Source organism: Neopsephotus bourkii, unplaced genomic scaffold (assembly GCF_033783945.1).
Source record: "Neopsephotus bourkii isolate Nb327-2 ecotype Australia unplaced genomic scaffold, CSIRO-AGI_Nbou_v1 NB_1858, whole genome shotgun sequence".
NCBI classification, from domain to species: domain Eukaryota; kingdom Metazoa; phylum Chordata; class Aves; order Psittaciformes; family Psittacidae; genus Neopsephotus; species Neopsephotus bourkii.
The window spans coordinates 1-144,179 of NW_026902331.1; the positions used below are offsets into that span (position 1 = coordinate 1).

At 39.5% G+C, this 144,179-nt stretch overlaps 3 protein-coding genes across 4 annotated transcripts; 1 reads left to right on the forward strand and 2 right to left on the reverse strand.

The window, feature by feature from the left end:
* Positions 1-1,857: 1,857 nt before the first annotated feature.
* Positions 1,858-29,828, forward strand: LOC133207286 (lon protease homolog 2, peroxisomal). Its single transcript, XM_061344052.1, has 8 exons — positions 1,858-2,029; positions 9,523-9,673; positions 10,174-10,300; positions 11,644-11,774; positions 21,326-21,468; positions 26,902-27,109; positions 27,961-28,151; positions 29,463-29,828. Exons 1-8 carry the CDS (start codon positions 1,907-1,909, stop codon positions 29,682-29,684), a joined length of 1,296 nt encoding a protein of 431 aa, XP_061200036.1. The 5' UTR covers positions 1,858-1,906; the 3' UTR covers positions 29,685-29,828.
* Positions 29,829-32,545: 2,717 nt separating this feature from the next.
* Positions 32,546-53,782, reverse strand: LOC133207288 (E3 ubiquitin-protein ligase SIAH1). 2 transcript variants are annotated; one of them, XM_061344055.1, is made up of 2 exons: positions 53,618-53,782; positions 32,546-34,890 (listed from the first exon to the last, which is right to left on the reverse strand). In XM_061344055.1, exon 2 carries the CDS (start codon positions 34,886-34,888, stop codon positions 34,040-34,042), a length of 849 nt encoding a protein of 282 aa, XP_061200039.1. In that variant the 5' UTR covers positions 34,889-34,890; positions 53,618-53,782; the 3' UTR covers positions 32,546-34,039. The 2 variants fall into 2 exon arrangements, with proteins under 2 accessions (XP_061200039.1, XP_061200038.1); XM_061344054.1 differs by lacking the exon at positions 53,618-53,782 and adding an exon at positions 38,142-38,405.
* A 65,961-nt stretch (positions 53,783-119,743) lies between these two features.
* On the reverse strand, positions 119,744-137,964 carry N4BP1 (NEDD4 binding protein 1). Its single transcript, XM_061344053.1, has 7 exons — positions 137,698-137,964; positions 133,010-134,751; positions 127,603-127,733; positions 126,335-126,431; positions 124,553-124,660; positions 122,895-123,002; positions 119,744-120,626 (listed from the first exon to the last, which is right to left on the reverse strand). The coding sequence occupies exons 1-7, from the start codon at positions 137,899-137,901 to the stop codon at positions 120,296-120,298; spliced, it is 2,721 nt and encodes a 906-aa protein (XP_061200037.1). The 5' UTR covers positions 137,902-137,964; the 3' UTR covers positions 119,744-120,295.
* Between the last annotated feature and the right edge of the window lie 6,215 nt (positions 137,965-144,179).

Genomic DNA, 144,179 nt, shown 5'->3' on the forward strand with positions numbered 1-144,179 from the left:
CTAACGCTTTCATTCTTTGACTTGTGTTGCAATTGGATGGTGTAGGGAGAGAAAGAGTGGTTATTCACAGTGCTTTCCCATGACTAGAGAAACCCAGTTTACCCTCATTTACTTTATAAACCAAAGCTGTTTCTTAAAACTAGATGCAACATGGGTATCACAGGACTTTATATAATTTAAAAGGATCAGATAAAACTTGTATATAGAAAACCAGAAACACACATTAGAAAAGTATAATGTCGTTAAACATGCACTTGAGAATAATGTGCTAAGCAAGAAACAACATTTAAAGTTTACCTAATTATGTTATTCTGTTCAGTATTAGAAACAGGCTGCATTGTCTCTGAAGCATATAAAACTATTTACTAGTGCAGTAAGAACCTTTTGTTTAAAAAAACCTTCAAAATAACAACAAAATCCCCCACCACCAAACAAACAAAATCTAAAACTACAAATAAAATAAAAAACCCGAAGAAAAATGAAAAAGAAATCCCCAGATTGCTACAATGATTAATTTGGTTGCACTGGTAAATGATTCACTTCTGTGGACTTCAATTCTCCTTCAGTCTTGTAATTTTCTGATTGGATTTTATAGAATCCTTTCATTCTTTTGGCAAGGTTGCCTGTGTGCAGATGGAGAATGAAGTGGTGTGCTCATGTAATAGTTCCCCCATGCAGATTCTTAATCTGTAATGAATGTTACACAGTGCAGCCCTCAGTGGAGATGAATCCACTCACTTGCTGAGGAGTAAGACTGCACACAAAAGCAGAGAGATGATGAACTATTGCATGCTGGCTGCTCCAGTCTTCAGCAGCTGTCTCATGAAAGTGGTAATAGGCAAACTAAAATTCTGCTGCATTTCTGTTTAGAGAAACACTTATTTTTTGCTCAGATGTAGAATTGAAGACAGTAACTGCAGTTTATTTTCTCAATGATTGAATATGACATGGAACTAACACTATTGCTGTGTGGTTTAAGTTAGGGGTTTTTTAATACTTAAAGTTTTCTCTAGTATCTTTTGAAATTACTCCCATGGTATTTTTGGTTTTATCTTTCTAAATGTCATCTGTGTATTTTGGACTGTACTCACCACATCATATGGGAAAGCAGGCCTGTTCTGTATATCTGCTTTATAAGGGTCATGAGATAGGTACTGTAATTCAGTCCTTCATGTATCTCTTTCTTCTTCAGTGACCAGCGTTTCATACTTCTGAAAAACTGTGATAAATGCAGCAAACAATTTATATGTATACATGTACAATGTATGCTCTGTGCATTGTGAAAAATAGGTTTTACCACTATTACTGAATTTTAACTCATTTTTGTTCTGTTGCATTGTTCTAGTTTTTCATTTCATGTTGAAATGACATAGTAAATCCAGTTATTTTGTGTGAGTAGTAACTAAAGCATGCGGTTTATACAGGGGACATTGACAGTTCAGCATACTTGGAATTTTGAAGTAAATTGTAATGTGCTGTGTGAACTTGATTCTTGTAACAAAAACTCGCTTGCATCATTAGTAGAATGTTACTGACGTTCCCAAATCTGCTTCTCCATGTTTATACAGTAAAAAGGTGCTTATACTGAATCATGTTAAATGCCTACAAGCCATAAAGTTTGGATATTCTTTAATGCGTATGTTTATCATTCCGGATTGGCTAGTGCACCATGGCACTGGAATTTTCATCTACTGATGTAGTTGCTTATATTATTTCAGATGCATATTCTGTGTTTTTATCAACTAGTTCCAAAAAGTTTTGCAAAACAGCAAGAATTGTTACAGTGCTGGTTATTCTTATATTTTTGTTTGAGTTTTATTTCGGATGTTTCTATCCCAATTGCACATGGATGCTCCCTCTTTCTCTATATACATTTATTTCTTTCAGGCGCACCTATGTTGGAAGTATGCCTGGCAGAATAATCAATGGACTGAAGACTGTTGGGGTTAACAATCCAGTATTCCTATTAGATGAGGTTGATAAACTGGCAAAGAGCTTGCAGGGGGATCCTGCAGCAGCCTTGCTTGAGGTAAGAGATGTTAAATCACAAGCACTGTTTCATTTGTAATTAAAAAGAACTGAAATACTGGGCTCAGAAAGGAGGATTCACTGGACAAAAGATAGGATGAGAATGTCAGCTTCTTCAATCAAATACCTCCTACTATATTTTGACTTTGGATTTCTGTCAATTGCTTGCGCACAATGCAAATTTTGTTAGATAGTATGCTGAATATCTTTAGTCTCAGGGATCTATGCTTAAACACAAATAAGTGTTTTATGCTAAGTGTTTTGTATATTTAAAGACTCTTCAGATTAAACATTACTTATTTGTGGGACTTCAGGACATTGATTTTTAATGACCAGATGCTGTTAGCCATAGGAAAGAGCTGGAGAGCAGCCAGATGGTAGCTGGAATTTTTCAAGCTTTCCGTCTATTGCTTGAAAAAATTTAAATGTATTTCTGAAGCTTTTGATGGTACAAACTTATATTGGACGTAAGCATTTTATCTAGCATGTAGTCTAGACTACTTGTGTGGTTTTTTAGCAGCAGTTTTTAAATTAGTGTTGTAATTAACTTTCTGAAGTTTTCCATTTAAGTCATGGATCCCCATCCTTGACTGATTATGATGTGGTGTTTGCTTTCCATGAGATTCAGCTATGAAGTATGTTTTTTTCTGAAATTCTGAGACTTTGACAAAGAATGTGGATGAATCTAGTTTTGAAGTATGGGGTGGTGTTATCACAAAGAGTTTAGAGGTGTTAAAGCTGACTTGCTTAAAGTCAAGTGAAATCTATGAGATACAAATAAAGACTTTGGTGAATGAGGTACTGTTGCTATATTTTGTAAGTCCCTCAACTGTTGTGAGGTTAAGTAGGTTACTTCTTGGAATTTCAGGAGGCTAAACTTAAGTGATTACAAAGAAGATGAATCGAGATCTATGCCTTGCAGACTTCATGTGTCCGAGGAGTCTGTAGCAGAGCCGTAATGAGTTGCCAGAACCTTCTTTCTGCCTTTTTTTTTTTCCCTGGAGTAAGATCATAGAATCGTAGAACAGTTAGGGTTGGAAAGGACCTTAAGATCATCAAGTACCAACTCCCCTGCCATGGGCAGGGACACCTTGCTCTAAACCATATCACCCAAGGCCTCGTCCAACCTGGCCTTGAACATTGCCAGGGATAGAGCATTTACAACCTCCCTGGGCAATGTATTCCAGTGCCTCACCACCCTAACAGGAAAGAATTTCCTCCTTATATCCAATCTAAACTTCCCCTGTTTAAATTTTAACCCATAACCCCTTGTCCTGTCACTACAGTCCCTAATGAAGAGTCCCTCCCCAGCATCCCTATAGGCCCCCTTCAGATACTGGAAGGCTGCTATGAGGTCTCCACGCAGCCGTCTCTTCTCCAGGCTGAACAGCCCCAACTTTCTCAGCCTGTCTTCATATGGGAGGTGCTCCAGTCCCCTGATCAACCTTGTGGCCCTCCTCTGGACTTGTTCCAACAGTTCCATGTCCTTTTTATGTTGAGGACACCAGAACTGCACACAGCACTCCAAGTGAGGTCTCATGAGAGCAGAGTAATGGGGCAGGATCACCTCCTTTGACCTGCAGGTCACACTCCTTTAGATGCAGCCAGGATACAGTTGGCTTTCTAGGCTGCAAGTGCACACTGAAGCTGGATCATGTTCATTTTCTCATCGACCAGCACCCCCAAGTCCTTCTCCACAGGGCTGCTCTGAATCTCTTCTCTGCCCAGCCTGTAGCTGTGCCTGGGATTGCTCTGACCCAGGTGTAGGACCTTGCATGTGGCATGATTAAACTTTATGAGGTTGGCATCAGCCCACCTCACAAGTGTGTTGGGGTCCCTCTGGATGGCATTCCTTCCCTCCAGCATATCAGCTGAACCTCACAGGTTGGTGTCATCGGCAAACTTGCTGAGGGCGCACTCAATCCCATTGTCCATGTCAGTGACGAAGATGTTAAACAAGACTGGTCCCAGCACAATCCCTGAGGGACACCACTCATTACTGGTCTCCAGCTGGATATTGAGCTGTTGACCAAAACTCTTTGTGTGCAGTCATCCAGCCAGTTCTTTATCCACCGATCCACCATCAAAGTGATATCTTTCCAATTTAGAGACAATGATGTCGTGTGGCACAGTGTCAAACGCTTTACACAGGTCCAGGTAGATGACATCAACTGCTCTCTCGCTGTCCATCAGTTCCATAGCCCCATCATAGAAGGCCACCAAATTGGTCAGGCAGGATTTCCCCTTAGTGAAGCCATGCTGGCTGTCATCAAGCACCTTGCTGTTTTTCATGTGCCTTAGCTTGCCTTCCAGGAGAATCTGCTCCAAGCTTTTGTCAGGCACAGAGGTGAGACTGACTGCTCTGTAATTCCCCGTGTCATCCATTTTTCCCTTCTTGAAAATGGGGTTATATTTCCCTTTTTCCAGTCATCAGGAACTTCACCTGACTGCCATGATTTTTCAGATACGATGGTCAGTGGCTTAGCAACTTCATTCGCCAGCTCCTTCAGGACCCGCGCGTGGATTTCATCAGGTCCCATGGACCTGTGCATGTTCAGGTTATCAGGAAGATAAATGAAGATATCCCAGCACAGTTTCTTCTTCTACTGACTCGCATGTTCAGTGGTTTTATTCTAACAGTTTGCTAGAAGGAGGAAAGAGCATCTTCTCAGGTATGGGGAAAAGAAAACGTTACCCTTCTCCAGCATCTTAGTGCAGAAGGCTGTGTACATCCTCATGTGCTAGCACTGATGATGAGGAAAGGAAGGAATGAGGAAGGTCATGACATAGCAAGGCTGGCTTAGCCTGAAACGCATGAGGTTGTCTAGAGCAGGTGTAGCACAAGTGCACTTACTGGTTTTGGTATTGTGCACATTTAGATTTCCTTATATTGCTGCATTTTTACACAGATTATCTCTCTTTTATGTCTTCTCTGACTATAGGGGCTACTTTCCTATCAGTGTTCCAGTTCAACTGCTTATGCAATTGTTCTTTACCTGTTTCAGTCAAAAGGAGTTGGTTTAGTGAACGATATTTATCCAGTTGTTTTGAGTGAGTCTGGTTCACTTTCACTGAAATAATTTAGGGCTTAATCCTTGAAGCATCTCAATTGTTAGACTTAAATTGTGATAACTTCTATAGCTGGGTGATTGTAGGTGGGGATAAAAGTGGTTCTGGTAATATTTGCCTACAGAGTCATCCTAATGACTCTTTTTGACTGACAGTACTTAATATAGTGATTGGAATATGAAAAATGCTACTTACATTAAGGTGTCATGAGCTCATCTGTGTGACTTTCTGCAAATGAAATGACAATTCACATTCTACAAATGTCATTATTTTCTTCCTACTTGATAGTGTAAAATTACTGTTTTGACAAGGCCAACTAGGTCTTTGAAAGTCAGTTTATGAACAGGGTATGGTTTGAGAGCTCTGTTTTGATCTTTGCATGTTAACATGAGCTAGTAATAATTTAAATGTGCAAGAAAATAGCATGGCTTTATTTTTCTAGCTTTTAAAATATGACAGTTACGGTTTTTTACTTGGATATTTGTAAGTATGTAGAACACATTTCGAGGGTAGATGAACAGTTTCTAAGTACAAGGAAAACAAACAGGTCAGTGTAACAAATACTCAAACACATTTTCTTTGTACTTTTCACTTGTGAGATATTATTTACTCTTCGCTGTCAATGGTAATGAGCTCTGTTTCTCAGTTTGCTGATATTTCTTGTAATTTCCCTTTAGATACTGAACTAAGCTGGCCTAAATTTAGTCAATGCATGGATAAAAAATAGCTGAAAATTGAATTTTATTGGCTGCCTGTTGTTTGTAGGCAATCAAAATCCATAATGAAGCAGTGATTTGTCTTTTCTTGGAAGAGAATAATTTTTTAAAAAATGTTCCAATCGTGAATCCAGATTGGTACACTGATGTTGCTGGTTTTATTCAACCTTTGCTGTTTCTTTTAATGAATTTTTAATTCCCTGTTTTGCAGCAGAGAATTGGTATTTCTGTTCTTCCATCATGTCAAGTGTATAAGGACAAATGAAATTAATTTTTTTCTAAATTATCTGTGTTTGAATTTTTGATACTTTGTTGCTGCTTTGGGATGTTTCCATTTCCCATATTCTAAAACCACACTTTCAGTGATTATTCAGCTCAGCTCTTGCCATGAATTTTTCCAGCTGACATTTGTAAGGTTAGCTTCCAGCTGTCTGCTTGGGCTGCAGTGTGTATGTGAGTCATTGCTAATCGACCATTAGATTAATCTGGAGAAGTAATTGCTCTATTAACCATGTCTGGGCTGCTCCCATGTGAGATCTGTATATTCGTACTGCTGCCGAGACATCCTGAAGCAGGTGCTTTACCTCCTCTAATGGAGAACTCATGCCTGGACATAACAGCTTAATTTTCATCTGCTTTTTGTAGTTTACATTGTGGTTGGAAAGTCCATCTGGAGCGAGCAAAGGTGGGGAACAAACAATAGTAAGCGGTCACCTAACTGACATGTTTGTTTTTCAGAAGGCAGCTTCTTGTTTGGTGAGTGCCATCATTATGCAAAAAAGGAACATCCTTTTTTTTGCATAATGTTTGGTGTGTTAAATTCTCACTGACTGTCTACAGTGGGATATATTCAAGAAGAATATTGCTATATCCTGTAAGATTGGATGCAAAACTTGATGTTTTATAATTTGGATATGTGTTTAGTTCTAGTGCTTCTGCAGAGTTGTTGCTTAAGCAAAGCAGAATATCTTCCTATTTCCAGTTACTGTTCATCAACAAGGGAATATTTTAGACTAAATTTAGATGACCTCTGTTTAAAACAGAAGAAGCCAGAAATGGATCCAAGTGCTTGATAGTGAGTGTTTGTATGCAGGGAAATTAGACCAGGAGCATAGCCAGGCAATTAAATGTTCATGGAACTTGTTTTGGATTTCATGGTAATAAAAAGCTGGTACAGAGAAGCCTTTGTATGCATGTGAGCTGTTGGCCATAAATTAGCCAAGATATTTCATTTGTTCAATGTTCTTTTTCTAATATTTTTGTATTACTTTAATTTCTTTGAAAACTTTTGATCTTGAACTTTAGCACAGATACCGAACTCAAGAGCAGTTCTATTCGCTTTGGAAAATCTCTTAAATGCTTAGGCATGATACTGGTTTATGTCTTATTCTAAGAAATGGTTGCCATGACAAAGAATTATTAGTCCAGACAGACTCTCACCCTTGTAGAAAATCTCAGATAATTCACATTTTTAGGTATAATATGTGTTGGTTTTGATTACTGTTTCCCTTTATTTGATAGTATTGTTTTCACATGATTAAAGCATCAGTATTTTGTATACCTTTGTAAATGCTGTTATAATCACCAGCTCAGCACTTAATAGAATCCATAAGGATTTCTGATTGCAGACAGAAAGAGAAAGAGATAAATGTGTGTAGATAAATGTGATAAAACCCCCCAACTTGGTCTGCCAGAATACATTGTTTTTTTTCAGGATCTTTGGAAGTAGTTGCAAATGCTTCAGCTAATAGACTTGAATTTTGTGGAAATACTGTATTATCAGTGTAAAATAAAAGAAGGGGAGGGTAAGTTTCATGAGGATTTGCTGTTTAAATCAATTTTGAAGAAATTATGAGAGTAGCCTTTGGGTGAGGGACTAACACTTAGTATATATCTACTTTCTTTGAGGACGGTTTGTAGATGCTGTGATTAGATACACTGCCTGTTGTGTCCTTCTGCATTTTAGGGCTAGACTGTGGGACTAGTTGAGGTAAGAGACATCTGTAACTCTGAATTATGCATCAGTGTACTTGGCTAGTCAGAATACTTCAAGGCCTTTGCCTTCATCAGTAAAGAAGGGAGTAAATGATACCATCTGCTTGCTGAAGAGCATAAGAAGCTTTTGAATAGCTTATAGCTAATGAACAATAGCATTCACTGAGTTCCAACTTTAGTTTTAGAATTTAGGCATATGCTTCAATTTGTTTTTAAGATTTTGCTATGAAGGAGAACATATAACTTGTATTTTATTACAGTTGAAATACACTTTCAAGTATTAGTCTTAAATCTATGCAGTACTTTCAGATAAAATCAGAAATTGTTCCGTTTTAAAAGAAGTTCTACTATGTTTCTGGCATTCTATTAAAAAAACACCTTTTACTAGTTTTTTGTGAGTAGAAAATATTTCTGTTCTAAAGATTTTTAACTTTTCAAAGACTGAGCAGATTTTGAGAGTAATGAAAATTCAGGGTAGTTTCTCTCATAACCAGCTAAGAAGTGCTCAGATTCCAGTTTTTAGAATTATCAGCACTGTTGTTGGCTGTAATTCAAGTTGCTTAAGACAAGGGGTGCATTCATTTGGGTATAGGCAGATAAATTATTTTGACAGCACTGTGTTATTTCTCAGGAGATGCATAGGTCCCATTATTTGTAACATGAGAGCTATTCATGTCAGTGTAGCTTTGATAATTCATCATTTGGGAAGGAAAAGTGTGACAGTACTTTAAGGGGGGTGGCATAAAGGTGGGTCATAGGTGGTAATATAGAAACCAAATGTAGATTGCTGTATCAACTTCCAATTTTCAGCACTGTTAAAGAACTTACAAGAGAGCTCCTGTGATTGATGTATATAGTTTATCACCTAATGCAGAAAATCAGCTTATTCAGTGAAGAGCTTAAATACATGCCAGTGTTGCCTTAGCGTACAAAAGTAGTACTAAAACCAAGAGGAAGACTATACTATTATTTAAGCTATAGTTCTACTTGTGGAGTAAATTTTTGACGTTGGTCAGACTGATTGGTATATTTTGTTATTCTCTGTTATGCTCCAGTGCTTGTTTAGTATTGTCTCCATTTTCTAATATTGTCTCCATTTTCATCTGGGGAGAAAACAAAAATGCAGGCTTTCATGCAGTGTCATGGGCAATAAGAAAAGCTCCTAGTACTGCATTACCAGTAAAAGGCTGGACAAAGCTGAAGGAGTGATTTAGTGGCAGCTGATAAGGATATTCTTCGCCTTGGTTTTCACAGATTTCAAGCTGGTGTGCTTAGAGTAAGAAGAGTTACAGCAGCAGATGAGGATTGGAGTCAGAGGGTTCTTGAGAGAGTTCTACTGATACAAGTCCATGGGACTACATGGACTGCTTTTCCAAGGGTGCTGAGTGTCCTTGAAAGGCCACTCTCTACCAGCTGTGAAAGGCCATGGAGTTGGCCATAGGCGGTGACTGGAGATACGCTGCAGCCATCTTTAGAAAAGGGTAAAAAGAATGAATGGGAAAATGACAGGGTTTTTTTGCATATGGTGTGGAATATTGTTACAGAGTAATCAGAGTGAGGCAGGATTTTGGGGGTCAGGTTTTAGTAATACTCGTAACATATTTATGAATGTGAAGTCAGATTTGACATATCTGAAAGAAATATAATAAAATGTGCATATTTTATTTACTTCTAATTCAGCAACTAAGTCAGTTTTGTGTTCACTCTTGTTAAGGTCTTGGATCCAGAACAAAATCACAGTTTCACCGATCACTACTTAAATGTAGCTTTTGATCTGTCTCAAGTCCTTTTTATAGCTACAGCCAACACCACAGCTACTATACCGCCTGCTCTGCTGGACAGAATGGAAGTTATTCAAGTTCCAGGTACCAATACAGTGTTTTCATTAGAGTGGCTGTTGCAAGTCCTTAAATAATATTGGGATGTTTTTTTCTGAAATGAAAGCAGTTCCTTAAAGTAAGTCTGCCAGGAATCTAGGCTGGCCAGAATCATTAGAAGAGACTAGTCAGGATGCCTCTGTTAGGCCTCTGCCACCAGAAGGAAGTTCAGTTGTAGGTGTATGGAGATAGATACATTCTATAACAATATTTTTACTAGTTAATGTGTTAGTACTCTAACTGGCTATTGCCTAATGCATCTTTTCAAGATTCCTGTGAAGAAAAGGATTATTGTAACACTAAAATTCTGTTCTTCATGTTCACATGAAGTTATGAATAACCATGAAATATCATACCAACAAGCCTTTTAAACTATAGCTGAGGTCTTTTTGTTAAATTGAAACAGGTACAATTGTAAATGGTAAGAAATTTGATTATAGTAGTGTATAAGCAAAAAACATTAGAAACATATGTTTTTTCTTTTGAAGGATACACACAAGAAGAAAAAGTTGAAATTGCACATAGACACTTGATTCCTAAACAGCTTGAACAACATGGCCTGACTCCACAGCAAATACAGATTCCACAAGTAACCACTTTGGACATAATTACCAGGTAAATCTATTATTCATTGCTTTAAGTATCTTCTTTTTTTCTAGTAACTAGTAAATCATTGTTCTGCTGACAGAGAGGGTACGCCACAAAGCGACCGCACACTAGCTGTGTAATATGTGGAGTCTATTAAACAATCATCCTAAAGCCAATAAGCACACTAAAAGCAAGCACACTAATGTGAATTAGGTAAATATGTCTCTTTATATATAGTGAATATGTACAGTAAGACAAATCAGAGATACAGGCATATAAGTAAAGTACCAAAGAAAGTTAGCAATGCATTAGATCATTACTGTATAGAGAGAATAGAGATTAAGAAGGAATACATCAGCAATTACCACTGAATCATAATCCAGGCCTACACTTCCAGCTGGGAAGCCTCATTGCAGCCAATGCCAGGAGTCTCAGGTAATTGGGAAAATTCCAGTGCGATGCATCCACCCATAGGTGAGGCTTCTTCTGTGGTGACAGGAGGGTCCTGCTTTTATACCCTGATCAAAACAACCAGCTTTATGCCAGATTCTAATCGTTTACTTGTGGGACCGTGCAGTTTCTTATGATCTCACCTTTGTCCACTCTGAGAGCGCTGGCCAGGCGCCCCTTTGCGGCCAAGTATGAAGGTCATAGAACAGCTGCGCACCTATGTTTTTCTGCCTCTTTGTGACAAACAGTCACAATGAACGCAAACATATGAATTTTGATCTATGTCATTTTCATAGAAAGTATTGAAGTTACTGTTTTGTTTCTTGTGACCTGATGGGCCACAGTTGTCTAAAAGTTGGAATTATGTAGAAGCTATTCATACAGACTATTCATACAAACTATTTAGTTTGTATGAATTAGAGCTACTTTTTTGTTGGACATGAGAGCAAAGACTGACCAGAACATCCTTTGACTTTAAACTACCTTATTTCCAATTAATTAAGCATTTTATGACCAGGAACAGCATTTTGGCAGTTAGTGAGTGTTATTGTCTGGGGTTTCTTTCTAATTCATAGACTAAAAGAATTGAAAAAGATCTGAGAAGGACTCAGTGCTATTGGAGCATTGTTTAGCATTTCACTTGGCACGAGCCGTTGGACGTGTCTTCTTCCTATTCTTTGTCTTTCTTTAAATTTTTTTAACAATTTTACCAGCAAATCACAATTATTTTGATAAAAGCACATGATATTTTTTTCCTGTTTATCCTGAGTATCCTGGTTTTCCTGAGTATCCCAAGGTCTCACTGCCTTTCACATCTCATTTTATTTGAATATATTTTTTAAAAAGAAATCATGTTTATATTTAAAAGATTTCTCTCTTACAAAGCACATCCACCAGTAAAACATTTGCCTCTATGCTAGATACACTAGAGAGGCAGGAGTCCGCTCTCTGGATCGGAAGCTGGGAGCTATTTGCAGAGCAGTGGCAGTGAAAGTGGCAGAAGGACAGCACAAAGAAACAAAGCCAGATCGTGCTGAAGTGGGTGAAGAAGGTAGGTATCTTTTGAATGTTTCATTAGAAAGGAAGCTGCTAACATAGTCACTAAGATGCTGATTTATCAACCTTTTCTGCTTTTTTATGGTTCTTTAAGGGCTCTGTTTTCAAAATGTTTGCAACTAGAGGGACATTCTTACTAAACATGGTTCAGGTAGTCCTAAATTAAGGCTTGGGATATAAGTAGAGTAATTTCAGCCTGCCAGGTTGGTAATTGGGAAGTACAATGGATCTGTTTCATATCTTAGGTATGCAGTCATGATTTGTGTATGGTTTTGTCTTCCTAGGCTTTTTTTCACAAATATTTCAATATCTTTTTTTTCTTTAATAGAAGACTAAGCATGGCTTTAGTTACTGTATTCAAAGCAGTTCCTTACCTGTGGTATGCATGGTCTACCAGCTCAGAAATCAGAGTGTTTTGTTGTACTCTAAATGTCTGCTTGAAGAGCTGTGGAATTAGAAAGGTGTAGGTTACTTCAGTGTGTGTGTTCCGGTTTCTTACGTATACAGACAGTAGTGATTTATCATTCCCAGTCACCCAACAGACTGAGTGAAAACTAAACATAGAATAAAGATACTCAGGTCATTTCTTTGTCAATAAAGGTAGACCTCTTTCTATTCTTGCAATAGAAGGGGTGAAGGAAGAAATCAGGCCCATAATCCAGTTCATGTGCAACATTCAGCTGGTGACTGCTCTCTTTTCATCCCCAAATTAGTGTTCTCTTTTATAAAAACCGACATCTCTACTGTGTTTCTTGAAACATAACATACAGAGCAGAGACTGTTGTGCTTTTATTCCAGCCAGTTGCTGATGGAGGATCTTGCTGTGTACAGCAGTTTTATGTTGAAGGCTTCAGGGTGCTCACTGCAGCAACAGGTGTTGTCAGGAGCCCTCAGTTCAAGGTGATGATAAATGTGAAAGGACAGAATCCAAACCTGAAATTGAACTTTTAAAATGTGGCTAGTCCTTAGTCTCAATAAAATCTAGCGAGCAGGGTGTCAGAGATTTGGTTGGTTTGTTTTTCAAAGACTGCAGTGACTCCAGCTGTTACTTCCTAACAAGAAATACTGCCAGCCCGTCAGAGAATAAGTGTCCCAGAGGACACCGGAAAGCAGAAACTGCAGAATGGCTGCTTACTTTAGCTCCAGAATACTCACAAACAAAATACTGAACACCCCTGTTGGTTTGATGTTGTGAAAGATTCTGCAACATAACCGGTGTGGAAAAAACCTTTAACATCTTGTTGTGGTTTAAGCCCAGCCGGTAACTCAGAGCCATGCAGCTGCTCGCTCACTCCTCACTTCTTCCTCCGCCTACTCCCAGAAGGATGAGAAGGAGAATCCCACAGGTTGAGAAAAGAGCAGTCCAGTAACTAAGGTATAACACAAACCACTGCTGCTACCACCAGTCGTAATAATGATAAGGGAAATAACCAGGGAAGGGAATACAACTGCTCACCACCCACTGACCGATACCCAGCCCGACCGTAGCAGCGACCTAGCCCGTCCAGGTAACTGCCCCCGGTTTATATACTGGGCATCACTGCTGTGGTATGGAATACCCCTTTGGTTAGTTTGGGTCAGGTGTCCTGTCTCTGCTTCCTCCCAGCTTTCCCTCCTCCGTGGCAGAGCATGGGACTCAAAAAGTCCTTGGACAGACTAAATATTACTGAGCAACAACTAAAAACATCAATGTTATCAGCGCTGTTCTCAGGCTGTCAAAAACACAGCACTGCACCAGCTATTAAGAAGGAGAAAAATGACTGCTACTGCTGAACCCAGGACACACCTGTATGGCTAGAGTAGTTCTGGACTGATACAAAAGACAAAAATAAGGAGACTAATCTGTTCCTTTGAAATAAGGCAGCACATAGGTCTGAATGGCGCCCCCCCTTTCTGAGAGTAAATCCTGAGGGAGAAAGTATTACTGATGCTTGTACAAACAGGGGTATTAATTAGTATAGTATAGGAAGAGTTTTACCCATAGTAAAACGTTTTGTAATTTGTTTCTGGAAATCTGTTTATTGACAGATTCAGCTTTACCATGCCTTTTTTCTCCTCAGTCGGTATTTCCCTTCTGAAAATTAAATCTTGTTTTACCTTGTTGAGTTTTCTAAGATCATGATAACACCTGTGGAAAGTGTAACATTGGAAGATGGAATTTGGTCTCCAAAACAGTTTCTGCTTAAGTGGATTGATCTCAGCTTTCTCTAAATGTTTGGCTGAAGGGAAGTCTATTCCTACTATGGCTGTGCATGTGTGAATGACTGCAGTTTAAAAAGTCCCATTGACATTAAAAGGAAGAGCTTTTAAGACATCTTTATTAATGCTTTCTACATATATTATGTAAATCTTGTCAACCTTCTCTCCTCTGTGCTGGGGAAGTCGAACACAGTTTGTCGGTTCTTCTGTGATACCTGAAGTCGCTTTTGAAGCAGAATGCTGAGCTGAGCCTTTGGGCTGTGGTGGCCAGGGTTGCTAGCATCGAGCAATATCAGGTGTCTTTGCTACTGTCACTTTTTTGATAGTAATTTCGGCAAGTCATGTTTTTAAAGTATTTCTTTGCAGTGAAGGGTATCTATGTCTAAAGTGGGCTTAAAAGGTCTAACATGGTTGCTGAATTTATAAAAAATAAGTGTCATTCTGCTGTTCAGCCCTTCTGGTAAAATAAAGGAAGAGTTTCAGAGCACAGATCCTGGTACTATAAGAAGAAACATTTTATTATTAAAGCAAAGAACAAAAAAGAACTGTATTAGACATCTCAATCCAGTGAGGGAGGTATTTACAATGTTAAAATTAGCACTGTACTTGCAACTTAGGTATTTACACTGTTAAAATTATACTCTGTTAAAATTAGTACTGGACTTGGAACTTACCAAAGCAAAGTGAAAACAGAAAGCTAAATGCTTCAAAAGAGGGCACATGCTAGCTAATTTGGGTGACACACAATCTGGAGTAAACCCAGAAGAAATGAACTGTGAAGAGTTGCCTTTGTATTTCTGGAATTGAAACTTTCCATTAGAAAAAGCTGCATTAATAAAAAGGAGTCCAAGGGACAGGTGGCTCTATAGTTAAAGGTTGGCATTAAGAAGACATGTATAGAATGGTACAGTCTGCAAAATGTGTTTTCTTTTGTACTAGTAATATGCTTTATACCCTGCTGTATTTTTAGCTGAATATGTCAGTTGTTGGGAGTGTATGAGAGTAGGACACTGTTAAAAATATTTTTGTTTAGTTTTCATTCAGTCTGTTGGAAACAACGAAGTATTTAAAACAAAGCTCAGAAATAGCCCCAAGTGGTTGTGAGCTGATACAAATAATGGGATTTGTAACCTAAATTTATTTCTTTGGGTTTCTATTTCCCTTGGATTAGTGGACATTTGTGCAGTTGTGCATAGTGATGATGAATTTTTATTTCATATAATGAATGACTTTGGAAGAATTGGTAATCAAGTTGTTGTCTCTTAGTAGTTTCATTTAGAATGTTTTCTTGATTTTTTTTTCTATATAAAAAGACCTATAAGCCTTTTTTTGCTTTACACATTTGTCAGTTACTGATGTGGGATCAATACTCTACATTCAGTGCATTCATATATCATGAGTGGTGAATATGTGAGAGCAAACTACAGTCTTGCCTTGTAGATTCCTACTTGCTAAAGCATAATGTATGTATGATTCGTAGCATATCAGGTTAGTAACATGGTGCCTATTTTGTTTGTTCAGCTGAGTGCCTTCTGTCTTGTCGGTTTGTAATAGAAGTTGAAAGACATTAGGTGGTAGAACTACAACATTTCCATCATTACATTGTTTAGATCAGGTTATGAACTCAAAGTGGAGCATGTGTTTTTGAGGTTTAATAAATATTGGGCTTTTGACATTGTTTGATTTATAGGCTCTAAAAATGGAGGATACCTGCCACAGCAGAACTGATGTTAGGAGATATGCTGTCAAAACATGTTTAGCACCTTCCAGAACTGCGTGACTGAAATACACTGGCAGCTTTATATTGCCTTTCTGGCTCCTTTGACTCCTGAGCTGTACAATGAAGTTGGCAAGTGGAGGAGTGTTAGTTTGCATCGGTCGTTGAATTTGTACAGTGAACTTCAGCAGAAGCAAATGGAGTCATTTTTCAGACTTCTCCAGGGAGTCATCCTTGTGTACAGTAACACTATCTGATATTTTACTGAAACACTGAGATTTATTAGACGCTCATCCTGGTTTTGACACTATAAGAAATTCTAGGCGTCACAGAGAGATGTGAAACTCTGCTTCCTATTTTAGTTCAACTGCCTTGAGAATACAGTTCAGCAGCTGTGAATTAGGACACCATGTCATGATGCAACAGTTGAAACTCAGAGTGAAAAATGATTTGCCTAATTCAGACTTGAAAGGAGGTTTAGGATGGGTAATATTTAATAACTACAAGTGATTAAATGAAGATTCAATCTATGTTGAAACCAAGGCTTTAAAAATACTTCAATAACCTGTTAATACAATACAGTTTGTTCTGCTCTTTGTGAATGAAACACTTGGTTGTGAGTTTAAATGTAAGTTTGACTGAAGTGGTCAGTGTGGTCAATGTGAAGTGAAACATGAAGTCTTTATGTTCCCTTACTCAACTTGAGCATGATGCATTTTATTTGCAAAACGTTATGCATGACTTGGGGAGGTGGGGGTGATGTTTACTTGGTTTTAGTAGTTTCAGAAACTTAACAGAGCTGGGCTATCATCACTGCTCCTGCAAAAAGTGACCAGCCAGTTCAGTATTCTAGCCGAAACAGCACTTCCAGCAGCACAGGATCTCCCACAGCACTGGGAAATGAGTGTATGAAACCTGAGCAGCATAAATCCCACAGTGGTATGACGGAAGACATTCAAGTTTGAGCTCAGCTGTGCTGGCATTAGTGTGCTTACCCGCTCTTCAGACTCTAATATGTGCCTCTTTCTAAAAATTACTTGGAATGATGTTGCTGGGTTTGGCCAAAGAGACATAAATGTTATGTAAAATTGGAGTTATACACAAACTATTTTTTTTACCATGTTATCTAAAAAACCCCAAAATCCCCAAATCAAGTGCTTCAAGTACATGTTGTACTAGATAAGATACTAGATAAGAATTGATGGAGTATAATTATTTTGTGAAAACAGAAATTTTCTGATCCTGTGGGGAAAAATGCACGTAGCATTAAATTGAAGTATACAAGTAAGTGTTATTAGGATTAGGGTCCCAGGAAGGTGTTTCTTTCCACAAGAAAGTCTTTTGGAAGTACACTTCCCAAGTATGTAGTGCGTGAGATTTAGTTCAGGCAAGGGAAAGTTGCTTTTAAGATGCAGTTTTGTGTTAGCCCTGGCTTTGAATGTGGACTGTTGTCAGTAAGGACAGTCCCATCCTGTCTTATCTAAATGTAGTTTTTGTGGAGTTTGTTTGGAGGGGGTAAAACAATTCTGGATCTGTCTGTTGTGTGCTGGAGCATCTGCTGCTGTATCAGCTAAGAAAAAAACATGCTATTTTCCCTCTGATTGGCCATAAACTTGAAACTTCTTTCATGCTTATGTTCTTACACCTCATAGCAATTTAGCAAAAAAAATTTAGGTTTCTATTATATTCTGCTATCTTGGCCAGCAAATATGGCTAGAAATCTTTGGCTTTAAGACTTATATATTGCTAGTGATTAATTTAAGTATGATTTATGAGGAGCTGAGAAATTGCTACATGTTGAGGAAGTTTTAGGCTCTCCCCTTCACTCATTTCCATTATATCTCTAGAAGAAAGTAGCAGTCTTAAATTCTTAAATATTTGTGCCATGGAATTCCTTTTTAGATTAAATCTTGAATTATATATAGTAGCTCAAAGCCAGCATGTTTTCTTAGCAGTCCATTTTCCAACAAATGCAGTATTTACATTTAAGACTTAAGTGTTTTCGGAACTTGCAAAGGCAGATTCCTGAGGAACATTGCTGTGACCTTTGCTAAGCAGCTGCAGATTCTGCTTTAAAAATTTTACAAACATTGCCTTTTTTTGTTGTTGTTGTTGTTTCTGGTTTTTTGGGGGGGGGGGGATTTTTTTGTTTATTTTTGGCAGGAGGGGTGTTTGCTGATTTGTTGGTTGGGGGGTGATGGTGGTTTGGGAGATTTTGTTTATTCTGCTCCCTCTCAGTTTTTACATGTTTAAAAAACTCAGTACCATACAGCTTTTGTTGAAGCAGCAAAGCAATAGTCGATCAGCAGGTGGTTCCTCCAGTGCAGTGTAGAGCTCTGTTAAGGGCACTTCTTTGACTCTTCAGCTTATTTCTCTACCTTAACGCAAAATGTAAGATGATTGAGCTATGTTCTTAACCAAAAGTTCTGTTTCTGGAAACTTGAATTTAACTGTCTTATTTTAGATGAGTGTGTCGTATAACTTCTGCTGTGGATTACATCTGTTCATCTGGGATAGGTAGGGAACATATATTTGTCATCATTAATGGAAATCTTAATCACTTGCATCTTTTTAGACTCTTTGTAGGCAGCAATTCTATAAAGTTTGTGAATGAAAATTTTTTTCCTTCAAAAAGTTTGTGTCTGTAATGGTATTTTGGAACATCACTGTATGCTTTTATAGAAAATTAGATAATGTCAGAATTTACTTTCATATTTTTAGAAAAAGTCTGGAGTTTCCTATTGTTACAGATTATAAAATGGGGTGTATTAATTAGATTACATAAACTCAAAATGTTTCTGATTCTTAATAGGGCAGGCAGCCTCAAAATTACCTGCTGATGTGTTTATGAGAAGTCTGTCTCCTTCAGCTGTATATGTAGAATTAGGGAAATAAGAGCAAGCAGAAATGGAAAACAGTGTTTGTTAGATGGTGAAATCTTGGTATAGAACAAAAGCACTTGGTTTTAAATTCCATTTTGGTGTAAGATATGAATTGTACTGTCAGATTACTCTGGTTTTGAAGATCCAGAGTGTTGAAATTGCAATCTTGAATTGCAAGAATAGCGTGTGGGGTTATGTTTTCTAGTCTTGCTAGCATTTATGTATTTGAATTTATTATGTACAGAAATAGTAATTCAACAAAAAAAGAGACATGCTGGAACAACAGGAGGGCCATCTGACTAAAGTAGTGTTTACAGTAAAGGAATGGGATTTGTGCATGCAGCCATGAGCTGTACGACAGAAAGATTAGTGGCTGTTGGAGAATTACTGTTAGATTTGAGTCCTGAATAAAAGCTGAGTTGGCGTTATTTGGTAATAGTGATGTAGAATGTTTTCCTTGATAGTGTGTGAAGGCATTAGTGAGAATTGCACTGGAGCAAAATTAACTGTAAAAAGGCCTTTATATATCATGGTTAATAAAAGGATAGTTGTATCTTGTGAAGGAGATATTCATTCTTCATCTACTCTTAGAATCACTTTTGCAGCACAGTACACCTCTTAATGTTATATTAAACAGATTAAATTAACGATCTGTGTTTTTTCTCTAATTGTTTAAATTACTAGATTCAGTTATTGTGCATGCATCAATATGCAAAGGAAGAGAGTTTCTTAGTTTAAAGTAAAATGAATATGGCGCAGAAGTCTTGAAGCTCAGTATACATTCCTGCATAATGTAAACTATCTCTTTAAATGTATCTTAGGCCTGTTTTCTTGGGAGTGGGAAGAAGTATTTTCACTGTATGCTTGTGTACAATGCTTTTCTTAGTGGCAGCCTCAGGGCAAGGAGGCACTGCCATAAAACTGCCACAGAACCTCAGAAACATCTGGATTGTTCCAGTATTTTTCATTTCTCTGATAAATATTTCATGTAAATATTGCTTTGGGCTTTCGAAAATGGTAATGAGCCTTTTGCATCTGGATCAGATTCTGTGGGGAATTGACTCCCTGTTTACATTCTTCTTCTGTATACAGTCACTTAAGTAAATGTGCAGTGTAGGCCTGCTACAAATGATGTTTAAGTTCTTGAGCTTATTCATGCAAACAACCAGCTGTGTAGTCTGGTTTAAAACAGTCCTGAGGCTTTGATATTTATATGGTCCCTGTTATAGTTCACTTTTGTATAGAAAACACATTTGTGGAGAAAACAGAAATTTTAAGGAAATTCTGCAAGGAAACAGTTGTATAGGTAGGAGATACAATCACACTATAATGGAGGAATGAAGGAGCACACTTTTGAATCCGTAAATATTGCTTTAATTATATGGTCCCTTCTTGATGATGCTTGAGCATATTGATGCAAAATATACTTATATGTATATGTATATATATATACACACATATATATGTATCACTTCATGAAGTGTGATTCACACCTGTAGGGATTTCTGAAAATACCTAATAATTCGATCTTTGAGGTATTTTTTGCTGCAAGTGGTTATTGGTCTGGACACCTTACCAGTGTCTCATCCACCAAAGGAAAGAGCAGAGCCCTGTGTAAATATAATATTTTGAGACAAAAGCCATAGATGAAGTAGTTATATGAATATTATTTGAGGTTTTACCACTGAGCAAGGACTGTATATTCTGTGTTCTGAACTGGCTGCTGAGCAAAAAAGGAATGTTGATTTCGTGAATTAAGCAAAGGCCTGGTCTAGTGAAAAATGTCCCTTTGGCTGGACTAGGTGATTTTTAAAGGTCACTTCCAACCCGAACCATTCTATATTTCTATGATTGAGTAAAGCCATAACAGTCATAACAGACAAAAATCAAATTACAGAAGTGTGTCAGTATCTGCAGCACAGGCTGCCATAAAGGTGGGCTGTTCTCTGCTGGGGTAGTGGCTCGTGACAGCCCAAAAGGAGTCAGCACACTGGGGCCCGGTGAGTTAGGCTTCCAGTGGAGCTGATTTCTGGGTGATTTACAAGTAGCAGCTTCTCCTGCACCCTGTCAGCTGGTGTTGAGGGTATGTGTGCATACGGGGATGTGCAGCGGGGAGGTCAGAGCTGTAGTGTTTGCCACTGTGAAAGGAGATGTTACTGAGTGTAATTCAGGCTAGCTGTAAGCAATGCAGCCGTGTGGAAAAGCAGTGTAGGTAAATCTGACCAAAATGCGCCTGCTTAATTTGTCAGATCTTAATTACTAGTATCAGAAGTTAAGCACTGGAGCCCTTGCAGAAGGAGACCACAGACGCACTGTTGTAAACATGTAAAAATAATGGTAGTTACTGAACTATCAGCATTTCCACATTGAGGTCCATATTCTGTATTACACATTACATTAAACATGACCATCTCCTACACATACGGTTTTTGTGTACAAATCTGATGAAAAGTGCAAAGTCAAAAATGAACTAGTGCATTTTACTATTTGACCGTGTTTATAAGTGAGTCGCATCTGTCAGTGCTCTTGATTTAACATCTTTGCTGAACAGTTAAAACATGTTTAATAATTGAGTTTGATGCCATATTATCTTTAGTTTGACAAGATTTTTGTAAAGACGGTTTAAGCACACTTTCATGAATTTTGTGAGCATTTCTTTGAATATTTTATTTTTGTCTGTCACAATTTTTTAAATTCCTGCATCAAGAAATACTGCTACAAATCCTAAATCAGATTTTCTTCCCTTAGATTGCAAAGAGCATGTCACAGAAGATGCAAAATCAGAATCCATTAGTGACACGGCTGACCTGGCTCTGCCACCTGAAATGCCAATTTTAATTGATTTCCATGCTTTAAAAGACATCCTGGGGCCACCCATGTATGAAATGGAGGTAACATCCTCATTTGTTTCTGCTTGGCTGCTGTCTGGTTTGACTAGTTGTCTATTTTATTGCTATTGACTAAGTTTATGCAATACTAACTTTTTAAAATATGTATTAATAACAGCTCTGTATCTCTTTGTGTTCTAGCAAGTGTGTTTCTCACCTAAAGTAGCTTTCATTTTGGTTTAATTCCAGATATGTAAATAACACAATGGCATGACTTACTGTTAGCAAAGATGCCTGCCTGCAGCAGGGCTGAAGAAGGTGGTGGTGTTTTTTCAGTTTATAACAACTTTGCTTTTGTCTGGGTGGTGTTTGGTGGTCTTCTGAAAGGAATCAAAAGTAGAATCCAGGAATCCTGTCTCTGAAGCAGCTGTGTTAAGGACTGTCCCACATACCTCCTTAAAGCCAGTCAGCAATTTTGGGTATTAAAACCATGTCTGTTTTCACCAGAATTTCTCAGACATTCTTTAGATTAACGTGCTGCTTTGCTATTAAAAAAGTTTTATGATCAGCCAGGCACCTCCAGCTTCCTAGTACTAGCCTTGTTCCTCACTGGGCATATTCCAGAACTTTTTCTTTCCCCCATATGTATGTTGCCACAGTCTATGAAAATGCCACCAATAGTTTGTTGTCTTGGGATTCTCTTTTTCACCATTTACATTGCAGTTATTCCCTTCAGGTGCAGGTGAACTAATAAAGGGCAAGTAGTATATAGAACACTAGGACAGGAAACCAGTTGCCGATGGAAAGCTAAATTTTTCTGTCTTTATGCAAGAGAAAAGATCAGTAAACCAGTAAGTTATAGAGAAAATAGAAATGAAGGGAAAACTTCTGAAAGAGATAAAATTCAAACTTTTAGGAACTTTCCTGTGGTAATTTTCTCCTAGATGAGAAAAGCAGACTCCAGTGGGATTTGGAGGACAAAAAGGGAACAAGATACACAGGGAAAGCAGGAGAATATGAATGATTGTTATGGAATAAGTCAGTTTTTAGACCTGAACTGAGGTTTTCTGATGTGAAGATTTTATCACAGTAGAGCTTCTTAATGAAGAGACACAAATGAGGAGACACTTTGGAAGAAGACATTAGTAATATATATACCCAGTAATGACTATAACTGTAACTCTCTCTATACTTTATATATATATATATCCGGTTTATAGTTTTATATATATAAAACTATACCCAGTAATCACACAAGACATTTCAAGGCCATTTTAATTAAGAAGATAGTGTGGCTATATTTCAGCTTGATTTGGGATGACTGTGACCATCAGATCATTTGTGATAATCCTATGGTAATTTTTACTAGCCTATCCACTACCTGGCTTTTAGAAACAATTACTGAAAACCAGCATGTGAGTTTTTTTCAGAGATACAACATTCTATCTGAATTTTCATTTTGAAGTGTGTTACATACTTCAGACGTCTGGTCTTTGGAGCTAAAGCGCTGCAGGATCATTTGGCTTTTAGTGCTTGAATTGCAGGTGCACATAAAGCCATCGTAGTAGATTGAACTTAATATTCAAGGCAGTACTCTGATTTCTGCAAATGGTGTTTATTAGTTTCATGAAGGTGCTAAAAATAAATTGAATTTTGCAAATTTGAACAAAAATTCTGGTCAGTTGCAGTTTTACACCCAGTTCCCAGTCAAGAGTAGAATTAATTCAAATAAATATGAACTTATCACACTTATTAAAAATTAGATTGGAGGCCAAGAAATATGCTAATACATGACTTTCCCTAGAGGTTCTGCTTAGATTAGAACCTTTCTGGAGTTGATTATTCATTTAAATTTGGTAGCATGACTCTGTTGGCAAATAATTTCTGCTGGTTTGTCCTTTTCCTACAGGAGTAGGTAATGCAAATAAAGTTCTTATATTGTGATTCTTAATTCCAAGTATACAAATACAAGAATGCTATGTCTTGGGGTCTTTTGCATGCACAGTTGCCATGAATATGCATATGAGCATTCCATGGATCCGCTGGCCTGTATAAGCTGAAATAAGATTAACGCTATTGGCCTGTTTATCAAAGGTTTTTTAGATGTTTCTGTATTTAGCAGGCAAATTAAGTAGTGCAGAAATAGAACTAGAGATGAATCCACACAGCATCAATTCTCTGAGCAGCTCAGGGTTTATTTTCATGTGCTGTTTGTTGTATTTCTAATAAGCAAATATTTTTCCATACACTTTATGATTTTTCAATGTGAATTGCACAGCCAGCCACGTAATTCCTGCTTTAATGAATTTTCCCAGCTAACCTCTTACGCCTTTGAATTTTGTCAAGTGCCCCCAAGATTCTTTCAGGCTCCTGTGTCAATGACAGGCATTCCAGCCTGGCCAGAGGTGTTTTTTCTGGCTTGTAGTCTGTGGTGTGTCTCTCTCTAGCCTTTAAAGCTTCACCTTTGACCTGCATTTATAATTACTTGAAATAAAGATACAATGGAGGCAGCTGCATGTCAGTACTTGGATGAGAGTGAGCAAATAGAACTAAAAACATGACATGACTTAATTGATCTGTTGTCCTTCAGAGAGTACCTTAAAGTAAGTGATTAGTCTTTTCAGTGCACTGCTTGTCTGTCTATCTTCTTCAGAGGTCTCGCAGCAGAAAGGCAGGACAGAATACTCAGCTCATACTTGTAGGATTAATTAATTTATTACAAATAAATAGTCTTATGTGTCACTTTACAGAACAAATGTAGGAATAAATCACACGGAAGAAGAATCATGACAGTAGGTTACAAGTGTGGGGTTTCTAACATCTCTGGAGCCTGCCTTCCCTCCTTCCTCCCTCCCAGATTACAGCCAAACTGTAGGTCTCATCTACACAAAGTTTCAAGAGCAGACTGATATGTAGCTCTTTTTCCATCATCTAACAGACATGACAAGTCATTCTAATGGAATTTTTAACTGAAGCTCTTTAAAAAGTGTAAGTAAGGATTTTTTTCTAATTTAAATTCCTCTGACTTGTGGGAAGAAATTATTCATTCAGAGGTGCCAGGTTTGTGTGTGTGTGTGTGTGTGTGTGTGTGTGTCTGTGTGTGTGTTCAGGCATTTTCAAGGTTCTTTTCTGAGAACAGTTATCCAAACTGGCAGGGCATTTTCTAGACATATTCCTGTCAACACACATCAGTTACCATTGAGATGAAGAGGCTGCAGAACAGGCAATACAGTCTCTACCAGTGCAGCAAGAGAAGTTCCTGGCCTGCCACTTGGTGCCAAGAATTACGGTTGAAAGGAGATTAGCACTTACTACACACCTGGTTTCTCTTACCAGATCTCAAGTTACTTGTGAAAATAGGAGGAGGTGTCTACGTAGTCTGAGGATAGAGGAAGGAGTTTGTACTGAGGTGAGATAACTGAAGTCTTTAGGACCATTTGTTTTTTGATCTGCAGTCATGTTTGCTGTTTTCTTCCCCTGAGCTGTCAAACAGTGGAATTAGTCTGTAACTGTTTGGAATCGATACACAGTTAGAACCAGTGCTAAAACCCAAAAAACCTCAAAACTGACAAACCTCATTGATGGCTGCTTTGGGATGGGAGAGTGTACGGACAGTTGGTGTTATTCATTACACCTGAAATGTTTGAAACCATGACAGGCTGCCAAAATACATCATCTCAAGTATCTAGGAGAAAGAGTCACAGTTGTTGGACCTCAGTGTAACCAAGATGAATTTTGTTAACCTGAGTTACTAAGTGATTACTAAGGTAATTACGTCACGGTAACTGGTAGGAATGAATGCAGAAACTCATGTTAACAAAAATTAAGATTCTTGATGAGGTATTTTGATATCATAGAAGTTAAATACTCTATTATGTGCCATTTTCTTAAATGCTAGGAAAAGAAACTGTCATCTAAATTATGCTAGTAAGAGCAAATCCACACTGCTGTTTGATTTACAAAACTTCAGTCCCATGTACTACTTGGGGACTTGCAGCAGCATTTCTAGTGGGCTTCCAGAGAGCATTTTAGTAGGGAACTGAAATACTTAGTAACTTCTGTCTTTGGAGCTCACAGCTGGAGGTGTTTCTTACACAGCCAGCTCACAGCAGGGCCATGTGAGTCATTCTGCCTCTGAATCTAAGGTACAGGGGCTGTGCAGACCTCGATACAGATGTGTCTGCTCTTGCAGCTGGGATGACGGTTAAAAACTGACTTCTCTGCTAACTCGGGGCAGGAAACGAAATTAAAGCACTAAGATCACAGTGAGCTGCACAGTGCAGAATGAGTTGATGCTAGAGAGGAAAAAAGTCTATTGCTCTGGATTTGCAAGTAGTATAAAATGTGATGTTGTTAAATGTGCTTAGAAGGGACAAAAAAAAAATGCAGAGTTCAGAACTGGAATTCTTTTATTGTGGTTCTGTTGTGATGCTCCTTTGATTTGTTTTCTGCCCAAGAAATTAAACATGGAAATTCTCTAAACACTTTACTGAAGAATTCATCCCTTTTTCAGGAATGACTCAAATTAACTTTTAATTCTGCATTTCAGTAGGAGACCAAATTATTTTAAAATGGTCCTATACTTTTTATTTTACAAAGAAGTATTTGTCTTTTGCTACAGTCACTGCCACACACAGTAAAAATTCATCCAGTTTCTTTTTTGCCTTGTAATAAATATCTAACTTACTAGCTCAGAACATGCTGAATAGCTGTATGGTCTTTTCAGCAGGGCTTCTGCATCTTGAAGCTCAAGAAAGAAAAGGACTTTCTGTATATTCTTAAAGAATCTCGGACAGGAAAAAAAACCCCAAAACCTGGAACTTGTATGGAAGACATCTTGCCTGTCTTTCCTTCCCCTAACTCTTGTCAGTAACTGGGCACGGGCAGACTTATAGATGAGTAGATCAGTCTGGTGTGGGTAGAGTTTGCTCAACTACTTGTAATTACTGATGGGACTCTGTCAGGTTTCCCATCCTCTTTCATTTTTAGCACAGTCATGTTTGCATTTTTTGGAACTGTTTTTGCAGTGAGCAAAATCACTGTTGTCTGATGGTAGTTTTAGCAATGTATCCACCTTGAAAGAGGCTTATAGATAACGTTTGGGAGCAAAACTGTTTTTTTCATTAGGTAACAGAGTCAGAGCAAACAAACCTCTAGCAGATGGACTAGGTCGTATAAACATTGGCAGAATACTTGAAGTCATTTGAAAAGAGAGATTCTCATTGAACTTTTGGGGGTGGGGTAGGTTTAAAAAACTTGATATACCCAGATGTTTGCCATTGCCTTAAGCTAAGCAGCCATATACAGCTCTGATTCTGTAATGGATGTTTACACATTAGCAGAAACAATGCTACATTCGAAAAAAAAATCTGAAAATTTGGATTTACTTTTTGTGCTTTAGTGGGTACTGTTGTTTTGAAGGCAACTATGAAATTGTTTTTGTGATAGTTTTGTTACAACTGTTCCCTAAACTGTTTTGCTTCTTTTTCCCTTCAGGTGTCTGAACGCTTAAATCAGCCAGGAGTAGCCATAGGCTTGGCTTGGACTCCCTTAGGAGGAGAGATCATGTTCGTAGAAGCCAGTCGCATGGATGGAGAAGGTCAGCTCACTTTGACTGGTCAGCTCGGAGATGTGATGAAGGAGTCAGCACATCTTGCCATCAGCTGGCTGCGCAGCAATGCCAAGAGATACCAGCTAACCAATGGTAGGTTGGGAAGAAATGACAGTGCGTTATGGAGATGGTGTGCATCCGTTGGCTAGACAGACCAAGTCTGTAGTTTTTCTCTAAAATTTAAGATACAGTTTATGCTAAATATCAGTTTTCATAGTCTAAGCTTTCATACCTCGAGAATTAGTTGGGTTTGTGTGGCAGCTGTTGAGCTGCAGTGCAGTAGGACTTCAGCCAAGACACTTTTAACTCTTGAATCTCCCAAAAGTTCTGTAAATGGGCCTAGTTGGATCATCTGCTGACTCGTCAGTAATTGGCCAGTATCTGTCACTACTTACGGAAGTTTAGACAGGTTAAAAAACTAAATGGAATTGATGCATGAAATGCTGCTGGTATTAACTGCATATAGATTTACCTCTCTAGTTTACACTGTTATGTCCTACGGTTCAGCAAGGTAAAAAGTAAATAAGAGATTTGCTTTCTGATATTGGTTAATCCTGGGTTTCTGTGAAGTGCTGGTTCTTTGGGATAGTCTCTGAAAATTGACATTTAGAGGTGGGGACATAAAACTCCCTAAAAATTCTGTGTTGGAATTGCTTGGTTTCTACATTACTCCCTACTCAGAATTTCCCAATACATGCAAATACAAAGCATATTGGTTGACTTGTTACGGTTTTCTCTGGGAATCTGGATGCAGTACGCACATTAAGTTGTCTTTTTGTTTGTTTTTCTAGGGCCTCTGTGATACAGTGTTGTTTTTTCAGTCTACTGTTTGTTACAGAAATAGTGCTGAGACTTCTGATTCTCTAGTGGGCTTTTAGAATAAAGACCGGGAACAAAATGGTTTAAGATTTTTCACATTCAAACCATTCTTTTTTTTCCTTAAGCTTCTGGAAGTTTTGATCTCCTTGACAACACTGACATCCATCTGCACTTCCCAGCTGGAGCTGTCACAAAAGATGGACCATCTGCTGGCGTTACCATAGTAACCTGTCTTGCCTCACTCTTCAGCGGGCGGCTGGTGTGTTCAGATGTAGCCATGACAGGAGAAATTACACTAAGAGGCCTTGTTCTTCCTGTAAGCATCATTCCAGAAATGAGCCAAGTTGTATTAATTCTCCCTGTTCTGGGTATAAAATCTGGTTATAGCCATTTGCAGCAATCCAGTCTCTTTTGGTATGCTGTCAGGCTGAGGGGAAGCCAGCCTGCTGCAGTGCCACACCATTCCTTATGGCCTTACATTGAACGCTAAAGCTCCCCTTGATGCTGCTTTTGAGGAAAACACTGCAAAATGTTTAGCGAGAAAGTAAACCTGGACATCGTAAAATTCAAGATGGTCCCAGAATTGCAATTTCTAAACTGTTAATACAGAACTAAATCCACTTTAATCTGAAAAGTTGTTTCTTATAGCTCTTGCAGTTACTGTGTGTAGGTTACTCTTGATGCCATCTCCAAATGCATGTTTTTGAAGTGGTCTTAAATTTTGTTACTTGTACATAGTTCAGTTGAATGGTTCCTGTGAAGCTTTTTCAAAGCATGAGGTAAAGCAAGTTTTCAAACCAATAGTTTTAGTTTTCAGTATCAGATGGAGCCTACTGTAAGTGATTACACAGATACGGGATTGAGTTACCTCTCATACCAAATGATGGACAAAGGAAGTGTGAAATAGTATTTATTTTGTTTCCTGCAGTAAGCCAGAGTAACAGGGAAAGGTGTAAGACTAGAAGGATCTCTGAAATAGCAATCTGGTGGCAGTCAGACTGACACGATTGCTTGTTGGTCAAGGCTGTAGTGAAAAATAAGCATTGCATTGAGGCTGCCCTGGTGCAGTTTACTCAGTTTAGCAGATAAATCGCTTTTACTGTAGCAGTGACCAAATTTTGCCTACTCATTACAGTTGATGCAAAAATTGGTTATCTAAATACTAGACCAGACTTACCTTCCTTCTAAAGGTTGTCTAGAATCCTGTGGCATTGCATCCTTAAGGGTACTTTCCCCCTAAACCTGGTACTGCCCTTATCGTAAGAACAGTTTTAATGTAGGTACAGGGTTTCAGCATATCCTGTGAAAAAAAAAATGAGTCAGGGCCCTGTTTCTTAAGAAATCCTGAAAAGTGGTGACACTTCCACTATTGATGCTCTTGTACCTGCATTCCCGGATTTTTTTCTTTCAACTGTTATAGAAAGGGTACAGTAGCACATTAACATATTCCCCTCATTAAGCATATAATGAGCTAAAACTACAGCTGCATTATTCTTTTCTTTTTCCTAAATGACTGGGGGAGGGAGAACCTTTCATTAAAGTTTAACTCCTCATCTGATTTGTTACAGTGATTACCTCATTAGATCGGTGTCATGGATGTTTCCATATATGTATTTCTTCTCATTAGGTGGGGGGAATTAAAGACAAAGTCCTGGCAGCACACCGAGCTGGACTGAAGAGAATCATCATTCCCCAGAGAAATGAAAAGGATCTTGAAGAAATTGCAGTGAACATACGGCAAGATTTGACTTTTGTTATGGCAAGCTGCCTGGACGAAGTTCTTAACGCAGCTTTCGATGGAGGCTTTGCAGTTAAGCCCAGAGTTGAGCGTCTGAATAGTAAACTTTAAGCAGCCAGGCCAAGATTACAGCTGTACTGAGTTTCACAGAAATCAAGAGTTATCAATGTATCAAGTAGAACTATGAGCTAAATTTGATTGTTTAAATGTGGGTGTAAATGCAAATGCAAATAAAAATACTACTACAGCAGTTAATCCGAAACCACATTTTACAGGCATTTTACTAGCATCAACAAAGAATCATGAAAAAAATACTCCTTTACTGACAAGATTAAAGCATGAGAAAGCTGAAGCTGCCAAGAAGGAATCCTCAGCTCATCTGGCATAGCTGTATATAAACAGGGAATAGGCTGAGAAAGTTGGGGCTGTTCAGCCTGGAGAAGCTGCATGGAGGCCTCATAGCAGCCTTCCAGTATCTGAAGGGGGCTTGTAAGGATACTGGGGGTGGACTCTTCATTAGGGACTGTAGTGATAGAACAAGGGGTAACGGGTTAAAACCTAAACAGGGGAAGTTTAGATGGGATATAAGGAAGAAATTCTTTCCTGCTAGGGTGGTGAGGCACTGGAATACATTGTGCAGGGAGGTTGTGAATGCTCCATCCCTGGTGGTGTTCAAGGCCAGGTGGAACAGGACCTTGGGTGACATGGTTTAGTGTGAAGTGTCCCTGCCTATGGCAGGGGCGTTGGAACTCGATGATCTTAAGCTCCTTTCCAACCCTAACTATTCTATGATTCTGTGATTCTATAATACATAATTCTGTGAACTGTAGTTATGAGAACACAAATTGCAGCAAATTCTGCTCAGCAAGAGTCCAATATACCAAAAAGTAAACTGACGTAGCCCAACAGTTTACTTATTTAGGAAATACGATTCAATACACTAAGGAGCAGCAGCAGCAGGGGAAAAATAAGGGGTTTAAAATGCTTAAGGGATCTGAACAGAAGCAATACGGTCCAAGTTAAGTTCCTAAGTCCTTTCAACCCTCACCTCTGGTTTGTGCAAGGTCTATGCAGACATCATTTTTAAAACCTAAATGCAGGGACCTACTCCAAAGAACTGTTCTAATTCTCATGAGAGGAGGGAGAAGATGCACTCAGGTTCAGGTACATGCAGTTGTACTGTCAGCACCAGGAGGTGGAGCACACTTGAAGACTATGAAAAAAGCCTGGTCATGTTTTGGAGGGACAATGTGTTGTGTCTCTCTTAACTGACAGAAATCACTTTTGAGCCTGGGGTGCCTATGTTTGTAGTTAGCCTATAAAGAGTGAATCGTTTAAACAATGCCAAGAGAACACTGGATCATCACACTGAATTAGGTACTGCACACTGCGAGTGATGTAAGAAAAATCAAGCCTGTCAGTGTCCCATCTCAGCTGACGGCTTTGTCTTGGCTTCCCTTGAATGTGAGTGTGGATAGGGATTTAAACTTTTTAAATGTAACATCCTTGCGTATTTCATTGTTTCATGCTAGGGTCAACCACAAGGGAAGCCCCATATATTACAGTCTCATCCTGCTCATATATTCTGAAACAAACTGGACTGTGCTCATGAAATGCAAACTGTGTCACTGACAAAAGCTATTACAGGAGCAGCCTATAGATCAAAAGTCATGATTTGTTTTGCTTTCATTTACGCAGACAGCTGATTTACCTGGAACATAACAGCACCATAGCAACAGATTATGTATTTCTGTCCCTGATTACAAAAGATTTTACAAATGTCACTGAAGACGATCTAATAAAATCATAATGTTTCACTATTTTAAGAATTCTGTTTCAGTCATTCACTAGGCACCTTGCAAGGTAAGAGGCAACAACCGAGTCTCAGAACACCTTACAAGATACTTGAACACAGAATACATAAAGAAACTAGACAATTGGTGAAACACTACGAAGGTGCATCACCAATGCACTGCTTCAGCTGCTGCAATTTTAAAGCACTACTGCAACCAACCAGCAAAAAATGTCAAACAGAACCCAAACATTAACATCCATGTTTGACAATCATTTTCCTTTTAAGGCTTCCCCCCCCCCCGCCAAGGGGCAATGAAAAGCAATGGAAACAGGGCTAGCAGACACAAGATCTACTCCATTTCATCCCATCTACTACATGTGAATATTCACTCCCAATACAGCAAAGTAAAACAATGTTTTCTACAATAAACAGCTACTGTCACAACCATGTCAGACTTTAATACACCATTTATTTTAAATAAGGCAGTGAACTGTACAGACTTCTAGTATGTTTTCTGTTTCCATATCAGAGCGTAGGGGACTTGCCATATCCTCGAACTCTTCAAAGGAGAGCCACTGAACAGGCTTCTAACACTTCTGAGGATCTGGGCCTAAGGATAATAAACTCTAATCATTCCATCTGATGAGGGACACCCCACATTCCATACAGATTTCTTAACAAGACCAGAGAGCTGGAAACAAGCTGACCTAGCAAGCAAACACAAGTCCCAAGCAGCTGATCACACACAAGTCGGTGTATCCCTCAAAGTATCAGAAAATATTTAGCCAAGTTTCTGTCAAAGATCCGGGGACAAACCAGAGGTAAATGTAGACAGGCTTAAGTAGGTGAGAGTAATTACTGAATTTGGAAGACTGCGAAGAATTACTGTATATTCACACAGAAAAAGATGCCAGGCAGCTGGATTTCTGAAATGTTTTATCTACTGTCACAAGGCACCAGTACATCTTTTAAATTGAATCTGTGTGCCATTCCAACAGCCTAATGTCAGATTTTAAGTGAAACTTACTACACAAAGCCAGCTATTTCTGTAGTACTTTATTAATCCAACCTGATGGATTTTACGTTCCTTACCCATACTTACCTCATCATGCATCAAAATAGTAAGAGCAAGAGTTGCCTTAATAGATCAACCTCTGACAAGAAAGTTAAGACAGTGCACAGTAAATAAAACTGTATTTTAATGGGTTACAAAAATAGTTAATAGCCAGCCTACCTCCCCAACCACATGTCCACTACCACCAGGTTTGACAAAGATCTCTTTCAAACAGCTTTTCAGCTTAGTCTATTCTGTGTGTCTGTAACTTGCAACACAAATACCATACACATATATGGCTCAATCTTTCACATACAGATGGACTGTGGAAAGCCCAGTACCCTTCAAAAGGCTTTCTGTCTGGGGAGTCACACCTGTAGGAGACTGTTTGCATTGTAACGTTTGTCATGTCACTAATATACAGAAGTCAGCTCCAAGACAGTTCCTTTAGTAACAATCAAAAGCCGTGAAGACAAAAAAACTAAGCAAGAGTATCAATGTTTCAAACTTTGAGCTAATGCAAAAAGCAAAAGTTGGGTTGTTTTGTTTTTGAATTTGCCAGGTATTCTCTTAATGACAAACATAAAAAGACTGAAATCATCTCATTCTGCCTGCCTTTTTTTTAAGCAAGTGCTCTGGGTTTGTAATTGAAATACTGCTTAAGATAACAACTTCTTTGAACTGCAAACAACAAATACAAGGATGCAATCATGTTTCTAAACATCTCTAAATTTGAAGCCTGAATTTAAACAAAATAGTAATTCACAAAATTCTTAGTAATTGTTCCTTTTTGGTAGAAGATAACTCAAAGTACAACAACATCCTGACCTGTTTTTAGAGGAGATTCTTTACCGATATATCTTTCAACAGAATTACTTCTTTCGAGTTCCGTACATTCACAGAACAGCTCAGTTAAGAACAGCATCACCAAAGAATTGACTACTGGAAAGAGACAAAAGTTACCAAACATACAGAAACAGAAGTTTTACCATAGCAATTGTGCATATCAAAAGATGACACTGGTAATTATTTTTTAAAAAGATACAAAAAAGAGAAAAACCTGAATTACAGAAAAGAAAGTCATATTTATTTAATGAAAAACTAGAAGTTAATAAAAATTAGCAAATACACAAAAAATATACACAAACAGCAGCAATACTATGTAGTGACTTACAAAGGGGGACGGGGAGGCAGGGAAGCAGTGGCCAGAGACCAGACCACTCAACATGGCTTGTCAGTCAAAGGGGTGGAGGAAAAAAAAAAAACACAAACAAAACCACAAAACAGTATCCTTCTCAACAGTACAATCAATCTACAAACAAGATTTTAGAATTATTTTACACCATTTTCTGTAGAATCAATTCTTAATACAAAAGATGCCCGTTTTGGGTGTATATATTTTTTCAGTGGTTTACTGTTGACTTATTTTAAATATATTAGTGTTACTACATGCAACTGCTTCTTGTAATTTAACAGCCTTTCCTTTTGTTTACCTTCATGTATGTCTAGCCTCCATCTACCAAATAATTCATCCGACAGTCAAAGGTGGTTACCCTAGTTTCAGCTAAATTAAATGCAACGATTTAAACACTGGCCTCAAGAGGTTGGATTGCCATTTCAACACATGGATATAGTTACATTGATGCCTAAATTGCCGTTTTCTGCAAAGAGCTGTGCAATGCTGGTGTCAAAGACTAGACAGTCACTATTCATAATGGCTGTTGAAATTCCCTCATGGATAGATCGAGGAGTTGCTTCCCAAGTCAATCGCCGTCTATGACCATTTAACTCCAGCCGATAAGCAAAGTTTTCTGCTTGCTTGCGGGTTCCTATGAGCTGTACAATCGCAAAAAACTGCTGATGACCATCATACTTCTCCTGTTTCTCCAATACTAACATGAAATGAAAGCCAAAACAAGACTGCATCATAACCCAGTCAACAGCACCAGGAAGATTAATGTCTGTAGCAAGGAAGACTATATCTTCTCCCTGAAGTGTTGTAATAGACTTATGTTGATGCATCAGGTGTGGCATTACAGCATCCAGAGAACCTTGCCATTTACAGGAAGCACCGGGACATGGACAGGAATAAGGCCTAAACTCACACAGCTCCTCATGGTCTGCTTTTTCTGTGTGTGGCAAAGTTATCTCACATCCAGAAGAGGCATATTTACATGGGAATAGTACAGAATTGGCAACTTTCTCCATTGCCAGGTTACGAATGGAGCCCAGCGGGCCTCGGCAAGTTGGACAGCACGTAAGTTTGGGGCGACAGTTGCTGCAAACAAGATGGCCACTCTGACACTGAAGAATTGGTGGAAGCACATAGTCAAAACACACAGGACACTCAAAGAGACTAGCCAAGTCATTATTGGAAGCTGTAGTGCCTGTCAGCGCAGGCACCCTCTGTGATGGTGTACACTTTGAAGTACCCGTGGGTAGTGCTGTAGCAGTCTGACGGCTCATTTCTGCAACAGAACAGAGAAAAAAGAGTGAGCACCCAGACACATTTGATTTTCCTCTGCATAGATTTGCTTGATTTACAAATAAATCTCAAAAGAAACCAGATACAAATGACAGTGAAAAACCTCCATGTAACATAAACTGTGGGTATGTTACATGGAGAATATCAGTTGTGCTGCATACAACACAAACACTTGTATGAGATGCAGGTGTAACAAGTGAAGAAGTTCTCCTAATTACTCTGAAGTAGAATTTACTTATTGGAAACTCCAAGGGGGATGAGTAAAGACACACTGAAAATGAAACTGGAATCCTCAAAGTTTGTAGTTGGTGTTTTGTTTTTGAAGGGGGAGGGGGTGGTGTTAATACTGCATTTACAAAATACTCCACCCAGGCCACTGGGTGTAACAACTGGGAGCACTATGAAGCAATTCTAAGGCTGTATTTTAAGTTCCTGCGTATTTAGTGAGATGAGAAACCAGACATTATCTTCAAGATACGACCTTCTCAGTGACCATGTTTACTGTATTTTTTTTGTCTTAAATTGAAAACCAGTAGCAAGGAAACCCATAGCTCAGAGATCACTACACTGCTTTGCTCCCCAGGACAGGGCACTGACTCTTCATTTTCACTACTCTGTTACTCAGGCTTGTAAAGCACATCCACTGCTTCAGCTTCCTGAACTAAAACATTTGTTAAGATACAAGAAAAGAAAACCCAAGAATTTTATTAAATTTCCCAATTAAGAAATTAAAAAGAAATTTGAATTTGAGAATTAATTTTGACATCTTAAGAGCTCAAACATTCCCAGTATTTGAAGAGGCACTGATGTTGATTTAAGTTACACAGTCAGCGGAGTCCACACTAAAGTTCTGTCCTTTCAAACATCCCCATACAAAAGTTGAGCCCTGCCTGCCTAAGCACCTTGCTCAAGTGTTGAACAGGCCAGTTAAAGTACTGATAGATTCACCCCCCCAACTCTCCTCCTTCCCGTGCAGAAGAAATTACTAGTACTACCAGAAAAAAATAAACAGTCCAGTTTGAAAAGATAAACCTTGCCATCCTAAGTGAAGGAAGTTAAATGTTATCCAAAACTGGTTTCTATTACACACTAAAATTCTCAACCACCTTAAGTGCTTCCCTGCAAGTACACCAGCTCTGTATCTGTCACATACGTATAAAGGTTTCAAAATAAACCTCATCCTTAATCACCTTGCTATTTGACATGGGAATATTAGGCAACAGGCAAGCTTCCCATATTTAGCATCATTTCACCCACAAAGTTACTCATACTTGGACTAGGTACCTCAAAGCAGCATACTGTGCATGCTTTTGCAAGACATGCACAGTTCAGGGCATGCAGCAAAGGAACTAAGAGACTTGAATATAAAACAAACTTATCCCTTGACATTCAAAAAGTAAACAGACCAGCAGTTTCAAGTTCTTCTACAGAAGCACCTCTCTCCCAAGGCAAGAGCTAGAAAAACACTGTCTAAGATTCAGTATTTGGTCACATGCCCAATAACAGCATCATCTCACTCTTCAAAATCTCTTCCTTCATCTCAGGCTTCTTGGACTAGAGATACCCAGTTCCCATCTTTGGGGAAAAAAATTAACCAAACTCAAACAATGCTGGACCTTAACTGATACTGTAGAGATATGACAGGAATGTTTGTATCTTCTGGCTTCATTTCCCTACTGTAAGGCATTCCAGCTTAGATGAAAAGTTCAAAAGCTTATTTGATCTGTGACAAATCAAATAGATGTTCTGGGGAAGCAATGCCACCTGAGCTTGTTGCTAGGGGATTCAAATGGTAAATGCCTCTGTGAGAACTGAGCACTGCTGTTGTTTTTCCTCAGCACCTGTAGGTGGGAGATTCATTATGACATGCTGCAGTTCTACGATCTAAAACAAATTATACACAGAAAGGATCCGAACATGGGAGAACAAATTCTGATCACGGTATTCACTTGGAAAGAGCTTAGAACCACAGATTGATTTGGGTTGGAAGGGACCTTAAAACTCACGCAGCTCCACTAGTTCACTAGACCAGGCTGCTCAGTAACACATCACATGCATATTCATATGTCAGATTCTAAGCATGTTTCCCTTCCAATATTGTAAACACACACATTTCAGAAACATTTGTGTTTCATCTTCCCTGTACCTACAGGTCCTGATGCAGGGATCCCCACTAATCCACAGACTGGTGAATGAATCCACTGCGTTAGACCAGTTCCCTGGGCAGTCTGACGGGCTGGGTGAGCTCTGCTTTCTTTAATTACACCTCTCAGGGCCCATTCAACGTTAAATTAAGCAACCTTCAAACTTTGCAGGAGACCTTATGCACAGAGGTACTTCCCACTTAAACCTCCTAAGCCTCAAAATACTAGAGAAAAAAACCATGTACTACAGAGAACTGTACAGCCCTGTTCTATCACCATTTCTGTGTGACCAACCTTCACACACATCTTCTACAACTCAGGACTGTCCAAACAAGCAAGTAATTAAACTGAGCAGTAATCTGTGAACCAGGCCTTTGAGATTAGCACACAACGAATAAACTGGATAAAACTATAAACTGTAATTCACCAAGCCTCAACCTGCCCAAAGCCCACATTTTCATCACTCTTCTTAACGGAAAGATGAATAATACATCATGATGGAAAAGTGAGAAGTTAATTTCTTATAGCTCTCTTGAAAACTACAAGTTAATCACAAACACAAGCATTAACAGTACAATATATTTAACCTACTAAACTATCAAAAACATACAATTACAAACCACATAAAAATAATTACAGAACTGGAAATAAAATACATTTCAGTTACAAAAGCTTTACTACAGGTAAAACCCCCTAATACGTGATATGTGTTACTATCTCTTTTCATACACTGGGAATAAGTCTCTAAACAACAGTGACAACGTAAGGCTACGCATCATTGTCAAAATATTATTTCCTACAACACAAATTATTCAAGAGATTGTACAAATTAAAAAAACAAACAAAACCCTAACAACACAAAACCAAAACAAAATCAAGAGTGAAAAGTGCATTTTAAGATTTCCTAGTTCTAAAGCAAGAAAAACTCTGTCCTTGACACCAGAACGCACACAGCTGTTGAGGGAACTTCTCAGTACGGTTCTGGGGAGGGGTGAGCTGCACGCTCTCGAGGCCTCCCGAGGGACACGCTTTCAGAGCTCCTACACAACAGCTTACAGCCCTGCGCACGCTGCGAGTCACAAGTCGCTACCTTTCCCCTTGCTGGCGTTACTTCCCGACAAGCAGGCACACAGCACTTCCCTCCACGAATGCGGCGAGCTGGAGGCCGATCTCCTCGTCATGCGGAGCGGAGGAGCTCATCGCGTCTCCGCTGGGCTGTCCAGGATGCACAGATCCCCGGCGGCACCCCGCTCTGCTCCAAGCGCTGCTGTCACCCCCCCATTACGGCTGCACGCACGCTCCGGCCCAGTGCCCCAAAATGGTTTCCTCAACCTCCGTCCCGCCGCGGGCCGGTGGCTCCGCTCCGCTCCGCGCCGGGTCGGGCAGGGCCGGGCCGGGCAGGGCTGGGCTGGCTCCTCCTGCCGGCGCTACCCCGCGCTCGGCTGCGGGCCAGCTGCTGAGGCCGCGCGGCCCGGCCCGGCCATTGGCTGCCCCGGGCTGCCCCGCCCCGCCTCCGCACGGCCGCAGGGAGTAGAGCGCGGCGGCCCGGCTCGGGCGGCCCCCAGCGGCCGTTGGCACCCGTTGGACCGCGGGCAGCGCCTCTCCCCAGCACGGACACCCCGAAAGGCCCGAGTCGGCCCAGGCCCGCCGCACACACCGCCGCCTCCCCGCACCTGTACACAGAGCTCCGCTCAACACCGGTACGTGATTCTCACGTGCCACAACCACTTCTCTTCAGATACAGAGATGGATCTGATAATCTTCCCCAAATAACCGCTTCTAAAAAGCTACAGACTGCATTCAAAACATGGATTTCTCTTCCAGTTGCCGCTATTTCAATGCTCTGATTAGCATTTTCCACTGTAGCTGTTAACATGAATAAAGTAGCTGTTCAACACGAATTTTCACCATTTCTATGAAGCAGAAGCATACTAAGCCCTAGAAAAAGACCAACAGACTTGGAAAAATATGACACAGTTGAATATCCATGTGGACTGTTGACAAAATAGAACAGCTTAAGGATAAAGGAGTTGGAAACCAAGTCAACACGATGCATGATGCACACTCTGCGCTCATCAAACTTTCAGCATGACAGAATACAGATGTATGGATAGCAAGATCATGGAAGTACAAGTTCCAGTGGCGCCAACAGAAGAATATACTGCAATAAATTGTTCTGGTCACGTAAAAAGGCTACAGTATCAGAATAAAGAAAATTATCTTTGAAAATGCATCCCTACTACTCGAAATTTAAGTCCTGTTCAAGGAAGACCATGGAAGCTTGTACTGGCACTCCACTACATGCAAGTAACACCCCATCACTAGTAACAAAAACTATCAGGACAGTAACAAGACATACTTCAGCCTCCCCCCAAACATGCAATATACAACATCTCCACCTGCTAAGAGTCAAGAAAGTTTCCAAACAACACCGAAAAGCTGAAGAAAACCAGCACTAAAATGGCTTTTGAGAAATCAAGAGTGCCTTCTGAAGTGTGTGAAACGTGCCCTGGGCTCTCCCTTCTGCAGTAAAGCAGCTGTCCCCAAAACAAAAATCACTAGCCCCTCCATAGGTTAGTGAATGCTCTGCTAGACTGATGTAATAATGTACAATGCCTGAAGAGAGAAGGCCTTTGAAACTCCAAACAGATAAAAAAATTACAGTGAAAAGAGGAAGATGAAATCAATCCACTGCTTAAAAAGCTCAGCTGAGGTGCAGGCACAGGAAAGCAGTTTCAATAGAAGCTCAAAACAATGATATACCTCACATGCCACAGAATTAACAGTACACAGGAAAGGATCGATACCCTTTCAGCTGCTCACCTTTCAAAGGTGTTGGCTTCAGACACCACTCTAGAAATTACCTCTCTTGTCGTACATCAAAATGCAGGGTACCTTTGACAAATGCAAGTCAATACCACCCACTTACCCAAAATCTTCACCCTCAACAAACAGATTAAGACTTAGATTTAACATTTTAATTTGCTTTTGAGGGAGTATCTGAATATTGGTTTTGGGAAAAAAACCCATGAAACTCCTGTAGAGTCATTTAAACAGCTGGAAGAGAGAAAAACCCTCTGATTCTATAATGCTGAAGAGTGGTGTAAGGAAAGGATCTGCCTTTTCACAGATGGAATATCTTTTTTTTTTTCAGTCATATTTCAGAACTAATTGAATTCAGAGACTTCCACTCAAAATGCATTCTTAATGCATTACAGCCATCAACAAAGTTAGATAAAATCTGTCAACTTTTTCAACTCTACGTTCATATTTGAAAATAAGACTTCTTAAAAACCATCCCCCTGTTACTGAGCACTGCAAATGAGAACATTTCATGACAGTGTTTGAAGTTGTAAAAAAAAAAAAAAAAACACCAAAACAACGACAGGTTACTTCTTCTAAGGTGTGATGTAAGGCAAGGAGTGCCAAAACCTGAAAGTTAACCTGCTGAAAATACTCATTAAACAGGTGTAAATAAGATCTTAAAAGAAGATAGAGAAAGATCGGTAACGCCTGTAAAATGTTCTAAACAATAAATTGAAAATACTAAAGAGTGACCAATATTTCCTTGGCAGCAGCAGCAGGTTTTGTGAATGCAACAGAAAAAAAGAAGTGTGTGTATATTTAGAAGAAAGAATGTGTGCACATGTACAAGTATACTCTAAGTACGTACTATCACGCCCAAGAAGCTGCAAGTGTTAGCGATACAAAAGTCAGAAGTGAATATTATCTTGAGAATGAAGGTGATTATAAAGCACACTTGGTTCTGATCAGAAAGGGGCTCCAGTGTATTTTAAGTAGGGAGCTTTCTCACAAATTTTAAAGTAGCACTGGATTAATTTCATATAAAAAATTCTTAGGTTACCATAATTTTGTAGCATGGCTGCTCAGTTATGAGAAATCTTAAGTGGCTGAGGTAACACCTATGGGTCTACGGAAAAGCCAGCTTTTCAACTACATGTACTTACTATTTCTGAAAGTCATCCTCCAAGGAATCTACCTTTCCTTGTCTCCTCTTGCACTCATAATCATCAATGTACAGCAAAACAGAAGGGAAAAGGGTTTTAGCAGGCTCTAGTGAAAATACTACATATTAGCCTCACCGCAACCAAACCCACACCTCAGCAATCAAACACATGTAATATTAAGTGCATTATGCACAACTGTCCCAGTGAATAGCTTGTATTTTTTAATTAATATTTTTAATTTCTATTTAAATTTCAAGACACTTGAGGGCCCAAGGTTTTCCCTTTTGAAGTATATCTATTTATCTCCCACAGCTCTTGGATGATTTCAGAAAAGGCTTGGCATGCTTAATATCAAATGCATGCTTGCTCCTGCAAGTATGATAACACTGGGTACATAAAAGTACATCCCAGCTTATCCACTGCCTCTCTACCCACTGGCCTACTTCAAAACTTCCAGAAGACAGTTCCTGACATAAATTATTAATCAACTACAAAACACAATTTAGTCTCTATACACTCTGGTTTTGATTCAAGAATTATGAATTTTTTCAACTCTTCCAGACACTGTTTTCTTTAGTGCCCTTAACTATATGCTATTTATTACTTCAGGCACCTCAGGGCTTCTAATTTCCTGCATAGCAGCCAAAAGCCAGAGCAATCCAATGTTAACAGATAATAAAGCAGGCCCCTCAAAATACTACAAAATTGAGGCCAAGTCACAAGATGATTTCCTTTTCCGAAACATCACTGTCCAGTTCATCTCCTTTGTATACAAAATTGCAACAATTTCCACCACCTTGTAGTGACCTAGCCTGCCTGGAAGTGCACGTATTTTTTTTCTTGCACCTCAAGACACTCCCTACCAACCCCTCTTCCCAACAATCAGGAAAGGAAATCCCAATGGATTTATATAATCATGGAATCAGTCATCCTCTTCGTGGCTACCTCTGCAGTGAACCACCAGACCCTAAGGCTCAGTGTTCTGATGCTATCAAATATATTCTCATGTACATAATATGATAACCAATTGAGTCACTGCTAGTGGGCAATCCAGGTCTTTTCCAAATTCAACACATACTGCATGGCAGATGCAGATCCAGACAGCACTATGTAAACAAAAACAGTAATATTACGTCCATCAAATCATAGTGACCTGTTTCTAATTCAACAGAAAAGCTTGAGCCTTGGCTAGTGTGCTTTGACTTCTGCTTCACCACTATCATTAACTATTTATCCTGCCTATCAGTGCCAAAATATAAAATACCAACCCAAGAGGTGTTTTCCTAGCTACCAAAGTTTTTCTTTCCGACAACTTTAAAATGTAAAATTAAGAAGGAACAGTGCCTTATAGAAGACATACAACACCACATAAAATCCATATTGGCAAGCGACTACTAGCATGACTACAGCTTGATGTTGTCATCATGTAACTTTTGAATGCTGTAGTCATGCAAGTTTTAAATGCAACAAATAACTTCATCAATGCAAAAAAAGCGAGTAACCCATACTGTAGGCGACCAGAATTTTCCATACTCTAAAGAATCAAGATCCAATTCAGCATGGAATATTGGAGACTATACTGCTATGGTACTCCAGTCTGGTAGAGAAAGGCTAACTGAAGACCGAAGCCCAGAGAAAGAATAACTAACTGATAAACCCCCAAATTTCATTCTAGAATGAACACTAGAAATGTCTGATTAACAGAAAAAGCTGAGTTTGGACTGCTCACTCTGTACTGTACTACCAAAGAACATCCCAGCTTTCATATGTCTTACAATTATAAGAACACAGACCATAAATAATAAAGCAAAATAGGATGTGCATCTCCCCCATCTTCTCAGAGATGGGAGGAAGCTGGATAGAAAGCAAAAGGTAGGGGAACTATAAAGGAAATTCCTTAAAATTCCAGCTATATGAAAAACAATTTATCAAATACCACCACTATGAAAAGAAAATGCAACAATATATTAAATAAACTGGTATAAGCAATAATAGCAAAAATTACTGATATGTGGTAATTTATTAGGTATTTGAAAAAAAATTCTTCCCTGTGAGGGTGGTGAGACCCTGGCACAGGTTGCCCAGAGAAGCTGTGGCTGCCTCGCCCCTGGCAGTGTTCAAGGCCAGGGTGGATGGGGCTTGGAGAAAACTGGTCTTGTGGAAGGTGCCCCTGTCCATGGCAGGGGGTTGGAACTGGATGAGCTTTAAGGTCCCTTCCAACCCAAACCAGTCTGTGAAAGTTAAGCCAAAAACTAGCCAGTGAAACCACCTTCTTCATTATATAAACAAAACTATAGAGAAAAAGAATCATTATTTAAGCACAAATCAAAACCAAACACTTGCATTAGAAAGATCATGGACCACTTCCAAATTGGACTTCACCTTTTTTTTCCCTTTTAAAAACAAGCAAATAATTTATCTGACACTGCTGAATCCCATCTACTATAGAGGCATGACGATGGTACTACAGAAACACTGCTCAAAGCTGTTTAAGTGCACACTCCTGCAGTGTACTGAAGCTGGGCTCTGTGACAAAAGCCTTGTCTTCTTTCCATTCACTAGCTCTGTATCCTCAGTGCCAGGAGTTAGTCAATGGTCAGAGCCTTCTTTTGAGATAGGACACCTGAACCACCAGCATGCCTACAAACAGAACCTATACCATGAAAAACTACGGTATGAACTCAAACCAGCAGCTGTCCTGTACTAGCCTTCTCAGATACCAAACTGAACATGCCTTTTGGCAGCCTGCTGTAGTTCAGTCACAGAACTGAGATAAAGCAGAAGGTTTCAAAATATAGCACAAACCACCGAATCTAACATAGTAAGAAAAATTTCACATGAAAATGCAGACAACTCTATGCAAACAGTAAACACCAGAGAAAACGAGTTCTATTTTTTTAGTAATATCTGATTTCCTTTCACAGTGCACAGAACACACTGAACTAAGCTGCATCAAGATCATCTTCCAACAATAGTTCATCCCAGTAATGTCTATAAACACAGGTAGTCAGTTACCTCTTAAAAAGTTCCAGACATAGAATGTTGCAATAAGAAGGCAGGCAGGCATAGAGGAGGATCAGCTACAAAGTGAATTAGTAACAGCACAAAAAAAAACACCACCCAACAAGTTATTTTTCATGCTGTAACATATACCACCATCCAGAAGTATGTCAAGCAAGAAGCACGTGATTCTATTCTATATCACAAATGGGCTCTGTATACAGCTTCTATTAGCTCAAAAAAAAAACCACCCCAAAACAACAAAAAAACCTCAACCATAACTATGTAAATATTAACAGCAAATCCTACCAAGTGTGACAGTTTGGGGGCTGTGGTTCTTTCCTCAGTCTGATTTTGCAAAACCTATATTCTCCACTGCATACTGTAACTGCCATGCAATATTGCATCACCATTCCTGTGTCTGTGGCAGACAAGGGAGAAGGGTGTGGCATATGGCGTGGAAGTGCCTACCTTAATTCAGTAAGGCTGAACACTATAAAAAGAACCTGTACTTCGATGTGCCTACACATACAAAGTCTTTCTGTGACAACTACTCCCATTCAAATTCAAGACCTATTTTATGCTCAATATTCTTCCTGCATAACTAAACTATTTTTATTAAAATCTCCCCACAAGAGTGCATTGCTTAGGTCCATACATATTTCCATCTTATATAATAATTTATTCTTGCCATTCTTAATCTGTTCTGTATTCCTGTAAGCAGTTCTGTTGACAGTGGAACCCTGTGAAAAATGGTAATGTGACCTGTAGAGGGCAAACATGTAGGGGTGAGCATGAAGAACTGAGATAACTGATTCCAGAGTACAGATCTGGGTGCCCTAAGGAATGACAAACATGAAATCTGCACACACGTACCTCCAGGAGCACACAGAGTGACACTGAAAGCCTAACCCATCAGAAATTATTAAATTTTCAGACCTTCTTGTACTAACCTACACAGAACCTCTAGTCATTCTGAGGCACAACATAAAAATAAAACACACAACATTTTAAATGTAAAGAATCAAGTGCATATTTTTTAAATGGTAACTGCTATATTTTGGAAGAAAGATTTTCCTACTATGGATAACCAATTCAGGTAGAAAATAAAGAGCACTGATATTATTTACACTGTAACAAATGTAAGACCTTAGTAACATAAATGCAAAAGCAGAGTGGCGCTTTCACATTTCTGATGGTTCCAGACTTTTCAGTACTTCATTCCTTTGAACTCCCATTTGCTGCATGTCTTGTGTTTCTAACATCCATTCTTTGAATTACATATGCTTCTGTTAAACCAAATCCAATTTACTGAAACGACTGTTTTCCCCACTCCTCAGTCCTGAATCAACTGTTTCTGTACTACTGTTGCACAAGGATTCAACTGCCACCATTAAACATCTTTTTAAAAATCATTACTACAATGTTACTGATTCCTAAACTTGGCTACTGACAACTCTACCATGGTTGTACTCCTGCACAGAGCAACAGCTCTACCACTTTTCATGAAAAAGTTTTAGCAGGTTTTAGAATGTGGCTTTATCTCAGAAATAACAGCACTCTTCCACCAAGCATTACCAGCCTGAGACATAGCAAATAGAAAAGGGTTGAACTGATCATTCCACAGATGACCTTGTCACATGAAGAGACTGAGCACTCTCTGAAACCTAAAAACAATAATAAAATATATACATGAAAGCGTTAGTGGTAATAGAGAATTATTGTGTAGCATAGGCAACATGGGTTTAGCTCCTGCTGTCACAAGTTTCTGAGTCACCACAGGCAAATACTTCCTGCCTTTTACATGTTTTTCAAACATTTCTTACATGTTTTTCAGACATTAATGCGGAAGAGAACATATTAACTTGATAAGGATACTAAATTAACTCTGTAGACCCCATCTAAATCTACTCAAGGTGAGTAATAAATAAATATCATTATACACTAAAGGACACCATATTAAATTATTTAACATCTCAGTTTTTACAGTTAGCAATAGTCAAACTTCAATCACTGTTTACTTTCCAACTCCTCACATACAGGTAACTGCCCTCTATTCATTCTAGTATTTTGTACATCGAAGAGACAAATTAGGGAGACAAGGCAGCTCCCTTCTCACTAGTTCTACTGCATTAGGCCAATCTGAAGGCCTCCTTCTGTGACAATTGCACACTGATAGTTTACGGAAAGCAAATAAAGTAACCTTTCTTTAGAGGGATCCTTGTATCACCAAAAAAAAAAAAAAAAAAAAAAGGGTGCCTGAGCTTTCTTTGTGAAAATCCAACTACCCAACTCTTGAAGCAAGTGATTCAAATTCAGCAGAAGAGCAGCTCTCAGTGTTCTTATGTTCTTTAATGGCCGCTGAATTCTGACTAGGTATATCTCAAATGCTAAGTAGAATGCACTCACTATTTCACGTTATTTGTATTGCCTGGGAAATGGTTCATGGCATGCAAAATTAAAATTCAACCATAACTACTCTGAAGTCAGGCCTGAGTCTGCATCAGAAGACAAAACACAAGACATTATAAATGGTTTGGAAGTGACAGGAGTACATGTATCTTTCTGCTGCTTGATGCTCTTTTTATCAGCACTTTCTAAATTCAACACCCGTGACTATGTCCTTCTCTGCAAAATATTGTCCTCTCTTCAGTTATGCAGTTAAATCAAAACTTGAGCCTATGCTGCAGTGGTGAGTATCAAACATCAACTGTTAACAATGACTGACTATCCAGAGGACAACTGTAAATTTAAGTACTTTTGAGCTGCCTTCTGTTACAGGAGTTTTACAAAAATATATTGGGTTGGAAGATCAAGCCTTCAAAAATTAAGAAATAAAGTTTCACAAGCAACCCTAAGACTACTTCCCCTATGCTATTAAGGAACTCCCTTTATTAAATAATCTTTTTTTCCTAAAAACTAACTCCTCTAGTAGATGAGCACCTGTATATCTAAGGAAGAATTGTGATTGTACAAGGAACAACTTTTCCTTAAATGGAACACTAGATTTTACTATAAAGCTGTTCCTCAAAGCAGCTGGTTTTAATATGCATAAAAGTGCCTTAAAATTACTGCTTTACAGGTGCTCTTTTAAAAGAATGTCAATCTCAACTTCTGTTATGGAATGCGTACATTCTATTTGTAAAATTTCCTTTCTAACGATTATACTTGACTTAGCACAAAGCCAGACTAAAATTTTATAGTACACCACCAACATCTGCCAGCCAATTTATTCCCCAGTCACACCTGTGCAACCAGTCTTCAAATTACATCCCTAACGTACTTGCATAATCACACAGATTTGGGCCATGTAGTGATGAACCCTACACAAATTAATTCAACTTCATTGACACCTTCGTGCACAAAAGAAGGGGGGGGGGAGGGAAATTCCTGTGAACCAAAGTAATCTTGTGCCTCTAATGATTTTTTAATATATATTATACACATCTGCATATGTATTTCGAAATAAACAGAAATCAAGAGATAAGCAGAGCATTTTCATAGCTTTTGCAGGAAAGCAACTGCACACGCATATAACGAGAAGGAGCAGAACAAGACTTGAGGCTCCTATACAGGCAAAAGTGAACAACTTGACACATATTTTTAAAAAGTAACCAGTTAAAAATAAGAAGCTTATCTTGCACACCTTAAAGTGGGATTATGTATGTATTGACACATAAACACATATCAAAGCATGTTTCAAACATGATTTCCAAACCAATATGAGGTAATTTAAGAAGATTAAAATATCTGATCACAAGACTACCAAATTTTGAGTCCTACACGTGGTCAAAAAATGCCAGCAGGTTGTGAGGTTTCAAAACACAAAACCACAAAAAGTTAGAGCCCATTTTTACAGACTTGAGAACTGGATTAAGATCTTTGTTCTAAGGTGCTGCACGAAGTTGTGTTGGGTGGTGCAGTAATTAAGAACAGCCCTGTGGAAAAGGACTTCGGGGTGCTGGTTGATGAGAAACAACATGAGACAGCTTCAGTGTGCGCTCCTGCAGCCCAGAAACCAACCATATACTGGGCTGCATCAAAAGAAGCATGACCAGCAGGCTGAAGGAAATGATCCTACCCCTTTACTCTGCTCTTGTGAGAACTCACTTGGAGTACTCTGTGCAGTTTTGGTGTCCTCAACATAAGAAGAACATGGAGCTGTTGGAGCAAGTCCAAAGGAGGGCCACGAGGATGATCAAGGGGCTGGAGTACCGCCCGTATGAAGACAGGCTGAGAAAGTTGGGGCTGTTCAGCCTGGAGAGAAGCTGCATGAAGACCTCGGAGCAGCCTTCCAGTATCTGAAGGGGGTCTACAAGGATGCTGGAGAGGTACTCTTCATCAGGAACTGTAGCAATAGGACAAGCAGAAATGGGTTTAAACTTAAACAGGGGAAGTTCAGGCTAGATATAAGGAAGTTCTTTACTGTGAGGGTGGTGAGGCACTGGAATGGGTTGCCAAAAGAAGTGGTAAATGCTCCATCCCTGGAAGTGCTCAAGGCCAGCCTGGACAGAGTCTTGGGTGATGTGGTCTAGTGTGAGGTGGCCTTGCCCACAGAAGGGGGTTGGAACTAGATGATCTTAAGGTTCTTTCCAACCTAAGCCATTCTATGATTATCTTTCAAAGAGAAAGTAGCAACACTACATGTTTAATGGTTCTGGAACACCTTAACGGCACTTAAGAACAGCTCAGTTCTAGTATTTCTTCAGAGCTTTCAGATACCACTACAAACAACTAAAGAAAATATATACAGCGCAAAGAACAATCCACCAGATAGAGGCTCCATGACTCCCTCCAGGCACACAAACACAGTATGTCTGGGTGCAATTCTACCATTTCTACAACAAACAAAAGCAAACTGCTACCAAACTGAATGGTTGCACTGCCTTTTACCTATTAGTTTTCTTTCTCTTTAAGGTAACGTATTCAGCAAGATCAGTCTTTCACATCTGCATGAGTGCTTACATCGGACACCAGGATGACACAAAACAAGCTGGCAACAGAGAGTCAGACCAGTCTTTCTTAGCTGTAAGACTACACTTAAGACTAAATTCAAGCGCACCCACAATGACAGAGGATGACATCTCTTGCAGCAGCACTGGCTCACAGGTTAACACATGAGCCATGTTAAGCCATTCCCAGAGCAAGCTGCTCTGGGAAGTGAACCAGGTAGTAGTTACCCATTCCTCACAGGGCATCAGTTTTCAACTAAACTTGGAACTAAAACTGGCCCAGTTCACATTCACATTGGTGACAGCAACACGGCAAGTTACCACTAGCAGTCTGAACTGAAACTGTCTTTAGCTACTGCTGCACTATAGCTTGTGCAGTGCTACATCTTCTGTTATTTCTTCTTTCCTAATACTAGTGTGTTAACAGCAGCTAACCACTTCCTTTAGAAAAATCATACAATATAGGAAAAACTAACTTCTCAAACCCACTTTAAACTAACACCCGCATCATATTTCAGCATAAAGCAATGTGTACCAAGACTTACAAAACAGAACTTGGAAACCTTGTATTTCAGTTGTCATCCTCTTGCAAAATATAGAGGATATAGAATCTTCCCTCATGAAAGACCTGTAATACAGACTAAACAAAAACAACAAAAATAAGCCTCTTAACTATATTTCTAAGTTAAACACCAGCTCTAGCAATTTTTACCTAAAGGAAACAATTTTCAAGCTTTCTCTCCACCAACTTAATACCAAATTGTTTTAAAATACTCTTACTCCAGTTAAAACCTTTTCAACCTTTTGACAATCTGTATGTTAGCAAAATTTAACACACAATTTTACTTCATATGTGGTTTTCGTTTGACATATTTCATCTGAACACGTACTTGAAAATAACTCTTTAAAAAAGTGTGGCATTCTAAATGCACTCGATAGCATCCAAAAAACCCAAATACTGAAAAGTCACTGTGGTCTTTCATCAAGGACTAAATGAATTTTCACTCCATTTAGCACAATATGCAAGAACTTAAAAATATTAACTTAAAGACTTCATGCCATGCAAACTAATCTTCAAATAACTGCTGTTTCACTTTAAAGGACCTGATGACTAATTCCTTAAGCAGCAGAAGTTGTCTCTACAGTCTGCTTGCTTTTCTTCATGTCTCAAGCAAGGTCATCAATTGTTACAAGACACAAACCTGTTTCTAGGTAAGGCAAACAAAAAAGGAAATGGTCAACAACTGCCTGTAGGTAAATTTACCGCTCTTTTTACATCAATTTTCCTGTAGAAATATAGTGATTTTTAAAGAGGTATTTCCCAACGCAAAAGAATAAATACAGTCTTTACCACTGAAATAATATTTTAATTCCCCACTGAAAACAAAGCCAACCTCAGCTTCCCTATTCAGCTTCTAAAAAGAGAAACGAATCAAAATCAGAAGTGCACCATTTGGTTAACTGTAATTATCTAGCACTTTAGCTGATTAAAGTTCTGTGGAATTAGTAACCAAATCTCTCATTATTCCTATGATAACACAAAGAATCACCATTCTTGCTGTTCTGATCATTATATAGAAACACAGTATGTAGTCTGGATTAGAACTAGAAAGTATGTATGTGTATGAAGCATGGCATAAAATTTAGGAATATTAATGAGGCATTAATCTAGGGTTTGTTTTCTTTCTTTACCTAGTATAGTTAACAGCAAAACAGACTATAGCATAAGATTAAAACTACCTTACACTTTGAAAAAGAGTAAACTGCTTACACCAAATTCTCTTACTAATGAAACAAAGCATATATATTAAGATAACAGTATGTCTCTACCTATTATGTATTTTTGTTACAACCAAAAGGGGTACATCTTACCATTCTTTTTTAATCACAGACTGGTTTGGGTTGGAAGGTACTTAAAAGATCATCCAGTTCCAACCCCCTGCTACAGGCAGTGACACCTCCACTAGACCAGGTTGCTCCTAGCCCTGTCCAACCTAGCCTTGAATGCTGCCAGGGATGAGGCAGCCACAGCTTCTCTGGGCAACCTGTGCCAGGGCCTCACCACCCTCATAGTGAAGTAGTAACCACAACTAGTTGCCACTTTTCTTAACATTGATTTTCCTTCAAAAAACAAAGAAGAAAAAAAAAAAAAACAGTAAAATGATCTTCTGCATCTACAGTGATCACAACATGATGTCAGAGAAGAGACCCTAAGCTGTAGGTCCCAAGTGATGGCTGAGATGAACTAGAGCCTGCCAGCATTCTTACTCTTACTGCTGCTGCTGTTTGCAGCAGGTGGTATTAAACAGTACCAACCAGGACTTGGGTAACTAAAGTCAGCAGCTGGAAAGACAATTTTTACTTTGGCTTTCTGCAGACTGAGTATATGCATCACAGCTGCAGAACTGAGCTTCTCACATGTGTCCAAAATTTCAGATATCATTGATTTGCCTTAACTCACCTAGATCAGATTAGCTCCTGAAAATAAGACAACCATTTAAACAAAACACACACAAATAGTCTATTTGGCAAAACTCAGTCCAACTTTTAAAGCTGATGGTTACCAGACCACAAATGCTATTACAAGCAGGAAAAAAACAAGAAAAGCAAAGTGATTCTAACTTAACATCACTTTTCTCATAGGATTTGTATGTATAGTCTTCCAGAATGCTTCATGTAAGATCAGAGCTCATAAAACTGTCCTACTTGATTGAAGCTTTCAGACCAAAAAGAGTTGCTTCTTACGCAAACAGACTCATACTCCCACTCTTCAACATCAGAGGCAGGTATCTGACATCTAAGCAGTATCTCTTTCACAATTCACACTAAGCAGACAGCAGCAACTATGCTCAAACCTAAGTACGGAAATCACTTGTGCTATTTAAAATACTACTTTCCCTAGTTCACACCTACTTAGCTGTAGCCACTGAATTTCTGAGCTAACTCCTCTAGTACAGTCTAATTAAACTACAGCATTAAAACCATGCCAACAGAAACAACAGGTTAAAGGACAAGATACTTTGTCACAACATGCACTTTCAGGACTGCAGTGCTCATTATTCCATCGTTTTCAGAATTCTTGGGTCACACCAGATTTTCAAAACTAATGGATAATTTTTTTCCTTGTGCTTTCCTGTGTATTTTTTCAGTGCTGTGAAAAGTGCTAAAACTATAGTAGAACATTAGTTTCTATTTAAGCTCACAGTTATTTCTAACACTCATTTTTTACACCAGTGTTATGGTGTAGAATATATTATAAAAGCAGAACTAATCAATTTATTCTTCAGGTATGCCCCCCCAAGTTATTTTCTATAACAGAGTACTGGCCCAAAGATCCATGGTTTATCCTAAAAGCCTCTATTAGTCCACCTGTATTCCAATACTCCAAATCTTCCTGAAGATCAGCTTGAATATCTCAGGCTTGAGAAGAGTCCCTTCCAGTTTTCCTCCCCCTCTAGAATGCACTGTGCTAGCCTCAGAGTTAAACAGACAAGTGAAATTATGCCCCATGTGTGGAATATCCCATGTCCTTCATGACCTAGTCCAATTAGCTATGAGCTTCCTAACATCCACTCATCTGCCACACTAAACAAATTAAGCCACTTTATCTATTTATTTAGCATGTGAGTAAACCATTTATTATAGAGGCAAGGTAGTATTCACCCAGACTGGTTGAAATAGAAGCTGAAGAGATAATATTGGAGAAATATTGCATGTTTGCAGCTACAAACGAAACGTGAGCTTATAATAAAAGTGCCACCAGTTCACTACCGGGAAAGAAACTTAGTTTTTCTCCTGAAGAAATACTTAGGACGCTTTGCCTTTCACTACAAACACTATTGTATCCTGTCCTTTTAAATCCGTGGAGAAGGTAAGAGAATTCTAGCCTTTTAATTTTACAGGGGAAGCCGTGGGATAAGCAAGAATGCCCCCCCCCCCCCCCCCCCCTTTGCTCTCACCGGATTAGAGAGGGAGACAGCAGCCTTCCCAGGAAATACCACAGAGGAGCATCCAGCGGCCCCTTTACCTCGGCAACCTGTTTCCTGCAAGCGGCGGGGCCGCCGGTGCGCAGGCAGAGGGGCGCAGCCGGAGGCCCACACTAGTAGGCCGCCCTCGCCGCCCTTCTTTGGCCGCGACAGGGCCCGCTCCGCGAGGACAAAGCGCACAGCGCGGCGAGGCCGAGCCCGAGCCCGAGACCACAAAGGGGCAGCCCCGCGGCCCAGACCCTCCGCAGCAGCCGTGCCGGGCCGCCGCCTCAGCCTGGCGCACAATAGTCCAGCAGAAGGGCTTGCAGCCGCCTCGGGCCCCGTCCCTCCTCCCTTCGGGACCCGCAGGCTCGGCCGAGGAAAGAGGTCCCGCCGCGCGTCACTTCCCCGGGTCACGCTGCCTCAAACCCCGTCGCGGGCGGCGGCACGGGACCCGTCCGTCAGCAGGGAACCGGACGCCCGGGCTGCGCTTAGGCCGCGGCGGGGCCTTGTCCCGACTCTCCTCTACGGCCGCCGAGCCGGCCTTAAGGCCGCGCCGGGGCCTTCTGCGACCTACCAGGGGCCGCCCCACGCCGGGGACCGGGCGGGGAGAGGGCCCCGTCAGGCCGGTCGCTCTCGCCCCTGTGAGGTCGCTCGGCCTCCTCTCCGCAGCACGCTCACCTGTGGGCGCTGGGCTGGGCGGGACCCCGCTGAGGCGGCCTTGCTCCCCCGATCGTGCGGGCTAAGGGGCGACTGGCTGCGCCGCTCTCGCCGAGACGCTCAGTGCCCGGCCCCAGCCGCCTGAACCGACCGCGCGGTGAGCGCCGCTTTCCTACCGGCCGAGGACACACCACCACGAGAGCGCGCCAGCTGCGGCGGAGCGAGCTTTTCCTGCCTGCCGGACGCGCTCCCGAGGCTGGCGGGCGGCAGCGCGCACGCGCACCCAGCAGCGGCACGCAGGTCGGGCTACTCCGCTCCTGGGGCGGCGCGGGCCGGCGAACAAAGGCTGCTCGGCAGCGGCGCGGCTGGCGCCTGGCTGCCGGGGGCTTTCGGGCCGCGCTGTGCTTCCACCCACTTGTCGGGCCTGGGGAGAGCCCGCTTCTTACCTGCGCTGGTACCCAGCCCCGCCAGGGTTACCCGGCTCTCCCGCGGCCCAGAGGGCAAGCAAGCGAGCCTAGAGAAGCCGCACGGGCGGCCCTCGCCTCCCTGCACCCGGTGGGCCGCGGCGGCGTGAGCACTCCTGCGTCCAGAGCAGGAGCTGATTGGCACAGCAGCTTTGGTGGGGGCAAAGCCTGAGAGGCAGAACAGGGCGCTCCCCGACACGAGGGCTGTTAATTCTGTTTTAAAAAAACTGAAAAAAAGCCCCCAAAACGAGGTCTCACAGAGGCCGGTAACATCCAGCACATGGGCATGGTGGTGGTTCTAAGGGACTGCATACAACAAACCCCTCCTCCAGTCTCTTCAAAGAGTTTGCGTAATTCAGGTTAAGTCCCCGTCCAGCAATGCCCTTATTTAGGGCATGTAACTTTCAACATATAAACTGAGTGAAATTAGTATAGCTACTGCTGTGTTTGCATATGCTTTGTTGGATTAGGACCCTGAGCCCAAATTAGGACCCCAAATTATTCAGGTTTTCCAGAGGAGAGCCACTTTATTTTCTGTAAAATATTTAAAAATATGTATTTGCTATCCTACTTCAATTTTGAATGATTGAAGCACTTTCTTGGCTAGTTTAACTGGTTATCCAGATGGTTCTCAATATCACCCTCATTCCTTCTGATGACCAGAAAGCATTTCTTTTTCTGTAACATTCTTGTGTTGAACCTACCAAGTCTGCTCTTATTCAGAGATTTTGGAGGATTAGTTTTAAGGCAGCTTCTCAATAATACGTCCATGTAGTGGTGCTGTACAATAGGTATCAAAACCATTATTTAGGAATCCTCCCAAGTGTAGATAATGTGAATTATTTGTTGTTGAATAGTGACAGCTATGGGAGCAAATTCACTGCACATAATTTTTTTTGCTGCACTGCTTGTAGCTATGCAGTGGCTTTTGAGCCTTTTCCTTTAAGTATTCATAAGGAGCATTACATGCTCCTTGCTGGCAAGGGGTGCCAACCCATAGTTGGGTTGACTTCCTGAGTACTTAAGTAAATGTATCGTAATTAAGTATTATTTTTGTCCTGGATAGTTATTAGGAGGGGGGGTTTGCCACCTGTGATCTTAGTACAGAGTAGGACCAATCATTTGATGTATTTTTAAACAAACAGAAGTCTGTTCAGTAGTTCAAAAAAGGCAGTCTCCTATAGACAACATGGAAAAAAAACCTTCTATCAGTTATTATTTTTAGATACGAGAACCAGAATGGTTATCAGTTCCAGCAGTCTCTGCAAAGTATCTCTGTGGTTAAGGCCTTGATGCTGCAAACACACGCTAACTTCTTGCCAAAAAAAAGGACAAGCTGACAGAGTCTCACAGCCCTACTCAGATCAGCCCATTCCTAGATGGTCAGTATGATTAAGCGTTTGCCTTTCACTAAATAGAAACTAGTTCCTTGAGCAGTGAAAGTCATTGAGCCTTTTTTCTAATGGATTTTTCTCTTCTCCTCACCACAAATACCTCCCACCATAAGTGCCTCCCTATGTTCCTGCCAGCCTCACTCTGCAATGCCTCCAGCTTGCCCACATGCCTTAACCCTTTGTAGCTCCCTGGCTTGTAGCTGCTGCCCCAGAGAGAATACCTAGCACAGCTGCTTCCCAGCTGTGGGCACACACGCAGTGCTCCATCACCCCGTTCACATCTTCAGTGTGCACTCTCCAGCTGGCAGACCAAAGGGTCCTCCACTACCCATCATCAGACTTTTTGAGAAAGTCACGTGAACTTCAGTGTCTTCAAGACTTATTCCTCCTTCAAACTGCGGTGAAATTAGCCCATGGGTTGAAAAGTTAGTCGAGGGGGTTGTCTGGGACAGACCTCACAGCAAGGTTGCACAAGTTTTTTATTACTGTAGGAAATGAGGGTTAGAAGGTCTCAAAGATACATTAAAAGATCACCTAATCCACCTTCCTGCTCCAAGGTAGAACTGATTATGCCTTCCTTACTCCTGAGAGGTGTTGGTCTAAACATTCATAAAAATCTTCCTGCAGAAGAAGTTTTAAAACCATCCTCTGAAAGTAGTGTTTGTCTGTCCTTATCATTACATTGTTGCTCCCCATGATATATAATCTAAATCTCCCACTATAACTTTGGTCCATTCTTGAAATACTCCAGTGAACACAGAAGCATTTTTTTCCCTTTCCTGATTTTGAAGACTTTAATCTTCAGTAAATTACATCAGTTCCTTTCCATCTATAGGTCACCACTGCAAGGCCTCTGATCGTTCCTGTCTTTTCTCTCTGCATACTCTGCAACTGCTCCTTTTATTATTTTTTTACTATTGTTCTGGGAGCCGGACACAGAACTCCAACTGAGGCCATCCTAACAGCTGAGTAATAAAGGCTGACTCTATGGGCATACCATTAAATAAGCAGTATCTGTCAATATGATAATTGCAAATTGAAGTTAGTCCTTTTAACATCAAGTTTTACTAATTATTATCAGTGTTACTTTTGTATGCATTGTTTATTAGGAAAAGTACCTACTGTCACTGCACAAGTGTGTAATACCACTGTGATAAAAGTTATGTAGGTATGGGGTCCTATAGTTTAAAGAGATTACTGTATTTCCATACTAGTCAATAATGTCTGTAAGTCTTCAGTTTCATATTAAGATGCAATAAAATACTTCTTTCTTCTCTAAGTTTTAGACAGTAGTTTTATTCTTGGAATCACCATTATTTAATATGCATTTAGTAAAAGAATAAACTATGCGAGTTGATGTAATATTTTACAAAGGCACTACTGATATTTTGTGTTTCTGTAAAACATGTTCTTTGCCTCAAGAATGAAGAGAGTGTTAGCAACTCATGGCAGCATTCTCCTGAGATGTAGAAATCTGATTACCAATGGATAAACTGGATATTCAAATCTTGTGGCTGGATTAGGTTTCCTGGGCAGAAGTACTGCTTCTGATCAAAGTAACACTTGATCCTGGTAGCTTAGTGCATATATCCAAATCCATATATGCAAAGCACCCAAACGTAAACTAATTTCTAAGCTTGTCCAACAGTGAAGCTAAAAAAACTAAACACGCTTAAATGAATTCTATTGACAGCATTTTAAAGTCTCTAGAAGAAAAAAAAATTATTTTTTACACAGTTTTGAGTGTCCTAACTGCTTTTTTTTTGTATCAAAATGAGAAATTGAACATAAGCCAGCTTCAGTGTGCGCTTGCAGCCCAGAAAGCCAACCGTATCCTGGGCTGCATCAAAAGGAGTGTGACCAGCAGGACGAAGGAGGTGATCCTGCCCCTTTATTCTGCACTCGTGAGACCTCACCTGGAGTATTTTGTGCAGTTCTGGTGTCCTCAACATAAAAAGGACATGGAACTGTTGGAACAAATCCAGAGGAGGGCCACAAGGATGATCAAGGGGCTGGAGCATCTCCTGTATGAAGACAGGCTGAGAAAGTTGGGGCTGTTCAGCCTGGAGAAGAGAAGGCTGCGTGGAGACCTCATAGAAGCCTTCCAGTATCTGAAGGGGGCCTAGACTCCCCATTAGTGACTGTAGTGATAAAACAGGGGGTAATAGGTTCAGACTTAAACAGGGGAAGTTTAGATTGGATATAAGGAGGAATTTCTTTACTGTGAGGGTGGTGAGGTGCTGGAATGGGTTGCCCAAGGAAGTTGTGAATGCTCCATCCTTGGTGGTGTTCAAGGCCAGGCTGGACGAGGCCTTGGGTGATATGGTTTAGTGTGAGGCGTCCCTGCCCATGGGGGGGGGAGTTGGAACTTGATGATCTTAAGGTCCTTTCGAACCCTAACTATTCTATTATTCCATGATTCTGTGAAAATGAGAACATTAAGCCCTTAAGAAAATTCTATACATAAGTGTCCAAGAAAACACACTTATTTTGAGACTTGGGTAAACAGAGTACCTGAAGGTAACATAGTACACTAATTACAAATTAGTGATTATGCAAATTACAAAGGGACACTTAAGATGATCATTGCTCAAGGTACTATATAAATCATGAGTTTACAAGAAAAAGGCTATTCTTTGCATGCAAAATGATACATCCTGTTTATCAAAATATAAATAAAAATATTTTTAACTCTATCATTTTCTATTCAGTCAATATCTTCACCATATATCCTAGTACTTTGAATGCAGTACTAATGAGTTTTTGCTGCCCACAATTCACAGTATCACGGGAAGGAAGATGACAGACTTTCAAAAGTTTGTCTATGACATCCAGGGCTCTTAATAATATGAAGATGGAATATCAACTGCTGATCTCTACTGATCCTTCAGTAGGATGAATTTGGCTTTTTTAATCTATATTCTTCACTGCCTAGGCTGCTAAACATCTCTCCAAACAGTTTATTTTGGGGCTTTCTGACAGCAAGAAAGTGAAAGTCCAGAGCAACTACTTAATCCTACTTTTTCAGGTAGGCATCAACAGCTGTTTCATGTGCTTGGACCACACATTTTATAAGGTAACAAAATTCTGAGGTAAGAAGACCTCTACAAGAAAGCTTTTTTGGATACGCTGAAGTTCTTATATAACCTGTTGAATCAAGCGTACTTCTCTATCTTCATTCTTCCTGACAGCAGCCAGCGTCTTGATATTTTGTAGATATCCCAGCATCCAGGAATCACAGAATTAGGTTGCACATATTTTTCTCTATGTAGCAATTATTTAGAAAATACATTCAAGTAACCTGTCAACCAGTTGTACGCTATCTATCTGATAGGTCATGGAGCTCCACAGAAATACTTATAGTCATCATATTTCTAGGCAATTATTACCTTGAAGTTTTAGGAGGGAAGAAAGTGACTGTCTACCAATGCAGGTGAAATAATTCATCTGAATTCTGTTTTAGACCAAGCTCTGATTTTCAAGACAGAAGTAGCATACTATTAGCAGCGGAAAGAGCTGACACAAGCTCTGTCCTCCTGAAGATCAGTATGAATCCAAGGAGAAGCTTGTTATTTTGCAAGAATCCATAACAAGCCATTAGACAAAGTACAATTCCAGTCAGTCCTGACCTAGTCTAGGTTCTAACTAACTAAATTTAAAAACCTTTAAAACCAATTAAAATCTCATGAATAATCCATTTCTTACTATGTAAATATACATCCTTCATTTAACTCCTAATTAAAAAAATTATATATAAAAAAATATAATACAACATTATAATAGTACAACACCAGAAAGATTCTGTGGACGTGTAACACATGATACTCTACAGAAATAAATTCACAACTACTTGGCAACTCAGTAATTGTGATATGAAAAAAAATTATTTAAATTATTTAAAAATACTGTGAAACACATATAATAACTTTTCCAGGTTTGAAATCTGCATGTCTGTAAGGTTGAACAAAATAAGAAGGTGGTTTTGAGGGGTTTCTTTTGGCAGGTTATGTCTGAGTGGAAGAAGTTTGTCCTACAGCGTGCCCTGAAGAACAACATTCCTGGACAGTGACAGATAATTAGAAACAATGTCAAGTAATAAGTCATCCAGTTTTTTTAAGTCAGACACTATAACTAGATCTGTATTATTCTGACAGATAATCTGTATACACAAATAATCAGGTGTGAGCTAAACCCCAAACAGTATATATAAAGTTCTGAACCAGACTTAGCACATCTTTATTTTTATACAGAAACAAACAGCAAGTAGTGAATGCAAATACCTGTAGCTGGCACAAATAAGGTAGTTTTCCCAGAGGTATGCAAACATAGTCCTATACCACACACTTTATAGGTAGTTCCTGTCTAAATTCTTACTGTTTGCTCCATTGTATTCCTACTCATGGTTCAGGCAAACAACCAACATTTTGAGTCTTCTTAAAATCAGGAGGAGGCCCCTGTAGAATGTCTTTGGCATAAGCCTAATTATTTATTAAATAGTTGCCTTGAACATACTGGAGGAAAAAGGAGAGTGGCATCACCTTCCTTGATTAAAGTTCCCTTCTTTGCCTTTGTGGAATACCTCTGACAGAGGCTCATGGCTGTTCTTCAAGTTTTCTGATGAGAAAACTCACACTAATCCCCATTTCTATACTTGCAACCAATCTCCTGAGGCACATGATTAACACCTTGCTCAGATCCTGCCACATCAGCCAGTTCTCACTGCTGTAGCTCTCTCAGTACACATGAATGTTTCATTGTTCTCCTGCTCAGCCTTTACTTATTGACTGTACTACTCAAGCCCATGACTGAGCACAGTAGCAAACATTTGCCAAAAAAAGAGCATTTTGAGAGCACCTCCAAAGAAAATGGTCATGCTTCCACCCTTTTTCTCTCTCCTTCCTCTATCCATACAAACTGGGACAAAGAGTCTCCTGATTTTCATTTTCTGCATGAATCAGTAAGAATGAGAGCACTACTGTGTGGAAGCTTGGACAAAGGAGTAAGGTTTGCATTCAGCTTTAAATAAAGTGTGATTGGGGAGTTTTCGTTTTAATTCTTGCCAGTAATTTTTCAGTAGAGTCCTGGTCGTCACCAAGATGTAAATGCAGCAGGTACAATAAGGGTCTGCTTCGTTCATATTCCTATTTATGTTTAAAATGCATTTAAAAATCATGATCACTGTCAACAAATTCTTGTGATGAGAAAAACATCAGCAAATCACATACTGGTTAGATATAACACCTTATGTTAGGTGTTCTGGGAACAATACAAAGTAAGCAAATTTGTTATCAGGTATCCTTTGTCATGCAACATCCTGTTAATGGTACTGGGAGTTAATCTGAGCAAACACTAACAGTATAATGAGGACTATAACATCAGAGGGGGCGCCTCACTGACGAAGCTGTCTACCACAAAGAAATCTGATTACATGCATTATCACTGACACTTCTGATTTACCAGTGAAGAGGGAAAATTGTGAAAGACAACATTCTGGTTTCCACACCTGAATACCCAGAAGGCTTGGAGTGTTATAATGTTCTTTGATATGAATGCCTATTTCATACTGCACACATCTTTTTTACTTCCTACCGTAATATCATTTACCATTGTAGCACCTCTTATTTCCAGCCCTCCCCCTAGATTGCTAGTGCTGCACAGGAAAGCTTTCGAGTCACAGGATTCCTTTTATTCAGTGAGATCATTATATATGTTATACCTCGCCTCAAGGGAAAAAAAACCCAAACCAACACAGCCTGGTTTGCCACAGGATAACTCAAAGAATGTAATATGACAAGTTTGCCATCCCAGTTAGCGTGGTGACACTGACCATCAATAATATCACTGTGATTTTCCCTGCTAAAGATGTTTGGGGTCTAATTCCTGTTATTGTTTGGTGGTTTGGGTTTGGAGGTCGGTTTTTTTTGTTTCAGTTCTCTCAGGGGTATGGAGAAGACAGCTCCCTGGCTGATGAAACACCCTCTTTTTAAAAACTGTTGGTCTTGATTCATTAAAGATTAAGTGCATACACCAAAGTAAGTCCAAAGTTAAATGTAAAATCTCTTAGGTAGTTACAAATAAATCCATGCTTGTTTTGATTATTTTGCACATTTGCTTAAAATGAAAAGCTCTTGGGAAGATCACACGTTTACAGAGCTGCCTGGGAGAAAATTTATAGCTTGTCAGCTGCATAAAGATATCATCTTCCAAAGTATTTTTGGGTGACATGGTAACAACATTCAATAAGATGTTAAACAGAAATCCTGTGCAAGCTGTGCCTGTGTTCACTGTGATAATGCAAAAAAGTTTATTTCTCTCTAAATGGAAGAAAGCAAGCACATCATTTGAACATCTGCACAGTGAAATATGCATCCTTTTTCATAATTATGGAGCAAATCCTGCTCTGGCTGGCCCAGATGGGATAAGGAGAAGATTTACATAGTGCATCCCTCACCACAGGGATCCTGCAGACAGGGTTGGACTCCAACAGGCACACCCCAGAGAGGCACTTCAAGATATGATAAAGTACTATAACCCTGTCTGCCTGCATGCCTTATATATGGTATTAGGGATCCTGAAGACACCATCTTCTTATTTTAAACAGTATGCAATTGAAGGTTCATCATATCAAGCAGTGGCTTGCCACAGCCTCAGTCTTGCTGTTTCTTAATGTATTATTGTAATACAGGTTTCCTTAACAAGTTATGAAGAGAGTGCTAATGGAAAAAAACCAAAATAACCCTCGTTTGTTCAGAAGAACATAAACTCTAGAACATGGGAGTTTCTTGCTGCAGAGCTATTCTTGCATCCTACACATTTAGAAAGTTTGAAAGTGTTGTAGGGAAAGCTACTGCCACAGCAGTAGAGTCAATCATCTTTGTATGTATCCTAAACTACACAATTCAGGGACCAATTTCAAATAAATTGACTCCAGTACTTTCAAACAAACATGTCTATTCCTTTAGTCATCACACTACCGCCAGTTTTCACAATCAATACATTTCATCCATGAGCTTCCAATAAATGTTCCTTAGAAGTGCATTACAATGGGAAGCCCTGGAATGTGACCTATCCTAGTAACTGACCAAAGCAGAACCTTTGCAGCTGCACATCAAAGCAGCTGGAAAACTGCTTATACCAAGGAATTAGAGTTCATTCAAAAAACTCCAGCTAATTTACCCTATCAATTTTCTCCTTATCATTGACTGTAGAATTCCTCTAGTGCTGCATCCAAAGTTTAGGTTTTGGTGGTGTTGTGAAGCTTTTTTTGAGGCAGTGCTAAATTTCAGTGTATTCCTGGAAAACAGGAAAGAATGTCTTGATTCCAATTACTAAATCTGCCATCCCCTTCTCATTTCCAAGTTTATTTTGACAATTTAGTTCCCTTTTACAATCACTGCTCTCTCTTGAAAAGTTCTGTTCCACTATTCAGCTTCAACTTTTCAAACTGTGTGTTGTTTTTCAGAGTTACATATTTCATTTTTCTCCTTAGGAAGGACATGCATTAAGAAACTGCTTTAAGCCGTGGGTATTTTAACTTTTTCCTCCTTTTTTTGACTGGTATTTACTATAAGCTCCCAGTTTTATTGTCACCTTCCTGTATCTGGAGTTTCTATCAAGGAGAAAGTACCCCTTGGGAATGAAAAACAACCCATGGCTGCTGCATCTGCTGAGGTCTAGTGGAAATGAATTTAATCTAGTTAGAGGATAGACACTGGGGTTTATTAGTGCCAGAGGCCTTCTGAAGTGTGTACATGCTCATCATAAATCCTCAAACTATTTTAAAATTCATTTGTCTTTGTAGTTTTCTAGTTTGTAACTTTGTTATAACCCTTAATGAAACCACAGCAAAATCCTTTTGCTATGCAAAACTTTTTTCCAACAGCATTTTTTACAGCACAAACTGACAACCAGCACAAATAAGAATTGGGTGGTGGGGGGGTACCTGTTTAGGTCAGTATGGCTAAATATGTGGTCTCAGCAGCCTAAGCTTCCATGTGTCAAACCTGTAACCATAATTAAAATACTATCCCTCAAAGAGGACGGTGAAAATGCCACATCCAAGAAAAGAGACAAATCTCTATAGATTATCAATACAAATTAAGCAAAAAGGTTATAAATTGCAGTCTCTTGTGCTGATGGAGGAAAAAAAGCAAGCAAAAAGTGAATCTTGCCCCTAAAACTCTTGGTCGAAGCAAGACACTTTGCTAAGATATTTCTAGTTTATCATGCCTTTACTTTGAGTTTTGACTGCAGTTGTAATTATACCGAGATGTAAATATTATGATCTGATTTAAGAATATTAAAGCACTATAAAACTAATTTCAGCAAGTAGGCTAAGAAATGCAGGCTTCTCTGCCTTTCAGATCAGTTGCTGAATGCATTAGCTTAGCCCAGGTGCTGTAACTACATGCTACTACCCCTTTGGACAAGTTACAAGGCTATTTGAAAAATATCATTTACAGCTTTGGAGAGCCAACAGATGTTATTTTTGACACCAAAATGATTATATTAACTGCAACATAAACTATGAATAATGTATGCATTATACTGTGTTAGTAGTCTACCAAGATTCACCGAAACAAGCATAATCTGGGAATGCCCTAATACATCTCCTTTTGTACGTATTTGATACAAACAGTACCGATCTTCCATATTCTAGGATACCCTGAATTCAGACAACAAGCAAGAAAAGCAAGCTAGTACCTGAAATCCTGTATGTCTATTCCCAAGAGGAGATCTCTGAGTCCTGGAAGAAGATAGACTAGGCACTGCACTTCCCCAGTTTGTCTTCGTGTGTGCACACCTGGTGTGTTTGATACACTATATTTGCAGTACCTACAAGAGGACTAGGAAAAATCCAGCACTTCATTACTGTAATTCAGGAGTAACTCTCCTGAACAACGAGAATACTAGAATGCTAACAGACAGCTTATCATTGTGATATCACAGTATACCTCCAAGCAAGCCCGCTGGCTAACGTGTGCATACACAGCCAACACTGAGCAGTTGCCTCAGTTTCTGTGATGGAAGACTGAATTTAATTCTTTTTTCTATTCAAACTGCACCTGGCCACCTCTTCAGATTACATGATACTAAAACATGTTAGGTAAAAATACAAATATATGTCAACCGGATTTTCAGAGATCTTTGATTGATCATAGGTCCCTTTACATAGCCTTAATAGTAATAAGTGCAATTTCACACCAGGCTAAGTTACACAGGTAATGCTTCTTTTATTAAATGCACCCATGCCTGTAAATCCTTTTCATATGCCAGGGCTTCAGAATGCCAGTTATTCAATAAACATAAAGTTAAAAGGGCACTTCCTACTCCAGAGACTTTTGTATAAGATGAGAGAACATGAACAAAAGAGAGTAGCAAGACAATAAAAGCTAGCAATATAGGAAGTAGTTGCAGTATGTTGACATCCTGATATTTATCCTCTGTTTTGTAGGTATGGACATAAAAAAGGGGACAAAAAGTTCACCAGAATTTGAATGAAAATAACAGAGTTTTGAAGGTGTGCAAAACCTTCTGCCAAAGCATGAGGAGTGGCATAGAAAAATGTGCATATTTTTGTTGAGTAATTAACTAAAAAGTCATGGATCCTACCGTGGAGGAAGGGTTTAACCAACCACTCAGTACTGTTCAGAGGTGACAGACATTAACAGAGAGGCTGTGAATGGATCTAAGAAGGGGGTTGTTGGTTTGCTTGATGCAATATAGAAACCAGAAGCATATGACCCCAGAAAGGGATCATATTCTCAAAATTACTGTCTAGAAGAAAAAATGTTTTAGCAAGACAGACATCAACAGAGAGAAGTATCAGGATACGTTCATTTACTGTGAAGCAGATACAGGATCTTAGAAACACAGCTTTTTTCTCTTTCTCTCCTTCCCCATCCTCCCTTCACCCCCCTGCTGATGTACTGTATTTGTTAAGAAGTAGTGAATTATGGTACTAAGAATCAATCATAGCAGTGTGGTTTTGGAAAGCATTCTGTATTCACCAGCTACCTTTTTAAACAGAAGAATCCCCTGGCATTACCACTGGCTTACACACAGATTCACTTACACACACACCATTTTTAATTAGGTGCCCACATCAGTCATACAACATTACTTACAGAGAAGCCTTACTGATTTTCTCCACTGTTTTTTAAGAAGTTAAGGCTTCTGTTTCCCAAGGTTTCTGTAAATCCCACAGGTTGAGATAAGAACAGTCCAGTAACTAAAGTATAATACAAAATCACTACTGCTACCATCAATAATAGTAATGATAAGGGAAACAGCAAGAGGAAAGAATATAAAACTAAAAGGGGAAAGGAAAAAGAAAACAAAAGCAGGAATGATACACAATACAATTGATCACCACCCGCAGACTGATAACGAGCCTGACCCAGGCCTTCCCAGTAACTCCCCCCAGTGTTGTGAAATAGCCTTTTGGCTAGTTTGGGCCAGGTGTCCTATCCCTGCTCCCTCCTGGCTTCTTGTGCCTCTCGTCCCTGGCAGAGCACGAGACTGAAAAGTCCTTGATCAAACGTTACTTAGCAGCAATTAAAAACATTGGTGTGTTATCAGCGTTGTTTCCCAGACTAAAGTCGAAAACATAGCATTGCACCAATTACTAAGAAGGAGAAAAATAACTGCTACAGCTGAACCCAGGACAGTGTCCTACAATTTCTCTTTTGTTATTTTATAACCCAAGGCACAGAAGAACATCTGCTGCCTTTCACTGTATTCCTCTGCTGCCTGTAAGGAGTGATTTTCATGCTTGGTGTAAGACCTTCAGTAGGAGAGATCAATCATAGAGACCTCCCTCTGGTTTGGGAAAAGGTTAGGTTATTTCTTCTGTTATATCTCTGGCCTCATGAAGAAATCGCTTTTGGCCTTCCCTGTCTGCTGAAAGCCTACCTTGAGTTTCATCTTCCAAAGAAGCTGATCTCCATATGTTTATGCTTCTGAATAACAGTTACATGTGTGGACATACACAGGACTGATTCTGGTTTATAAAAGGCCTTGAAATTCCCACAGTATCAGAACTGTGTGAATGGCAGAAACCATTCGTCCCCCATTCGTGCTATGGGAACCCTTAGACAGTAAAGTATCGTTCTGCAACAGATATGCAGTAAGATCTGGGGGCTAAGAATGAATAGCTGAGCTGTAGCCAAATGGATCTCCCAGGCTAATTCATCCATTGCATTTAAAATTAGTATTCTGTCTCAGTGGTGATGGTGCAGTGCTAAAGAAAAAGCTGTATGGGTACATCCTATTTGCAGTTTCATGGATAGAATAGAAACTGCTGTCATAGTTCTTCTGTACATATCTACCAACATTTTCTGAGGTATAATTCCCCAGGTTTCAATTGTTGGTAGAGAAGAGCTGAAAGTGTTAAGCTATTTTATAATTTACATCAGTAGTTTGGGGCATTAACCCTGTTTGATCTCCGTCAGCACAGATGCAATTTGTCAGCCATCAGATCTTCAGAGAACTCCCCTGTTACTTCTTGATAGTCCTCAGGAAAAGGTCTTTTTTATTATATTCCTTTACTGAAAACATAGGTAAGAGAACTGCTTTAAACATTTTCCATTTCCAGGAGAATTTCAATGAAGCCTGTATTAGAATCTCCATGGCTTTAGTGATTTGAACTTAACAGGCAGACTAATTGCTCAAGTATTTGACTCTCTCAGCTGGAAAGAGATTGCTACCTGTAATTTAATTTATGAACTGTGCACATACCCTTAATTCTCTACAGGAATTATGTAAAGGATAAGTGGAATAGTATGTCTTAAAGCTCTCATAATTTTGCTTCTCTTTTCCTCTACATATTTCTGAAAAGCCTGACTAGATAAAGGGGAAATAAGGAGAACTTGTGAAGAAACAGAAAGGACCACCAACATGTATATAGAACCATAGAATAGTTAGGGTTGGAAAGGAGCTTAAGATGATCTAGTTCCACTCCTCCTGCCATGGACAGGGACACCTCACACTAAACTAGGTCACCCAAGGCTCTGTCCAACCTGGCCTTGAACACCGCCAGGGATGGAGCATTCACAGCTTCCCTGGGAAACCCATTCCAGTGCCTCACCACCCTCACAGTAAACTTCTTCCTTATATCCAAAATCTGCATATCAGAAGGAAATTAAAATCATCATCAACATTCATTAACCTGAATGTAGGGATATTTTTTTTTTACCCTACTAACCTTTATGTAGGGATTTTGCAGGGGAATTCGAGTTTGGAGAATAGAGCATAAGAGTTTACAGACTGAGAAGGGACTTTCTAAGCTAGAGCAAGACCTTATACAGGAAAGACCATATAGGCTTTGTCTATAGTCTGAAGACTTCTGTTCAGAGTGGTGCAAGTCTGCATTAGGTTCATCACTTGAGAAATGGAGAACAGTGATAGTGTCTGCATCCCAGGCCTAGAGCAGAATTTAAATGGGAGGGTAATACTTAAAAATACAATTGAAGAACTTACAAATGAACAGATAAGTTTCTGGACTTAATATAACCTGAATGGGGTCTCCTTTGCAGTGACCACATTCTAATTTCATCCACAGTAAAATCTGAAATAATTTTGTTACTTCAAACTCTGTTTTTTTTTTTTTTTTTTTGAGAGGTAAAATATATTGCACATCTGGCAATTAAACTTGAGGTATGAAGGCAATGTTTTCCTGTAGCTTACATGGGAAGCTGAGATAACGATAAATGTAATCACTTCCCACTCTGTTGAATAGTGGTCTTCAGTTTAACAGATCCAGAGTTTTCTAGCTACATCCAGGAATGGAACAGCTAACAATACAAATTGGTAATTTCTTGGGTAACAACTCTGTGATGTTTCAGAGAGCACGTTTGTCATGTTAATAAATTCCTCCCACACACAATGGCCATAACGTAAATCTTCAAGTGTAAGACAGAGTTTGAATGTAAGGAACAAAAGGAACCAGCTTAAGCTTGAAGGGAATGTGGAGGCAGTATCTATCAAGACTTTGTGAGCATTATATTACTTGCTATCATCTTATTTTAATGATTTAAATTGATGTTAGAATCACCATTCTTCTCCCTCTCTCTGTCATCAGTCAAGTTACAAGTGAACATGCTCACATCCTGTAATTAATATGTTGCCTCTATAGGGAAAATCTAAGAGATTATCAATTCTTGTGTAACAATTTGTAGTGCAAGAAAATGCCTACAAGTGAACTTAATCTGCCCCTCTGTCATCAGATACTTGGAATCACATCTCATAATTCTGATTTCGCCCTAAAATACAACTTGTATTCTTCTGCATTTTTCCAGGATTTTTTTTGCAAGGGGGAATGGGGTGCCAAGGGTTCAAAACATAAGGCAGGATGGATTAAAGTACACCATGCAAGAAATCTAATCTCGTAGCATTATACAAAGCAGAAATATTCATCTGTGTTTTGATACAGATAACCTTTCCCATTAATTCCCACAGAAAATAATGTGTTTGCTTAAAATAAATATATCAAATGCGTATTTCTTCATTTTATATATGTCAGACTGAAGAATATTTAAAGCAGTTTTTATTGTTATCTTTAAGATTAAAGGTATTTTCCTTTTAGCATGTGTTTCATGTACTTCGACATGATCTGGGAAACTAACCAGAACAAAAGAACTAAATAGGTTTATTTACACACAGCAATATGCTGCCAACAAGTGTTGAACGTGAAGGCCAGAAGTCAAGTTCCAGTCTTCTGAGTCAAATCCACAATAGAAAACGATGTCACCACTTCACATTTGCTGGAAACATTGCCTCTCTTTTTTGCTTCCCATTTGTCAGCACTCCGTCAAGCTTCTCCACACCATAATGAACTAACTGTTAGCTACCTCAGATTATTCACTATTATTTGGCTAGATATTTTTGAAGCCTCATTAGCAAAGGTTATGTCATTTGTGAAGATTTAGTCTTGTCGAGGCTTGGTCCATTAGAAAGAATTGTTATATAGTAATTTTGAAAGTTATATTTGCTATACTTCCACACTTCGCAAGCTGTGTTTGTAGTAGGTATTTTCTTGATATGAGAAGAAAACATAACTACTAACAGACATCCACTCTGTGAGCAGTGAAACCAATCAAATCCAGCTGTCTGGAATTTGAGCGCTTGTGGCATCTGAGCACTTACTGTCACAAATACAAATATATAGAAAAGCCCCCCCAAACCTCAAACATGACTACCTTCAACCCTTTGGTATAAACTGGGTAGTGGTGTGAAAGCTGACAACTTCAACAGCAGCTGAGAGAGTATAGAATCTCATAAAACTATTTTAACTGGAAAGCCAAGCAGAGTTAATATCTAATCTAGATTATTACACTATTGTAGTATGAATCAGGATTTAAGAACAGCAATAATATTTAGAAATCTGCATATTAAATTAGTATTAAGTGCTTTCTAGCAAGTATGAAAACAATATGTTAAATGTTAGCAATGAGATAGAATATGTTCACAGAAAATACTTAAGAAAATATATTCAATATATTACGTTCATATCACCAGCTACAGACAGCTGTATAATGTGATATGCACAGGATAAAAATAAGAGAGAACTATGAAAATGCCTGCTATCTTTAACATGCTGCACTTCTACAGCCCACTGCAGAGAAAGCTTAAAGCCTAAGTTTACTTAGATTTATTTTGCAGAGATTCTAGGAGCTTCTAAGAGGATCTCCAGATGATGTCAAAATACATTTAATTTACCTTGAAATGCATAAATGAACTGTGCTTCAATTGTTGCTGAATGTTTTCAGCCATTGTTTCTTTCCCCGGCGGCATTACAACCACTTCACAGAACCTGGGCTTAGCATGCAACATCAGTTAAACTTATCTTGACCCATGCAAGGGGCCAGAAGAACTGAATGCACCAGCCAATATTTATTTCTTTCTAGTCAGATTGTGAAAAAGGTCAGTATGCAAAGCATGGGTGGGTCAAAGCCCATTCACACATACAGCAATGATACCTTGATGCACAGGGATAGAAGTTTGCACAGGAAGTTGCAATTCCAGTGTTATATATCAGAGAAAGGTCACACAGAGCAGAAGTCCCTGACATTGGTTGGTTGATTCTAAGAAATTAGATCATTAATAGATGGTGGAACCGTATCTACTTTCTTCTTCCTCTTTCCTTTCAAGAGCAACAGAATCATAGAATCATAGAATAGTTAGGGTTGGAAAGGACCTTAAGATCACCTAGTTCCAACCCCCCTGCCATGGGCAGGAACACCTCACACTAAACCATCTCATCCAAGTATTCGTCCAACCTGGCCTTGAACACTGCCAGGGTGAAGCATTCACAACCTCCCTGGGGAACCTATTCCAGTGCCTCACCACCCTAACAGGAAAGAATTTCTTCCTTATACCCAATCTAAACTTCCACTGTTTAAGTTTTAACCCATTATCCCCTGTCCTATCACTGCGGTCCCTAATGAAGAGTCCATCCCCAGCATCCTTACAGGCCCCCTTCAGATACTGGAAGGTTCCTATGAGGTCTCCACGCAGCCGTCTCTTCTCCAGGCTGAACAGCCCCAACTTTATGGGAGGTGTTCCAGTCCCCGTGGCCCTCCTCTGGACTTGTTCCAACAGTTCCATATCCTTTTTTATGTTGAAGACACCAGAACTGCACACAATACTCCAAGTGAGGTCTCACGAGAGCAGAGTAGAGGGGCAGGATCACCTCCTTTGACCTGCTGGTCACGCTCCTTTTGATGCAGCCCAGGATACCATTGGCTTTCTGGGCTGCGAGCACACACTGAAGCCAGCTCATGTTCATTTTCTCATCGACCAGCACCCCTAAGTCCTTCTCCAGAGAGCTGCTCTGAATCTTTTCTCTGCCCAACCTGTAGCTCTGCCTGGGATTGCTCCCACCCAGGTGTAGGAACTTGCGCTTGGCATGGTTAAACTTCATGAGTTTGGCATCAGCCCACCTCACAAGTGTGTCAAGGTCCCTCTGGATGGCATTCCTTCCCTCCAGCGTACCAACCGAACCACACAGCTTGGTGTCATCAGCAAACTTGCTGAGAGCACACTCAATCCCACTGTCCATGTCAGCAACAAACATGTTGAACAAGACCGGTCCCAACACTGATCCCTGAGGGACACCACTCGTTACTGGTCTCCAGCCGGACATTGAGCCATTGACCAAAACTCTTTGCATGCAGCCATCCAGCCAGTCCTTTATCCATTGAGTGGTCTATCCATCAAATTGATGTCTCTCCAATTTAGAGACAAGGATGTCGTGTGGGACAGTGTTGAATGCTTTGCAGAAGTCCAGATAGATGGCATCAACTGTTCTGCCCCTGTCCATCAATTCTGTAGCCCTATCATAAAAGGCCACCAGTTGATCAGGCAGGATTTCCCCTTAGTGAAGCCATGCTGGCTGTCACCAAGCACTGTTGTTTTTCATGTGCCTTAGCATGCCTTCCAGGAGAATCTGCTCCAAGCTTTTGTCAGGCACAGAGGTGAGACTGACTGGTCTGTAGTGCCCTAGGTCATCCATTTTCCCCTTCTTGAAAATGGGGGTTATATTTGCCTTTTTCCAGCCTTCAGGAACTTCACCTGCTTGCCATGATTTTTCAAATAAGATGGCCAGTGGCTTAGCAGCTTCATTTGCCATCTGCAACTTCATTCACCAGCTACATTGTGTAGTAACATGTTACTGTATCATGTAGTAACAGAGATAATCTGAGCACTGAGATCAACTTCATTTACCATCTGCAACTTCATTCACCAGCTACATTGTGTAGTAACATGTTACTATATCATGTAGTAACAGAGATAATCTGGGCATTGAGATCACTTGTGAGTATGGCCATTAACTCAAGCTGCATCCTGCTTTAACATAAATTCTACCCCAAATCACAGCAAAAGCTCTGTCAATCCCACTTACCCTCTTGTCTGAATAGATCCTACACTGTACATTTTACTTTCAGAACTTTACAATTATTATTTAAGCCACAATTATTATTTTAGCCACAATTATTATTTATTATTTCTCCTCAGCATATGATCCAAGGAACATGAGTAAAGTTTGCTTAAAAGAAGGGTTATTTGTATGATGTCTAATTTGGAATGTAACGTTGCACAAAAATATATACTAAGTGGAATGTAACATTGCATGAAGTTATATACTATCATTAGCCTCTGTAGTAGCATATGATTTCTAATGCGCATGTATGTAACTTTGACAAGGTATCTACAATTAATAGCCTAGTATGTGCAGAAATAAAAACATCAAAAGTGAGTCACTTCAAACATGCTTTCTTAGCAACGGATAGATCTGCCTTTATTTCTCATTTTGCAGAACAACAGAGTATGCCTCTCTAATACATGTATTTACTAGTATTTCCTCTTGAACTCCCATGCGCAGGAGGGAGTTTTCCAAAGGAAGGCCTTCCAAATATTGTTCCACATCAACTTGTGACCCTGAAGCAAACTTGCTGACATGCCAGTATCTTTCAAGGGTCACATATCTATTCCCCGATATATGAGCACCTTGAACTCAATGTTATGTAGTCCAAATTGCAGGGCTGACTAGATCATGATGCAATTCTGTGATTTAGTAGGATTGCATAGAGGTGTATCTGGTTTGTGGAATTCAGCAATATTTTCATCTCTATTTTGAAAGTGTACAGGAGAAAGACAAGTCTCCCCAGACTACCTGATAAGCTCCATTTCTTTTTTTTCCCCCATTGCTAGCATTCTAACAGACATCAGTTTTGAAAACTAAAAACTCAGCATTCCATATACTATTGCTTCAAAGTCAGGCATTCTGTTCTTTTTCTTGTACTTTCATTTTTAATAGCACTTCTATCTTCTAAATACCTGGTGTACTCTGAAACAAGTGTAGCAGTTATCCCTTCTCCTTCTGTTTCTACCCCCATATTAACTTACTAAGTTACATAGATAAGGACAGAGTATAATCACAGTACAGACGTTGGATTCTAACCTTTCATACATACAGCAATTAGAGATCACATCAGTATGCAATAAAATAATCTCCTGAAGAATTTAGTAGCACCCTTGCAGTGCCATCAAGGCCAGTGAACACGTAGGAAAACAGCATTTGACCTGTAATAAAAATGTCTCCACTAGGCACAGACAAACTTCCAAAAGCCACTCAGTTTTCTTCAAATATTTTTTTTAACAGCTTCCAATTACTTGGTTTCTACTTCCAGATCTAGTACTTGTATTAGTGAAACAGTTTTGAAAATTTTATCCCAATCTAATTAATTAAATAAATAAAGAAAGAATTTCCGAGCTGAAAATTTCCCTCTTCAAATGTAGCACTGATATTTATTACAACACTACCTGCTTTTTGGGGAAGGGGTGGCAATTTTAGATAAATGGCAATTATATGTAGGTGCTCCTTAGAGGCTCATTGAACATTTTATACTTTCAGTTTTCAGTAAAAACATTTCTGTAAGATCTGCTGATTTTCCAGAAGGCTTGCAGATACTGCCCAAAACCTTCTGTACTGCTAAGTGGTAGAAAAGGCAAAGAAAATGATTGTATTGGAAAAGAGTTAAAAGGGGTGATTTATAGGAAGAAAGTAAGAACCATTAATCTTTAATTTCATACAGCAATACCTATAATCATATAGATTCTTGCAAAACTTTTTCTCTTTAACTTGAGTTGTAAACATAGTAAAAAATGCAGTCAGTGGGGAAGGACTACCATTATCCCAGCTTTGCTTCTCACAGCAGTAGTGGGGTATCTGGTTTTGACTGGACAGTGAATAAATCCAGGAGCACAGGGATCAGAATGTCAAATTTTATTTCCTTTGTATTCACTTTCATTTTTTTGAATTAAGTCTCTGTTACAGCAGCAGCAGCTAAAAACATTGTTGAGATTAAAGTCAGGAAAAAAGTGTGTATGTGCATATTTGTATTTGTGAGAAACTTTAATTGGGTAATATGAAACAGCTGAGAGAAGAATTTCCGGGTGAGGTACACATTCCTATCATCAGTGGTTAAAATCTCAAATCCCATTGGTGCTTTCCTCTGCTGAATTCAAAACATTGCCATTAAGACCCCAGTGTTCCTCACTATGCACTTTATGCCACACACAGGTAGGGCTTTTACATGCTCTACTGGCCAGCTCAAACCCTCTGCACAAGCATTATGGTATTAGCCTGTTGTTTGTTCATGTATTATTTGTTCAATTTCTATTAATGCTGCATGACTACAGAGAAGAAGGGAGAGGACAAGGAAATACTACCCATAGCGGGTACACCTGGAGTCAGACATTTGTAGAGAAACTATAAAAATAATTAAGCTTTTTATATGAAAGATATACTTCCCTATTCTTGTGGCAAAACCAGCATCAAATGTAGTGGCTTTGCTCAGTCATAGAAACACAGAACTCAGGTTCAGTCCCCTGCTCAAAGCAAGTACAAGTAGATCTGGTGGAACAGAGCTTCAAGGACAAAGATCCCATGGCTTCTCTAGTCATCTGTTCCAGTGTTTGATCATCCTCATGGTGAAAGCAGTTTTTTCATGGAATCATAGAATAGTTTAGGTTATGAGATCATATAATTGTAATTACTTGTGTTCCAGTTTGCATTCATGGTCTCTCATCTGTAGCTGCGCACTCCCTGGGAAGAGTCACACTCTATCTTTCCTCTACATTTTCATTAAATAAATTCAGAGAGCAATAAGGTTTCTCCCTCCTCTTCTTGAGGTTCAAACAACTCAGTTCTCTCAACCTCTTCTAGACTATCATGTACTTCAAACCCTCTGTTTTCTTAGAGGCTTTTTTGCTGAATTAACTGCAGTATGTTCAATGTCTTTCTGGTACTGGAGAGCCATTAAAAGGTTACTGCTGCTCATGTACCAAACAGATGCATCTGAGTTAAATGACTGTGAAAGTTTTGGAATACTTTCCAAACTAGCAGTAGAATATTTTACAAATGGATAATAAACTGTCATACTTTTGCATTTTATCCCCTCCGTCTTTCACAAAGCTTTTACACACTACAAGATACATGACTTAATATATAAATATAAATAATACATAAATATAAAAGGCTTGCCAAACTTCCGTTTTCTAAACTTTTTCTGCTGGAATTAGGAACTGGAAACTAGGACACTTCCTGCGTAAGCTTTACCTTCACTCACAGTACAAAGAAATATTAACAAGGACGCTGGGACTTTGAATAGTGTCATAGCTTTGCTGTCCTAGATTTAAAAAGGAAATAGCAATGCAGTGCCTGCTACATTGGGACTGACTCCTGGGAGCCAGAGGGAAATCAGATGAAAAGCAATTTTTATTTTTTTTTTTTTTAATGACAGCACAGGTTTCTAAATTTAAACCCCCAAAATACAGATCTTGCAAAGATCTTAAAGTGATACCTTGTCCCATTTTTAGAAAGAATGATTTTTTTTAACTGCTGGTCATATATAGAAAAGTAACAGCACAGGGATTACATCACCTCAAAAATGCCATGAGAGGATAATAAAAAATGTTGTGCTTCAAAAAAAAAGTGGTGTAAACATCAGCCTTCTCTTGGTTAATATTGATAAAAGACAAACAAAACAAACTTTCTTTTGATCATAGCATATCTCATGCAAAGCATGGTTTCAGTGGGGCATGTGCAAATGGAAGGAGCAGAGGCAAGGCACTGGCCTCAAGTGGGCTGGTGTGCTGGGGCAAACACTGCTTCCTTCCAAGAAAACATTGCATAGCTCCCTGTGTAATACTGCACCTGCATCTGTCTAATACTAGCAGAATGCCTTACATTTTCTCCAGTTGGTTTCCTGAAGCACTCAGACCTCCATAGCTCCAACAGCCAGGTCACATGCAATAAATAAATCAGGACCCTGCTGAAATGTGCACTCAGCTAATAACATAGCTTTCAAACAGGTTTGGGTTTATTTTAAACCAAATGATACCTGGAGACAAAATGGGCATTGAACCCCTTAAATCCCATATTAAATTGTTGACTAGATTACCCAGATACATTAGCCTGCATTATAGGCACAATATCTCTGACCTCATTTAAAAGCTACTGCAAAAACAGAAACACAAAGATGGCAGTGAAAAACATATTTAAAATTAGACACTGAGATATTCAGACATCATGTGCTATATACTGTTTTATCCACTGTTGGGAGAGAGTGCTGGAATCAGGAAGTTCCATAAAACCTGAAAATGACAGTGGCTTGTATAGTGAGAAGGAAGAGAGAGGTAATCCAGCTAGCTCCTCAGTATGTCTGTAGGCAACACAATACTTTATGTTTGTTTTGTATGATTCCTCGAAGACTCTAACCACCAATGGGTAAGATTTTCAGCCCCCTGCAAATAGCTGAGGCTTCTTGTTAACAGTGATGATTTAGAGACCTCCTGTAAACTGTACACATAAAATCTACAGCTCTCATGGAATCATCTGACCTTTGTTGAAAGTCATACCAGTGTAAACAGAAGTGTTGTCTTTCCATAACAAGCGCTTGCATAACTAGGGCAAGCCCCTGAACAGATGAATTTAAGTACTTTTGCAAAACACAGGGAAGAATACAGCTGGAAGTGATCTGACTCATAAAGAATCTTTGTCCATTTATTCTGCTTTCATTTATATTTGAGAAAATAATCAGAAATATTGTCACTTCCACTGTTACGTGTAGTGGTTCAAGAACATCAACCAGCTCTCCTGCTTTTCTTTCTCCCCAAAAGAGGAACGTTTTTCATTTACTGTGGTATTGCTAATCATCCTGTCACATTTAAAGCTCACTTATTATAGCAGTTGGCGTTGTTTTCTGCGGCCCGTATTTTGTGCATGTTTACATTCCTATTTCCTACCCTTAACTTCTGGGAAATAAGATGTTAGCGGCATAGCCAGTATTTCAGACTTTTGTTATGGTTGCTGATCAATACAATTGGTGGAGCTCTTATATAATACCATCATGTGAAATTTATTGGAAAAAGGGCTTTCATCTGAAATGCTTTAAGATACCTTGGAGGAAAAAAAGCCCCACTCTGCAATTTAATATGAGGGTGAAAAAAATGCAATCTATGCATAAAACTTGAAATTACTTTTATCTCTGAAATATTACCAGAGCCAATATTATTAATAACTTTCTGAAGGACATTGTAAAACCTGAAACTCCATAACAACCCAACTAAAAAAATAACAAAAATGAGAGCAGGAAAAGTGTTGTTTTTTTGTTGTTGTTTTGTTTGGGGGTTTTTTGTTTGTCTATGTTTTGTTTTTTTGGTTTTTTTTTTTTTTTTTTAAAGAGCTATTAATAGAGAAGGAATGCACCATTTTGAACTTTCCTGTTCTTATTTTTCAACTAAATATCTGTGGGGTGCACAAATATCTGTCTTCTTGACACTGTTCTGTTGAAATGGTTCTCTGGTCTTGCCAAGTTCACCACACCACTTTGGAACTTTAGTCCATTATACTTCTGAATAAGTTGAGAAAGGCTTAGAAATTAAAATACAGAAATTAATTCAAAAGAGTCAAAGGAGTAAATGTGCAGGGAAGAATCTGTTCATTTTCAATACAACTTTCAGGAGGAGATAAAATAAATACAGCACAATCTCAATCATTCAGACACCAAGAAAAAGGATCAACTATATTTGAAACAAGTGATTTATTATGGTTTACATAGTCATGTATACACCCACATCCTCCTATAAGGATGTGGATACCAATGTCACATGGACCTTCACCTACTACAAACTGGGAAGAAGGCCAAGAACAACCTTTTCACTGGCCTTTGATGGCTGTGCTTTCTATCAAGCCAAGGAAAATTGCAAAAGGACACTAAAAAAGTGAATGTATTTCTGCGCTTAAAAAAATTGACACTGATTATTTTTGTAAACAAAGTCTCAAGGAAAATCCCTGATAAGATCCATGACAAGCGATATTCACATAATTGATACACACAAAATGGATCCAGTATCTATGTTCTGCACACCTTTATTACTATACCATAAAATTTTAAAAGATACTATGAAAAACATAATATGGAGCCTTTGCATTAGCATTCACTGTTCAATTTCTGAAGATTTTTATATTTTCTCTCTCCTGCCAGTTAGTAAATATGCTACATTTTCTCCTAACACTGGAGCTTTTTTGGTGAGAGAGCACATCTTATCAACTGTGTCAGAAGTTGGCCTGATTCATCAGCTGGCTCTGAAGAATACTTCTGGCATTCCAGCATGGTTAAGGTGTAGGGTGTCAGGATCACACTTATAGCATTTAATATTTAGAATTATTATTATTTATATACTGCTTCAAATTATTGGAAAAATCTACTTAGATATAACAGAGAACATAAAGGATATCTGTTCCCTTATGAATGGGTAGCCAGAGTAGAAGTGAAATACCTTAGATCAATTGACATTTCTGTTTTGGCAACTGATTCATGCCCCCAAAATGAAATCCCCCAAAATAGAGGGAGTAGGATAGAACATGCAAGATTTGTGCCCAATCTGCTATGTCTAAGTCTACACAGCTGCATAATACTAACTTCATAGCTTATGAGAACGTAACAGTGCTTAATTAAACCTTAGGTAACACTTTCCACAGTCAAAAACTTTACAAAATTAATCTTCATTATCTATAAGTTATTGGCATATCATAATTTTACAAATTGAAATACAATTAGTTGATTTTCTTCATACAAAGGACTACAGAGTTGTAAGGCATCAGGATAGAAAATTGACTGCAGTGGTTTATACTCAAAGCCAGAGACGCTTAATACAGCCTGTAGAGCTTATGTTCAACTAGACCTCTCCCTATCTTCTTACTCCCCAAAAGGCTTTTAGTACATATGGCAACAGCTTCCCACGTTGTTTATAAATGGCAAAATGAACACGACTTGACCATGCAACTTAAATTCAATCAAGAAGACCAATCATTTTGAAGTTACAGCTACATTTAAGGAACTAAATTTGTGCTCTAACTAATCAACAATATTGATGTTCTTCATGGTTACTAATGCTCAAAGACAAAACCATAAATATTATGATCATCAAGGGATATTTTCTTCATGGATCCATGACAGTGTTGTTGTTTCATGTAGTATTCAGTACCTCGAATGGAGATGCTTGGTAGTTCTCTGAGTCGGTCATAAGGGTACAAATTAATTTACTCTTGGAGGAAATAAACTGGAAGCTTGCAAAAGTATTGCAGAGCAGGTTATCATATTTCTCTTATGACATCAAATGATAAACAATAATCAATTCAGAGTGGAAATCTCCACTACCCAGGATTACATATTTTTTTACTGCTATATCTTTGCAAAGTGATTTCTTAATGTTTTTGCACACCTTTATTACAAATCCTATGGTTATTACACTGCAGCAGCATTCTGCACATGAACCTGAATTTAATTTTCTATTTTTTTCTTAAGATACTTGGTATTAAAGGGCATTTACTAAGTCTCAATTAGCTGGACTGATAGTAAATTTTATCTCAGAAAAGTGGTGCAAGCAAAGCATTCAAATCTCCAGACACCTATTGCAGTGCATTGGAGAGAGGCCAGTTTTCACTCACAATGTTCTTTGACTAAATTGAATCCAGATGTTTACATGGAATAAAATATTAACAAATGTGTCCCAAGGGCAGCCAATCATTATTGAATGCTTTAATGACCTAAACCAAAAATTCTTTAAGGTGACAACTAGCCTTTAGCCAGAAAGATACTTTTGTTTATTTTACTTTATTTTTTTAATAATGAAGGGTGTATTATCTTAATTTAGTTCCAGCTTGTCATCATCAAAATACTTATCTGGGATAATTCTGAAAAAGCTGCACAACAAACCATTTGTGAGAGTAGTAACAAGTTAGTTCTAAACATATGGTTCCAATTTTGGTTTGGGTGTTTTGTTTTTTTTTTTTCCTATAAACCTAAGATACATGTATTTTTATTTTTGTAGCACAAATCATATATCTTTGACAGAGAGATCTAGACATTAAAGATGTATTTACATTTTAAAACTGCTTCAATAGCCCACCATCTTGTGCCTATAACAGTATAATACTATTCAACAGTGTTCCAGTTCTTGAAGATTAAATTCATAGAGCCTATTATTTAACAGGAATTTCCTTGAAAGACATTTCTTCTTTACATGCCTTGGGAAAATTACTTGACACTGTCTAAACAAACATATTACTTATTTGTGTCTACAGCTCATACACATGCAAATCTAAATTCTAGATTCATAGAAATCAGTGTGAAGCTGACCTGAGGGAACTCAATAGTATGTCAAGAAACTAATACCCACTTTCAATGTATTCAAGCATACAGGAAGGTAGTGCAAGTTTCTTATTTACGTTTCAACTTCCTTCTTGAGTAATTTGGCCTAATTTACTTTTGGGGGGACTGTAGTGGAAAGACAAGGGGTAACGGGTTAGTATTTAAACAGGGAAAGTTTAGACTGGATATAAGGAAGAAGTTCTTTACTGTGAGGGTGGTGAGGCACTGGAATGGGTTGCCCAGGGAAGTTTTGAATGCTCTGTCCCTGGCTGTGAGTTCAAGGCCAGGTTGGACAGAGCCTTGGGTGAAATGGTCTAGTGTGTGGTGTCCCTGCCCATGGCAGGGGGGTTGGAACTAGATGACCTTAAAGTCCTTTCCAACCCCAACTATTCTATGATTCTATGATTTGAAACTTGCAATATGCAAGAAATAAAGTTATGGTCCATTTTAGTACTAAGGAGTATTTCGATCATTAAAAATGTATTCTACACTTTCTTAGGTTTTAAACATGTCCCAGAGACTTCAAAAGAAAGTATTTTTGTGACCAGGTGTCCTGGGTTCAGCAGTTGCAGTCATTTTTCTCCTTCTCAGTCGCTGGTACAGTGCTGTGTTTTTTGAGTTTCAGCCTGGGAACAACGCTGATAACACTGATGGTTTTAGTTGTTGCTTAGTAGTGCTTAGTCTGACCAAGGACTTTGTGAGTCTCATGCTCTGCCAGGGAGGAGGCAGAGACAGGACACCTGACCCAAACTGACCAAAGAGGTATTCCGTACCCCAGTACGTCATGTCCGCTGTATAAACTGGAGGCAGTTACCTGGAAGGGCTAGATCCATTCTCAGTCAGGTTGGGTATCATTCAGCAGGTGGTGAGCGGTTGTATTCTCTTCCCTTGTTATTTGCCTTATCATTATTATTACTGGTGGTAGCAGCAGTGGGTTTGTGTTATACCTTAGTTACTGGACTGCTCTTATCTCAACCTGTGGGAGTTACATTCTTTTGATTCTCCTCCCCATCCCTCCGGGAGTGGGGGGTGGGGGGAGGAGGAAAGGGGGGAGTGAGAGAGAGACTGCGTGATTCTGAGTTACGGCTGGGCTTAAACCACAACACCAGGAAAAGTTTACGTTGTGCCTGTTAAAATGCAATATATTGACAGAAAAACTGAAATTCTATGTAAGACATAGACATTTCTAGAGCATATTTATATATAAATACTCTGAGGAATATTAAGTTCAAAGAATGCTCAACAGCAACAGATACACTGGAGAGTTTAACCATCCTATTTTATACTTCCCTGAAACAAGAGATGGAAATACCTGGGGCATGTTAAAAGCTTTCAGTGCATTTGACATGTGAAGAGAAAATGGGACATGCAAAAATGCATCAGCTGAGACTCTTAAGTCACAGAGAAATACTTGTGGGACTTGCCCACTAGATATGCAAAGACCAAGCCAACACAAACACAGATGGTGAAGCCCTTTTTGGACCCTATCTGGTGTCAAAAGCAGGAGAAGGTATCAAATGAAGTTAGCAACCTAAAAGTACGTGAGGAATCTAGATTCCTCGATCTGCTTTACAATAACAGTTAAGCACACTAAAACAGACAACAATGCAAGAAGTGCACTTTCTGGCCTTGCTTTTAAGTTTGCTACTGAGGATTTCTTTCAGAACTGTACTGGTGTAACAAGCTGCCAAACCTCATGCCCCTAGATGTACAAATGGCTACTACCTTCTCTTCTTTACTTGAATTTCGTCTCAGTTACCGAAATGAGATACCAAGCATGTCAATTGAAAGTCCAGCATTAACTGATATATGGAAGAGATGTCACAGAGTGTATTCTTCCCTCTTCTACATATACTGGGCTGAAAATATTCCATCTTTATACCATTTGGAAAACAAGATTTAGGCCTACATTTAAGATAGACTCTTCTTGCTTACTGGTTGACAGAAAGAAAAGCAGTAGCTTCCAGGAATGTACTCAGACATTACAGAGATAACTGTAGTGCAAAAGCCTATAAAAATTAGATTACAGTTCACTCCTTCCAGGCCTCTCTTCTGCCTTGAGGATCCTAGCCTCTTAGATTAAGGTGGTCATGAGCTCAGGATCCCAATGTATTTCCATGGGGTTTGCTAGTTCTCTTAGACCTGTTGCAAAACTGTAGTCAGAGACAGATAACACCACTCCTTTTAAATTGCAGCTATTCTGTACTTCCTAATTATCAAATCTTGTTTCAAATAACATATCTTTTTAAAAAAGAAACAGGATCTTTCCTATAATATTTTCTTAATAGTTTCACATTACAATGCAATCAGAAGGGAGCTTAGAGAATGAGGTGGCCATGCCAAGCCTCAGTGTTTAATCAATCTTCATTCATATTCAGTTTCAGAAAATTATTTATAGCATCTTTGAAATGTTTCACTTTGGAACTTAAATAATGGGCTGAGAATTGCAAAGATGTAGCATACTAACTATACTTATGGTCTGCATCTGCAAGTGTTATGGAATAAAAGTAACAGGAATGTAGCATAAACATAGCTGCACTTTCACATATGAATAATTTTTACAGCTACTCAGAACTGACTTGAAAATATGACAAGTAATAGGAAGGGAAAACCAGCCAATTTCTGACTTTGCTAATAATGGCACTTATATCTATATGAAAGACAAAAAGTAGTTGAAATGGAAAGCAAATGTCACTCCTGTCTTCAAAAAGGGCAAGAAGGAGGACCCGGGTAACTATAGACCGGTTAGCCTCACCTCCGTTCCTGGGAAAGTGATGGAACACCTTATCCTTGGTGCCATCTTAAGGCATATCAAGGATAAGAGCGTTATGAGGAGCAGTCAACATGGCTTCACCAAGGGGAAGTCGTGCTTGACCAATCTCGTAGCCTTTTATGAGGAAATAACACGGTGGATGGATGATGGTAGAGCGGTGGATGTGGTCTACCTTGACTTCAGCAAAGCGTTTGACACGGTCTCCCACAGCATCCTTGCGGCTAAATTGAGGAAGTGTGGTCTGGATGATCGGGTAGTGAGGTGGACTGTGAACTGGCTGAAGGAGAGAAGCCAGAGAGTTGTAGTCTATGGGGCGGAGTCTAGTTGGAGGCCTGTATCTAGTGGAGTGCCTCAAGGGTCGGTACTGGGACCAGTATTATTTAATATATTCATCAACGATTTAGATGAGGGAATTGAGTGTACTATCAGCAAGTTTGCTGATGACACTAAGCTGGGAGGGGTGGCCGACACGCCAGAAGGCTGTGCTGCCATCCAGAGGGACCTGGACAGGCTGGAGAGCTGGGCGGGGAATAACTTGATGAAATATAACAAGGGAAAGTGTAGAGTCCTGCATCTGGGCAGGAACAACCCCAGGTTCCAGTATAGGCTGGGGAACGACCTGTTAGAGAGCAGTGTAGGGGAGAGGGACCTGGGGGTCCTGGTGGACGACAGGGTGACCATGAGCCGACACTGTGCCCTTGTGGCCAAGAAGGCCAATGGCATCCTGGGGTGTATTAGAAGGGGGGTGGTTAGTAGGTCGAGAGAGGTCCTCCTTCCCCTCTACTCTGCCCTGGTGAGACCTCATCTGGAATATTGTGTCCAGTTCTGGGCCCCTCAGTTTAAAAAGGACAGGGACCTGCTGGAGAGAGTCCAGCGCAGGGCAACTAAGATGATTAAGGGAGTGGAGCATCTCCCTTATGAGGAAAGACTGAGGGAGCTGGGTCTCTATAGTTTGGAGAAGAGGAGATTGAGGGGTGACCTTATTAGTGTATATAAATATATAAAGGGGGAGTGTCACGAGGATGGAGCCAGGCTCTTCTCAGTGGCAAACAATGAAAGGACAAGGGGTAATGGGTACAAATTGGAGCACAAGAGGTTCCACTTAAACCTGAGAAGAAACTTCTTCTCAGTGAGGGTGACGGTACACTGGAACAGGCTGCCCAGGGAGGTTGTGGAATCTCCTTCTTTGGAGACATTCAAAACCCGCCTGGACACGTTCCTGTGTAACCTTATCTAGGTGTTCCTGCTCCGGCAGGGGGATTGGACTAGATGATCTTTTGAGGTCCCTTCCAATCTCTAACATACTGTGATACTGTGATACTGTGAAATCAAAATATTTACTGATGATGACATCTCTGCTTTTGCTGAGTCACATTATGTAGCATTTATAACTTATGTTGATTCTGGACCTGTCTATATCTATTCAGGTGCTTTCACAGGAAAAAGAACATAATCTTTTTAAGCCAGAATATCTCATCCTGACCATTAATTCATGGCACCTTTAATAATGAGGGAGCCAAGTAACGAGAGATCAAGGTTTAGACTTTTCAGTATAGGCAAGCACTTGCAGTCTTTAAAGAAAATGAGCACAACAAGTAGTCAAGTCACTTTAAATTAATCTATAAGGAACAGACAGTAAATAAAATTCCTAACCATGTCAGACTCTTGATCCCTCTGAAGATCTCCATTCTGTCTTCCCCTCTTGAGCTCCATGGCTCTACAGGTACAAGTAAATAAGATCAGCCAGAACCTAGTCTCTGACTCAGAGGACAAGTGGTACTCAGCCAGCCTACATCTGGGAGGGCTGAACTTTCATTTTTTGCAGTACCTCCCCCTGGCCTGTGCTACCCCAGCACTGCCTGGGCAAGCACTCTCTGGCAGGCCTGAAGTGCCCCAGCCAGCATGTTAACTGTTCAACAGCATGGATGACTAACATGGATGACAGCCAGCACGTGTAAATCTGTGCCTTAGTCCAGCTTAGCTTGCTAGCACAGACTAGAAAATTAAACTTTACTTCCCCATGTAGCCTATTTTTTCCATATTTCAGGAGACTTTCAGCCAGACCAAACAACCTCCTCCTGCGACAGAACTTTGCTTCTGTGAAATGCCTGGGAAAAGTCATAGCACCACTCACGTTAGTAGCATCCTACTTAGATTGTATTTGAAACATGCTTGAAGCTGTAAACGTCTATATTCCTTCTAGCTGGAGCTCGTTTTGGGTTATTGTTTTGCTTAGTACTTCTTGGTACTGTCACATAGGAAAAATATCTGGAGGTTAGACCACCCAGCAGTATTTTTGTTACTACACAGAAAACAAGAAAGGGGTGCAAAGAAGTTAACAAAAAGGAGATGGCAGGTTTGTGCATACACTTGCACATTAATTAAATGCAAAATGCTGTAATCACCAACATTACCACTCAGAACGACCCTTAGCCGTAGATGAAAATTAACAGTATCAGATTGATTCAGATCTAACATCAAAGTTCTGGTTTCCACAATGGTTTGCAACCTTTGCTAGGTCAAATCCTGAAACAACTGAACAGCCGTGACTTGCTTAGGACCCATGAGTAAATCTGCCTATGCTTTCACCTGCCATTATGGTGGTTGAATACTTTATATAAATTAGTAAAGTCCAAAGCATATTTCATAAAATCTTTGTTTTGTCTCTTTCTTGTGAAATCAAATGTTTGAGACATCTTTACTCATTTTATTTATTTATTTATTTATTTGTTTGTTTGTTTGTTTATTTATCAAAATAATTATTAGGTGCTGCCTGGGTTTTCTTGCACTGAAGCTGGTACCCAGATTTTTTATGTAACTTCCACAGGAAGAAGACTTTCTGTGAAGATTTTACAAAAGTTCCCAAAGAATTTCAGTGCCTGGCTTTAATCTACCCTGGAAGAATGTGTCTAACCAGAACCACTTAAATAAAAAAACTTCACCCAGGACTTTATGATCTACTCTACATTGTCACAAGGGATCACAGCTATTGTCTTAGCACTTCAGAGACTGAAATTCCATCTTCAGTGTAGCTGTGGTTCAATCTATTAACTACTATGTCTTGTCACCAAATGAATGAAAAAATCTTGGAAGACAATCTGTTATGTAAATTTAATCAATTTAGCAGCAGAATTATTTTGCCAAACATTACCACTGGAGAAACATGTATTTCACTAATTGTGACTGCCACAATATAAGATGTTCTGAACTTCATTTAGAACCAATCTGAACAGCCACAACAGTTACATAAGACAAGGGATAGAGAGAGAATAATAAACAATTCAAGCACAGGACTGATGACAGGAGACACATCTAGAGATAATGTTTAGCATGTACAGCCCTCTTGAGAAGGAAATCATGCTGGTAAATAAGAATCACACAAGAGGCAAACTTCTTGTTTGTAATAGTATAGTTGTCACAAGGGACGAATCAATGTCATGAGCAGTTTGAACTTAAAGTAATATAGTATGTTAAACAGAAGAGGAAACAACAAGTTCAGATGCAAATAACTCTACATAGTGCTTTACAGCCTCAACAAAGAATGCCGCTTTAAGGTCGATACAAGTCTCTAAGCAAATCACTGGAACTTATCTGCAAAGTTACCCCAGATGGGCCTTCTTGGCTTGACACCACAGTAGCTGCCTCAATGACAGAAGTGATAAAATTTAGTCATCGTGTTAAGATAACTAGGCAGCTAAAGGAGTACATTACCATTTGGAAATTCTCTGGAGAATTTCAGTGAGCCAGTAAAATGTCAGATATTATCAGTGTCTAAACAAAGATCAGCACATCCTCTCACAGATGTGCTGGGACGAGTGGAGGGCCTCCCTGGAAGACATCAGAAATGGAACGCCTCCCAGAACCCCAAACAAATGAGTAAGAGGTGGCTACAGAACAAGTCTGATTTTCAGAATATTCATCTTTATTAGTGGTCCTTTATAAATGAAGCCTCATAACCAGATAGAAGGACTCATTCAATAGGAGAATAGCTCAAGAAATGCACTCTAGAATTACTATATTTAAAGAGAAAGCAAAAATCCTCCTAAATTTGCCCAATAAATAACAGCCCATTTGGCTAAAGAAAACACTTGAAATGGGTATAAAAAGGTTACTTAGCATTAATTTTTTAATTTCTGTGACCGTTGACTTTCCTCTGATCCTCCTCTTCTGCCTCTTACCATTTCTCATTGCATTAATTTCATGTTAACTCATAAGCTCCTCTAAGGCATGTTCAGTTCCTATCACATACTATTTAGCTCCCAGTAGGATGCTATGGATGAATTATGGCATACTCCATACACCAGAATTTCACTACATAGTGTTCACATGAGTACTGCCTAGTAATGAACAGACTGGTAATAAAAAACAACTCTGTGCAATCAGTTGGTAAGAATTTTGGAACTAAATAAGAATTAATATTAGCTTCTACAAAATTTCATAGAGACAGAATGATGCAATTCTTATGTATCATTAAAATGAGGCAGTGATTACTCAGATGAGTACTGCTTAAAGAAAACAATTAAATGCATACTGAGTATCTAATATTGAGAATATGTGTTAGAAGGAAAAATTCCAGAGCTTTCATATTTCTAAACTAAAATCTTTAAAAATATCATATACATGATAATTGTCTTACCACCTCATCTTTTAATATGTTGTGTTTTGAAGTCCAAAATTTAAAAAGCTAAACTGGAGCTACTTAATCATTAAAATAAAAACTGAACTTGCCCAAGTGAAAGTTTTAAGATTTAATCCATAAAGAACTGTCTTTAGGTACAAAAAATACTCTTTTATGAAGAACAGCTTATTTGGTAGCATAAGGGAAAAACAAATTCCCCAGTAAATTAAATACATCTTGGGAAAATTCTTTCAAAGTCTCCCTAACTGAACTTGCTTAGACTAAGAAGTATTTTCTTAAATAGCATGTAAAAGTTTGAAAGTCAACAGGAACAAGGTGTCTCTAAGTTTTACTTCTTAAGAATTAGCAACAAATACCTATTGAAAAGACAGCTTGCTTCTGATTCAGAAGTAAGGGTTTTTTTTAAATGGTATTCTTACAAAAGCAAACCAAACTTGGTTTTTTGTTCAACCACTTTCAGAAAGTCTGCAGAACCAACATAGAAGAGGCTCTAAGTATTACAGAAGGTGTTTTTAATCCCTTTAATGAGGTAACAGTAATTGCCTTTAGGGGTCTCTTGGAGTCAGCAATGTGCTAGCTTGCTGCTCTGCCAGGTAGCTGTGAAGCATACTTCTCCCAGGGCCTTAATTATTGCTTCCTCCACTGACCACAACAATCCATTCTGATTTTCATTAGAGACTGTTGTGGAGTGGGATCCTCTTCTAAAGACAGTGCCATATGGAATTAAAATAACACTGTGTTAAGTGAGTTCTTTGGAGCCCTCAATAGGCATTTTAAAACAGACAAGATAGTAACTATTGCTACTCACAAAAGCTTAAACTATCATTCAGCAACTTTTTTGCACACCTAAAACTAAACAAGTAATAATGATTCGGAAAACACAAATATATTCAGAGCCTGTAAGTTCATGCTAGTGGTGTAAATTCCCTGATGTCTTACATGACCTGGCTCCACAAACACAGAATTAGAAAGACAGTGGGTCAGTTTTGTGTGAGTCAACTCCTGCTGCAGCTTCCTCTCACTCAAAGCTAGGCCATCCACTTGTTCTGAAGGAGAATATTTTAAATAAGCCCATTCTTGTGAAATTCATCCTGGATATTTCTGTTAGGTCCTAAATATTTATAAATAGTAGTAAGTGCATACCAAATCCTATCTCAAAATAAAGCAAATCAGTTTAAATACAATGACAACAGTATGGATAGGGCTAACTAGATCTGAACTTTCCTAGAACACGGATCTTTGAAATTAATTTTGGCGTTTGTCTCTGAAACAAGAATATTTGCATGAGCAACGGTTTTGGAGCTGCCACTGCAATGTATTAAGAGGAGAAGCTACTCTTAACTGTGTCCAACTCTGCAACCCTACACACCTTTCCAGTAAAGAAATAATAAGAAAGCATAAATCCACACTGAACTAGCCAAGAATTGCACAGAAACCTATTCAGAAACCCACAGTTTTTGTCATTTCTGACAACCAAGTACTGTGTAAGTTACTTTAACAGGTTCAAACCTTATACACTCATGCAGTCTAGCCCTGTCAGGGAGTTCTCCTTTCCTCGTGCTAGGAATGTGACTAAACAAATCTACACAGCTGAGCTATGCTTCCACACAATTTAAAAATAAATTATATTTGAGTTTTTATAAGTTCATTTTAAAAACTTTTCTGTTGATTTGTATGTTTTCTTAATCCCTCAAATAAGTACAGTGCTCAGATTAGAACCATTTACATAATTATTCATAATTAGCAGGACTATCTATGTATTACTTGTTATCTAGGACTTTCTGTTGATCACATGTATGCTACAAAGCGGATCTCAAAAACAGAAGCTTCCATTTAATCTTGTCTGCATTACACAGAAGTATTTGGCACTTGTTCATAATACATTAGCTTCTAAGTAACATAATAACAGAGCTAGCTGTCTGACTCAGGGCTATTTTTGAAGCTGCTAATTTGATTTTTTTCCAATAAACAGAAAACTTTCCCCATTATATATACCATTATGTGGCTTTTCTGCTTGCAATGAATTATCCCAGATTGCTACATAACTAGATAATCTGATAAGACAAATTCTGTTTGTTTCAAATAACCTTCATTCAGAGCATCCACTACATACAATGATGAATGTAAAGTGAGACTATAATGATTTTTTAATAAGCATACCTTATACTTTTGACTGATTTACATGATGGTAATACATCTTAGGTATCCAAAGAGGAGGTGTGTATGCTCGGGGGACTACACTAACACAGATCTATAGCACAGACTTGGCACATTGGTAGCTGGGCAGCTGAACAGTCAGGAACACATCAATGCAACCTCATTGTGCAGGTGTAGCTCCAGATTAGCATTACTCTTCTAGATATATTTGCTTGGTCTATCTCAGGAAAAAAATCCAGACTTTGCAGTCATCAATATTACAGCATCTATAAAACGCCTGCATGTTAGTACAGCATATGAATTCTTATATCAATAATGTGCTTCTAGTTTAAATCACAACTTTGAAATAACCCGAGAGCTGTACACATTCTGTTTGGACTTGCTCCCAAGCTCAGTGAATCAGTTTCAAGGAGAGATGGGGGGAATTTTCATTCATTTTATACTTAAAGGGCTAGTCAGACAGAGCTGGGGGGCCTTAAAGGGGTAAAACTGAGAATTCTCTTGTCCAGTGAGTACACAGAAACTTATTTGACAATTCAAAGTTTTAGATTTAGGTTTTCGTTTCATTATTAGTCATTTCACGCTCTTTCAGAACATGAAAATTCAAAAATTGCATTCACATAACTTTACTTACGATTGTTTTTACTGTAAGAACTGGACTAGCAATCATACACACTTTCATAAATGCATTGCTATACAAGACCTGACCCTCCACTTTTCAGTTAAAAACTGAAATTAATGTGGATTTTGCCTGTGAGGATGCAACTTTACCTCCAATCCCTGTCCCCAAACTGTCAAAGATCAAAAAACCCTGGGGTTAGTAGTTCATTAAATGATATAGATTGCATAAGCAGAATGTTTGATTGGGTTCCAGCTTCTCATAGATGAAACACTAGGGCTGTTAGTGGAGAATAGCCAGATTGTCTGCAATCATACATATTTTGCCTTTTCAGTAGCCACAAACCAAAGATGTGCAGTTTCTCATAAAAGATTTAACTGTGGTTAATAACCTTTAAAAACTCTGGATTTACATTCAGCATTATTAAGAGTGTCTTTGCACATCAATAATAAGATCCAAAATAATCATAGAATCATAGAAGAGTTAGGGCTCAAAAGGACCTCCTTGGACCTGCTGGTCACACTCCTTTTGATGCAGCCCAGGATACGGTTGGCTTTCTGAGATGCAAGCATACACTGAAGCCAGCTCATGTTCAGTTTCGCATCGGCCAACACCCCTAAGTCCTTCTCCAGAGGGCTGCTCTGAATCTCTTCTCTGCACAACCTGTAGCTGTGCCTGGGATTGCCCCTAACCACATGAAGGACCTTGCACTTGACTTGGTTAAACTTCATAAGGTTGGCACCAGCCCACCTCACAAGTGTGTCAGGGTCCCTCTGGATGGCATTCCTTCCCTCCAGCGTATCAACCGAACCACACAGCTTGGTGTCATTGGCAAACTTGCTGAGGGCACACTCAGTCCCACTGTCCATGTCAGCAACAAACATGTTGAACAAGATCGGTCCCACCACCGATCCCTGAGGGACACCGCTCATTACTGGTCTCCAGCTGGACATTGAGCCATTGACCACAACTCTTTGTGTGCGGCCATCCAACCAGTTCTTTATCCACCGAGTGGTCCATCCATCAAATTGATGTCTCTCCAATTTAGAGACAAGGATGTCATTCAGGGCAGTGTTGAACGGTTTGCACAAGTCCAGGTAGACGACATCAACTGCTCTACCCCTGTCCATCAGTTCCATAGCCCTAACATAGAAGGTCACCAAATTGATCAGGAAGGATTTCCCTTTAGTGAAGCCATGCTGGATGTCACCAACTACCTTGTTGTTTTTCATTTGACAATTTCATTTGACAATGTGATCCCACAACTCAGATAGAATCACAGAATGGTTAGGTTTGGAAAAGACCTTAAGATCATCTATTTCCAACCCCCCTGCCATGGGCAGGGACACCTCACACTAAACCATGCCACCCAAGCCTCTGTCCAGCCTGGCCTTGAGCACTGCGAGGGATGGAGCATTCACAGCTTCCTTGGGCAACCTATTCCAGTGCCTCACCACCCTAACAGCAAAAAACATTTTTCTTATATCTAGCCTGAACTTCCCCTGTTTAAGTTTAAACCCATCACCACTTGTCCTATTGCTACAGTCCCTGATGCAGAGTCCCTCTCCAGCATCCTTGTAGGCTCCCTTCAGATACTGGAAGGCTGCTATGATGTATCTCTGCAGCCTTCTCTTCTCCAGGCTGAACAGCCTCAACTTTCTCAGCCTGTCTTCATACAGTCCCCTTGTCATCCTCGTGGCAGTCCTCTAGACTTGCTCCAACAGTTCCAAGTCCTTTTTATGTTGAGGACACCAGAACTGCACACAGTACTCCAAGTGGGGTCTCATGAGAGCAGAGTAGACAGGCAGGATCACCTCCTTCGACCTGCTGGTCAAGCTCCTTTTGATGCAGCCTAGTATATGGTTGACTTTCTGGGTACTGTTTGCTTCAACCAAACTACTGACTTTTTAAAATGTGGATCTGAATAATTTCTGCCAGAGGTTTAGTGTTATTTTTGTGAACCTCTGAGGGAGTTGAGAGAAGCTGATCTAGAAATACAGTCAGTTCCTGGTCATTTAAATCCAAACAGAGCATCGTCACTTAGTGAATCTGAGAGGCATAAATTGAATTACGATTATACTGGTTTTAATCCAATAATCAGCAGCTTGGGTGTCCAAGAGTCCACTAGATAAAATCAGCAGTCCTTCTGATTACCACCTCAAGATTTGGGCACAATCCAGATGTTGGGAAATGAGTCAAAAGTGTTCCATAGTTTCTGTAACAAAACAGCAAAGATGATGGTGACAATGTTCGTGGCAACAGAAAAACAATGGAAAGACTAAGACTTGAGAAAAAATCTTCCTATAGCAAGGACTTCCTGATAAAAGCCTTTCCTTGTAAATATTGCTGGCACAGAGACCAGTTCCTCAAAAGGGTGGGTTAACAATGTGTAAATATATGACAACTCATTTGTACAATAAACTGAAAGATTTGTTATAAATCTTTCAGTACTGTTGTCCATACTGCTCCCCTTTGTGAATGAGGACTTTGGCAATCATGTTTAGAATTCTTAGTAATTTCTCCAACAATTTAAAGGTGTAATACTTAAATTGATTTCTTTGTTTCACCTTTCTTACCTGCTTTCATGAAAGGAAAGCAAGGAATGACTGCTACAGATATCGCAAGAGCAGATTTCATGTGATCCACCATAAGTCATTCTGATTGCTGCCTTCTGAAAGTAGTGTCATCTCTTGACCACAGAAGTTATTTTCAGAAAGCCCAGTCATCTGCATTTGTAGCTGACAATGATAGGAGATGCATATGTAACTTTAGCTCTTTCCAAGTCACCAGCTCCTAACTGATGAGTACCTAGAGAAACCCCAAATTTGTAACAATCTAGGAGCATTATTCTTGTTGGGCGTGAAGATGGGCAGTGGGGCAGTTCAGAGCCAGGAGGGAAGGAATATTAGATTGTCTACTTTAATTCACAAGAAGATTTCATCTACACACTTTTCCTACAGCTCTATCAGTTGGAAGATGAAATAGTAATGTAAACCTTATGTTGCATGAGTCATCATATTGACCCTAATATGCACAGACAGGCCACAGAGCAGTGTAGGACCTGGACTTCAACACACAAATACCACCCATTGGCTGCTCTAGAATTTTTGAGCAAGCTAAGAGGGAAACACATTTCTTTAAGGACAGAAACATGCAGAGAGAAATCACGCATCTGAGATGGGTAGCATATGTTATGAAGGGAGTTGAAGAATAATAGATGGAAGTTTCTTGTTAAAGCAAGAAGAATGCATGCCCTTAGGCGGCAATAAAGAACAAGACATCCCAATTCCCATTGTCCTTCAGTAACCACTGCAGCCACCTCTACAGACAACATCTTTGTGGCATAAAGATACATATTATTGAGGCCTTCCTCTCCCAAGTACAGACTAAACTTTCTAGTTGCAGGTTTGCTCATATAGAGATTATATGAGAAAAATGAAGTTATCAGAAACCAGCTTGTGTTAAAGCCTCCGAGAAATGTTTAGTTGGCATAATTCAATTTCTTCAGTGTTGTATCAAGAAGAATTGTGCTAATAAAAGACAAAGTTGCCTTTGTGGCATTAAAAAAAAAAAAAAGTGAAAGAAAGATGGCCAATATAGAGAAAGATCAGGTAAAGAATCTCTTGAACAAGATTTTTTTTTTTTTTCCTCAAAGAGTTAGGATACTATTATTTCTGTAATTGGGTAGAAATCTGGAAGCAGTTTTCATTACAAAAAATGCTTTATTGAAAAAGGTCTTTTCAGGCTGGGAAGGGAGTGCTGGTTTATAAACCATGTTATGCAAGCCTGCTCCTCCAGAAACCAAAACCCTTCCCCATCAATTGCATAACCAGCTCCAATGGAGATCTGAGCCCTGCTCCTTTATGAAGAAGCCTGGATGGAAATTCAGCAGGTTACCAGCCTTCCCCAGGCAGTAAACAAGGCATTTACTGTCACTTGATGTTTACTAGAGCCAATTGTGCACAGCTTGGTTTCCCTCTCCTTCTTATTTCACAGTGTAAACAAAGACATAACTTACAAAAAAGTGACACTGGGCAGACTGTCTCCTGTTGTCACCATTCTGATCTGGGCATCATATTGCCCCTTTGGAATCCTGAAAAAGCCTGTAGGCTGCTGGTACAATTCTGAAAGGAAGTGGGAGAGGCAAAGGCAAGACAAGATTCTCTGCAATGGAATGCACCAGAGAAAATGTTTCAACCAGTATTTAAATTTCTCAAGCATAGGACAGACCTACTCACCTCATTCTTAACACCTGAAACCACTACACTTTAGACAATAAAAGAAGTCACGCTTCGCTATGGATCAGGATACACCTTAACCATTAATTTACCATGCTTTTGCTGTACTATTCTTCTTAGACTGTAGCACTCATCCTGTTACAGGGCATGCTACACTGTTTTGTCAGATTTGTACAGGTAAAACGGCTGCAGAGAAATATAGTTGAAATTAACTGCACAACTTTCTCAAGTATACCTGCACTGAGTCTTGATCAATATTGTTATTCCTGTATTGTTTGTATAGCATTACTAAAGCCTTCTGCATGCGTATTGTTCTCATCTTTACTGGTCTGTGAACTGATTTAACACACAGAACGCCATACTGCTGCTTTTCAGTGACAGTAAAAGGCAAAAGGACAAAAGAAAGACACAAAGTTCACCTGAGTCTTGACAGCACATAAGGCAAGTCTGGTCAAGGGATGATATTGTCCATAGCCAACCTGAAGGACTCATATGAATGTTACACTCTATGAGCATTTCCCCCCTGCCCCTTATTTCTTCTTTTCTTGTCCTTCTAATCTCAATCAGCTTGGAAAAGATGACTACAGATTTCATTCACACACCAGGCTGGAATTAAGACTGGCATTGGAACAGATGAAGTTTGTTTATATTTAGTTTTGCATGCAGTTTTGTTTTACCCTTGATTTTAAAAATTCTTATGGCTGGAGTTGCATTTCTCCAAATACCACATTTATTGAATACTAGTTAGGGTAAAGAATTTTTGTATAACAGCATGTAAATTTACATAATTTTCCCTATAGCACCAGGCTTTAAAACAGTATATCCTGGAAAAAAATCTTGTTATTCATAAAATATATAGTTTTGTCAATCATTTTCCGGCAAAGCATTCAGCAGAGCTGAAGGACCCAAAAGAGACCTGGGTTAATTTCCTTCACAGGTTTAAAAAGAGACTGAAGTGGAGTAAAAATAATACCCATGTTTGAGGAAAGCAGGTGCACAGGCACCCCAAAGAAAAATTTCCTCACTGTTCTGACACTATAATGTGTCACATTTGACTTGAAAAAAATAGCCACCTAGCTAAAAATCTAACCTAATGTTCCCAAGTCTCTATAAGCAATTAATTCTAAAAAGCAAAGCAATGTTTAAGTTTGTAATGTTGAACACAGCAATTAAAGATCTGCGTACTGACAGGAAGCTCTCATTTGTGTTTTCAGTTGTTACGATTCCTTAGATATGTTTAGAACTGATGAAGCTCATAACACAAATCCCTCTCTGTCCCTTGAATAAGATTGTACAACACAGGCAAATGAGCAATATATTCTAGCTACCTCTAAGGTACTTTTAATTGAGCTATGGCCAGGATAATGCGGACTTTATTATAAGCAAATAACAATCAAATACAAAGATAAATATTATGAGATACACTAACAGGAGCATTATTCCACATGATGCACAAGGCACAAGCTAGCTACAAGAACTATCAAATTTCATTACTGAGCATCTACATGCAAGCCAGCTCTGAGCGTGTAACTTTTTCCCCTTCACAATTTATTTTCGTATTAAATTAATAATCATTAATCAGAGCCTTATGATCTTACCATGGGGATATAGAGTATTCCCTTTGATTTGCTGCTTTTTTTAAGATGACTACTATAATCTCTTCCTGACTGCTTAAAAATACAGGTGCTTTGCTTAGAGATGTTAAAATTCCCCCGAAAGACCCCTTTGGCCATACACCGTGTGTTCCTGTAGCATCTTAAAAGTCATTTTAAACACTAATGAAACTAGGTAATGCATGATTCACTGAACAGATCTTAGCAAGTGAAGGCCTTTTCAGCCAGTACCTTGGCTTTCACATTGTTTTCTGATTAGTTACTATGTTTGAACCTATGCCAAACACCACACCCTTGGCTAAGCAGCCATTAAGATCTCAGTCAGTAAATTGGTCAAGTTGTACAACCCTTTTTAACTCTGTCAAGCCAAATAAATATTGCCTTGACATAATTGAGACACTTTGGGTAACCAAAGTAAAAGCTGTTCATAATATGTAAACCTGAACTGTTTTCAGTTAAAACCAAAACAAAAGTCTGGCAGAACAGTAGTCTTCCAAAAGCATTTATTTGCCCTTGAAATCAATGAGAGTCAATTGGGCAGCTCCGAAATTTTCGTTAGGAGTATCTCTGAATATTCACTTACTAAAAATATCATTATAGCTAGAATTTTAAATGAGCTATAGAAGTCTTGGATAAGTTGCATATTTAAAGTCCATTGTGGTAGCTAATGACATGGATAATATTTTTAGAAGAGACACCCATCTTCTAAAGCACATTATATTCAGATGTATTCTTTATGTAATTTTAAAGGAGTCAGAGATTATATGATACAATAACATATAAATTACTCATGTTTATGATACAGTATAATGATAATAAAAGTATTATATTCTCAGTAAGCAAGACTATATTGGGGCAGATATTAACAGATACAGTAGAGTCAGTTTACATCATAAATAAGAAACTTGTGGACCTTATTTTTAATCTGAAATGTAATTCTCAACATAATTGTCTCTACAACCTTAATTACATAGGCCAAGTTTAGTTTCCATCTAGGTACTTTAAGTGAAACAAAAGTAGTTACAGTTAGATCTACTTATAGATGGGTTTTGCTTAATGGTTACAGTCCAGGTCAACTTCCCAATATTTATCAATTTTATTTTTAAATATACATCATTCCATCCCAACACACCCAGTCAGTTGCCAGCACCTATAATAAATGCTCGGAGCAATGTAGAGATATTCCAGCCACTCCAGCCAGTGAGCCAGCTTCATTTGGAGGTCAGCTCAGATGCCTCTATACAAATGCCCGTAGCATGGGGAACAAACAAGAGGAATTAGAGATGTGTGCACGTTTACAGGGGTATGATATAGTAGGCACTGCAGAAACATGGTGGGATGGCTCCTATGACTGGAGTGTTGGAATGGAAGGTTACAGGCTCTTTAGAAAAGAGTCCTGGTAGGCGTTTATGCTGGGGATAGGCTGGAGAGTATGGACTGTCTGGGGAGAGGTGAGCAGTTAACAGAGTGTTTGTGGGTCAGGGTTAAAGGGAGAACACTGACAGGAGACATTACTGTGGAGATCTGTTATAGACCACCTGATGAAGGAGAACCTGCGGATAAAGCACTCTATAGGCAGATAGGAACAGCCTCAAGGTCACAGGCCCTTGTTCTCATGGGGGACTTCAACCACCCTGACATCTGTTGGAATGACGGTACAGCCCAGCACAAACAATCCAGGAGGCTCCTCGATTGTGTGGAAGACAACTTCCTTCTGCAAGTAATAGAGGAGCCCACAAGGAGAGGTGCCATGCTTGACCTTGTGCTCACCAACAGGGAAGGGCTGGGTGGAAATGTGACACTCCAGGGCAGCCTTGGTTGCAGTGATCATGAGATGGTCGAATTTGAGATCCTCAGGACAGTGAGAAGAGCATGCAGCAAGCTCACTGCCCTGGACTTCAAGGGAGCAGACTTTGGCCTCTTCAGGAACCTGCTTAGTAAGGTTCCATGGGATAGAGCCCTAGAGGGCAGGGGGACCCAAGGCTTGGTTGATATTCAAGGATCACCTGCTACAAGCTTGGGAGTGTTGCATCCCAACTAGAAGGAAGTGCAGCAGGAGGGCCAGGAGACCTCTTTGGATGGATAAGGAGCTGCTGAGGAAAATTCAAATGAAAAAAGAGGCTTCTGAAAAGTGGAAGCAAGGACAGGCAGCCTGGGAAGAGTACAGGGATGTTGTCTGGGAAGCTAAGGTGCAGTTAGAATTAAACTTGGCTAGGGATGTTAAGGATAACAGGAAGGGGTTCTGCAGGTATGTAACGAATAAAAAACAGACTAGGGACAATGTGGGCCCCCTCTGGAAGCTATCAGGAGAACTGGCTACCATGGATTTGAAGGAGGCTGAGGTTCTGGAATGGCTTCTTCACCTCGGTCTTCACTGGCAAAGACTCTGACTGCACCACCCAAGTCTTGGAAGGCAGGCGCAGGGACTGTGAGAATGAAGACCTTGGGCCTATTGTAGGAGAGGAAGTGGTTCGAGAGCATCTTAAAAATTTGAATGTGCACAAGTCCATGGGTCCTGATGAAATCCATCTGTGGGTCCTGAAGGAGCTGGCGAATGAAGTTGCTAAGCCGCTGGCCATCATATTTGAAATATCATGGCAGTCAGGTGAAGTTCCTGAAGGCTGGAAAAAGGGAAATATAACCCCATTTTCAAGAAGGGGAAAATGGATGACCCAGGGAATTACAGACCAGTCAGTCTCACCTCTGTGCCTGGCAAAATCTTGGAGCAGATTCTCCTGGAAGGCATGCTAAGGCACATGAAAAACAGCAAGGTGCTTGGTGACAGCCAGCATGGCTTCACTAAGGGGAAATCCTGCCTGACCAATTTGGTGGCCTTCTATGACGGGGCTATGGAACTGATGGGCAGGGGTAGAGCAACTGACGTCATCTATCTGGACCTGTGTAAAGCGTTCAACACTGTCCCACACAACATCCTTGTCTCTAAATTGGAGAGACATCAATTTGATGAATGGACCACTCAGTGGATAAAGAACTGGCTGGATGGCTGCACACAAAGTGTTGTGGTCAATGGCTCAATGTCCGGCTGGAGACCAGTAATGAGCGGTGTCCCTCAGGGATCGGTGGTGGGACCGATCTTGTTCAACATGTTTGTTGCTGACATGGACAGTGGGATTGAGTGCGCTCTCAGCAAGTTTGCCGATGACACCAAGCTGTGTGGTTCGGTTGATACGCTGGAGGGAAGGAATGCCATCCAGAGGGACCTTGACATGCTTGTGAGGTGGGCTGGTGCGAAACTTATGAAGTTTAACCATGCCAAGTGCAAGGTCCTACACCTGGGTGGGAGCAATCCCAGGCACAGCTACAGGTTGTGCAGAGAAGAGATTCAGAGCAGCCCTGTGGAGAAGGACTTGGGGGTGCTGGTCAATGAGAAAATGAGCATGAGCTGGCTTCAGTGTGCACTTGCAGCCCAGAAAGCCAACCGTATCCTGGGCTGCATCAAAAGGAGTGTGACCAGCAGGTCAAAGGAGGTGATCCTGCCCCTCTACTCAGCTCTCATGAGACCTCACTTGGAGTATTGTGTGCAGTTCTGGTGTCCTCAACATAAAAAGGACCTGGAACTGTTGGAACAAGTCCAGAGGAGGGCCACGAGGATGATCAAGTTGGGGCTGTTCATCCTGGAGAAGAGAAGGCTGCGTGGAGACCTCATAGCAGCTTTCCAGTATCTGAAGGGGGCCTATAAGGATGCTGAGGAGGGACTCTTCATTAGGGTCTGTAGTGACAGGACAAGGGGTAACAGGCTCAAACTTGACGAGGGGAAGTTTAGATTGCATATAAGGAAGAAATTCTTTACTGTGAGGGTGGTGAGGCACTGGAATTGGTCACCCAGCGAAGTTGTGAATGCTCCACCCCTGGCAGTGTTCAAGGCCAGATTAAGCAAAGCCTTGGGTGGAATGGTTTAGTGTGAGGTGTCTCTGCCCATGGTAGGCGGGGTGGAACCAGATGATCTTAAGGTCCTTTCCAACCCTAACTATTCTATGATGGTATGATTCTAACTCCACATATGAAGAAGCCAGAGGTTAAAAGCAAGCCAGAAATTTGCTTGATGTTCAATGAAGTTTTTATATCAAGGTGTCATTTTGCCTTAGGATCTATGTAAAATGGTAGTACATATTCATACACATAATAGCAACAGATATCCTAAATGAAGTTATAATGTATGGATCCAATTAACATAAATATTACATGTTTTCGTTCCGCATATTTTTTAAAAAGGTAACCGTATGCCCGTGAGTCTGTCAGGCAAAGAAGATGCATACTAAGTAAGACCTAACAGACAGGACACCAATGTTTCTATTACCTACATTCAACAGAATACACCAAGAAATCAACAACGAGAAGTTGTGAAGTTATTTACTCAGTTTTTTCTTTCACTTGGAGTTTTAAAGCTGCAAAATTCAACCTCTTCCATGTTTTTAGTGGATTTCTTTATATCATGCTCTATGGAGCAAGACTAGCGCAATTAAGATTATTATGTTACATGTAATAACTTGCATAGTGAAAGGCATGACATGCAATTTCATATAAACTTTAAACATGGGGAACTAGAGCTGTAAGAGATTAAGATTTAATGACATCACCAGCAAAATAAGGATATTTCCAAGATATATTTGCCTTAAATTCTCTGTCATGAAAAACAGTAGCATTTTCAGGCATAATTTTTAATAAAACAACTCATTATATTATTAAATTGCCAGACCAGAATTTCAACAGATGGAATTAATTAACAAATGTAGCACATCAGGCAGGCAATAAATGTCTCAAAAATTCAGAGTTACAAGCAACTTGCTAATACATGGAACATGGATCAATTCCATACCATTTGCTAACTGTGTTACCATTAACAAGATCTTGTCTTCCCCACATCTTACCTTTATGACTAAACAAGCATAATCCACTGAGCTAAAAAAAAGACAATGGCTTTCTCTTTGAAACTTTTTCATGGGCTATTTTCTGTTGATTTGTTCTACTTAGGTGTCTAGTTAGTTTACATTGGCAGGATTTTCTGTTGCCAATGACTGAGGTTTTAACATAGACATGCAGGTTTTCTTCATGTATGATCTCCCTGTTTCACATGTCTTGGGCATTCTGAAAATGCCAAATCAAACTGAAATGCTGCAGATGAAGATTATTTCCATAAAATACAAGACAGTTGCCGACACAACAGATCTGTGCCTCCCAACATACATACATAAAAGCAACATACAAAGATGAGCTTACTAGTAAAAAAGCTTCTTTGAAGAGTTTCAGAAAGCATTTCAGCAATCAATTCCAAACATACAGTTCCATAGGCTAAAATCATAATGAGAAATCTCTTTAATATTTTCAAACTTACTGTAAGCTTAGCCTAAAATATTTCAGCTTGAACCCCCATCAAATTGTCAGCTCAGTTACTCTCTTTCGATTGGGGAAAAGCAACAAACAGGTTTTGAGGGCAAGACTCCCATCCAGAGGGGCTCAGTCTGGAAGCTTGGATCAGCAGGAATCTTATGAGATTCTAAAAGAACAAGTGCATCGTCCTACATTTTGGATGGAAGAACCACATGCAAGCATGCAAGCTGAAGACTGTTAGGCTGTGAGCAGCTGTGCTGAAAAGAAGCAGAGAATACTGGTTAACAGCAAGCTGAACATCAGTCCACAGTGTGGTTTGTCTAGCACACAAAATGGTCATTAGCCCCCTGGGCTGTATTAACTGGAACAGGACCACAGATAGAAGAAAGCGATTGTCCCTCCTCTACTTAGCACTTAGTAGGCTGAATCCAAAATACTGTGACCCATTTTGGGTTCCCCAGTCAAGGAAGACATTGGTAAACTGTCAAGAAAAGTTCAGTGGAGAACCACTACAGCAGACAGGGTTTGGAGCACTCATTCTGTGAGGAGAGGCAGAGGAAATAACACTGAGACAGCCTGGAGATGGGAAGGCTTTGGAGGGGGGTAACACGTGATAGCAGAATGTTATCAAGGAGACAGAAGCAGGCTCCTCACAGTAATGTATGGCGGAAGGGTGAGAGATAAAAGACAAACTGAATCCAGAGAGGGCCAGATGGATACAAGGAAAAAAAATAATATTTTGAGCATGAGAATAGCCAAGCAGTGGAACAAGTTGCTTACTCTCAGTTCTTGGAGGCTTTCAAGAGCCAACAGGATAAGGCCCCAAGCAGCCTGATTGTCCTGGGTTCAGCAGCAGCAGTCATTTTTTCTGCTTCTTAGTAGCTGATGCAGCGCTGTGTTTTTGACTTTCTGCCTGGGAACAGCGCTCATAACACCTATGTTTTTAGTTACTGCTCAAATGCTTAGTCTGACCAAGGACTTCTCATGATCTGCCAGGGAGGAGGGAAAGCCAGGAGGAAGCAGAGACAGGACACCTGACCCAAACTACCCAAAGAAGTATTCCATACCACAGCACGTCATGCCCAGGATGTAAACTGAGAGTTACCCAGAAGGGCTGGCTCACTGCTTGGTTGGGCTGGGTATCAGCAGGTGGTATTGTCTTCTCTTCCCTTGTTATTTCCCTTACCATTATTATCATTGATGGCAGCAGCAGTGGTTTTGTGTTATACCTTAGTTACTGGAGTGTTCTTATCTCAACCTGTGGGAGTTACAGTCTTTTGATTCTCCTCCCCATCCCTCCGGGAGAGGCGGGAGGAAGAGAGGGTAGTGAGCTAACGGCTGCATGGTTCTGAGTTAGTTGGGCTTAAACCACAATACTGATCTAGTAAGAGGTTGGACTAGGTGATGACCTGAAGTCCTTTCCAACCTGAATTAATCTATGACTGTATTGGCTTAGTAAGCAAAATTGGGCCCTGCCTTGCAGTTGACAAACAATTGCGAGCCCTGTGGAGAGCAGAGCAGGGGCCTGGAGCAGGCTGGTAGTGTTCAGTGCCTGTCAGATCCTCCTGCTGGTGCAGTGGGCTCAGTGAACCTGACCAGTGGTGCGGGGCAGAGGCAGTTCTGAAGGGGAGGATGGCAGCAGAGCCAGGGAGACTGTGGTGACAGAAGAGGATCCGGCCCTCAGCTTCAGCTTGGACTCCAAAGATAGTTTTGAGATCCCTGAAGCAGAAATGCTGACCTGCTCACTGCTGAGGAGCCGCTGATGGAGCCCAAGGCTAGGACCTGAGATCCAAGTAGCCATGGTGACCTGTTGGCAGGAGAAGCCCTCTGGGACAGCTTAGCTGGAAAGCACCCCAAAGATGAGGCTCAACCAGAGATCGAAGCCGCTAAAGCCAGTTTGGATGTGAAGGGCAAAACTGACCCTAAAGACTTATCCCTGAGGCAGCTGCCAGCTCACATCTAAAACCAAGGAGCACTCGGCAGTGGGTCATGTTGGGACAGGATGCAGCATGGGGATGGTGGAGCTGAAGGCTGATACTGTGGCCTGGGGTGGGAAAGGGGTAACAGAAGAACCACAGAGGAGACCTCGGAGCAGTATGACGGGAGTGTAAACCCTGCTATGGCAGATGGCTACCTGCTGCAGATCTTCCTCCAGCAGCCCCATGCTGCCTCCCCCACCCCAGCAACAGCCCTGGAGAGAAAAGGGGGACCTGGAGCACAAAGGGCATGTCCCAAAACCTGAGGTTGATTTGATGGAGGGAGAAGAAAGCCCAGAGACCACAAGAGCAGCGCCCAGGAATGGCAGCAGAATCCTGGCCAGTAAGATGACACCAAAGGCACACTGAGAGCCCCCCCCAAGAAACCAGCTGACCAAAACTCATCTGCAGGGAGAATAAAAGATAGTTAAGGTCTTTCACCAAACATGGTTAGACTTCACAAAAGCATTCACTGTAGAAAACATAAAAAAAAACCAACCAAAAAAGAAAAAACAACCACCACCATCACCCCCTTCCCCCAAAAGAGGAATAAGCATAAATAAACATACTGGATGCTGGCTTTGCTACTCTGAAAAGAGGAGCTGTATAGACATAATATTGTAATGTTAATGGAAACAAGAGATTTTGTATAAAAATTCTTGTATATAAACACGAGGATTTCTCTTTTCCATGTCCCTGTTACCAAAAGGAGGTTCTGGAAAATCATTTTCAGATTTGAGATACAAGTTCAGAGTCTTATTTTTGCTTCAGTAATGTAAGATTTTGCAGTTACTGTGTTTATGATGAATCTTGAATCCCAATTTGCATATATACAGCTATAAAAATCTACCAGTACAGAAGGATCCCTAATGCTACACTGTGTTTTACTTAGATACATGACTATTCAAGGACTTTACACAAGTATTTGAAGTTAAGCAGAAGTTACTGTAGCCTAAAAAAAATAAATTTATGAGTAATATTTTTTTAATGCTTAGAACTTCATAAGCAGTGAACAACCATAGATCTTTACATGGATGCCTTTATTCTGTACATTAAATTCTATTCTTTTTCATTTTCTAATTCAAGACCTTATGTTAGCCATTGGGTAAACAAACAGTGGGCAAGACAGAACTAATGTACAGAATCACCGTAATATCAACCTAGTAATACATTTACTGGAAAAAGTTTGGTCATTGAGGCAATTTCTTCCAAACTTGAAAAAAAAAAAAAGCCCAAGCAAGGATGTTGTTCTGTTAAAGTAAGGTGAATAAGAGCTGCATGACTGGGCAGCTGATCCATTATATTAAAGTCAAATTTTAGAAGATTTAGTAGACATTAAGGAAATTCACAAGGCTATAAGCTTCCCAGGTAACAGCTTCACTGACATGTGGATAATTTCCAATGATTGCCTTTGTGGCCAAGGTTTCTCTTGAATTTCTGATCTATTTTTTGAGATAAAACTGTTCCAGTAAATACATTATGAGGGGAGTTAAGCATCCTAGCTCGAATAATAAAGCCTTGTGCTGATCCCAAGGTATACATGCAGTCTTCCCCAGTGAACTCTTAAGTTTACCTCATAGATAAACCAGCTGGGAAGGTTCTGCAGCACTACAATGAATACCCTCTTCCAGACCATATGCTCTTTCCAAGACCATATGCCATTTTTGTCAGTCCCAGATTAACCTAGTTTGTGTGAACTCAAAAACCCACACATGGCACCTTTGTAGGCCACAGGAGTAACTCACAGAGCTCTCTTCTCTTTCTCTCAGAACCCCCCACCCCAAAACCTACCATACCCAAACAAAGTTAACCTCTTGAAAATGCACCTCCAACTGAAAAACAAGACACCCCACTCTCCTCAGCCCACACAAAGTATTTTTCTTTTACAGACTTTCTTTGCACAGAGAAAGACAGGTTTTTTTTTTTTTATATATATAATTTTTTTTTTTTTTGGTCATGGTGAAGCAGAATCAGGGGAGGAAATACTGAAGGAATTTACATTATTAAACTAGTTAAAATATAAAACTCTAAATTAGAGCACTTTCAAATTGAACCAAACCGAATAAAAAATTAGACCAGTTACAATGCCTCTAGGATTTAGAGGCACATGATTGTCTGCAAGTCCTTTCTTCTTTAAATCCACAACCAACTTTTTCTTGAATGAAATAAATGGCATGTTCAATATTCCATTTGAAAGTGCACTGGCTGTTGCAACTTAATTAAATGCCTCACTAACTTCACACATCCAAGCATTTCAGCATGGTTGCCTCATATATAGTTCAGAAGAAACAGAACATCACAGTTCATAACAGTTCAGAAGAAACAGAAAATATCACAACATGCTTCTGATATCAGATATGCCAATGTACTGTATTTTATTTCTGTGTAATAGAAATCATGCTAATAAATGCAGATGCAGCTGGTAGAGAAGCCTTTATGGTTAAATGGGCCATCATTCCTCTATCATTGGTTAAAAGAGGGGAATTCCTAAGGAGACAGTTATAAGAAGCTTACCTCCCAAGTGCTGGGCTAGGAAGATTAACAGATTTTCAGTCACAAGTCACCATGATTGTTACTTCACTTTTATGCAAGCATTCTGTTGCTTGCTAGTTTTGAGTACACAAGTTGTTTAAAAATACATGTTTCATGTAAGCATTTATGCTTACTTTTGTATTGAACGTAAGTCACAAAAGGAGTTATGATAGAGGATGAACTAAAGACCTGGAAACCACCAGCAAAACAAAAGCTCAAGAGGGAGAAGATGTCAAGAAGCTGTGTCAGACCAAGAGGGCTCTGATTTCATATGAAACCAAGATCAAAGCAACAGTACATTTAATGTGCCAAAACCGTTCAGAATGGCTGTACAACATACTTCACACTGGAAAAGTTCTTTCTGCATTAGAAGAGTACTATCCTGTGCCAGTTTTAGACAAAACCAGACATCTTGAAGCACTCTGAAGCTTTGGTTAAAGCATTTCAGTGTCAGTTTCTGCAACAAGATACTGACTGAATTCACTATCTTTAATGACAGCTACTAGTCCTGATGCTCTAGTCTGTATCTCAGTATGTATAAACACCAAATCCTCTAAAAGCAATCCTGGCCTGCACTAACAATTGCAATGAAACCAGCATCCCCCACAGACTTCAAATTGCTATGCAGCCACTGTAGTACAACCTGCTTCATGTTTATACCTCCAGCTTTTAGTGTTTAGTCTTGGATCTCTTCTATCTTCATGAAAACAAGTCAAATAAATAGCAGAACTGTAACTGTAAGTTTAGCAAGTCCACAGTTTCACTACAGTGAAATCAGTCCCTTCCCCTTTCTGAAATCTTTTAACAACCTATAGCCATATTTGGGGTAGTTTACATGGAACTACTGCATTGCCATGCGGCTGCAGTTGCACATTCCTGTGGCATATGACATACTCCTCCAGATGGTGCTAATGAATTGGGACCTAAAGTACATTTACCTCCCACTATAAATCCACATCTGATCTTCCTTTCCCAAGATAGTCACATTTTGGTAATACTTATGAATGCAAAAGATGGGCTTTTCAAGGCTCTAACTGCTTAGGTGCTAAACCATCGCTTTCTAAAGTGCTTGACCCGCTTTGGCTTTCAGGGGTATTTATGTACCTACACACTAATGAAGATTCTGTAGAGCTCCTTTCTGTGTATGCCCAAGTGGCCTGTAAAGTCTTGAGTACCTTCTGGAACAAAAACTGCCCTGTCAAAAAAACCCCCAAAACAACCAGAAAAAAAAACCCCAGAACAATCCAAAACTGACAAACTAATAGAGAGAGAGAAGCTGAAGCTCCTGGGCTGCTATCTGCTACAATTGAATGAGTTGCCTCTAAGGAAATACTTGTTTCTGTCTTCACATTGTCTGCAAAATTATTTTAGATTTAAACTGCAAACTCAAGAAAAAACAACCCAAAGAAACCAAAACTAGATAAATAGCATCCCTACTGAAAAGCAGAAAAGAGAAGGATACGAAAATTCAGTTCAGCTGGTTTGGTTTCCTCTAATTCACATGATATTCCCTTTTAAACATATTAAATAGGTTTGTTATATTAAACACTAAATCTCAACAGGCAAAGAAAATGCATAGCATATGACCATAATTTAGAAAGTGTCCATATACTGACAGGCAACAACTGTATATAGAAATATATGTTACATATAGTGATACAAATCTTACATTTGCTTTTTTATTTTGTAAAATTTTGGGAATATTGGGAATACAGTAGTCCCAATAGTATAAACTGTATTTTCTCTGCAAGATTTTTTCCTATTACTTTCTTTATTCTCTAGAGATTAAATGTGAAGAATCCTCCATATATCTCAAGAATTATCACTGGTCTGTAAACTTTTTGTTCTGCAGCACTTTTAAATGGCTTTCTACCTACAAAGGGTTTTTGTAAACAGCTTAACAGTAACTCATGGTTGCAGTGCATGACATCACATTTTGATACGGGAACAGTTCTAGTACTCCTTGATGGTAGGCTACTTCAACCTTTGGGAAAAGCATACACAGGCAAAAGTTCATTCAAGTGCGTGCTAATTTATATCAGGGTTGATAAGTTGCAACTAATTCAAAGAGAAATATTACATCTCAGTAGCTCAAAAGGTATTTAGGCACCTGGAGATACCAATTTTCAGTAGCTGTTTTTACTTCTAGATTAATTCTAATCTGAAACAGAGTTCTCATGGAGAATCAAACCAATATAACAGAATAATTCAGCTAACAGGTAGTTGGACAGGCCAATTATAAATAAACCATAAATATCTACTTAACTTTTTCACTAAAACATTACGATTTAAGGTACAGTAGGATGGCTAAAGCCACAGGAAAATAGACTTGCATAGGCATATATAAGTATAACATTAAAAATTCCTTGTAAAAGTCCTTATAAATTAAGACTTGATCATATGTTTTTCAAGCTCACAATTCTAGCTTTCTATTACCAGTTTAGTTTCTTCCCCCCAATCACTTATCAATCCATTAGTATCAAATACAAACCATCTTAGGCTTACACAAAAGCTAGCTTAAGTTGATTAATAAAACAACAGGAAACTGAAAAAACCCAACCAACAATCAAAACTACAATATAACTAGGAAAAGACAGAGAAAACCCCCAAACATTACATGTAAAAATAGCCAGCAAATTCTTCACATATATGCAACACCCTCTCACTTCTCTAAATTTTCCATTCATGATGTAGATTTTCATGATGTGACCTGCCTTTTATCCTGAATTTGCAGGTCACATGGCATAGCAGAACTTTAATTCAGCTGGGTCTGTCAGGTGTTTCCATAATACCAGTTACCAATCATTCCAGCATGTTTTCTGTTCACCTGTGAGCTGTATTAATTGTCGGTGCATCACCTTGCTTTAGGAGTCAAGGGGGGGAAAAGTATCACAGATGGATTTAATATAATGCTTGCAGAAAACTTTGGGAAACAATCTGTTTGAAGGAGGATAAGGTCACAGTCCAGCACAGTGTGTGCCGTATTTTCTCCTTGATAATTCTGTTAAAAGATTGTGAATCCTTCCTTTTCCTTTTTTCTGTCTTAGCAGGTAAGACTTGGAAGCAGCTTTACAGTTTTGCAGCTGGAGGGATTGCACTGATAAGTTGCATAATGGTAGGTCCTGATATAGACCTTCACGTTCTCTAAAGCCAATAGCTGCATAAAAAATACACAATATATGTGCCATTTTAGCTTCTGAAATACGCACAACAGAAAATGTGCACTTATTGCCAACACTGTTCAGTAGCATAGTGTCAAGTCCATTAGTAGAACAGTTGATTCTCAGAAAGGCAGTTAGATCAAATGATAGAAAATGTAAAATTAAAAGTTAAACTTGTATTGTACAGTAGGATATTATTCCATACCCAGCTCTTTTACAATTACAGTCTGTAGAGAATGAGACAACAACATTGTCTATGGCAGTTTGGTAAGCTGTTACAACTGACAAACACATTCTATTCCAAAATGTAAACACAGCTTTCAAATACACTGTCAAATTTTTACTTGTAGAATACAACTTCCTCTCTATACCCACTCAGTGTGTTTCAGAGACTTATGCTGAACACTGCTTATCATATTTCCCACCCTTTCACAGACTGATATCTGATCAGACCTTCTGCTCCATGTCTGTGTTCACTAAGTACAAGATAACCCTAAACAAGATTCTAACAGACAGACTTTCTGCTTGTTTCACTCAGCAAGAAACTGGGGAGAAACCTTCATAACTTCAAATTTAAATAATTAAATTTATAGCAGAGTATAGAACTGTTCATTTTATTATTCCATCCTTTGGACTAGAAACACCTTTCTGGATAGAACACCACACCTTGTTTGGTATCAAAAGAAATGGTAGAGGTTGTATCTCCTTGCTCAGCAGCTAGCCTTATTTAATTTAGCTGAATTAATCTTGTGTGTGAGTGTTTCTATATGTTTACAGCATTAGGAGATATTATCTTAATTAAACTTTTTCAGACTATACCTCCCCTTTATTTTATAGGAGAGAAAGATTGCAACACTAATATTTAATGCATAACCACCACAACTATATAGCAGTCCTAGTAATGAGGAGGTGTCATGTATATCTTAGATGGGAAAAAAAAAGAACTAGATTCTATTTCTGTCTCTGCCGCTAACATTGGCAAGTCTGCTAACTCTCCACTTCTCCTCCTCCCACCTAGGGGCTTAAAAACAGATACACACAGTTTAAGACAGGCTTCCATTACATCCTTCTTACTATGTATTACACACCATTAATGCATTATGATACAAACAAAAAACAAGTAAGAGCCTATCAGTGAGGGAAGAAATAAAGGGCCATAATATTTTTTACAGGAACATTACAAACTTATTTAAGCTGCCTTATTTTTTGTATGTAATTAAATATAATATTAAAAGTAATCATAACCTCCCCTCCCAAATAGCTCCTCAAGCAGCAATTACATTCACCTCCTACCAGAAACATTTGAATAATGTCCCTGAAAGGCCCTGACACTAAACCCACCAGATGGGATAGACGAGATATCCTGGGCTTTTGCATGAATTATTTCAATCCATCATAATTTAGAAGACTCATAGCTGCTGTAATACTGGAAAGCTTAATTTGATTTCCGTTTATAAAGTAGGGCTTTGATGGATGCTATAAACCAAAGGATAACCATCCACCTACTCTATCTTTATCTTCTCTGCATTTTTGTTGACAGCAGAGAACTGAGAGCTCTGTTCATGACCCACAGCAGTTTAAAACAATATGCCAGCTGTGACAACTGAAAAACTAACACACAGCAGCCCTGCAGTAGCAAGGGTAGCTGAGGTGAATCTCCTGCCAATAACAATGGCAACGTTTTAGGCCACAGCATACACTGCTTATGAATCACAGCCCTGAATAATAGTGAGTCAAAATTAATGTATTGAATGATTTAAAACAAAAATAATTGTGTGCACATACTGAATCTGTAAAGAATTTGAAAATTAATTTAGACACTAGCATTGTCTTAAACCATTTAACTTTTAATGCCATCTCCTTATTCATTTAATCAAAAGTCAGTTTCTGACTCAACTCTGAAAGGAAAATGAGTTTAAATGTTGGGAAGCCGAGTGTTGATGTTACGTGCTTCACACTAAGTTAATTCAGTCCTGGAAATTTCTCTTTAGGTTAGGTGCTAGCAGCTGATAGACACACATGCCAAGAGAATAAAAAAATGGCTAAAAGTTAAAATATAGCAAATTCTATTTCCCTAAGGTAAAGAATCCTTGGCTAGCTACAAATGCAACAGAAATCATGAATTTGTTTCCATTGAATGTCAAACATTACTATTTTAATGCCCCTTCCTTTCAGAATGTCAAGAATATCCTTATCCATATTCTTGGTATTCTGCCAGTTGTAGATCTGGCCAAGGACTCTGGTGTGCTTTTTTAATTCCAGGCTGTCTGCTGCAAAGATCTCCCACAGAAAAGTATTTATAAACCACAATGTATATCCTCCTCCTCATCTCAGAAAATACAGCCAGACCTTCATGCTTCGCCTTTTAGAAATTATCAGTTTACTCCTGTCTTTGCAAAAGACACAACTGTTTTGGTTCATTTGGATTTGTAGGAACGGTTCCCACATAAAGGAGTCAGACTCAGACTGGTTCAGTATCTTGTAGTCCTGTGTGCTTCACTGTATGTCCCAGTGAGGTGGCTGTCCCCTTCCTGCTGCTGCTTACCAGGTTAGGCAAACCTATGCAGCCAGCTCTGCTCTTGTCATTATGCAAGTCTGTGATATCTTCTCTGAGTTTTCATGTAATCCCTCTGAATTTATATATTTATTTATTTTTAATATAACTTCTGATGTCATATGGTAACAGTTTAGGCTGCAACAACATACACTGCTTATGACTCAGAGCCCTAAATGATTGTGAGTCAATATACCCGATATCTTAACTTTTGAAAATCAGGATTGTCCAAACAGCAGATTTTTGTTTGCAAATGAAAGCTAGCATACAATAGTAAGGATACTAGTAAAAGTCTAAACAGATACGAAAAGACATACAGGTGAATTTCTGCACCGAGGCAGCGTCACTGTGCAAATACTTACTATGTTCATGCATCACCCCATAACATTCTACGTTTTCTTTGCAAGCCAAACGAGCAGCAATTTTACATATAAACTAGGCCGTTAACAGTGGCTCCCTCTGCTGTTACAAGAATGTCAGTACTGGTACTTCTTCCCAGAAACTTTTAAACTGTTTTATGACCATCAAAAGTATTATATAAAATTAAAGAACTGAAACGCTCATAGTTTGGACTCATTTTTAACATCTGTTTTAAAAAGCGTGTATGTGCGTGTTTCTATACGAAAATACATGCAAACTAACCTTTTATGTTCTACAAACACCTCTAAATAATATTTTGCTTAGCAGTGTTTTAAAATTAATGATACTGAGACTCACTATTTCGAGTACAGTATGTTTATTCAACAGCCAGGGAGAGAAATTAGACATTAGTTTGGGTTTGAATCACAATGATTCCTGTACTTAATGATAAATGATAGAATCATAGAATAGTTAGATAAGAAAATAAAACTTAATTGGTATGTTTCAGTTGAACTCTGATGTCTTTGGACCAGTGTATTTAATTTTTTTAGTAAAAATACGTAGTGTTTTTGTTCTCTTATGTACACTGAAATTACTGTTCCTGAAACAGTTAAAAATGTACTCAAGTGTAAACTGAAAAGGGGAATCAATGTGTTCAAACCCAATTTCCTCTTTAAAAATGCTCCCTTAGAAGTAGCAATTTAAAACAATACAATGTAGTCTTACAGAATTTAGCTTATAGACAGACAGCAAAACTTGATTTGTCATACACAGCTGCAGAGCTTCCACAGTATAATGGAGCCACATTCTAAACATATATGTGTACACAGGAGAAAAATGCACGTATCTAAAATCCGTCTGTTTTTTATAATTAATCAATAGTTTATCCCTTCTACCTGAACACTGCAACATTTCCTCTGTATGCAGAGAATTACATGCCAACATCTATGTACAAAACTGAGCATACACTGCAGCAATCTGAGGCACTAAACATATGTTGAGCATAATTAGTTGCACTGCTGTAAGGCCCAAGAGAGAAACTGAATGTATCAGAGACACGCCTGATTTTGTAACCTGATTCCTCCAAATACCGGAATACTTACCATAGTTTATACCGTTTCACACAGCAGATTAGGTTGGTTTTGAATCTTCAAAGTAATTATTATTTAAACTGTATTTGTGAAAGTAACATGTCCTATACATAAACTATAGCAGAGCTACAAGCTTCCCAATGAAAGAGCCATCCAGAAATCAAATTAGGCCCAGATCTAAAAATAGCATTGCATGCAGCTACAAAAAAATTCCAGCAAGAAAGGCATTCATAACAAACACAGCCTGCAAGCTTGCAAGACTGAAGGAAACACTGTCAGTATTAGAAAGATAGTGTATGATTCACTGTTTTTCATGGAACTTTCTCAGACACTTGCTCTGCTACTGCAAAAGGCAGCTCAGAAATGCTCTTCCAAAACACAAACTACCCTTATATGGCACTGAAGGAGAAAGGAAAAACAGCAGCCCCAACAAACACTAGGATTCATTTGATAGCTTTGCATGTTTACAACAGAATAAAATGATTTACATTGCATAATGCCTATCCTAAACCTTGGAGGAAAAAACTCCTTTAAAGAGTAAACTGATGACTTTATCACCATCTTCACACAAGGCATCAAAGTCTCAGGACTTTGTCCTGCACAGACTTTCTATAAAGTGTTGAAGGAAGGGAGAGGGGAATACCACAACACTCACTGCTAAGGGATGGTCCTGTTATTTTCTACTCAAAACACTGCTCCCAGTATTTTTTTTCAGAAGTCAAAAGCTGAATAGCATAGAAGAACAGACTTTAGACATAGAAGTAAAGATTACAATATATGTATTTTCTCACACCAGCACCTAAAAAATTAACATGTATGCAACCAGGATACACATAAGTGAAATAAGACAAGTTATTCAGGAAGCATGTTCACACATGCTATGCAGGCTCCAGGCAGTTTAAGGGAGCCTACAGCTAATATCAGACCAAGCGAAAAAAGGAATTTCCCTTTAAAACCAAGAACAAACAAACAAAACCCCAAAATCACACGGACGTTCTGCCTTTGCTTGATTAAGTAATTGTGTGACTTTGAAGTGATTCATCTCTTCCTGATTAAATCCAAGCATGAATATTTATTTTGGCATAAGAACATAAAACTGAATACTTTTCAAGCATAGTTCAATCATTTAGGACAAGAAAAACAAACCCTCAGAATCCCTGCCATCAGCTGTGCAAACCAATTCATATGAAATAAGCCTTGCTATACACTGAGGTAAAAAGATGGAATGCCATCTCCTCCTTTCCTATGGATAGCTACAGTGCTTATATAGCCCTAACAGGAAACACATTCTATTGTATCTTACAGGCATTATTTAAAACCAGGAGTACAGTCTTGGCCTCTCTGATAACTTGCTTTCTATCTAGGCTATTCAGCACAGTGCGCTACCTGCAGTTTGCCATCTCAGTTTAATACTGACATTATTTTATCAAGCCTAGCAGTATGGGCATAGCAGTGAGATTTAAACCTACCTGAACCACATGCCTACTGTGGGGCTGCTCTGTACCCTGCTGAGGGCTTTGCTGTTATGACAGGTTCTGGCACTAAGCAGGTGTTTGGCTTCTGCTCCACCATTCCCTGTCACTTTCTTGCCAGCCTCTCTCCCCTCAGTGTATCACATGCATTCACTCTTAACCTGCCTGCAAAATGAGGCCAAGGCATAGAAAACCAGCACAGCTGCTGCCAGGCTGCTATACAAGCTCCTAAATCCTTCCCTGAAGCCCTGTGTCAGTCAGCAGCCCTCCTGTTTCTCCAAGCCTCTTTGCCTTCCATCCCTGCCACAGCTCACCTGAGGTGCAACAAAATGAATGCCTTCAGCAGCCTCATTCTCCACAGCAGCAGGGCTGTTGTGGTGCTAGTTACAGGGTGGATAATGCTAGAGATAGCTGAGAAGCATCTTCACATTAGCCTTGAACAGCCTAGGCAGGAGAGATTGCCATGGGATGAGATAGGATTTACCAAGGTTGCTGCAGTGGGGCTTAGGAGCTTGCTCACCACTTCCATCTGCCAGACTGAGCAGTTTTAGGCAAGTTGGTTCTTTCTCGTGCCTCAATGTCTCTGTTTGGAAAATGGGGATGATTATGCTGGCCATCTGTGTGGAATGTTTTGGGTGATAAGAAAACAGATATGTATCCAGTACACTCCTTGGCAACTCATTAGTTCCTCAAGTCAAAGCCCTTTTGCTGCATGTTTTCTACCCATTAAAATCTAAGAATTGACTCACATATATCTTACAAAGAATGCGAATTATGCTGTATTTCATGCTAAAATCAACTCTCCACATAGAATCATAGAATAGTTAGGTTTGGAAAGGACCTTAAGATCATCAAGTTCCAACCCCCTGCCATGGGCAGGGACACCTCACACTAAACCATGTCACCCAAGGCTTTGTCCAACCTGGCCTTGAACACCACCATGGGTGGAGCACTCACAGCTGCCTGGGGCAACCCATTCCAGTGCCTCACCACCCTTAAGAGGTGATTTACAGTATGTTGTTAGGATATTATTAATCAATCAGTGCCTTTCATAGACCTAAAGAATAATACATGGGCACTTTTTGTAAAACCAATGGGTTACCTTCTGCCAATAGGCATTCTCTTGTCTTCAGCAAACTTGCAAATGTACTTGCATAATATGCCTATGTGAAAAAACCTGTTCAGTTCTGTAACAGTCTCTGCCTACAGATTTTAATCTACATATGAGTAATTAGGTCTTGATTGTAACTTTTTTCAGTGAAGAACAGTCTTCCCAAATATCACAGTATTTTGACAATTTTTACATTTTCCTTCTTGTCATGCAAGTTAGCATTAGAAAATAGTATTTTGCAATAAATACAATAGTATATTTCATGTTTCTAAACTGAGGTGCTTTTTCCTTTAGGTTGTCAGCTCTGTTTTCCAGGATGGTGAGATCCTGTTGGTCCCAAACTGACAAACCCAGAGTAGCTTGGGTATCTAAACTGCACCATTTGGTGCACAGGGATCACAGCAGAACTAAACCACTGTTACATATCTGTTATCACACAGACAACTACTTGAATGCACTCAGGCAATTATGGTCTTCTATTGTTTTAGTATGGAGCTAGGAGATTACACATATATCTAGGATTTGGGTTTTTTGCTCTTGCTAGGTCTCGGCACTTTTTTAATATCACAGGTAAAACCAGGACTTTTCTGTCTAGGTAAAAATAGCTTTATCTACCTGGAATTATAAATATCTTCTCCTAGACAACAGAGAAGTTCTGTGAAAGATCAAAGAAATATTCCTTCATCTTCCCATAATACTGAGAAATTGAAAGTCGCATTAGCGATATATACCATATCCCAAGAAAGTAGTTTATTCTAGGGACCAGGAATATTCTGGCTGCGTTCAGACTTAGATTTGACCTTTTCCTATGACATTTCACTTTGAGCACTTTGTGCAGTCGATAAAGGAGAATCTCAGTCCAACTTCCTTGTATAGCAAACCCCCATCTTATTTTCTTTGCCATTAAAAACCAAACAAACAAACAACCAGAACACCAAAAAATTCAACCAAACCTTCTTCTATTGGGTGCAAAGAAAGTTTTCTTCATTGCTGTTTCATGTAGTGCTAGTTCTGTTGTACACTGAAAGAGCTGTACTAAGTAGGCTGTTAGGGAGCTAAGAACAAATGAAACTAAAATGGAAATACACTGATGGTTTTGTTCTAAGTGCAGCTGAAATGAAACTCTGGGTGTTCCTCCATCATATGGCATAGCACTACAACAGCTTCACATCCATCTCCCAAGGAAAATTCAGACCATACTGGTTATGTCTGTCATCTTTCCTGTTAACAGAGTTGCAGTGTTTAAAACACAAAGCTGAAGTGACAACATAACCTAAAAAAGGGAAAGAAAAAAAAAAAGGAAAAACAGAAAATAAAGAAAGTTTGGCCTCACTTGGTACTATTTTACATGAACTTTAGGTATGACAGCTTGCTTTAACATCTAGCACTAAGTTTCTTCTATCAAAATCGATTTGTCAAGTCTGTCCTCTATCTGGGAAAAAGTGACAAGATTACAGATTTTTGGTAGCTACTATTACCAGCAAGATTTATTGTGTCATGCAAAAGCTACCAGCTACTATCAGGGGGCTGGAGCACCTCCTGTAAGAAATCAGGCTGAGAAAGTTGGGGCTATTCAGCTTGGGGAAGAGAAGCTGCATAGAAACCTCATAGCAGCCTTCCAGTATCTGAAGGGGGTGTATAGGGATGCTGGGGAGGGACTCTTCATTAGGGACTGTAGTGACAGGACAAGGGATAAGGGGTTCAAACTTAAAACAGGGGAAGTTTAGATTGGATATAAGGAAGAAGTTCTTTCCTGTTAGGGTGGTGAGGCACTGGAATGGGTTGCCCAGGGAGGTTGTGAATGCTCCATCCCTGGCAGTGTTCAAGGCTGGGCTGGACAGGCATGGGTGACATGGTCTAGTGTGAGGTGTCCCTGCCCATGGCAGGGGGTTGGAACTTGATGACCTTAAGGTCCTTTCCAACCCTAACTATTCTATGATTCTACTATTCTGCTGAATACTTGACACTACTTTCTTCTTTAATTCCTTTCAAATTGCATGTTTAGTATAGAAGCAAACAGCACATTTACTAATATTAATATAGTTTCCTAATCCACTGTTAACTGGTTACAAATTCCCATACTTCACCACATCTTCCCACACATCATGATAGTAATCATGATGGTACTTAATCTCTTGCTGCCCCTGTAGTCATAGACAAAAGTCTATTTGTATGTAGAAACACATTAAGTCTTTCTTCATCGTTACTTTTATTTTTGATAAATGTGAAGACGAACTTTCAACACCCTCATTTCCTCAGTAAATATTTAAGCTTTCTTGCATTTAACCGAAAAGTGATTTCAGAACCTAGGGAACCAGACAGAAAGCCGCTAGACTTCTGCTTTAGGGTAAAGCTCAGTATGTCAGAAGTTGAACATGGGCTCTGTAGCCCAGATTGTGCTTGCAGTCTAATTTGATTTTACTAATGTGAACACTTAGCACAAGAAAACAGTTAAGAAAAAGAAAGGTATAACAGACTTCAGCATGTAGAGACACAGTAATTTTGACTTTGCTCCTGATCCTGAAAGTGGTGCTATTGGTCAGCTTTCATAAATTCTGTTCCCCTTTTTTCCACCTTACATATGTGATAGATCCCAGAACAGACTTAAAGAGGTGGAGCTGACTGTTAACTGGAGTGTATTAGCTCTGCACTAGACAGCATGCCATTTCAACTTAAACAGCAGCACATTCTGTTACTAGCTTGTGGCAGCATTCAGATTTAGAACAGACAGAGCAAAGACAAACAAGTAACAGTGCAGACTGATACAGATACTAAAGGTACTCTGAAAAAGTATTGACAGTCACCAGAATTTCCAACTTAAAAGCTAATATACGTATCAGAACTTTTAAAGCATTACAGGTATTTTCTGTTGATTAGGGCTGTGAATTTACACTTTCTAACTGAAACCTTCCTTCTCCTAGGAAGTATAGTATCTCTCAATCTGGATAAAAAGGTGTCTAAGGAGAAAAAAAAAAAAAAGACTGCTGCAGCTGAACCCAGGACAAAAGGCAAATGGAATTTCTTGGTTTTCATTCCACGGAGCCTAAGATTTTATCCACATACACAAAGCTTCTTAGCTACCCACAGTATCAGAAGGATGTTTAGTACAAGTTATTCATGTAATACACAATTTTATCCGTAACACTTTTGTTATCAGTCTTGCATTTAATCTTTCTGTATACAAGGACAAGCATTTCAGAATGCAGAAGCCTTCCTGCTCATCATTACAAACCAAGAGGTGCATAACGCCACCTTGTGACAGAACGTAAGTAATACACCGAACATCCCGTGCTCCCACGCAGTCATCTTCAAACTGTCATCTACAGACCATTAAGAGTATAGCCTATTTCCAAAACCGACGATGCAGGCTTAAGGAAAGCAGGTTTACATATACATTATCTAAAAGTCTTCATATCTGAAAGCAATAAGAAGGTCTGTTTTATTTCTATGGAAAATATTTCCAAGCTCATAAGTGAAGGAGGTACTACAGAGCATTTGTTTTCTAAGAATATCTATACTCTAGATAAAAACACCAACGATATCTGACAGGTGCATGACTTACATTAAAATCTGTTATGTGTGCACCTGGAAAATACATGTAAGGCTGTAAGTGTCTTAAACCTCTGGCATTACTTTCCCCTTTTGAGGAAAGGGTTTCTTAAAAAATGCTAACACACTATTTAAAGTGGCAACAGTCCTTTAGAACTGCTGCTGCTTTAATAAGCAATTAATGTGAAACAGATTTGGTTTGGGTTTTTTTTCTAGAAAATATGCCTACAAATTTTTAATACCAGTAGGTCTTAATTTATCAAAAACTGGTATCTATTAGCAACAGAACATACACAAATAGCTCTGTTTATACAAATAAAATTAGGTCTTGAATATTCACAAAGTAACATTAACTGAGCAACATTTTTCTCCACATCGATATTCAAAGTTAGTCAAATGAGTTGTGATATAAACCCCTGTATACTATTCAGTCAAGCACCATAGCAGATAGTGCATTAAGATCTCTCATGAATGGATGATCAGCTAGTATTTGATCAATCTTCTGTCTTTGCTCATGATCAGGAAAAATTTTTATCAGGGCTTCTCTTAGGCGTTCTGTTTCTGAGTCAGATCTCTGTGGTGGAATGGCTAAGCAGGTCTCCATTTCCAGTGGAAGCAGTGCTGATGCACGATCACCATGTACTCCGTTTTTAGGTTGTTGACTGCTACAGGTTGGTCTGGGGACTGGTGTGAAGAAAGGTGTCTCAGAAGGATATTGTCTACTGCTCTGGAAAACCCTTGGTGCTGACTGGAAATCTCTATGGAACAAAACAAAAATTCTGGTTAAGGAGATGTTAGTTGTCTCTAAAAACATAGAAAAGAAAAATGAGTATAACCCCTCTACTTCAGTGCTGCTCAGCTAGTTATGGATTGAAATCAAGTGATAAGTATTTTTCAAAGTGAAACAAAACAGTAGGTATAACAGTTTTCAATTTGAATCTGGCATGACTAAATAACATTAACATTATCTCAGACTAGTTACAACAAATTGCAAGTACTTGTCAGAAAACAGCAACAGTCAAAGCTTATTTTATGGAAGAACCAACACCAGTGTTATTGAAACAAAATGATAAAAAGACACATTGAACACACACACACACAACTCAGAACATGTGAAAATACTGACAGAGCAAAGAGGCTTCCAGATGCTCCCTAAGACTATTCGCCATCTACTTTGACTCATGACTGAGCTGTGCTCACTTTTAGACCAAGGCGTTTTTTCCCCTGGAATGCTATCCTGAATGGGGCAATGAGGTTTTTCAGCAGTGTCAAGATCTCAATATTTTTCCTTAATTATTGAGATTTTGTGTCAGGCTTTGAAAAGCTGTTGCTACTCTGCTAGCACTACAGAATTTAGGGCCAAGTCTACTTCAGGTGCCACCAGGTAATAAAGAAACTGGAACTCATGTTACAGTCTAATTTCCTACCACCAAGAGAAACAGTATCTAAATTACAGACCTCTATCTTAAAAGCATTTAGGTTAGGATATCTCCCATTACTCAATATAGCAAGGCTCTCTTAATTGCTCAAGATCCTTCTAGTTTCTCATCTTGCTCCTGGTGCCATTTATGCTTTCTGCATTATTTAATTCAAGTAGAAAAGTCTCAGGGAGGAACCAAATTAACTCTTTACACTGGCATCTTTCCTCTGTCAAAACCATCAATATAAATACAACAAAAACCCCAAAACAAACAACCCATTCCCCTTAAAAAAACCCCAAACCCTAAAAACGAAAAACCCCACCACTCAAAAACCAAAGGCTACTTCCAGTTCCAAGTTTACTGATAAGAACCTAAGCTCTTCTATAGTCTTCTCAGAAGAATCTCTTTCCATTTCTACAGTCAGCAAAGTCACCTATCAAATCGTACTGCTTTCACATTTTTCAGACACAGCATTGTGTTTTAGGCAGCTAAAATACAATGTTCCAAATGACATCATCTAAGGACTTTATATTAGAGCCCTTCTATTCCAACAAAATATATTTACATATTATTTGTAATTATGAATAATGTACTTACATATGTACTTACAATAAGTGTTATATTACTTTCTTAGCATTTCCTACTGGAGTTCTAAAACTACACTAGCTTTTTTCATGTCAACATTAAATACAGTTATTTTCAGATCAACCTGGGACCTTCTGGTATACACTTCTCATTTTCCTCAGCTGTTTCCAATAGCTGAGATAAAGATTCACACAAACAATTAGTTAAGTATAACTTGTCTTTTTTATTACTGATTTTTAATTACCTCAGTTGTTTCTAAAAGATCTCTGAATGCTCCTCACTACCATTAGCGTTTATATTCTTAAAGTGGTGAAAGAAAAGCAAAAAGCAGCTCATTTTCTCACACAAAAGATCAAACCCATTCCCACACCTTGATGGCTAATGTAAAGTGAATTCATACTTGAAATATATGAATATTTAAAAAGTATAATAATCTTACAGGAACTATATATTTATTAATATTTAAAAATATTAATAAAGATAGCATTTAATAATGCCCCTCAAAAATTGTTTTATTAACAGCACAATTTCACATCTCAAGTGAGAAGAAAAATGCCTCTCCCATGACTGAGTGTAGAGTTTCTGTTGTACCACCTATTGTCCCACTATGAATAAGTGATAAACCAAGGTGTTTTAAATAACATCACCATAAGTAACAGGATACAAGGCTACCACCATACCCAAACCACTTGCAGCTTTGTGCAATGTTAACATAGTTTGGGCCACCTTTGAATGAAAGCCATCACAATTGAATCTCAGATGAAGTTATTGTTTTACTTACCTTAGCTCTGAGAGAGATCTTGATTAGATGCAAATGTCACCAGCAGTTTCTGAACAGGCTTAAGAAACAGAAAACTCATGGTTTTGTTAAAGCTACTACAACCTACAGTATTCTTGCCTAATTTCACTATATATTAACTAATACAGATATGAAGAGGTGTTCGAGTGAATCAGGAACACAGTTTATTCCAAATGTGAAATCATAACTGTATCAAAGAAAAGTGAAAGTAGTGCTTATACCTGAAAAAGTCTTCATTTTGAAGGAAGTCATCTAATCTAGGTCCATTTCTTCCCAAAGGATCATCAGGAACCATAAATATGTCACCAGCAAAAGTGTACTGGAGCAGCCTGCAAAAGATTTCTTTCAATATTATTTAATAACAATGTATTACATCTTTATTACCTTCACCTTTGTAGCATAGGATAAGTTGCCTTATAGCAAATACACTACACCATATCAGGAGTCACTGAAGCTTAACTAGTAATCCATTTTAGATACAACCAATATTTACTGTCAATTTAATTGGAGTTTGGGAGCTTTTGTGATCTGTTCCCATGGCGCTGCAGAAAACTAAGCTTTGCTTTTTTTATTTTTTTTTCCTTGACAGCAAGTGTTGAATGACTGCAACTTTTTATGACAAAACCAGAATGGAATTTTTTTGGCAATTAGAGAAACTTTTCTGGTTGCTCAAACTCCCTTTACTTGTAAGGGCCTTCAACCACGTAGCTAAAAAGCATATGTTATTCGAAAGCCACACAACTAGCAAACACAGCATTAGCTGTTTACAGATAAGACACAAGGAAGCTCTTTTTCTGGAATTATCTTGGCAACTCTGCATTGAAAAAAACCAGTTCAACTAAAGTTTGTTTGCAAGGAGAAAGTTTGGTATAGTGGAATTTTTCCAGAAGTAAAACTAATAGGAGATACTAACACAAACTCTTGAAAAAAAATAATAAAAAAATCACTGACCCAGAATGACATGCTAACAATTATTGCTAAAGTTCTGTAGAACAAAGCCTGACTTGGGCAGAACTCATTCGATAAATTGTGCAGATATCTACATGATTAGTCAACATGAATTCCACATTCTCCCAGCTATACTGTGAGAACCCAAGGCAGGTTTTATTTATTTCATTTGACCTATACACATCCCACTCACTGCAGCAGATGTATCCTCAGAAAATGTCATAGAGACTGAGGGATTAGTGGGCAACAGAAGGTCATACCTTAATAATAATAAAATGACCTTATTTAACTGGGGGAGGAAAAAGAAAAACAACCAAGTGAACAAAAAGAAACCACTTGAACAGGAGAAACTAATTGACTGAGAATCCACAAGCTCAAGCAGGGATAATTTGATAGCTAATTGAATTCGTCTAAACCCAAAGAACACTCAACAATTGAAGAGAAATGGCTATAGGAATATTGCAAGTGTTCATTATTTTCTTTAGCTATGCCAATTTGTTGTACTACAGTAATGAGTGATTGATTCTAAGACCTTAAAAGTGGTGCTGTACCTGAGCATCAGATATCATGTCTCCTTCAAGAGATGATATTTAAAACAAGAAAGCCTGTGAAAATAGACTGCAAAGCATGTACTCTAACAGGATTTAACACTGAACTTCAGAATTGACCTATCTTAGCTTCTAAACCAAGCTCCTATTTATGTGAGCAATTAATAGACGCACATTAGAGAATATATAACAGGGACACTAGACAACTCAACGCATGATTATAAGGCCATGAATCAAAGCGGTGAAGCACAGACAGTACTTTTTTGGGCTGTACCAGAATTTCATGACAGACTAATTGAAATAAAAATCCTACATGAAGGTAGAGTGCCCACAACTGTAAGGACAGATATCTTTTTACACTTTCATAGAAATGGAGTAATTACCTTCTTTGAATAATTTCTCTCCAGGCAATTGATTCTGTCACAAATTCTCTGAAGTTATCATTAGTCACAATAACACCTCCAGTTTTATCAGCAAGGTGTAATAAAAACCTGTAAGATTTATTTCAAAGACAGTTAAGAAAATCTGCTTTGCTGAAAATTGGCTACAGATTTTGAAAACTAAGTATTTTATCATCCAAGAGTAATTGTCTTGTATGAAAACAAGCACTTTGATTACCAGAAAATGATACTGCTTTGACCCATCATATAACTATAAGCATTTTCGGTGGCATGCATTTATTTAGTGCAGCACAGCCTTCATGGGAGGCTTTTTTTTTTTTTTTCCTCACTAAAAAAGAAAAATACCCCCACCAAACCCCCAAAAACCAGCCACAAGAAAAACTCCCTCAAATCCATCAGATTCTAAATATTTGTAGAGGTAAATGGTTTGCTTTACAAAAGAGTACAGTATTTATTACACATTCCAACATAAACTTGTTTCCATGTACTATTTTGGTCAACATTGATATCCATTTTCTGCATGTCATTGTTTGCTCTGTCAACACTTGTTAATGAAGAGTGTGGTTACTATTTTCTTGTTAAATTATGACAAAAGGAAACTACAGATTTATTGAGATTTTTTTTTTACCTATCTGAAAACAAGCTTTCTGCCATTGAAACTATTTTAGAAAAGAGATACTATCCTTCAAAGAGAAGTGTACACTTTTGTGCAAATATGTTAGCACAACACTCATTTCTACTGCACCTAAATAGCATTTTTATATGAAATGCTGGGTGTATATAAAGCACGAGTGTGTAAACAACTCCAGTTTGGCTGCCTTGTACTTTTTTTCTTTTTTTTTGCTAGAACATTATTATTTAAGAGATCACAGTTACCATATTTTAACAAGGATGATATATAGAGTGCACTCATCTTTTGCATATTAAATTTTGCAATCAGATGCATTACTGCACAATCTAACAAAACTAGGCATGCCCATGATACAAAAACATGACAATTTTATAGCCAGAAAAAAAAAAAAGTATAAGTGATTATTTGTAGGGATAAACTTAAGTAGCATGTGCTTTCAGCCATACCTCAAGACTGGGAAAATCTGGCAGTAGCAGTATGAGCACATGGAAACCCCTCCAATGCCCAATAACAAGCCCCTGAATTGAAGCTGAACTTAGGTGCTCGAATTAGCTTGGAAATTTAGTAGCCTACACATTATTACAAACACAGTGCTCAAGTGCACACCGATATCTGTATGCCATGATGGCATCAACAAAGAAAATGGAACAAAACTGCACCTTATTAGTAGCTCACTTATGCTAGTGTTCCCCAAACATAAAAGTCAATTCCAACAGACTGATAAGGAATGCAGGAAAACATTACTATAAGACTTGATTTCTTACTCAGTGCAAATGGTGACATTTGAAATGGATCTTTTTTTTTTTTTGTTTTTTTTTTTTTTTTGTTTTGTTTTTGTTTTTTTTTAATGGTTAAAATTGCCAGGAAAATGTGCCATTTTCCACTAATTTCTGTGTACATTATTTATCCCTGTGTGCACATATATTTTTTTTCTGTGCACAAATATTTATTTTTAAATACACAGATGTTTCTTTGGACAGTAAAATAACATAAATGTAGAAGTTAGTCTCAAGTTGGAAGCATAGCTCTCTGTCTAGAGAGATTGAAGAATTAAGCTAATACAATCACTCATGAAGTATGAAGTTTTTATACCCGTTAGACAGACATTTAAAAAGATGGCATATATTCCATACCTGTCATCATGAGCAGCAATTCTTGCTCCTAAAACCACCCTTGCAGGGGTTAAAGATAATATTCCAACATCCTGGAGCTCTGTTAAGAAATCCTGCTCTGTTAAAACATGAAAAAACTGTTCTTAAAAACAAAAGTATTCTTTGAGGCTATTTATTCAACAATTTGTGTGAGGTATAGTTAGCAGAGAAGACAGGTTATTTTTGCATCTGTTAGTAGAAATGACATTCATAACTGAACATTGCTAATATTATGGAAATTCATAGAATCATCAAATCATAGAATAGTTAGGGTTGGAAAGGACCTTAAGATCATCTAGTGCCAACCCCCCTGCCATGGGCAGGGACACCTCACACTAAACCATATTACCCAAGGCTTCGTCCAACCCAGCCTTGAACACTGCGAGGGATAGAGCATTCACAACTTCCCTGAGCAACCCATTCCAGTGCCTCACCACCCTCACAGTAAATAATTTCTTCCTTATATCCAACCTAAACTTCCCTTGTTTAAGTTTGAACCCCTTATCCCTTGTCCTGTCACTACAGTCCCTAATGAAGAGTCCCTCCCCAGCACCCCTATACGCCCCCTTCAGATACTGGAAGGCTGCTATGAGGTCTCCACACAGCCTTCTCTTCTCCAGGATGAACAGCCCCAACTTTCTCAGCCTGTCTTCATACAGGAGATGCTCCAGCCCCTTGATCATCCTTGTGGCCCTCCTCTGGATTTGTTCCAACAGTTCCATGTCCTTTTTATGTTGAGGACACCAGAACTGCACAAAATACTCCAGGTGAGGTCTCACCAGAGCAGAGGGGCAGTAAATTTGGGAGGAAGAGGCTGAAACTAGAAATTAAAGAGCAAACAAACCCCCAAACAAACAAAAAGGCCTCCACTGATTGCATATGATTATCCTAAACAGCATTTCATTGAATGTCTCATACTGTATATAGAAACCCAATTACTGATGCTGAGCAGCCAGACTGACATGCTGTGGTATGGAATACCCCTTTGGTTAGTTTGGGTAAGGTGTCCTGTCTCTGCTTCCTCCTGGCTTCCTCTCCTCCCTGGCTAAGCATGAGACTCAGAAAATCCTTGGTCAGACTAAACATTACTGAGCAACAACTAAAAACATCAGTGCTATCAGTGTTCTTCCCAGGCTGAAAGTCAAAAACATAGCAGTGCACCAGCTACTAAGAAGGAGAAAAATGACTGCTACCGCAGAACCCAGGAAAGTAATTTAATAAAGAAAACATTAGGAAACTATGTCCCTCACCTGTAATGTTAGGATCACGTCTTGTTCTCCACTGTGGAACAAACACAGTAATATTTCTGTGGCCACGTTTCCAAAAGTAGTCAACAGCTATTGCAATTCCTCGACAGGAGAAGAATTTCCTTAGACCATGACTGGGGGTGAAAGAAAGAGAAGGGATACAAAATTTACCAGTTTTACTACCATAAACACAAAGGAAAAGGAACTAAACCTTGCCAAGTGAAGCTGCCAGTTAAGCATGTGGTCTTGCCAGAAAAAAAAAAAAAAAAGGTAGATTGATGCTATAGATAAAGAATCTTATACATGGAAAGAGATTTTCAGCAAAAGAAGAGAACAGAAACGTCACTTCACAACTCCATAGCTCAGTCTCAGTTTCACAGTCACAACATTATTTGACTAAGCAGAAGTTGGTTTATCTTTAAAAAAATCATCTAGGAAAAATCAAGGTATTAGCTGGTAGTGGAACTAGAATCATACATCCATTCACAGCAGCCCTGTGGAGAAGGACTTGGTGGTGTTGGTCAATGATAATATGAACATGAGCCAGCAGTGTGCACTTGCAGCCCAGAAAGCTAACTGTATCCTGGGCTGCATCAAAAGGAGTGTGACCAGCAGGTTGAAGGACGTGACCCTGCCCCTCTGCTCTGCTGTCGTGAGACCTCACTTGGAGTATTGTGTGCAGTTCTGGTGTCCTCAACATAAAAAGGGCCTGGAACTGTTGGAACAAGTCCAGCGGAGACCATAAGGATGGTTGGGGCGGGGGACTGGAGCACCTCCTATATGAAGATAGACTGAGAAAATTGGGGCTGTTCAGCCTGGAGAAGAGAAGGCTGTGTGGAAACTTCATAGCAGCTTTCCAGTACATGAAGAAGGGCTATAAGGATCCTAAGGATGGACTATTCATTAGGGACTGTAGTGATAGGACAAGGGGTAATGGGTTAAAACTTAAACAAGGGAAGTTTAGACTGGATATAATGAAGAAATTCTTTACTGTAAGGGTGGTGAGGTACTGGAATGGGTTGCCCAGGGAGGATGTGAATACTCCACCCCTGGCAGTGTTCATGGCCAGGTTGGACAAAGCCTTGGGCAGCATGGTTTAGGGTGAGGTGTCCCTGCCCATGGCAGGGGGGTTGGCACTAGATGATTTTAAGGTCCAACCCTAACTATTATATGATTCTATGTTTTTCCTCCCCATTAACACAACTGTGTGTACATGTATGTGTAGGTCTGTGTTTACATAGTTACTTCTGGGAAACTGTACCAGCTGCCAACTGTCTGAAACATTAAATTCATTCTAGATCTGGCTTCAACACTATTTTGTTTTAGTACATAACACTATACCTTCCCCCTCACATCCCACTATGGAGAAGTTTATTTTGTTCTCCTAAACAAGATTTGAGCCTGTTCTTTAGGAAGCATCTTTCATCTAACAGCATAAAGTAGATGACATATGATACATGTATCTTAAGCAGTCATATAGGTTTGGCTCAGCAAAAGAGCATCTGACAGAAATCATGGGATCACTGGTAGTAGGAATTATCCTATTCAAGAGTTAGTTCCAGCTAAATAGCAAGTGAATACAGCCAATACAAAGCTTTTCAGGACTTCCAAACTCCAAGATTAAAATCCATATTTTAAAATAGTTAAGCGTTTAAGAAACACTTAGTCTAATTTTTCTCACTTTGTCCGGGGATACAGGTGACCTCTCAGAATTACTATTTTGCTTAAAGTACTCTATTTTGTACCTGGCAGCATGGTTTCAAAATGAACACCAATACAGGTTTAGGCATGTTCAGCCACGGAACTCTTATATAGCAAGTTCTCATAGTAAGTTTACTAATTAGTATTGACAAGCGGAGCAGACAGTCTGTTTAAAAATTACCACTTCCTCATTAAGAAGAAATATGGTACTTGTCATTGCTCACTCTCATATTCCAAAACTACAGAAAAGACCCATAGCAAACACTGAAGAGACCTTTTGACCTGAGTGCTTGCCAAAATTACTTAGCATAAAAAGAACAAATCCACATCTTTTCCTGACTAAAGAACAACAATCAATTCAAGGGCAGTTTTGATGAGACAAATGTTAGAATAGAATCATAGAATAGAATCATAGAATATTTAGGGTTGGAAAGGAGCTTAAGATCATCAAGTTCCAACCCCCCTGCCATGGGCAGGGACACCTCCCTCTAAGCCATATTACCCAAGGCCTCGTCCAACCTAACCTTGAACACTGCCAGGGATGAAGCATTCACAACCTCCCTGGACAACCTATTCCAGTGCCTCACTACCCTAACAGGAAAGAATTTCTTCCTTATATCCAATCTAAACTTCCCCTGTTTAAGTTTTAACCCATTACCCCTTGTCCTACCACTACAGTCCCTAATGAAGAGTCCATCCTCAGCATCCCTATAGGTCCCCTTCAGATACTGGAAGGCTGCTATGAGGTCTCCACACAGCCTTCTCTTCTCCAGCTGATCTTCATATGGGAGGTGCTCCAGTCCCCTGATCATTCTTGTGGCCCTCCTCTGGACTTGTTCCAACAGATCCATGTCCTTTTTATGTTGAGGACACCAGAACTGCATGCAATACTCCAAGTGAGGTCTCACGAGAGCAGAGTAGAGGGGCAAGGTCACCTCCTTCGACCTGCTGGTCACTCTCCTTTTGATGCAGCCCAGGATACAGTTGGCTTTCTGGGCTGCAAGCGCGCACTGCCGGCTCATGCTCATTTTCTCATCAACCAGCACCCCCAAGTCCTTCTCTGCAGGGCTGCTCTGAATCTCTTCTCTGCCCAGCCTGCAGCTGTGTCTGGGATGGCTCCGACCCAGGTGTAGGACCTTGCACTTGGCATGGTTAAACTTCATGAACCAAGTAATGCACAAATTTTTCAAATTAACTGATTTTTGATATCCCCTGTAATAAACACATAAATGTATTGGCTTTTGCAAATCATAGGTGTGGTTATGTGGATATAACTGTACGTGTTTACAGTAACAGAAACAAAACTCACTAAAGACACAAGACTAGACAACAAGTTAAAAAGGTTCAGATCTCTTGATCAAAACAGAGCCACATAGCAAAAGGATTTGCAAAGGTAAAAGAAAGAAGGGGGGGTAGCTTGATATAAGGAAAGTTAGTGCCTGGAAAACATAAATTACTTACTCTACAACTTAGGTTGCAGAAAGAGAACAATGTTTATGTTGTAAGTCTGTGGAATGTAGTGGCCCCACTAAACATGAGTTAATCGTTTCACACTAGTCTTCTAAAGAAGTTTTAAAGAGCAACGTTTGTGTTGTAAGTCTGTGGTGAGATAACAGGATTTAGTGGCCCCACTAAACATGAAGGAGTTATTTCACACCATCCTTCTACTTATCAGTTAGTTTAGAGACAGAGCCTCCCAAACATCTGCTAGCTTGGGATACTCCTTGTCTGCCCATCCTGCAATAAATTTTGCAGGAAGGTCACACTGTTTTAAATCTTTGCTAGTTAGCAGAATAATTAGAGATACTGCTGGCTGTGTGATTACTGGGGCGTCCTATTGTGCCAAAGGTGAAGAGTACACTGTGAGGAAGACTGCTTACTTCATCTTGAAGACCCCTACTCACAAGAGGATGACTGTTTACTTCATCCTCAAGACCCCTGCCCACAATCACTGCAGAGCACTGTGCAGATATCAAGAGGAGGAGACTTATGATAATAAATTGTTGGAGGTAGTTATAATATCCCCCACCTATATGTGGGAATTATGAATATGCATGTAACTAATGTAATAGTGAAAGTATATAAACCTGTAACAAATGCTAATCACTTGCACCTGTGGCTACGGTCATGCGCCCAGAGCTGTTGCTTTTGCTTTACTGACTTTGTCCCCCAATAAAACCTTGTTATCTTGTTTAGAGGAGTGAGTTCGTATTTCACATTCTAGTTAGTCATAACTTTGAAAAAAGAGAAAATTGTAACTTGCAACACTTTCCAAAGTTGTCTGCAGTAGAAACATGAAAAGAGAAAAAGGAATTAGAAGGCATTTACAATAATGGAAAATCCTTGCATCATCTTTTCAAAGTAAATGATCTTTTCAGCATTAACTGTACCCACTTTACAGAGTTGGTTTGCATGGTGCTTTGTCAGCCAATCTGTTACAATTATCCAACAGCTCTGTAATTGTCTGCTCTCTTTTGCATACGTTATTTCAGGTATCTTGATTAATAGGAGATGAGGTGTGTGCACACATACACAGGATTCCCTATTCTGCAAGTTTTATTGAGGGGGATGGAATATGTTTGTTGCATGCCTACATTTGTAAAAAGTAACAGGACCCAAGCACTAATGTGTAATGTTGTTAAAGGAAAAATATATTACTACTATAAGAACCTCCACTTCAAAATTACAAGATGCTAAGAGCAGAAGTAAAAAAAACAGAACACTTAACACTGATGGTAACTCAACTTCTTGGTTAGATGCATGCAAAGCAAATTAAGTTTGATGCACAAAATTGCTTGCAACAGAGCAGAGCTCACCAAAATTAAATTCCGACTGAAGTGCTCCATGGAGCTGAAGCACTAATAGTTCAGACCAGGTTGCTATGAAGTGGCACAAATCAGGCTTCAAATTTGACCATTGCCTAGTAAGCAAGGCTGTAGAATTAATTTACTTTTCACTTGCAAACTTGTTATCAAATAGGATCTTGCCTACCTCCAAAGTGTATCTAGTTTTAATTTTCTTTGTCCATTCCTTTTTTTTTTTTCAGATTACTTTAGTATTTGGGTTTAATAAATCTAAGCTGCTTGTTTTTTTATAAATTTGCAATTTTTTATTAGAGGAGGAAAGCTAAGCCTAAAAGGCTTTACAGAAAATATTTTCCAGAGTATTGCAATTACCAACCAATTTTTAAGTCAAAATCAAGGATCTATTTTAACCAGTTATTGTATTTGTTCATCTCCAGACTATGTATTCTTTTTTAAGCCAGAAGTAAATTCTACAAGAATTGTTTCATATTAGAATACCCTACAACGACACTGGTCTAGCTGGTTTTGTGCACTGAAGTGCACCAGCTAAAAGAACTCCGAATTTCCGTCTATGCACAGTATCTCAACAAGGAATAATAACTCCAAATAAACCAGTTATAAAAACAGACACTATCACAAAAGAGACTAAAAGCTATCAAAATTGCTATGTGCTGGAAATTAAAATGACTACAGCACACTCATGTAATTTTTCGTTATCAAGCCTTAGTGTAACTTACCATTGCAGCCATTACCAGTAGCTGAAAACCTTGCTGTGAACATGGGCTTCTGGTCACCAAAAAGGTAGCTAGTAAAAGGTTTACACATGCCACAGCAACCTTAGTTTCCATTTCATTTGAAAGCTCATTGAAATTTTAATAGAGATAACTGAAGGGAACAATACTTACGTGATTGCAACATTGCTTCCATCAATAATGATATGTTTTAAATATGGTTTCCCAGGTTCATTTTTCAATTCCAGTCTGTATGGCTTTTTCAGAGAATCCAAAAATCTCTGAACTCCAGTAACAGAAGGATCAGGATGATGTCTTTGTTGTCCCACTGTCTCTCTATCAGGATTTGAAGGCTGCATTTGTGAAGACAATACCTGGTCTGAGACAGGATTTTCTGAGTTTGAGGTTTGGGAACGGCGTTGGTTAGGAGATATCCCTTGAGAAGAGGTACAGTGTCCTAATCGGTCCTCAGAACCAGGATGACTATTCTGTACAGTTGAGGGCCCTGCAGTGCTTTGCTGAACAGCAGTTTTAGTCTTAATTGAGGTACACTGCTCATCTGAACTCCCTCTGGCTACAAAATCACCACCTTTTCGAGCTCCAGATTGTATAGTCCCAAAAGTTACACCACCATCAGTCTCTGTATCGCTTGATCTCAAACTGTAGTTCTTACCCTGGCAATAAATGTCTTCTTTTTTATAGCACATAGCTGAATTTTCACTGGAAGGAGAAACGTGTTTACCTACCAACATATGCATTCCATTTTCTGCATCAGCTTGCATGCTTGGTGGATTTCTTATTTTGTGATACTCATTTTTCGTCTCCCTTGAAGTATGACTGGATTTAAGTGGACTTTTATTGCTTTTGTCTACTAGTTTTTGTGAGTTATTTGCATTACTTTTTAAAGGGGGGTTGCCAGTTTTAGACATTGGAGATGACTGATTGTGTTCTTTTTGAGATTTTGTATTTTCCTTTTCAATTTCTTCTAACAATGTTAACGGTTCCACAGATTGACCTAAGATACCAATGACTTTTTCTACAATATTTTGGCGATATCCCATTGTTCTGAAAAAGTTCACAAGAATTCTATATTCCATTTCCTCACTGATTTCATCACCTACTTTAACGTGATGACTGGAATCATTTGGTCTGCTTTCACTGCAGCTATCTGAAAGCAGATCAATAATTACTTCACTATCTGAATGATTACTGTGTGAAAATTTTACTTCTTGATCATTTTCTGAAGAGAACTGTTTTTTAGGAAGCCTTTCCTCATCATAAGAAGATCTTCTTTTACATGACTGCCTTTCTTTAGGCACATTTATGGGAACAAAACTTGTTCCAGGAGAATCAGAAAACACAACATCCATTTGCTTTGTAAGTTCAGTTACAGGTGTTCCAGCACTGTTTCTTTCTTCCTCAACATCTGCTCTTCCATCTCTGTTTGTAGCTATTACTCTGGGGGCTTCGTTATGTAAAAGCTCTGTCGGGCTTTCAGAACCTGTCAGATCTATGATACTGCTCTGCACTTCACAGCATTCAGCTTGTGTGAGAGCTAGAAGCTCTCTTTTTAGCGAGCTAGGCAAAATCAGTAAATCCATTGTGTATTTATCTGCATGAGCTTCCACAAATTGTCTGAACTGCTTCTTAATCTCTGACTCATTGTCACTTAATAAGCTTTCATTACTCTCAAAAAGGTTCACAAACTGCTGAATATGACTCTGAGCCATAACAACAGCTTCTGCACCCCCTTTAATACTGAGCAAACCTATTTCCAGCACTGATATATCAGCACAGGTATCTTGAATAAGACTGTTGAGAAACAGGCTTTGTGCACCAACAAAGATGCAGTGCATGTCCTTTGGGTAGTACTCTTTCTCTTCTAGTTCAGGTTCACAGAGTCCCTTAATATACTCCTAGAAGGACGAAAAGACAGCAGAGTGAATATTTGTGACAAGCTGGTATATCAACTTAGTTTTGGTTATGTCAGAAATAGGTAAGTACATTAGAAAATAAAGGCAAATTGGCAGAAGAAACTTGAGAAAGTAAATACTGCCAGTAAACTAGATAATGGAGAAAAAAGATACCTGAAATTATTTTTAAATAATTTACACATATAGAGAAGGCTAACTTTAATATCCTAGTGTTTATAAATTTACTTGAAACTGGTAGTAAAAGAATTTTTAAGTTGAAACTCAGTTTAAAAGACAAGTCAAAAGAGATTCACTTTCCCATCCCCATTCTTGGGTCAGAAGACATATGCATCATGAACAAATGCCTCACATTAAAGAATTCTACCTAGTCTGTAAAACTCAACTTCTAATAACACTTTCTAAAGGAAAACTTCCAAAGGCTCATCAGAGCAGTAGCCATCCTACATTTGTTAGTTGTTATTATGTGTTACTTATTCTATACTTATTACTCAGTCAAGGACATTGATCCTGTGTCATGGCACAACATAACTAGTACCCACAGTAGGATCCATTAAAAAATATCTTACAGGGAAGAAAAAATCTTACTCCAAACAAATGACAAAAACACTATCTGGACTGTCATAGATTCTCTAATCCAATAAAATATTTGGATTTTAAAACTACAACTGCCAAACTACCTGCTTACAATGGGCATATAACACGGGGGAAGGGGAGGAGAGAGGGAAATCATCACACCCCAAAAGCTCCACAGCAAGCTGAGGCTTTGAAACTCAGCATTTTGAAAAAAGCAGATGATATTGACAAATGACAGAAAACTGCAGGCTCCATATGGGTTTGTGCCCCAGAAGTTCAGGTTTTTAATAGATTAACAACAAAACAAACAAACAAACAAAAAAACCCCACCCAAACAAACAGAACCCAAACAAAAATCCCACTGTTATTTCTGTCATCTAAAAGTTACCACCAGAAAATTCACTGTGCTGCCTTTTTTTTTAAATATGTCAGAGTTGAGAACTCTGCCAATACAGTGCACTATTTCTTCTTCCAGGTAGCATTATTTTTACCCCTATCTCTTTCTGTGCTTTAAACTCTTATGCAGTGAAACTAGTTTCTAAGCTAGTTTTGCAGACTCCCAAGTATACCAAATTTTATTCTCTGCTTTCACTCTTGGAAACTAAAAGTTATCCTTTGAATGGAACTAAAAACCAATACAAGGTAATGAACAACATAAGACCACTTTGTATCATCTCTTGAGTTACATTATCTTGATTATCTGGGCAAACTGCTCCAAGGCCATATTAGCACAACCTGTTTCTGCAAGAAAATCCATAGGATTACTTTTTGTGCTTTAGTCATCATATGACATTTTAGCAGATCAACAAGATAACAATATAATTAGGAAAAAAGATATACTAAATCTGGGAACTTCCCCCACCAGGCAGCACTGAAGAATAAGTATACTGCCTGTGAGTGATGAATTACAGCAAATTGCTATCACCAAACCTTTTCAAGGGAGAAAATGAAGATGTGCAATTGTTGAAGATATGCAATTGTCTGCTCAATAACCCCTCCTGGTAGGGTCTGAAAACTGCTTTACATGTAAGGGGAGTCACGTCTACCACACCCTTTAAAGCATTTGGAGTAGGAAACATTTTGTATGTTATTAGGAAAATCGGCAGTTAGAAAATGCAATTCTTGTGATATTTGTTTCAGGCTTCAATTTTCTGGAGAAAAAAAAAAAAAAAAAAAAGAGTGAGAGAGAAAAGTTGTACTGCAGCTGCCTGGAGAAGAATGAATAGCTGTTTATGCTACCTGTAACAGTTTCTGGAGTCTCTTAAGCCCAAGTATGCAAGCAAATTGGGTTAGAGTAAATTTCAGAATCAAATAAGTCAAGACCCTAAATATTCATAGTATTTTCCTTATAAAAGTCTTATGCATTACATAGTTGAGAAATCAAGTTTTTGAAAGTGGACTAGCCAGTCCATGAATTAAGTCACAAAACACATGCTAAGGATCCCCACTAACATGCATCTGTTCTTAAACTGATACAAAAGTCCACATATTGAGATTTGGGGTTTGAAAGCTATCTCCAGCCTTGCCAGTGCTTACACCATCCTTCTCATCACACAATTCAAACAGCCACAGTTATCAAGTCCACTATAAGTGATATTAACTTCATCGTTACTGCTGAGCCTCCCCGAAAAAGTTTGTTGGACAAGAGAGTCACCAAACTAACTCTCAAACTAACTTCTAAAGTGAAGATACTTTACAGCAATTAGTGTCAGTCAGAGACTCGCAGAGCCTAGACCGCTCTCCCTTTTAACGTCTTTGGTTAATCTAACAAAGCTAACAGCTCCAGGAAACAGACTGGTGAAGCAAGAAACTCCTACGCATTCCTACTAGGAAATACTACCTCTGCTAAACCGATAGCGAGAGCGTGAAGCAGGTTATAAGCTACTAACTGCCACAAAGTTAAGTTTGAAACGCAACTGGAAACGCAGTAACACCCAACCGAGAGTAATTACTCGACTTTGGGAAGGACAGAGATACATTTTAACCGCGTTTCAAAACACAACTTAGCCTGCTCCCGCACGTGTTTAACCCCCTTTCGCAGAGGTATTTCAGGACTCTGGGGCCTTGCCACACCGCTGAACTTCCCACTTCTTAGCTGAATTGTTTCTCTCTATTCTCCAAGCTTGTGTCAACACCACCGGAGACACCCCGGCACCCGAGACACGCCTGTTTGCCAGGGCAGGGCTCTGTTTCACCATGAAGCACGGATTTCTCCCTCCCGACCCCGTAAACAGCAGCTCGAGCCGTGCCCTTGCTGGGAGGGGCTCGACCGTATGCAAACACGGCCCCGCTCCCCGCCCGGGTGACAGAGGCCCCGCGGCTGCGGCCCGCGCCATTCCCACCAGTCCCCCGTACCTTGGCGGCGCGCACGGCCTTCCAGCAGCCCGCCAGCTGCACCCAGATGCGTCGGTCTCCCTGCGCCCCGAGCACGGCCAACTGTACCTCGAACAAGCACTCGATGCGGCCCCGGCTGGCCTCCAGGAGACAGCTTTTCTCCGCAGGGACAGTGAACTCGTCCAGCCACGGCTCTAAGCCGCGGGCTGCCCACCTTGCTGCCATCACCACTGCCCTTTCAGACCCAATATAGCGCTGAGACCCCCGACACTAACACGAGGAATCCCAGGACTCCCTCAGTGTACGTCATCTGATCGCGTCGGGAAGCGGCCTGAAGCTTTCCACAGCCCAGGAGCCATCTTTAGTCAGGGCGGCCACAGCGCTCCGCCTTCTTGTGGGCTGTGCCAGGGTAAGACCAACCCTCCCACCCAGCCGCTCGCAGCTCGCTAGTCCCGCGGGGATGGGGAGGATGGGGGGGGGCGGGGGATGGCAGGATGGCAGGTGTTTGCCGCCGTGTCCCAGGTGCCTTGAGAGGGCGCCTTGAGTTGTCCATAGCGCCAGGCGCGATCCTCTCAGCGGCTCTTCCCATCCCCGCTGGAAAGAGCCTGCGCTCTTACACGATCCCGCAGCTTACGAGGTCTGTTTTTAAGGTACTTTAGTACAGCCGTGGTCTGGTACAGCTGCCTCAGATTTCGTTTAAAAAAAAATGTGCAGTTTATCCCTCGTGGTAACAGGGCATAGAAGTGTGCCTCCATCCCCAAATCCTTAGTTCTGATAGCTTGGAAAATGAAGAGGACACTTTTTTACTAAAAAGCAATCAAAGAAAAGTCTTAAAATGAGATGGTAAGGACCAGATTAGTTCTTAAAAAGTAGCTTTGAGACTTCACTAGACTTCTGAATGCCTGAAGTTGGCCTGGAGTTGGCAATACGCACCAACTGTTACACAGAGAAGTCAATGTCTTAGTTTCTTTTATCTCTTCCAATCCCACACCCAGGTAAATACCTTCCAAGTTCCCCCAAAACTACTGGATTCCCACTTCTTTTGTTCATCTCCTTAGCATCACTGTGAAGTCAGTTTTTAGTAGCTGTTCTTTAAATACAGTGTCCTAAGGGAAGACAAGTATTTTATGGTGTTGCACATAAATATACATATCTTATACATATCTTGATTTAATCTACTTATACGTTACACCAGTAAAGGATTAATAAAAAAATGTAAATTATCATTTTTATAAAGGCACTTGTATCCCTGTTTAGGAACTTTTTAACCGGATGAGTGTTTGCAGTTCATAGAATGGTTTGAGTTGGAAAGGACCTTAAGGTCATCCAGTTCTAACCCCCTGCCATGGGCAGGGACATTTCACCCTAGACCATGTTGTTCAAGGCTCTGTCCAACCTGGCCTTGAACACTGTCAAGGATGAGCATTTACCACTTCTTTGGGCAATCTGTTCCAGTGCCTCACCACCCTCACAGTAAACAGCTTCTTCCTTATATCTAACATGAACTTCCCCTGGAGGATGGGTTTAAGTCTGAACCCATCACCCCTTGTCCTATTGCTACAGCCCCTGGTTGTTGTGGTTTAAGCCCAGCTGGTAACTCAGAACCAAAGAGCTGCTCGCTCCCCTTTTCATCCACCCCTGCTCAGACAGGATGAGAAGGAAAATCGAAAGAATGTAAACCCCATGGGTTGAGATAAGAACAGTCAGATAACTAAAACAATACAAGACTACTACAACTACCACTAATAATAATAATAAGGGAAATGACAAGTGGGGAGAATACAAAGCTAGAAAGGGAAGGGGGAAAAAAACCCCAACAGGCACAAGTGATGCACAATACAGTTGCTCACCACCTGCTGATCGATACCAGCCTGACCTGAGCAGCAATCTGGGCCTTCTGAGTGACTCCCCCCAGTTTATATATTAGACACGATGTGCTGTGGTGTGAAATACCCCTTTGGCTAGTTTGGGTCAGGTGTCTTACCTTGTGCCCCTCCTCACTGGAAGAACACTGGAGACTGAAGTCCTTGACCAGGGTAAGCATTACTTAGCAACAACTAAAACTAGTGGTGTACTGTCAGTGTTGTTCTCAGACTAAAGTAAAAAACACAGCATTACATCAGCTACTAGGAAGGAGAAAAGTAGCTATTACAGCTGAACCCAGGACACTGATGAAAAGTCCCTCTCCAGCATCCTTGTAGGCCCCTTCAGATACTGAAAAACTGCTGTGAGGTCTTCACACAGCCTTCTCTTATCCAGTCTGAACAGCCCCAGCATTTTCAGCCTGTCTTTGCGTGGGAAGTGCTCCAGCCCCCTTATCTAGACAGTTACATGTTCTAAACAGGATAGAATTTGACAGTGAGTGTCACATTCCAGAGAGACAGATGCTGTACTTTCCTGAGGGTAATTTTTACCTAGTTTTGTCTATTAGACATTTACATTTTGCCTTCCGATCAAATTATTCTATAACATTCACATATAAGAATTTAACAGACTTTTGTCTAGGCAATTTCTTGAGGTGATTGGTGCCATCAGCTGTTAAAATGTAGTCACTGCAGCCATTATAGTCAATTAGAAATGAAGTTGCAAGCAAGGAGCTTTATAGTAGAAATGGACTTAACAGTATTATGGGATACAAAGTATTACTAAAACACGGAAATAAAATGTTTTTATTTCTGTCTACCATTTCAACACAGCCTTTTGGAACATCTCAGGATAACTGAAAATTGACTGTTTTCTCAGCAAAGTGGATAATGCTTGGTGCTGTGTGTATTTGCTTGTAGCCTGTTATGCCATACTCTGTGTATGGTCTCGGTGCTGAATTTGTTGTAATCTTTATAATTCTATATGTATTGTCTATAAATCTGTTTTCAAAGGTCATTTGCTGCATTATAATATCTGAAACTGCTCTCAGGGAGGTCCTTGTGAGCATGAATCGTTCTGCAAGAGGGTGACTCAGTCTGCTAAAGCAGGTTAAGTAGAGCCTTACAATGTAACATTCCAGACAAACTAAAGCCTTTTTGAAAGGAAATTGACAATGTTATTGAAATGGGTTTACTTATGTTTACAAACATGGGTAGATTATTAAAACAAGTTGGAACTTTCTCCCTGCATAGTTATAACTTAGACTAGGAAAAAAAAAAACCCCAAACATTTATAGTTGTTTTTGTTTCTTGGTTTGTTTTTATTTTAATGACCTTCAGAAACTGCAGCCTGAACTTAATCTATCCCACACTGAGAACAAATTGCAAGCCTCTTGTTACAAGCCCACATTCAGATGTACCAAAACTAGATGTGAAGTAGTTTGAGAACACTAGAAATTCTCTTTAATTTCATAATAGGCTGTTTACAAAGAGGATTTTTTCCAGGAAGAAAGACTTCTTCAACCTACAGGCTTTCACAGTAAAACATCCCTATTTAGCTGGAGGGCAAATTTCATTTTCCTGAATCTTTGGTTGCATTTTGTAAGCTCATTTTAGGGAAAGTGCAATATTTAGGTGGTGACAGCCAAAGGTGTTGGTTACACCCAATGCCAGCTCTTGCACTTCTACTTGGAACACCAGTGGGATATTTTACAGATCACCCCGAACGTAAATAAGTTATTGCCAAATTCATTATTTGTATCACTGTTGGAGAAATATTTTGTTTTCTTTCATGTTTTGAAGTAACTGGCTTCAGTCGCCTTGTACAACTTCCTATTTTTTATTAGATTTTCTCTAATTGAAATTTGGCTATGTAAATGATTTTATGAAACTGGGTCTTCCTGAAATATTTGGGCTTGCTTGAGTTACATATACTTGACACAGGAGCTGTGCTAGTTGAAACAATATGGAAACCAAACCTTAAACTTATTTTTCAGATGAGTGTTGGTTAAATGAGCTATGTAGTCTATGATCATGCACTTTACAGATAGTGTTCTGATCCTCATTAACAGTATTATGGTCATCAGTGGGGTTATGCACATGAATAAATTTAAATATATAATTTTTTACAGGATGAGGAACTGTCATGGTTTAGAGTCCAGCTGGTAACTCAGAACCATGCAGCCAGTCGCTCACTCCCCACTCTCACCTCACACATATATAGTTGTAGTCAATGACTCAATGTCTGGCTGGAGACCGGTAATGAGTGATGTCCCTCAGGGGTCGGTGTTGGGACCGGTCTTGTTCAACACCTTTGTTGCTGACATGGACAGTGGGATTGAGTGCACCCTCAGTAAGTTTGCCGATGACACCAAGCTGTGTGGTTCGGTTGATACGCTGGAGGGAAGGAATGCCATCCAGAGGGACCTTGACACCCTTGTGAGGTGGACTGATGCCAACCTCATGAAGTTTAACCATGCCAAGTGCAAGGTCCTACACCTGGGTGGGAGCAATCCCAGGCACAGCTACATTTTGGGCAGAGAAGAGATTCAGAGCAGCCCTGTGGAGAAGGACTTGGGGGTGTTGGTCGATGAGAAAATGAACATGAGCTGGCTTCAGTGTGTGCTTGCATCTCAGAAAGCCAACCATATCCTTGGCTGCATCAAAAAGAGTGTGACCAGCAGGTCGAAGGAGGTGATCCTGCCCCTTTACTCTGCTCTCGTGAGACCTCACCTGGAGTATTGTGTGCAGTTCTGGTGTCCTCAACATAAAAAGGACCTGGAACTGTTGGAACAAGTCCAGAGGAGGGCCATGAGGATGATCAGGGGGCTGGAGCACCTCCCATATGAAGATAGACTGAGAAAGTTGGGGCTGTTCATCCTGGAGAAGAGAAGGCTGCGTGGAGACCCCCCTCTGAAGGGGGCCTGTAAGGATGCTGGGGAGGGACTGTTCATTAGGGACTGTAGTGATAGGACAAGGAGTAATGGGTTCAAACTTAAACAGGGGAAGTTTAGATTGGACATAAGGAGGAAGTTCTTTACTGTGAGGGTGGTGAGGTACCAGAATGTGTTGCCCAGGAAAGTTGTGAATGCATATTCTTTAACGCATGGACCAATCCCCATAAAGCTGCTGAGTTCATCTCGTCCATGATGTCGGGCTCCATGTCTCGTAACAGTCTTTCAGAGCAGGAGAGAGAGTGTGCAGTTTGGATTGTTTCCTGCTGATGACACTGTGGAACTCATCTGGTCACTGCTGAGCTTGTCTGGTTTAGTCAGAGTTCATTCTTTGTTGGGATGATGGTAGGAAGGAAGTCAGGGCCAGACACTGGTGACTTGAAGACATCTAGTTGGTGGGCTATAAAAGTGCTACACAGCAGGCAACAGCATACAATTGAGTTCATTGGCTGTTTTCCCCTAAAATCAAATCTCTCTGAGGTACACATCAGACTTCCCCATCTTCCTTCATTACCCACCAAGTATATCCAGGTCCCTGAGCAAAAGCAATCCCACAGGTAGGTTTGCATTTACCTGAAGCAGGAATAACCCAGACTGTCCTCCCCAGCAAATTCTTCATGTGCACCACAGGATCTTTGTCCCCTTCTGCAATCTGTAAGTTCTGACTGGGCTGGCTAGCCTTGTTGGCAGATCCTCTGGTGTTGGCCAACCAGGTGACATTTGGTAAACCTGTATCCCAATGTTTGAAGGTCCCCCATCCATTGCTTCCAGTGTAGTTTTTAACAGCCCATTTTACCGTTTGATTTTCCCAGAGGCTGGTGCATGGTAGGGGATGTGATATACCCACTCAATGCCATGCTCTTTGGCCCAAATTGTTTCAGAAATGAGTCCCATTGTCTGACTCAATTCTCTCTGGGGTGCCGTGTCACCAAAAAATGTGTTTCTGAAGGCCCAGGATACTGTTCCAGGCAGTGGTGTGGGGCACAGCATATGTTTCCAGCTGTCTCGTGGTTCCTTCCACCATGGTAAGCACATGGTGCTTGCCTTGGTGGGTTGGTGGGAGTGTGATATAGTCAATCTGCCAGGCCTTCCCATATTTGTACTTCAGCCACCGTCCTCCATGCCAGAGAGGCTTTAACCACTTGGCTTGCTTATTTGCAGTGGATGTCTCACAGTGGTGAATAACCTGGGCAATAGCGTCCATTGTTAAGTCCACCCCTCGATCACGAGCCCATCTGTATGTTGCATCTCTGCTCTGATGGCCTCAAGTGTCATGGGCCCACTGGGCCAAAAATAATTTACCCTTATATTGCCAATCTAAGTCCATCTGAGCCACTTCAGTCTTAGCAGCTTTATCCACTTGGTTGTTCTGGTGTTCCTCAGTGGCCTGACTCTTGGGTACATGAGCATCTGTATGGAGTACCTTCACCACCAGGTTCTGCACCTGGGCAGTGATATCTTGCTACAGTGCAGCAGCCCAGATGGGTTTACCTCTGCGTTGCCAGTTGCTCTGCTTCCATTGCTGCAACCACCCCCACAGGGCATTTGCCACCATCCATGAGTCAGTATAGAGATAAAGTACTGGCCTCTTTTCTTGTTCAGCAATGTCCAAGGCCAGCTGGATGCCTTTCACCTCAGCAAATTGACTCAATTCACCCTCTCATTCAGCAGTTTCCCCAACTTTTTG

Excerpts from the sequence above, each read along its gene's own strand:
- LOC133207286 (XM_061344052.1), top strand. The coding sequence starts at position 1,907 with ATGCCTGGCAGAATAATCAATGGACTGAAGACTGTTGGGGTTAACAAT. Across the intron at positions 11,775-21,325 it reads TGCTGAAGTGGGTGAAGAAG|ATTGCAAAGAGCATGTCACA; the intron begins GTAGGTATCTTT and ends TTCTTCCCTTAG. Across the intron at positions 28,152-29,462 it reads TAAGAGGCCTTGTTCTTCCT|GTGGGGGGAATTAAAGACAA; the intron begins GTAAGCATCATT and ends TCTTCTCATTAG.
- LOC133207288 (XM_061344054.1), bottom strand. The coding sequence starts at position 38,232 with ATGACGAGGAGATCGGCCTCCAGCTCGCCGCATTCGTGGAGGGAAGTG. Across the intron at positions 34,891-38,141 it reads TAACGCCAGCAAGGGGAAAG|AAATGAGCCGTCAGACTGCT; the intron begins GTAGCGACTTGT and ends GTTCTGTTGCAG.
- N4BP1 (XM_061344053.1), bottom strand. The coding sequence starts at position 137,901 with ATGGCAGCAAGGTGGGCAGCCCGCGGCTTAGAGCCGTGGCTGGACGAG. Across the intron at positions 134,752-137,697 it reads AGGCCGTGCGCGCCGCCAAG|GAGTATATTAAGGGACTCTG; the intron begins GTACGGGGGACT and ends TCGTCCTTCTAG. Across the intron at positions 123,003-124,552 it reads AGAGAAATTATTCAAAGAAG|GCTGCTCCAGTACACTTTTG; the intron begins GTAATTACTCCA and ends AATCTTTTGCAG.